Genomic DNA, 130,964 nt, shown 5'->3' with positions numbered 1-130,964 from the left:
ACCCTGAGTTTTCTTTTCCTCTTTGGTTTCTTCTTATTTGTGGTTTTTCCCCAAAATTATCCTTTGACACAATTTAGGGTTTGCTTTGGTTTCAAACCATCATCCCTTGATCCATTGAGCCACAAATGAGCCATCACTGACTGAGCCAATGAGAAAGTATTTGGAATTATCACATGTAAGAATCCAGCCTGAGGTTAAAGTCATCCCTTTCCTAGTGATAAGTTCCATACAATGTCTTCATACTAGAATCACAATTAGGAAGACAAATATCTGGGGTTTTAGAAATTCCTCAATAGAATATTTACTAATGCATTTGGCAGATGCTTAATTTTAATTTGAGTAATGTTCCCAAGGCATTATTCTCACCTAACACTTTCACAGTTGTTAGATGGGTGGAACTTTGTTTGAAATAGTTGCTTTAGGGGCACTTGGCTGGCTCAGTTGATAGAGCACGTGTCTCTTGATCTCAGGATTGTGAGCTGGAGGCCTATATTGGGTGTAGAGATTACTTTTTTAAAACATTTAAAAATATGAACGCCTGGGTGGCTTAGTGGTTGAGCATCTGCCTTCAGCTCAAGTCATGATCCTGGAGTCCTGGGATCAAGTCCCACATCGGGCTCCCTGCAAGGAGCCTGCTTCTCTGCCTCTGTCTCTGCCTTTCTCTCTCTCTGTCTTTCATGAATAAATAAATCTTTTTCAAAAATTTTAAAAATAGTTCTTTAACTCTGTTTTGTATTATTGACATATTTCTTTCTTTTTTAAAAGATCCTATTTATTTATTCATGAGAGACAGAGAGAGCGAGGCAGATACACAGGCAGAGGGAGAAGAAACATGTTCCATGCATGGAGCCCAGCCTATGCGGGACTCGATCCCGCAACTCTGGGATCACGCCCCGAGCCAAAGGCAGGTGCTCAACCGCCGAGCCACCTAGGCATCCCTATTATTGACATATTTCAAATGTTGCAAACCCCCCTCCCAAATTCCAACAAAACTCACAACTTACTATTCCTCAATACAATATTCCTCAATACAATATTCACCAATGAATTAAAATTTTGAATTTGAGTGATATCCCCAAGGCATACTCTCACCTAACACTACCCCTTTGTTAAGTGAGGAACACTTTCTTGGAAATTGTTTTACTTTCTTTCCTTTACCCAGATTCAAGGTTCACCTGGCTGGTTTTAGCATTGAATTGACAAAAAAAAAAAAAAAAGAATTAAAGTGACATGAGGCAGGAGGAAATCAAGTATAATTATGTACTTACAGAGAAGCTACATAAACATAAGAGATTCTAAAGATAGGCAAATGAGGTATATGTCATTTGGAACTAAGGAGGTGAGGGAAGGTGGCTGGGACTTCAAAGGTAAAGAAAACCATTCAAGAAAGATGCGAAAAGGAGTGCCTGGGTGGCTGGGTCAGTTAAGCATTTGCCTTTGGCTAAGGTCATGATCCCAGGATGCTTGCTGGGATCAAGCCCAACATCAGGCATCAGGCTCCTTCCTGTTCAGCAGGGAGTCTGCTTCTCCATCTATTCCTCCTACAACCCCAGCCTGTGTTCCCTCTTTCTCTCAAATAAATAAATAAATAAATAAATAAATAAATAAATAAATAGTTTTTAAAAGAAATATGAAAAATTATAAACATTTGGTAAGGAAATGTTTGCTGGGCCACACAGAAAATATGTGACAGAAATTTTAAGAAAGAAAGATTTTGCTAAATTCCTCCTTGTCTACCACATCTAGTTTTTTTTTTAAGATTTTATTTATTTATTCATGAGATACCCACAGAGAGAGAGAGAGGCAGAGACACAGGCAGAGGGAGAAGCAAGCTCCTCGCAGGGAGCCTGATGCCAGGACTCGATCCCCACACCCGGGATCATGCCCTGGGCCAAAGGCAGACGCTCAACCACTGAGCCACCCAGGAGGCAGGGAGAGACAAAAAGCTCCACCTGTGCTCCCTGGGCTGGGATTGTCTTCAACACAAAATAGGATGGTACGCTCTGGGGTGACCTGCCCAGAACGCTGTCATTGTCATTTCTTCTAATTAGCCATCATCTACTTACATGTCACAGGATTCTTTAAGTGAGTCAAAGATGGCCTCTGTATATTGGGAGTTTATTATTCACTCCTTCATAGCCAGCCAGGACCTGTTAGCTCACAGTACCTGTCCAGTTGTTGTAAATACAGCCCAAATAAGCAGACCATTAACCATGTAGAGCCTCCCTGCTTTGCATATCCCAAGAAACTGCACTCAACTTCTGCTAGCCATGCGTAAGTTAAATATTTTATTTTTATTTATTTATTTTTAAAGATTTTATTTATTTATTCATGAGAGACACACAGAGAGAGCGGCAGAGACACAGGCAGAAGGAGAAGCAGGCTCCATGCAGGGAGCCCGAATCGGGACTCGATCCTGGGTACTCCAGGGTCATGCCCTGGGCCGAAGGCAGGCGCCAAACCGCTGAGCCACCCAGGGATCCCCCGTATTTATTTTTTTAAGGATTTTATTTATTTACTCATGGAGACACAGAGAGAGGCAGAGACACGGGCAGAGGGAGAAGCAGGCTCCTCACAGGGAGCCTGATGTGGGACTCGATTCCCGAACTGGGATCATGCCCTGAGCCAAAGGCAGATGCTCAACTGCTGAGCCACCCAGGTGTCCCTATATATTTTATTTTTATTATTAATTTTTTAAAATTTATTAGAGAGAGAGAGAGAGTGATCATGGGAGAGGGAGAAGCAGACTCTGCAGAGCAGGGAGCCCAACTCAGGGCTCCATCCCAGGACCCGGAAATGGAGACCTGAGCCAAAGGCAGACTCTTAATTGGCTGAGTCACTCAAGCACCCCAAGCAAGATAAACTTTTTAATTATAAAAAGCCCCAAGTTGCTGCTGCCCTTCAGAGCTCTGAAACTCAGAACCTCCATGCACTGTGTTGCAGTGATGTCACCTAGACTTACAAGTCCCCTCTGCCATCTGTCTCTCCTCTGGGATTTCCCTCATGTTCCTCCACTTCTGGGGGTGGTGTCGCCCCCCCCCCACATTAGCCTTTGGGAGGCCTCAAACTAGAAGGGACTTGCCCCACCTGTCCACCTGTCAAGTCATTGCCCAAAGGAGGTTCCCCTGTGCTTCTGCCTCTTCAGTCCTCGCTTTTCCTTGCTCAGTCCTCAGATTCCTCTAACTTACTACCAAATGGTCATGAGGAAAGGGAAGGATTTGGGAAGTGATCCCGAATTTTTTTTAATATTTTATTTATTTGTTCATGAGAGACACAGAGAGAGTCAGAGACACAGGCAGAGGGAGAAGCAGGCTCCATGCAGGGAGCCTGATGTGGGACTAGATCCCAGGTCTCCAGGATCGCGCCCTGGGCTGAAGGCAGCGCTAAACCGCTGAGCCACCCGGGCTGTCCCATGATCCCGAAATTGATAAGGGATCCACCCACCCAGTCATTAGGCTAGCCGACTGGCAAATAAACTGGCAAATAAACGATCTAGGTCGGGAGTCTAAATTGGAAGTGCCAAAAAATAATAAATATAATAAATTAATTTTTTTTATTGTAAATGCCTCCATCTCAGTTCGGTGTCACATTTCTCTGCGTTGTATTCTAGTGTGTTTTTGTCGTGGTCTCATCCCGTGTCCCAGTCACCTGGCAACACGTAGTGCCTGAGCTGAGCGAATGCAGGCCCAAGGCTGCCTGTTGAAGGAGGGCAGCCTTCCTGGCTGGTCCCCCTCTAGGCCCCTGCCAGACGGAGGAGACCTGTGGACCTTGCCCTGCGGGTGGGCTGACCCCCACCAACCGGATAATGGACTACATCAGGGGAGCTTCCTATGGCTAAGCTGGTGATTCTGAGTACTAAAGGGGAGCGGAATTTGCCACCCCAAAATATGCCTCTTTGGCATAAGGATTATTTTAGGACGATTATTTTTCAGAAACTGCAGGCACAGGAAAAAAAATCTGAAACCTGAGCAGAAGCCGTTTTTTCATAAGAGAGGTTTAAAATCTCCATTTGGAGATTTGAAGGATGGCTCCCTCGAAGAAGCTCGAAGGAGGGGGTGTCTCAGGTACTAGAAACTAATCAGCCAGAGAAGGTACAATTTAAATCTGCATAACAAGTGTATCCTAGTCACAGCACTTCCCTGGAAAACTTCACAAAACTGGCGTCCCCAATTCCCCAATATAATCTTTTGTCTTAAGTTGGAGACGGTAATGTAAGGTGTGGCTGGCACCATTCTGGGGGACTTACTTAGTTTTGGGGGTTCTCTGAAATGTATAGAGGAGGCTCACATCTTATTAAATTTCTGTTTTTCTCCCATTAATCTTCTATTACCTGGAGGGCGGCTGGGGTGGTGCTCAGCTCTTGTGGAAGAAAAGTTTTTCTCCACCTCTCAGAATTTTTTCTGGCTGGCATCGCACACCTATAGGGAATCCACATAAACAGGAGAGATTCCGAAGACAGGCAAAATGAGGTAAACACAGAGTTTTAGCTGTGTGGGTCCACTCCTATGCGTTTTGTTTATTTGTTTAAAGAGTTGATAGCAAAAACCACAAGCCATTTATTCACAACCGCCCAGTGGTCTCCAGGGACTGAGTGTAAGGTCGGGCCAGACATCATACCCGCTGCGCTCCGAGTACGAGTACGAGCACGGGCGGGGGGAGGGGAGCCACCAGGGCCAGCTGCAGTCCTGGGGCGCCCAGGGCAGGCAGGGCTGCAGGACCCGCGAGTGCTGACTGCTTCGTCCGGGCCAGCGTCAGAGGCTGGCAGCCAGGAGCCTGGACTGAAGATGAGATGAACACCCCGGGAGGTCAATGGTAGCGCTGGCAGGGAGCCCCTGGGTCCCCCAGGCCCCCTGCCGCTGGAGGCCCCCCAGCTGGCTGCGGAATGCAGCAGGCTGCGGGCTGCAGCAGGTTGCAGGGCACCTCCCCACGCTCTGGGCCAGGCTCAGACCCTTCCCCACGAGGGCGCCAAGGGCGCCGGGGCCCACGGCATCCCAGAGCCCGAGTGCGCTCCTGTGGGGCTGCAGCCGCCCGGCGACTGGTAGGGCAGCTGCAGGAGCTCCCCGGCTGCAGAGCATCACCACCGGGACGGGACAGAGCCAGCCCCCCCCTGCCCCTCCCCTCCCCGCCTGGCCGCCAGGCCCGCCTACATACGGACTGTTCTCAATAAATATACATTCAGTACGGTAAAGTATCTTCTCTTCCTTAAAATGTTCTTTTTTAATTTTTTTTCCTTATGATGTTCTTAATAACGTTTTTTCTCTGGCTTACTGTACTGTAAGAACACAGGGTGTGATACATTCATATATATACAAAATATGCATTAATCGCCTGTTAATCAGTAAGACTTCCAGTAAACAAGAGGTAGGTAAATTTGGGAGGAGTCAAAACTTATGCCTGCACTTTAAAAAATTTTAATTCCAGTATGGTTAACATAGAGTGTGATATTAGTTTCGGGTGTACAACATGGTGATTCAACAATTCTATACCTTACTCAGTGCTCACCAAGATGAGTGTACTCTTATTCGTCATCCCGTTTCCCCATCTCCCACCCCCTTCCCCAGTAACCATCAGCTTGTTCTCTATAGTTGAGTGTTTTTTGGTTTATCTCTTCTTTGTTCCTATTGTTTGTCAAAGTCCATACATGAGGGACTCCTGGTTGGCTCAGCGGTTGAGCATCTGCCTTTGGCTCAGGGCGTGATCCCGGAGTCAAGGCTGTGTCTCTGCCTCTCTCTTTATGTCTATATTTTTTTTTAAAATATTTTATTTATTCATGAGAGACACACACACACAGAGAGGCAGAGACACAGGCAGAGGGAGAAGCAGGCCCCATGCAGAAAGCCGGACCCGGGAACCCAGGTTCATGCCCTGGGCAGAAGGCAGGCACCAAACCTCTGAAGCACCCAGGGATCCCCCCCACGCTCTTTTTTTTTTTTTTTTAAAGATTTTAATTAAATAATCTTCAAAAAATATTTTTTAAAATTCCATACATGAGTGAAATCATATTGTATTTGTCTTTGTCTGACTAACTTATTTCACTTAGCATAATACTCTCCAGCTCCATACATGTTATTGCAAATGGCAAGATTTCATTCTTTTTTATGGCTAATACTCATATATGTATATATATATATATATATATACACACACACATATATATACACACATATACACATACACATACATATATACACACACACACACACACACATAGACACATACACCCTATATCTTCTCTATCCATTCATCTATCAATGGGCACTTGGGCTGCTTCCCTAATTTGGTTATTGTAAATAATGCAGCTATAATTATAGGGGTGCAGGGATACCTGGGTTGCTCAGTTGGTTAAGTGTCTGGCTTTGGCTCAGGTCATGATCTCAGGGTCCTGGGATTGAGCCCCTCCTCAGGCTCCTCACTCAGCAGGGAATCTGCTTGTCCCTCTGCCCTCTCCAACCCTCTACCCTCTCCCTCCCCCACTTGCTTGCTTGAACATACTCTCTCTCTCTCAAATAAATAAATAAAATCTTCTAAAAAACTAAAAAAATAAACATAGGGGTGCACGTATCCCTTTGAATTACTGTTTTTGTATTTTGGGGGATACTTCCAGTTTTGTTCTTCTTTTTCAAAATTGCTTTGCCTACTCAAAAGTTTTGTGGTTCCCTACAAACTTTAGGATTGTTTGTTCTAGTTCTGTGAAAAATGCTGTTGGTATTTTATAGGGATTGTATTAAATTAGATTGCTTTGGGTAGTATGCATATTTTAACAATATTTGTTCTTCCAATCCAGGAGAATAGACTCTCTTTCCATTTGTTTTTGTCATCTTCAATTTCTTCATCAGTGTTTTATAGTTTTCAGAATACAGGTCTTTCACCTCCTTGGTTAAGTTTATTCCTAGGTATTTTATTATTTTTAGTGCAATTGTAAATGGGATCTTTTTCATTTCTTTCTGCTATTTCATTATTATTGTATAGAAATGCAACAGATTCCTATATATTGATTTGGTGTCCTGCGACCTTATTGAATTCATTTCTCAGTTTTAGCAGTTTTGGGGGGAGCCTTTTAAAAAAGATTTTATTTTTTCATGAGAGACACAGAGACAGAGGCAGAGACACAGGCAGAGGGAGAAGCAGGCTGCCTGTTGGGAGCCCGATGCAGGACTTGATGCTGGGACCCAGGGATCACACCCTGAGATGAAGGCAGATGCTCAACCACTGAGAGTTGGGGCACCTGCAAACCCAGTGGGTTTGGCATCTGACCTCGTTCCATCCTGGGCTTCGAGTCTGCATAAAATTCTCTTTCTCTCTCTCTCTCCCCCTCTGCCCTTCCTGCCCCTCCTGTGTACTTTTTCTCCAAAAAGAAAAAAAAAAGTGGAGAGAGTGGACATCCTTGTCTTGTTCCTGATCTTAGGGGAAAGCTCTCAGGTTTTCACCATTGAGTATGGTGTTAACTGTGGATTTTTCGTATAAGGCCTTTATGATGTTAAGGTATGTTCCCTCTAAACCTACTTTGTTGAGGGTTTTTGTCATGAATAGATGTTGTACTCTGTCCCGTACTTTTTTGTGGCTATTGAAATGATCATGATGTTTTTATCTTTTCTCTTATTGATGTGATGTATCATGTTGATTGGTTTGTGAATACTGTACCACTCTTGCATCCTGGGCATAAATACCACTTGATTATGATGAATGATTTTTTTAATGTAATGTTAGATGTGTTTTGCCAGTATTTTGTTGAGATTTTGTATCTATGCTCATCAGAGATATTGGCCTGTAGTTCTCTTTTTTCTGGAGTGTCTTTATCTGGTTTTGGTATCAGGGTAATGCTGGCCTCTTAGAATGAAAATGGAAGCCTTCCTTCTATTTTTTTGAAAAGTTCAAGAATAAGTGTTTTTTGAAAAGATTTTATTTATTTACTCATGAGAGACACACAGAGAGAGGCAGAGACACAGGCAGAGGGAGAAGCAGGCGCCATGCAGGGAACCCAATGCGGGACTCAATCCCACGACTCCAGGATCACACCCTGAGCCAAAGGCAGATGCCCAACTGCTGAGCCACCCAGGTGTCCCAAGAATAGGTATTAAGTCTTCTTTAAATGTTTGATAGTGGGCACCTGGGTGGCTCAGTGGTTGAACATCTGCCTTTGGCTCAGGGCGTGATCCTGGGCTCCTGAGATGGAGTCCCGCATCGGGCTTCCTGTGGGGAGCCTGCTTCCCACTCTGCCTGTGTCTCTGCCTCTCTGTGTCTCTCATGAATAAATAAATACAATCTTTAGGAAAAAAATTAAGAATAAATAAAAATAAATGTTTGATAGTATTCACTTGTGAAGCTGTCTGGTCCTGGACTTTTGTTTGTTGGCAGTTTTTTGAATAGTAATTTAATTTCGTTGCTGGTAATTGGTCTATTTAAATTTTCCATTTCTGGAGCACCTGGCTGGCTCAGTCGGTTAAGCTTCTGCCTTCAGCTCAGATCATGATCCCAGAATACTAGGATCCAGCCCCACAAACCCCACATGGGGCTCTCTGCTCAGTGGGGAGCCTGCATTTCCTTCTCCCTGTCACTCTGCCTGCTTCTTCTCTCTCTCCCTTTCTCTGTCAAATAAATAAATAAATAAATAAATAAATAAATAAATAAATAAATAAAATAAAATCTTAAAAAATAAATTTTCTATTTCTTCCTGACTCAGTTTTGGAAGTTTTTATGTTTCTAGGAATCTATCCATTTCTTCTAGGTTGTTCAATTTGTTGGCGTATAGTTTTTCATAATATTCTCTTATAATTCTTGTATTTCTGTGGTGTCAGTTATTTCTCCTCTTTCATTTCTGACTTCTGCCCTCTCTCTTTTTAATGAGTCTGCCTAAAGTTTATCAATTGCATTGGATCTTTTCAAAGGGGATCACGATGAGGAGGAGGACTGGTGTGCTCTAGGGGAAGGCAGCACAATATCACCCTGACAGGAGGACAACTTACCCCTGGCTTTGCTGGTAACCATCCACACAATGATAAAGACAGAAAAGGTCAAATGGGAGTGCCAAGGGGGGGCTCCGTATTCCCTCCCAACACACACATACACACACACAGACCCAGGCCCAGGCCCAGGCTGTCTTTCCCTAAGGACCTAACCCTGGAGCCAAGGAAAAGGAGGCTGCCTGGCTACCTGCAATGTTCTGCTGGGGAGGAAGCTCCGCTTAATGGGCTAAAATGAAACAATTGGCAGCCATAGTGCAAAAAACAAAAAGGGCCCCTCACACTTAGTGTGGGAGGCAGGAATTACCCCCAGAGGAGGTTTTACCCTGGTTCATATTGGCCTTGGTGACATGGATGTTTGGGTGTGGAGGGCTGCCCAACTGAAAGGAGGCCTCATGCTGACCTAGGCTGACTCAATGGAGTATCTAAGCTGAAGCCTCTCCCTGTCTGTCGCCTCTTTTCCCCTCTCCTGTCTTCCTATTTGGTCCTTCTGCTGCATGAGCATGTTGGCTAAAAAAGCCAGTGTCTTGGAGCTCATTTTGGGGGGACCCAAGTTTCTGGGGGTCAAATGTGCATAAATAACTAAAGCACAAAGCAGGCCCACTGAGGTACAGGCTCATACTAGTTCTATATTTCCAATACTGGTTTCATAAAACAACTCTTAAAAAAAAAAAAACTCTTACTGTGTTTGCCAAATAGAGGGAGGGATCCATCAACATTTTCTTTATAGTAACATGTTACCATCTGTTATATGTGGAATGTGAAACAAAAACAACCCCCCCTAATCTCATAGAAAAGGAGATCAGATTTGTGGTTACCAGAGGAGGTTGGGAGGTGGAATTGGGTGAAGGTGGTCAAAAGGTACAAACTTGGGGCACCTGGGTGGCTCAGCGATTGAGCATCTGCCTTTGGCTCAGGTCATGATCCTGGGGTACCGGGATCGAGTCCCACATTGGGCTCCCTGCATGGAGCCTGCCTCTCCCTCTGCCTCTCTCTCTCTCTCCCTCTCTCTGTCTCTCATGAATAAATAAATAAAATATTTTAAAAAGGTACAAACTTGCACGTTAAGATAAATAAATAGTGGGGATGCAATGAACGAACAATGCATGTCTATAGGCTCTACTGCTGTAGGGCACATATGGAAATTAGTAAGAGGTTCAATCCTAAAAGTTGTTCTCACAAACATTGTTTTCTTTTTCTCTTCGCATCTCTAGGACATGATGGATGGTAACTAAACTTACCTTGCTAATCATTTCACAGTATATGTAAATCAGATTATTATGCTTACTTGCTAAACTTACACAGGGCTGCATGTCAATTATATCTTAATAAAAGTGGGGAAATTTTTCTACAAAAATTCATGCTGTAGAGTTTGGAAATGGATGAGAACATTAGGTGTTTTTCCTCATTTGTTTCTTGTGGCTCCTTTGCCTTTCAGAACCTCACTGAGGGAGCACTATGCAAGCCCATGGAAGGAAAATCAACCCACCCACACTAAGAGTATCTTTTCCTCTGAGTTTGCTTTGCCTTCTTGACAGAGCAGAGGGGCCTCCCTAGCCTTGGCCACACCTCCTGGGAGCCCTGGTCTCAGGGGCCTGCTTTGTTGGGCTGCCTGTATGGCCTCTCCATGTGCACTTTGCAGCCCCTTTCCATCACAAAATACACTGTGCATGCAGCAAAGCTAGCAAACCCATCCTGAGTTTTCTTTTCCTCTTTTTCTTATTCTTTTTTAAAAATGTTTATTTATGTATTAGAAAGCCAGAGAGAGAGTATGGGTGTGGGGCTGGTTGGGGGTGTGGTCATGGAGGAGGACAGAGACAGAGAGAGAGAGAGAGAGAGAGAGAGAATCTCAATCCAACTCCCCACTGAGTGGAGCTCCATCCCAGGACCCTGAGATCATGACCTGAGCCAAAATCAAGAGTTGGTCACTTAAGTGACTGAGCCACCAGGTGTCTCTTTTCTTATTCTTTTTTTTTGTTTTGTTATTTTCAAATTATCCTTTGAGACAATTTAAGCTTTTTTTCTAATCTCAATCACCCCTTGATGTTATTGAACCACAAATGAGCCATCACTGACTGAGCCAATGAAAAAGTATCTCAAATTAACTCATGTAAAAATCCAGCCTGAGCTAATAATCAGCCCCCACTAGTGACAAATTCCATATCGGGTCTTCATAATAGGACCACAAAAAGGAAGATAAAAATCAGAGGTGCAAGAAATGTCTCAACAGAACATTGACTAAGGCACTTGGTAGTTAAAGAATTTTGAATGTGTGTGATATCCCCAACGCATAATTCTCACCTAATATTTCCACCATGCAGGGAGCCCGATGTTGGACTGGATCCCGGGACTGGATCCCGGGACTCCAGGATCACGCCCTGGGCCAAAGGCAGGCGCTAAACCGCTGACCCACCCAGGGATCCCCTCCAAAATTCTTTTGAGCGTACCCCTAAACTATGTTGTGGTTTGTTTTAGCAAGTAGTTACATTACTGACAAATTTATCCTTTTTTAGCATGTCTGTTTCAGTTTTCCCGTTCTTTTAGGGAGAATCTCTTGGTCCAGGCATACACTCTTTCACCCTAAAGTGTGGCCTTTTTGTGGTTTCCCTGGGAATCTTTTTTTTTTATTGGTCTTTTTTTTAAGATTGTATTCATTTATTCATGATAGACACAGAGAGAGAGACACACAGGCAGTGAGAGAAGCAGGCTCTCAGCAAGGAGCCTGACGTGGGACTCGATCCCAGCCACAGGATCACGTCCTGAGCCAAAGGCAGACGCCCAACCGTTGAGCCACCCAGGTGCCCCTTTCCCTGGGAATCTTGATGTCTTGTCCAGAGCCCCTAACTTGGGTTGAAAACTCCTGTCTCTGTCTCCACAGGAGCGGGCACAGTTGGACTCCTGGCTCATATCTTTTTTTTTTTTAAGATTTTATTTATGTATTGAAAGAGAGAGAGTGTGCACAAGCAGGGGGAGTAGCAGGCAGAGGGAGAGGGAGAAGCAGGGCCCCCACTGAGCAGGGAGCCATCATGATATGGGGCTCAATCCCAGAACCCTGGGATTATGACCAGATTTGAAGGCAGACACTTAACCAGCTGAGCCACCCAGCACCCCTGAAAAACATTTTAAATATCCAGTGGAAAAACCTCCATATTTCCTTTCCAAATTAAATTGATCAAACCACTTTTAAGGAAGAAAGGATCTAATGCTTTATACTTTGATTGCTTAAACTTGAGAAATGTGAGCTTTCCCTCTGGAAGTTAAACTCTTTGGGGGGCTTGTAATGAATGTAAGCGTGATAGCAGTATTTTTTACCTTTCTGTTTCTGATAATTATTGTAGAGTATCTAGATAGGCTTGCAGAGAATCAGAAACACTCTAATACCAATCCAGTTCTTTTTCCTCCCTAAAATGCATTCTATTATTTTTTTAACTAATTAAGTTTTTAAAGTAGGCTCCACACCCAGTCTTGAGCCCAATATGGGGCTTAAACTCATGACCTTGGGATCAAGACCTCAGCTGAGATCAAGAGTCAGATGCTTAACCCACTGAGCTACCCAAATGCCCCGTAAAATGCATTTTATTTTATTTTATTTTATTTTATTTTTAAAGATTTTATGTATTTGTGAGAGATACACAGAGAGAGGCAGAGACACAGACAGAGGGAGAAGCAGGCTCCATGCAGGGAGCCCGATGTGGGACTCGATCCTGGGACTCCAGGATCACACCCTGGGCTGAGGGTGGTACTAAACCACTGGGCCACCCAGGCTGTCCCCCTAAGAAGCATTTAATTTTTTAATTTTTTAATTTTAATTATTTTTATTGGATTTCAATTTGCCAACATATAGCATATCACCCAGTGCTCATCCCAGATGGTGTTTCTTTCTTGTATCATTTGATGATGTTGTATTCAGGCAGACATTTCTAAGCAGAGGTAATGTTAGTTCCTTCTGCAGCACAGTATTTCACAGAATTGACAAAGTTTGGGACACCTGGGTGGCTCAGCGGTTGAGCGTCTGCCTTTGACCCAGGCTGTGATCCTGGAGTTGTGGGATCGAGTCCCACATCATGCTCCCTGCAGGGAGCCTGCTTCTCCCTCTGCCTGTGTCTCTACCTCTCTCTCTGTGTCTCTCATGAATAAATAAGTAAAATCTTTTTTTTAAAAAGGAGAAGTAACAAAGTGAATTTTAAAAGAGTTTCAGGGCGGTGCCTGGGTGGTTCAGTGGTTGAGCATCTGCCTTTGGCTCAGGTCATGATCCTGGGGTTCTGGGATTGAGTCCCGCATCGGGCTATCTCGGCGGGGGAGCCTGCTTCTCCCTCTGCCTATGTCTCTGCCTTTTTCTGTGTTTCTCATGAATAAACTAAATAAAATCTTTTTTAAAAAATAAAAGAGTTTCAGGAATAACCAATGATTTTTTTTAAGTTATAAGACAGGCATTGAAAGCAACATATTCTTTCTTTTCCAAATTTCCCAAATTTCTCACAGCTAATTGCTGTCTGCAAGCACTAGGAAATCTATAGAAAGAATGTACATGTCTGAGGTGCCTGGTTGGCTTAGTTGGTTGGGCATCTGCCTTCAGCTCGGGTCATGATTCTGGGGTCCTGGGATCAAACCTCATGCCTGCTTCTCCCTCTCCCTCTGCTTGCTGCTCCCCCTGCTTGTGCCCTCTGTCAAATAAGTAAATAAAATCTTAATAATAAAAAAAAGAATGTACATGTCTATGGGAGTCCTGTCTGCCTGTATGCAATTTCTTTTTTTTTTATTTAAAAGATTTATTTATTCATGAGAGACACAGAGAGAGAGAGATAGAGGCAGAGACACAGGCAGAGGGAGAAGCAGGCTCCACGCAGGGAGCCTGACCTGGGACTCGATCCTGGGTCTCCAGGATCACGCCCTGGGCCAAAGGCGGTGCTAAACTGCTGAGCCACCCAGGCTGCCCATGTATGTAATTTCTTAAGGAAGGGACTCCTGTAGGGATCCCTGGGTAGCTCAGCGGTTTAGCACCTGCCTTTGGCCCAAGGCGTGGTCCTGGAGTCCTGGGATCGAGTCCCACGTCGGGCTCCCTGCATAGAGCCTGTGTCTCTACCTTGCTCTGTGTTTGTCTCTCATGAATAAATAAAATATTTTTTTTAAAAAAGGAAGGGACCCCTGCATATCTGAACATAATTATCTCCCCCTTTGAGGTCAATACAGTGCTCAGAGAAACACGCAGAGAAGGACAGCCCTAGCCCCTCCCAAAAGGGAACATATAGTAGAGGAGCAACTGGCTCTGAAGAAGTCCAAAAGAAGATGCACATGACAGAGTTGTGCAGGATATGGTATGATTGTTGAATCTGATCCACGTAGTCTCTGATTTTGATCAAAATCAGACGCAAAAGTGCTTTATCAGAAAAGCGTACCCATGTCATTGCAGTTTCTGGTTCAAGCTCGGCAGTGAATGCGGGTGGTTCTTGACCTGTAAGCACGTATGTGCAGGGACTGTTGAAAAGACTACTTCAGATGCCAGATCATGTAGGACCAAGTTCAGTGCCTCAACTGCCCCAAACCAAAGTGCCCTTTAGTGGCCACCTGGAGTCAGGTGACTGCTTACCCATCTGAAAACTCACTTTCCAATCCCATTTCCCCATGGGAACCTGCTTCTGGAGAACTTCATTTAAGGGGCTCACCAGGACATTCCCAGGCCTGGAGCCAGGCCTTAATCTGCGCTCTATCCAGCAAGAGGGCTGCTTGTGTCTAAGCAAGTTGACTCTGAAATCAACAGTCTTTGGTGGGGCAAATGTTATTTTGTAATGCTGGCCACTGACTTTGTAAACCTGATGAAATCCCATCATCCTTGGGAATGCTCCAGCCTTTCTTTTTGTGAGCTTGGTGTCTGCGGCCCACATCCTTTAGTTGAGTTAATTTGGTTATTTTAGCATTTAATCAAAAGATAGCCATACTTGGTTGCAACTTGAAGTGAGAAGGTCTTACATGTCGAAGCACCAGCAGTGGCACAGAATCCTAAGGGCTTCCCTGTGCTACAGCATCGGGGGCAGAGCTGGGTGGGAAGACAGCCAACTTTGTCATGTGGTCCACTTCCTTCCAGGTGAAAGAACTAGCGCAACAAGGATCATTTGCGTATCATAAACACGTTCTCCTCCAGTCCTCCCTAGACCTGAAGAGGGTGTGGTGACTTGCTCCCATCCATGCTGCCAGCTGTGATGGAAGAGCAGAGCTCCACCATGGGAATGTGTGGTCACTGTGGTTATGCCTTCTGTACTCTGTGCCAACCGGCCTCCTTGAGGGTCCCTCCATATAAGATGACTGTGGTAGGCTGGGATGTGTGCACTTGACAATCCAGAAAAAAAAGGGTCTCCTCATCTTGGTGCCAATTTCAACAGATATTTATGCTCTAGGCACTGTTCTAGGTTCTGGGAATAAACTGTCAAACAAAAGACACAAAAACCTCTGACTTCATGGGGCTTACTTTCTACTGGTGGGGACACAAGTAGTAAGCCAAGTAAATAAGGGTATGACAGGATGAGAAGAGCTAAAGGGGGAAAATGGAGCAGGGAAATGGAGTAGAATGTTTCCAGAAGGTCAAGAGATAACATTTTAAAAAGATTTTTATTTATTTATTCATGAGAGACACACAGAGAGAGGCAGAGGCAGAGGGAGAAGCAGGCTCCAGGGAGCCTGATGCGGGACTTGATCCCAGGACTCCAGGATCACGACCTGAGCCAAAGGCAGGTGCTCAACCACCTAGCTACCCAGGTGCCCCAAGAGATGAAATTTTAGTGAGGGTGGGCAGTAAAGACCCATGGTGAATTGGTCTTGAGTGTAGGACAGAAGAAAATGAGAAGCCTTTACAGATATCTGGGGGCAAGGCTGTGCAGGCAGAAGGAATAGCTAGGTAATTTCTACTCCTGAGCACAGCATGTAGATCGTGGGTGACAAATGAAGACCCATATAAGCCATGTCTATGTTGTTTCCATGGCACATATCTTTGATCAGTCAATAAGCATTTTCCCACAGTCCCCAGATCTAGGCTCAGAATCCTCCTCCCCAACACAGCATGTATGAATTTGCCATTGCTGCCATTACAAATTACCACAGACTTAGTCACTTAACGCAAATTCCTTATCTCCTGGTTCTGTAGGTCAGCAGTCTAGGTAATTAGCTCCGCTAGATCCTCTGTTCACACTGTGGCGTGGCTGAAATCAAGGAGTCAGCAGGGCTGTTCTTTCTAGAGACTTTGGGAATGAATTCACTACCAAGCTGATTCATGTTTTTAGCTAAACTTAGTTTCTTGCATTTTGGGGGCTGAGGACCTCATTTCCTTGTTGTATGTCAGCTGGGAGGCAGTTTTTGCTTCCAGAAACTGCCCTCATTCCTTCTCATGCTTTTCGTGTGGCCTTCCTTCAGCCACAGCTGAGGGTGGAGTCCCTCTCACCATCTGCATCTCTCCAACTGCTCCTTCTGCCTCACCTCTATCGCCTCCAGCCAGGTGAAGTTCTCTGCTTTTTTTTTTAAGATTTTATTTATATATTTGACAGAGAGAGCACACAAGCGGGGGAATGGCAGGCAGAGGGAAAGAGAGAGGCAGACTCTCTGCTGAACAGGGAGCTCCATGTGGGGCTTGATCCCAGGACTCCAGTATCGTGACCTGAGCCGAAGGCAGACACTTAACTGTTTGAGCCACCCAGGCACCCCAAGTTCTCTGCTTTTAAGATGCTCATGTGCTTAGATTGGCCCCACCCTGCTAGCCCAGGATAATCTCTGTATGTTAAGGTCTATAACCTTAATTATATCTGCCAACTCCTTTTTTTAAGATTTTATTTATTTATTAGAGAAAGAGAGAGAGAGCAAGCAAGCACTAGTCAGGGGGGTGGGTGGAGGGGCAGAAGGAGAGGGAGAGAGAATCTCAAGCATACTCACCACTGACCGCAGAGCCCAACTCAGAGCTTGATCCCATGATCCCAAAATCACAACCTGAGCTGAAATCAGCCCCTTAACTGACTGGCCCACCCAGGTGCCCCAGCCAAGCCCTTTTTTGGTACTTAACATAGTCACAGGATATGGGGATTTGGGCATGGACATCTCTGGTGAATTATTCCTTTTTTTTTAAAGATTTTATTTATTTATTCATGAGAGACACAGAGAGAGCCAGAGACATAGGCAGAGGGAGAAGCCGGCTCCATGCAGGGATCCCGACCTGGGACTCGATCCTGGGTACCCAGGATCACACCCTGGGCTGAAGGCAGCACTAAACCGCTGAGCCACCTGGGCTGCCCCCCCACCCCCCTTTTTAAGATTTTATTTGGGCAGCCCTGGTGGCTCCGCTATTTAGTGCCACCTTCAGCCCAGGGCTTGATCCTGGAGTCCCGGGATCGGGTCTCACACTGGGCTTCCTGCATGGAGCCTGCTTCTCCCTCTGCCTGTGTCTCTGCCTCTCTCTCTCTCTCTCTCTGTCTCTCATGAATAAATAAAATCTTTAAAAAGAAAGACTTGGAAAATGAAAATTGCCACTAAGTAAAATTTTTGTGCGCAAAGTGTGTGAGGGCATGACTTTTCAAAGTGCTTTCATAACTGTGAATTTCACATTGATTGTTCTGAACATTACACTCAAAGTTAGATGGCTTACGAGGCTCAAATGTGTGTGAGTGCACACACTCACACACGCACTTCTAATTTTGTTCTCAGATCTGCTTATCCTTAGATACAGCACCCCTGATGTGGGGCTCTAGTAATGTAGACATTTTTGTGTTAACCTGAGTAGGTAAATCTTTTGCTGAATAAAAGAAGAATTTCAATGATTTCAATAGAGATATAATAATGTTTGCTTTAGATTCTGTCCCTTGTGTTTGTGACTAAATGGAACCCAGTGATAAGTCCATAATCACCTGAGGAAATCCTCTCTGGGAAACGAACAAGGGTAGTGGAAGGGGAAGTGGGCAGGGGGATGGGGTGACTGGGTGACGGGCACTAAGGGGGGCACCTGACAGGATGAGCACTGGGTGTTATACTATATGTTGGCAAATCGAACTCCAATAAAAAATATACAAAAAAAGAAATTCTCATATTTAATCATTTCATGACATACCTCAGACCTTGTGATAGAGTGCAGGTTTTGGCACCAGGTGTTGATTGGGATTTTAAAAAAATAATTTAACATTTTATTTTATTTTTTAAAAGATTTTATTTATTTATTCATGAGAGACACACAGAGAGAGGCAGAGACACAAGCAGAGGGAGAAGCAGGCTCCGTGCAGGGAGCCCGACGTGGGACTCGATCCCGGGACTCCAGGATCACGCCCCAGGCTGAAGGCGGTGCTAAACTGCTGAACCACCGGGTCTGCCCTCATTTAGCATTTTAAATTGCACATTTCAAATATAAGCAATTTTCAGTTCTAGCATGAACATGTAACTACTATACTCTACTTCGAGCATCCGTGTTTGGTTTGTACCTATTGCTTATCAGAAGGTTTGCTAATTATTTAGCTGAAGGAGACTTGCTAAGTATTTTTGTTTTATGAGCCACACTAAGTAGTAAGCATGAAATAAAAGGTGTTTGTCATGTTTCCTGCCTATCTCAACCCTTCATGAAGGGAAAGGGAAAGATTAGGGAATGGTTGTACTGGATCTTTTTGAAGTGAGTTTCTCTTTGGTTTTATAGTCCCAATGTTTTTCATTTCCATCATTCTCTCCAGAAATTTGATGGGTATAACAAGAGGAGATAACATGTACTAGCTATATACAATATTTCTGCTGGATATGCTTGAGTTTTCTGTTGAGAGCAAATCCTTAAAAGGATTTTAGTGATCCTGCCTCTACCTGGTTTTTTGTTGTTTGTTTTTGTTTTTTAATGATTTTTATTTATTCATGAGAGACACAGAGAAAGAGGCAGAGACACAGAGAGAGGGAGAAGCAGGCTCCCTGCAGGGAGCCCAATGCGGGGACTCAATCCCCAGACCCAGGATCATAACCTGAGCTGAAGGCAGATGCTCAACCACTGAGCCACCCAGGCGTCCCAAGCCTCTACCTGTTTTAACCAGTATCGTATACAGACTTCCCCAGGCACAAGAATAACTTTGTTGGGGTGTATAAATTGCAGAACATAAATCTGGTGCTTTACAAAGTCCTCAAATTTATTTAGAAATCCCCTTAAGTGTATTACAAGTATTAGTGACATTTTATATAATTTCCTTGAAAATGAATTTCATGATGTGAACATATACCATGTCTGGAAATACTTGTTTTTATATCCTTTCCTTAACCAATTTCTTTTTATTATCAAATCACTTCACATACTCAGGAAAAGTGAAGGAATACTAGGATAATGGTCTTCGTACATCTTTCACCTATATATTTTTTCACCTATATTTTTAAAAAATTAGATGTTGCCATATTTGTTTTCTCTGTCTCCTGAACCTTGTGAAAATTAGTTGTCATGACACTTATAACTATTTTCATCAGACATCTCCTTCAAAAAGGAAATGTTCCTTCATAACCACAATGTTATTGCCACATCTAAAAACAATTAACAATAATATCATAGGGCAGCCCGGGTGGCTCAGCGGTTTAGCGCCGCCTTTAGCCCAGGGCGTGATCCTGGAGACCTGGGATCGAGTCCCACATCCGGCTCCCCCAGGGAGCCTGCTTCTCCTTCTGCCTGTGTCTCTGCCTCTCTCTCTCTCTCTCTCTCTCTCATGAATGAATGGATAAAATCTTTAAAACAACAACAACAACAAAACAATAATGTCATAATAGGGGTGCCTGAGTGGCTCAGTTGGTTAAGCATCTGCCTTCGGTTCAGGTCATGATCCTGACCTGGATCCTAGGATCAAACCCTGAGTTGGGCTCCCAGCTCGGCGAGAATCTGCTTCTTCCTCTCCCTCTGCCCCTCCCCCTGGCTTGTGTTCTTTCTCTCACATAAATAAATAAAAACTTTTAGAAAATATCATAATAGTATTATACATCTAGTCTATATTCATATCTCCCCAATTGTCCCAAATGTCTTTTATAGTTTTTAGAATAAGTATCGTGCATTGCACTTATGTTGTATCGATATTATGTCTCTTCATATTCTTTTAATCTACGACACATCTATTTCCCACCTTTTTCCCTTATGACATTGGCTTTTTGAAAAGTTATCTTGTAGATTGTTGCACCTTCTGGATTACTCTTTTATTATAGTGTCATTTAATGTGTTCCTATATTTCCAATCAACTGAAGGGTAGATCACGCAACATAATTGAATCAGTTCAGGTTAAGCATTTTGACAAGACTTCATAAATGTTAATGTTGCTTCCCCCTTTATAGGCTGGTAGTTTTTATATATTTTTAAATTTTTTGAACATTAGAGACTGTGACAGTCAACAATGCCTAGCTAGAATTTATTAAGGATAATGTAATTTTATCCCAGGGTATCCATTTTTTAAAAGATTTTATTTATTTGAGAGGCAGAGTGAGCGAGAGAGAGCAAGCACGAGTAGGGTGAGGGGTAGAGGGAGAAGCAGACTCCCAGCTGAGCAGGGAGCCCAATGTGGGGTCGGGATCACCACCTGGGCCAAAGGCAGATATTTGACTGAGCAACCCAGGTGCTCCCAGGGTATCCATTTTTTAAAAAATTAAGTGTACTTGACAAACAATGCTATATTAGTTTCAGGTGTACAACATAATGATTCCACAATTCTATACATTATGCAATGCTCACCATGATAAGTGAGTTGGTATTGTCATGTTTTTAAATTATTTTTTTTTTAAGATTTATTTATTTAGGGACTCCTGGGTGGCTCAGCAGTTGAGCATTTGCCTTTGGTTCTGGGCATGATCCCAGGGTTCTGGGATCGAGTCCCACATCAGGCTTCCTGAGGGGGGCCTGCTGCTCCCTCTCCCTATGTCTTTGCCTTCTCTCTGGGTCTCTCATGAATAAATCAATATAACCTTTTTTAAAAAGAATTTATTTATTTATTTATTTGAGAGAGAGAGAGCATGGGAAGGAGGGGCAGTAGGAGAGGGAGAGAGAATCTCAAGCAGACTCTGCACTGAGTGTGGAGCCCAATGTGGGGCTGGATCTCACAACCTTGAGAGCATGACCTGAGCTGAAACCAGGAATTAGATGCTCAACTGAGCCCCTGAGGTGGTATTCTTTTAAAAGGAAATCTTTCTTTTTATCCCTGGCCCTCTCATCTCTCTCACTCTCCTTCCCTCTAACACTCTGTCTTGTCTTCCCTCTCTCTCTAATTATGGACTCGTATGTTTCAAAAGCCAGTGGATTATTTTTCATTATTTTTTATTAATTTTTAAGACTTTAACATTTTATTTATTTATCTTTAAAGATTTTATTTATTTATTCATGTGAGACACACAGAGAGGGAGAGAGAGGCAGATAACAAGAGGAGATAACATGCAGAAGGAGAAGCAGGCTCCATGCAGGGAGCCTGATATGGGACTCGATCCTGGGACTCCAGGATCATGCCCTGAGCCAAAGGCAGGCGGTCAACCGCTGAGCCACTCAGGTGTCTGTCTCTTTTTTTTTTTTTAATTTATTTATTTAGAGAGTGTAAAGAGGGGAAGGGTCAGAGGGAGAGGGAAAGAGAATCTCAACCAGATTCTGTGCTCAGCACAGAGCTCAACAGGGGGTTCAATCTCATGACCCTGAGATATGACCTGAGCTGAAATCAAGAATCAGATGCTTAATCGACTGAACTACCCAAGTGCCCCCATTATTTTTCATTCTTTATTTTGATTATTCTCTTTAATGGTCAAGTTGTCCCACATTTGCTATAATATAAATTTCTTTAAACTTCTTGTGATCCCTTCTGGCATGGCCTTATTGGTCTTTGAGCATGTATTTGTTTTCTAGAACAAAGACTTCCTGAGCAACTCTTACTTTTCCTGCCCTAGACCTAAGATCAGCCATTTTACCAAGGAACTCTGGTTTCTTTTTTTGCTTTTTTTTTTTTTAAAGATTTTATTTATTTATTCATGAGAGACACATACACACACACACACACAGAGAGAGGTAGAGAGAGAGAGAGAGAGGCAGAGACACAGGCAGAGGGAGAAGCAGGCCCCATGTAGGGAGCCCGATGCGGAACTCGATCCCAGGACTCCAGGATCACACCCTGGGCGGAAGGCAGGCACCAAACCTCTGAGCCACCCAGGGATCCCGGAACTCTTATTTCTTTCTTTCTTTTTTTAAAGATTTTATTTATTTATTCATGAGAGACAGAGAGAGAGGCAGAGACACAGGCAGAGGGAAAAGCAGGCCCCATGCAGAAAGCCTGACATGGGACTCAATCCCGGGACTCCAGGATCAGGCCCTGGGCTGACAGCGGTGCTAAACTGCTGAGCCACCCGGGCTGCCCAACTCTGATTTCTTAACAAGAAATCGTATCTTAAAACAAAGATCTTTACAAAAATAAAATAAAAATAAATAAAACAAAGATCATGTCAGAAATAAATTATTTTAGAACATGTCAGTACTCATATTTATTAAGTTTATTTTTTAATCTCTATACTCCACGTGGGGCTAAAACTCACAACCCCCCAGATCAAGAGTTGCAGGCTCTTTCTACTTAGGCAGGCAGGCAGGTGCCCCAGCATTTCTATTTAAAGATATAGATTATGAAACCAAGTCAGACAGCGCCCCCTACGGCATCGCAGTTGTAACATAATTATTCTTCATTTACTCCAGCTTTTTGCTTCCTTGATCATGTGCTCTAAATCTATAACTTAGAGTAGCTGAAATAAATAAAATACGTAATATATGTGGCATGTGGCAGATCTTGAAGGTACTAGATATCATGAATCCTGTTTTTTAAATTATAGTCAGCTCCCATTTTAAGGCTGATATCTGGAGAAAATAGCTTAAAATAATTTTATAAGCTTTCTGTATGTAGCTTATTTTGGCAAGAATATGATTTGGCCCATGTTACATCTCATTCCTGGGTCAGATAAGTGAGGACAGGACACCATATCTTTTTTTTATTTTTTATTTTTTTTATTGGTGTTCAATTTACCAACATACAGAATAACCCCCAGTGCCCGTCACCCAATCACTCCCACCCCCGCCCTCCTCCCCTTCCACCACCCCTAGTTCATTTCCCAGAGTTAGCAGTCTTTACGTTCTGTCTCCCTTTCTGATATTTCCCACACATTTCTTCCCCCTTCCCTTATATTCCCTTTCACTATTATTTATATTCCCCACATGAATGAGACCATATAATGTTTGTCCTTCTCCGACTGGCTTACTTCACTCAGCATAATACCCTCCAGTTCCATCCACGTTGAAGCAAATGGTGGGTATTTGTCATTTCTAATGGCTGAGTAATATTCCATTGTATACATAGACCACATCTTCTTTATCCATTCATCTTTCGATGGACACCGAGGCTCCTTCCACAGTTTGGCTATTGTGGCCATTGCTGCTATAAACATTGGGGTGCAGGTGAGGACACCATATCTTGTTCCTTAAATGTCTTATCTATATTACTGTAATTATTCCCAGCCTACAGATGACAAAACTGAGAGAGAAGGGAAATGATTTGCCCAAGGTCCCTGTGCCTGCAAGTGACAGAGCTCAATCTTCACCTTATGTCTGTCTGACATCAAGTCCCTGCTCTAAACCGCCATGCTGTGGTGACACTGGATAAATTAACAGGTGTGTGTATAGAGCCTCTACAATATTACCTCTTGGGGGATGGGACAATACAAGAGAGTTTGAGTGAACAAGCCCTACACATGAAGTACTGAAGTCCAGTGTGGGAGACAGCATACATTTTAGGTAGTATAAAAGGAAGACAGTGTTTCTGCAACTTCAAAGTAATATTCTACAAAAGGAGAGTTCCAGAACTGCTGACTGAGACAGGGATGCCTGGGTGGCTCAGTTGGTGGCATCTGCCTTCCCTTCAAGTTGTGACCCTGATCTCAGGGTCCTGGGATGAAGCCCCTGCTTCTCCCTCTGCCTCTGTCACTTCCCCAGGTGCTTGTGTGCGTGCACTCTCTCTATCAAATAGGCAAGTAAAATCTTAAAAAAAAAAAAAGAACAGACAGATAATACAAAGAATAGGAGAAATGGGCACTTAATAGGGTTATGGTGGTTTGAGAGAATTTATCCTCTCCTAAACTAATATCCCTGACCTGTCACTGCACATACTGTGTACACCAGGTATCATTTGTGTGATGTTTCCCTCATTGTAATCTTTCCTCCTCCAGCCAGAGGAGTTGCTGGGATCTGAGAAGAGCTGTTCTTTTTAAATTTTTTAAATTTATTTATTCACGAGAGACACACCCACAGAGAGGCAGAGACACAGGCAGAGGGAGAAGCAGGCTCCATGCAGGGAGCCCGATACGGGACTCGATCCTGGGTCTCCAGGATCAGGCCCTGGGCTGAAGGCGGCGCTAAACCACTGAGCCACCCAGGCTGCCCCAAGAGCTGTTCTTAATAACTTTCAGGCAAGCTTACTCACAGCAAAGCTGGATTCACATCTCTGTAGTAGAGTGGAGAAGAAACAAAGCTAAGCAGAGGAGTCATCAGGAAAGGAGAGACTTTAGAGGAAGAAGACTTTAGAGGAAGAACTTAACATTCTCTATTTTGTCCAGGTGTAAAAAAAAAATGTACCATGTTGCATGATCTTCCTGATTGTTCTACATAGGTACCCATGTTCTTGACAGCATTTGGGAAGATTATATTAAAATTGAGTTAACTCTGGCTGCTCAAGATATGTAAATAAAATGGTTTTCCCTCTTTTGTGGAGTACACAAAGTGTAAACTTGCTGAAAGTTAAAAGCACTATCTTCTCACTCTTCCCATAAAGAAGGTATAAGAATGTGGTTTATATTTTCACTCAGTCCTACTGCTTAAGACATTTTAAAAAATATTTCATTTACTTATTTGAGAGAGAGATAGCAAGAGAGAGCACAAGCGGTGGGGAGAGGGAAAATCATGACCTGGGCCGAAGGCAGACACTTAACAATTGAGCCACTCAGGTGCCCATTCTTTTTTTTTTTTTTTCAGGTGCCCATTCTTAAGACATTTTTGTACATATTCTGATATAATATAAATTGAACAAATTGTAAGATTTAGGAACTGAACACGAGAGAATATTAATTATTGTAACATACTCCAGACTCTCTAAAAGTCAAATACTCAATATTTGTTTTTTCCTTCCAAGTCTTACCCAAGCAGGGGGTCTAGGGTTAAACTTATAGTCCTTTCTATCTTCAAGCAACACCACATTTCAAGATATCATATCAAAATCATCTCTGTTGGGGGATGTCTGGGTGGTTCAGTCAGTTGAGTGTCTGACTTGGGCTCAGGTCATGATCTCCAGGTCCTGGGATGGAGCCCAGCGTCAAGCTCCCTACTTAGCATGTCTCTCCCCCTATGCTCCTCCTTGCCCCCCCTCCGCATGTGCTTTCTCTCTCTCAAATAAATAAATAAAATCTTTAAAAAAAACTATCTCTGTGAATCTTCTGGGAGTACTCTTTACAATCAGAATGGGAAGGTGGAAGCCTTATTAAAATTGTGCTATGAATTGTTTTATTCTTTTCTCTCAAGACCAGATTCCATTGCCTCCATATTAATCACATTCCTTCCATTTTTAATTTCTGCCTAATTCCCTTAGAGACATGGTTTTACTCTGGCTGATTAGAAGGACCAGGACATGTTGAACTTCTGCTTTGCACGTACTTTGTTTTCTCAGGTTCGGTTATATTGCTAATTTTAATACCATGAATGCTTTGTGGGTCACCTGATGTGTATCAATAACAGAGTCCATTGATTTTGAGCCGAATATAGCATCCAGATGGATGTATAGGCTCAGGAGAATGGCACAGAAGCCCTTGTCATTTTCCTAAGTGATCTAGTTTACATTTCAAGGTGACTTTTCTTTGCTACTGCCCTATCACCCAGCTAGTACTTTATCTAGTCCTACTTTCATCGAGTAAGGACAATTTTAATGTAAACTCCAGCAACCTAGGTTGATGGAGGAATTCTGCTGAAATGGAAGAAAGCTTAATGCCTCCCATGCTGAACTAGAATTTTTTAAAAAGACTTCATTTATTTATTCATGAGAGACACAGAGAGAGAGAGAGGCAGAGACATAGGCAGAGGGAGAAGCAGCCTCCCCTCAGGGAGCCCAATGTGGTACTGAGCTCCAGGATCAGGCCCTGAGCCAAAAGCAGAGCTTAACTGCTGAGCCATCCAGGTATTCCTAACCAGAATTTTTTAAATGTTTTTTTTTTAAGATTTATTTATTTATTTGAGAGAGAGAGAGAACACATGCATGCTCAGTGGGGAGGGGCAGAGGGAGAGGGGAAGAGAGAATCTCAAGTAGACTCCTGGCTGAGCTTAGAGCCAGATGTGGGCTTGATCTCACAACCCTGAGATCACGACCTGAGCCAAATTCAAGAGTCAGATGCTTAACCTACTGAGCCACCCAGGCGGCCCTGAACCAGAATTTTTTTTAAAGATTTTATTTATTTATTCATGAGAGAGAGAGAAAGAGAGAGAGGCAGAGACACAGGCAGAGGGAGAAGCAGGCTCCATGCAGGGAGCCTGACGTGGGACTTGATCCCAGCACTCCAGGATCATGCCCTGGGCTGAAGGCAGGCGCTAAACCACTGAGCCACCCAGGGATCCCCCAGAATTCTTTAAAATAAACTGTCCTTTGTAACTAATTCCACCTCTCTTTTCTGTGTTAGCACATACTTGGACATAGCACAATTCATATTTGCATTTAGTTCCAAACCTAATTTTATGTGCTTAAGGCATTTTGTAATGTTTCATAGAAATTGTGCTTATTGCCCTCTTGCTATACAGTCTTGCAGGGAACTATTTTGGGTTCATAGCTAAATCCTTACTTCTTGGTTTTTATTTCTTTTTAATCTTATGGCTTATGGGGCACCTCGGTGGCTCAATTAAGTGTCTGCCTTCGGCTCAGGTCATATCCTGGAATCCAGCCCCGCACTGGGCTCCCTGCTTGGTGGGGAGCCTCTGCCACTGCCCCTGCTTGTGCTCCCTCTGTCTCCTTCTCAAATAAATAAATAAAATCTTTAAAAAAAAAACCCTAACGTTATGGCTTGCTGAATAGCTTGATAGCAAAAGTAAAGAATTTTTTTGCAATAGAAGGCTGAAGAATCCAGCTACCTGATGGCTTTTTCCTACTCAGTCTTGGAAAATTGAGGAACCGGTATTATTTCAATAGTAAATAAGAATTTTTGGCTGAGTATATGGCAGTTTCTACATTATACCTTCAACTATTTATCTGTAGCTCTAGTTTAACTAGTTGCCCAGTGCTAAATAATCTATAGTTCTAAATCTATGACCATAAGAGATAAGAATCGGGATTGTGAGAAATGGTTTTTCAAACAAATTTCCTGGTATCTTTAGCTATCACTAATAAATTAGTTACCTAGGTACAATAGCTATTTAGAGTGCTAAATAAATAATGGCAAGAATAAATAAATAACAGTAATAAATGACTAGATGAATAGATAAATAAATATAAATAAAATAGTAAGAATTGGGGTGCTTGGGTGGCACAGTCAGTTGGGCAACCAACTCTTGGTTTCTGCTCAAGTCATGATCTCAGAGTGCTGAGATCCAGCCCCACATTGGGCTCTGAACTTGTTGTGGGGTCTGTTTGAGACTCTCTCTCCCTCTGCCCTTCTCGCTCATGCTCTCTCTCTCTAAAATAAATCAATCTTTTTAAAAAATATTTTATTTATTTAATTCATAAGAGATACAGAGAGAGAGAGGCAGAGACATAGGTAGAGGGAGAAGCAGGCAACTCAAGGAGAGCCTGATGTGGGACTCGATCCTAGGACTCCAGGATCACGTCCTGAGCCAAAGGCAGATGCTCAAAACAAACAAACAAACAAACAAACAAAACAAAACAAAAAGGCATATGCTCAACCACTGAGCCACCCAGGTGTCCCAAATCAATCTTTAAAAAAATAGTAAGAATTAATATATACTAGTGATAAGAATGGTTTTTAAACTTCCTGCTTCAATTATTCTTCTCAGTATATCTAGCTACCTCTTAGTAAATAGTTTCTTCTATCATCAATAATACTAACTCAGTATCATCCAAAGAAATAAAAGTTGGATTTGGAGATAATGTCTTGATTAACTTCCTGATCTCAAATATTTATTATGGTTATTTTTATTTATCTCTATTTAACTAATTACCTAGGTACCACTAGATAACCATACTACTTACTCATTCATTATTCCACTGGTAATAAAAATGTGTATTTGAAGAAATAGTGTTCTAGGTTATTGGCTTCTACCATTTTTTCTACTTATCTCCACTTATTTCTTGTTAACTAGTTCCCTTGATAAGCTGGTTATCTGCAGTAATAACTCATTATCCCAAAGAGAAATAAGAAGAAACAGTTGAGTTGAATATGTTTTCAACTTGCTGGATTCAACTAATTACTTTAATTATCACAAACTGTAGTTTACTTATTCCCTAGGTGTCATGAATTATCAAAGTACTAATGCATTATCCCAACCGGAAATATGATTAGAGTTGAGAAGCATACTTTTTTCCTTCCTGGCTTACTCTATAGTCATTCTAGTTATCTCCAGTTATCCCCTAGATATCTAATTTTTTAGGTGTTAGTTCTATAGTATCAGTTCTAGGTTCTATAGCTCTAAGGCGATGTTCCAGCAAGGAATTAGAACAAAGTATTGCAAGGCTGTCTTTTTCAGCTTTCAGGCTTCAAATACTTGTTCTAATTATATCCAGTTATCTCTAGTTAACTGATGAGAAAAGTACACTAGCTATCTATAGTACTAACTCATGATTATACCAAAATAAGAACTTAGAGTAGTGAGTCATGCATTTTCAATTTCTCATTTTATTTATTTTAATATAATTTTTTAAAAGTACACTCAACCCTCAATGTAGGGCTTGAACTCATGACCCCAAGATCAAGAATTGCATGCTCTACCAACTACTACCAGATGCCCCCAATTTCTGGTTTTAAATATTTCCTCTGGTAATTTGCAATTTATTTTATCACTCATCTAGGTACCACTATAGAGATCTGATCTATAGTATACATTCATTTTTTTAAAAGTAGGGATCTAGAATTGTTGTGAAGGATGTGTTTTCCAGCTTCTGGGCTTCTCTCAGGTTTTTTTAGTTATCTTTAGTTGTCTCCAGTTCGCTAGTTATCAAGTACAACTAGTGATATAGAACTAACTGCTTATGCTAACAAGATAGAAGAAGTTAGTTATTTTTTAAAGATTTTTATTTATTTATGAGAGACACAGAGCGAAAGAAGAGACATAGGCAGAGGAAGGAGCAGGCTCCCTGTGGTGAGCCCAATGCGGGGACTCAACCCCAGGACCCTTGGTCACAACCTAAGACCCCAGGATCATGACCTGAACCAAAGGCAGATGCTCAACTACTGAGCCACCCAGGTGCCCCAGAAGAAGTTAGTTATAAAAAGAATGTGTTTTCACTCATTGGCTTCACCTACATATCTCTGTAGTTATCTCCAATTAACTAGTTTCCTGGGTACAAGGAGTTATCCGTAGTACTCACTCACTATTCACACTCTAGATAAGAACGTAGTGTTGAAAAGAATTATTATCAAATTCTTGGATTCAACCATTTTTCTTCAGTATCCTGGTTTTGACTCATTATTCTGAATATCATTATTTATCCCTAGGTTACAAAAGACTAAGGTACCACTAGATATATGTAGCACTAACATGTAAAGAGAATTTAGAATTGCAAAGAATTTGATTTTTAGCTTCCTGTCTTCAATTTGTCATTCTTATTATATCTGTTTGTCTCTAGTTAAGTATTTACAAAAGTACAATGAAAATCTGCAGAAGTAATCCATTTTTCCAAGAAGAGATGAGAATTTGTAGTTGGTAAGGTTGTGTTTTTCACATCCACAGGTTTAACTAGTTATTTGTTTTAAGATTTATTTATTGGGGCACCTGGGTGGCTCAGTGGTTGAGCCTTTGGCTCAGGGCATGATCCTGGGGTCTTGGAATTGAGTACTGCATCAAGCTCCTCGCCACAAGGAGCCTACTTCTCCCTCTGCCTATGTCTGTGCCTCTCTCTGTGTGTCTCTTGTGAGGGAGTAAGCATGAGCAGAGGGTACAGGCAGAGAGAGGGAGAGAGAATCCTCAAGTGGACTCCCTGCTGAGCCACCCAGGTACCCCTTAACTTCTTATCTCTAGATAGCCAGAGTTTACACTATATGGTTATATTCCACTAATTATTACTAGCAATAACTCATTCTTTTTTTTAAAAGATTTATTTATTTATTCATGATAGACACAGAAAGAGAGAGAGGCAGAGACACAGGCAGAGGGAGAAGCAGGCTCCATGCACCGGGAGCCCAACGTGGGATTCGATCCAGGGTCTCCAGGATCGCGCCCTGGGCCAAAGGCAGGCGCTAAACTGCTGAGCCACCCAGGGATCCCCCCAATAATTCATTCTTCCTTTAAAAAATATTTTAAAGATGAGATGTATGTGTTTTTCAGCATTGGGGCTTCAAGAAGTTTTCCAACTATAACTAGTTATCTCTAGTTAAATTTTATCTACCATTCAATGCCTTACTTAGTATTTACCTGTCTTTCCAATATCTTATTTCAAGAAGAAATGAGTTACACTTCAGAAGAGTCTACTTTTCAGCATCCTGATTTCAATTATTTTTCTAGTTTTTTTCCAGTTGTCTTTAAAGTTACCCATTTACCACTAATTATATTACTGTTGCATTTCACTGAGAAAAGATAAATTGAGAAATATGTTTTCAGCTTCCTGCCTTTACCTAGTCATTCAGATAGTATATAATTCTCAATATAAACCAAACACAGGGGGCACCCGGGTGGCCCAGACAGTTAAGCATCTGCCTTCTGCTCAGGTCATGATCTCAGCCCCATGTCAGGGTCCCTGTTCAGTGAGGAGTCTGCTTCTCCTTCTCCCTCTGCCAATCCCCCTGCTTGTGTTCTCTGGATCTCTCTCTCTGTCAAATAATAAATAATATATCTTTTAAAAAAGTAAACCAAACATGATAAATCTAGCTAGTTATAGCACTACTTTCACATTCTAAAAAGATATGAAAATTTGTATGTGAGAATTTTTTTTCAACGCCAACAACATAGCAGTGCATCTTGTTATATCTAGATACCGCTGATAAAATAGATACCTAGGTAAGATTAATTTCCTATTGGACTAATACACTAATTCAACAACAGAAGAATTCAGATGTGAAGATAATTTGTTTTCCATTTCCTGGTCTCATGCCATGATCACTTTATTTCTCTGCTTAACTTGTTACCTAGATACCATTAACTATCTCTTTTTTTAAAGATTTTATTTATTTATTCATGAGAGACACATGAGAGACTCATGAGAGAGAGGCAGAGACACAGGCAGAGGGAGAAGCAGGCCCCATGCAGGGAGCCTGATGTGGGACTCGATCCCAGGTCTCCAGGATCATGCCCTGGGCTGAAGGTGGCGTTAAACTGCTGAGCCATCCGGGCTGCCCCCCATTAACTATCTCTTGTATTAACTCATTATTCAAATGAGATAAGAGGCTAGTGTTGAGATGAGTGATCTTACAAGTTCCTGGATTCACCAATTTTCTTAGTCACCTCTAGTTAACACTAGTAAAGCAGTTGCTTAAGTATTACTAGTTATTTCCAGTACTCATATTTTATTCCAACAAGAAATACGAATGTGGGTTCAGAAGATTATATTTTTCCAACTTGGTGACTTCAATTTATGTTGTACAGATGAGCCAAAAATAGCCTCAGTCTATTTGCCCCTCGGTTATTTTATTTCTTTACTGCTGAGACCCATTACCTCGAAACCCTGCTAGAGGGATACCTGGTTGAGCATCTGCCTTCTCCCTCTCCCTCTGCCTATGTCTCTGCCTCTCTCTCTTTCTGTCTCTCATGAGTAAATAAATAATTTTTTTTTTTAAAAAAAGCTCTATACCCAATGTGGGGCTCAAACTTATTACCCTGATATCAAAAGTCACTTGCTCTACTCACTGAGCCAGCCAGGCAATCCCCCATAACCACATTTTTAGCCGTTTGAAACCCAGCTGCTTTACAGGTTCCATGAAATTGGGTCCAACATTTAGATAAAATAAGCCCTGGGCCATAAAGACCACAAGCCACTGCTGCCCTTTGGTGCTTTTTGAACCAGATACTCTCCAACATGCTGCTACATAACATCATCCAGACTTCTAAGTCCCTCTCCGCTGATTCCCTTCTCCAGCCGGAGGTAACTTGCCTGCCCCTCGCGGCCCGCTTCCAAATGACGGCAACCAAGAGCCTCAGCCTCAGACACAAGTCCCGCCCAAGCACAAAACTGCCAAAGCCGCTACTGTCAGGTTTACACAATAAATCTTGTGTATCCTACTGCCACCTTGTGGTCATATAGTTTTTTTTTTCGTCAGCCCAGAAATCTCTGGAACATTTACAACTCCTGGTTTACCTAGATCCAACTGGATGCTACATAATTAACTCATTTTATTTTTAAAAGATTTTATTTATGGGCAGCCCGGGTGGCTCAGCGGTTTAGCGCCACTTTCGGCCCAGGCTGTGATCCTGGAGACCCGGAATCGAGTCCCGCGTCGGGCTCCCTGCATGGAGCCTGCTTCTCCCTCTGCCTGTGTCTCTGCCTCTCTCTGTCTCTCTCTCTCTCATGAATAAATAAATAAAATCCTTTATAAAATAAATAAAACTTAATCCTCTGCACCTCTGTGTGTGTCTCTCATGAATAAATAAATAATTTATTCATGAGAGACACAGAGAAAGAGAGGCAGAGACACAGGCAGAGAAGCAGGCTCCATGCAGGGAACCCGATGTGGGACTCGATTCCAGGACTCCAGGATCACGCCCCGGACTCAAAGCAGCGCCAAACCGCTGGGCCACCGGGACTGCTCTAATTAACTCATTTTAATTTTTTTTAAGTTTCTTTTTTTTTTTAATTTTTTTTTTTTAAGTTTCTTTTTTTAGTAATCTCTACACCCAATGTGGGGCTCCAACTCACAACCCTGAGATCAAGTCTCATGCTCTGCTGACTGTGCCAGATAGGTGCCCCCAATTAACTCATTTTTAGAATGAAGAATAAGACTTTAGACATGAGGGGCATCCGACTGGCTCAGTCAGTGGAGCATCCGACTCTTGATCCCAGGGTCTTGAGTTCAAGCCCCACACATTGGTTGTGGAACCTTTTTTTTTTTTAAATGAATTGGGACATGAAATTATTATAGTTTTTATTTTTTCTTATTTATGAGACAGAGAGAGAGAGAGAGAGAGGCAGAGACACAAGCAGGCTCCATGCACCGGGAGCCCGACGTGGGACTCGATCCCGGGTCTCCAGGATTGCGCCCTGGGCCAAAGGCAGGCGCTAAACCGCTGCGCCACCCAGGGATCCCTAGTGTAGTTTTTAAACATGAAATGAGGAGCACCTGGATGGGTCAGTCAGTTGAGAGTCTGCCTTTGGCTTAGGTCATGATCCCGGAGTCCTGGAATTGAGCCCTGCATCGGGTTCCCTGCTCAGTGGGAAGTCTGCTTCTCCCTCTCCCCCTGCTCCTGCTCTCTCTCTCTCTCTCTCTCAAATAAATAATTTAAAAAAAAACATGAAATGATTGTGGTTTTGACCGATTATTCTAGTTATCATGAGTTATCTATTGTTAACTAATAATCTAGGTCCCCCTACATATCTGTGGTACTAACTCATTATTCCAAAAGAAAATAAGAATTTAGATTTGAAAAGAATGTCTTTTTTAGCTTCCTGACATTGAGTACTACTAGCAATTTCTAGATATCTCCTGTAAACTAGTTACCTATGAACCACTATTCATCTCAGATTTGAGTTCTTTCAACATGAAACATAAGGTTAGAAAAATAAGAAATATAGAGTAAGAAGGAAATATTTTCCAATTCAAGACTTCAACTCCTTATACTAATATTTAGGTAATTAGTTACCTAAGTACCATTATGCATCTTCATTATTAACTCATTAATCCATCACGAGAAAAAAATATTTTTTAAAGGTTTTATTTATTTATTCATGAGAGACACAGAAACACAGGCAGAGGGAGCAGCAGGCTTCTCTCAGGGAACCTGATGTGGGACTCGATCCCGGATCCTGGGATCACACCCAGAGCTGAAGGCAGCCACTCAACTGCTGAGCCACCCAGGCATCCCAGAAAAAAGGAATTTTAAAGTCCGGAAGAATCTACATTTAAGCTCCTAACTTCAACTACTTGTTTGAGATATCTCTACCTATCTCTAAGAAACTAGACATCTAGTACCAGTATCCATAGTACAGAATCATTATTCCAACAAGAATTAAGACTAATAGGGGCACCTGGGTGGCTCAGTTGGTTAAGCATCTGATTTTGGCTCAGGCAATGATCTTGGGGTCCTGGGATTGAGCCCTGTGTTGGGCTCCACACTCAGTGGGGAGTCTGCTTGTCCCTCTCCTTCTGCCCCTCTTCCTCCTTGTGCTCTTTCTCTCTCAAATAAATAAAAACCCCCAGGGATCATGACCTAAGCTAAAGGCAGACACTTAACTGACTGAGCCACCCAGGCTCCCCATAAATAAATAACATCTTTTTAAAAGATGTTATTTATTTATTTATTCATGAGAGACACAGAGAAAGAGAGAAAGGGAGAGGGAGAAGCAGGCTCCATGCAGGAAAGCCTGATGTGGTACTCCACCCAAGGACCCTGAGCTGAAGGCAGATGCTTAACTGCTGAGGCACCCAGGCATCCCAATAAATAAAATCTTTTTAAAAAAAAGGAGTTGTATGCTCTACTGAATGAATGATTTTTAAATCTCATAGCTTCAAATATCTATTTTTCTGGTTATTTCATGCTAACTCTACTTACTATGGACCTAGATACCACTTAATGTCTACATTACAAATTCATTATTTGAACAATAAATAAGAACTTGGATTTGTGAAAGATGAGCTTTTCAGCTTCTGGTCTTCTCTGTTTTTGTTTTGTTTTAGTTATCTCCAGTTGTTTTTGGTTCAGTAGTTACCTAGATACCTTTAGTTATAGAGAACTAATTTATTATGCTAACAAGATATAAAAGTTAGTTCTGGGGTGCCTGGGTAGCATAGCTTTAAGCATCTGACTCTTGATTTTGGCTCAGATTATGATCTCAGGGTTGTGACATCGAGTCCCATATCCTGTCTTGTCCAGTGAGCCCCACACTCAGTGGGGAGTCTGCTTGAGATTCTCTCCCTCTCCCTCTGCCCCTTCCCCTACTGCTTGCATGTTCTCTCTCTCTCTCTCTCTCTCTCTCAAATAAATAAATCTTTTTTTAAAAAGTGACTTCTGAGAAGAATGTGTTCTCCAGTCTCTGGCTTCACCAACAGATCTCTAGTTATCTCCAACTAGCTCGTTTCCTGGGTATCAACAATAAACAAGAATGTAGTATTGAGAAGGGTTATCTAGCTTCCTGAATTCAACCACTTTTCTTGGGCATCGTGGTTTCAACTTATTCTGGATATCATCATTTAACCCTCGGTTACGAATGACTGAGGTACCACTAGACATCCATGGTACCAATTCATTAGTTTAACAAATAAAGAGAATTTTGAGTTGAAAGATGATCGTATCTCTATCTCCCATTAACTACAAAAGTACAATAATAGCAAATGTTACCGAGCACATCCTCTGTGTGAGGGATGGTACTTGGAGGCTAGGACATTTCCCAAGTGAGTGACTTTAAGCAGGTTATTTAATATCTCTGTGACCCAGTAACATCACCTGTAAAGTGAAGATAATAGCATCTCTAAGTCTATCGGTTAAGGGAATTAAATGTGTTAATGCAAATCAATCACTTAGAACATTACCTGGAACACAGTCAGAACCAGCTAAGTGTGCGTTTCTGTTAGCTCACATAGTCCTCACAGCAACCCCACAAGGTAGGTACTATAATTATTCAATTTTACAGAGGAGGAAACTGAGGCGTAAGAAGAAAAAGCAACTCATCAGATTAGCTAGCTAGCAACAGAAAAGCAAAGCTGGTATACAGATGCCAGGAGTCTGACTCCAAGGGTCTCTGCCCTCATAAATTTGGTACAGCAAACCCACAATTCCTGCCTATTTTTACTTAGATGAGGCTCAATCAGGTATGTAAGATTTTAAGGAAGTGAATCAACTCAACTGAAACTTTTAAGTAAATACTACGTTGCCTGATGTCTTGACAGGCAATGCTCACCAAAGGGGTACAGAAATGACTGGTTCAGAAAGCATTGGAGTAAATCATGGAAATCTCAAATGTGAGAGCATACCACCCGAACTGTAATGGATGTTCTAGCAAGCTAATGCACACCAGGATCCTAACCGCTATAGCTCTCTCATGCTATAATTGATCCCAAGCCCAAACTGATCACAGGCTACCTAGCCAGGCGAGGAGGAGGTCTGCAGAACCCAGCAAGAGCCAGCCTGAGGAGGCTTGATTAGTTAGGGAGCGGTTGTGGGAATGAAATCGCTTGACAGATTTTTCACAGTGAATTCAACCACTTGCTATTGCCAAGTAACTGGTTTTCTACTCACGCTGTGGGAACAAGAGGCACTGAGAAAGTATCCCGATTTGTCATGCACAGTAGGTGATAATTATTATTAATTATAATAATGTGAGGTGAATAGGCCCCCCCCATACTTTTAGGGGCCTATGAAAATGGTTTCATTTATTTTATTAAATGGGTCTGATGGGCAGCCCTGGTGGCTCAGCGGTTTAGCACCGTCTTCAGCCCAGGGCCTGATCCTGGAGTTCCGGGATCAAGTCCCACATTGGGCTCCCTGTGTGGAGCCTGCTTCTCCCTCTGCCTGTGTCTCTGTCTTCTCTCTGTGTCTCTCATGAACGAATAAATAAAATCTTTTTTAAAAATGGGTCTGATGACAATGGTGCTTGAGAAAGTAAAAGTAGGATAAGTCATGTGCATTGTCAAACGTGGGGCCCATTATTAGAAGCTATTCTCCATACTCAGGATACTAACACATTCCCACCTGCAAAACATCCTTTGTGGTGGGCGGGAGGGGCATGGGGGTAATCTAAATTGAATTTATTAATAGATGCTTAATTCTAGAGACCAGAGCTCTGATTGCTGGGGCTTGATGAAAGTAAAAAGAAAGCATAGGGACACAATTAAAAACATGACTTTTTTTAATCATTCATGAAATTCTATGAATTCATTACTCATCCTTGAGAAATGGGTAAAATTGAAAACCATCAAAATAATTTGACTTCTTAAAAATTGGATTGTATGAGTGGAAGGTGTTTATGAGAAGTTGATGGCTCTGGATCTTGTCATCCAAGAGGACAGCACTGAATAGTTAATATGTTCCTTGAGGGAATCAGATGCTGACGTCTTTCTGATACCCGATCACTGCGTGATTGCTGATCTTTCACCGGCATCAGAGTATAAGTTAGCTTTCCTTTGCACCACGTCCAGCAAGTTATTGGGCACTGGCTATATACATATATATTTTTTCTAACTGTAGCCAGAGGGAAGAGGGGCGAGCATGGGCTGTCATTAAGCGGTATTCAACACTATGTAAAACATTTTTTGAAGGTAGAAATAGAGCCCTCAGTCTGCCCACAATCTTTTTTATTTGACATTTGTCAGCTCAGCAAGAGCTCTGGAAGATAGTTCTAGACAAAGGGAGATGGAGGAAGAGGAGGACGGCGGGGGAGGTGAATAAAAAAGTGGAAACTAACCCAAGTCCCCAGCACCCACCCAGCACAAAAACATGTGCGCTTTTGCAGAGGACCTGCAGCCAGAGGCGGGGTAGTGGAGTTTAGCATACAGAGGTTGTAAGCCCCATGGTCGCATCCTTGACCAAAGGAAGGGCCTGTGCTGCGTAAGCATTCTTGGATGCGCAAAACGGTGGGCAGGGTTCTACACTTGTACCATTGATGTGAGTTCCTTACTACATGTAAGTATTTGTTCCTTTCACAAGGGAGGGGTTGGGTTTCTTTTTTTTTTTTAAGACTTTATTTATTCATAAGAGACACAGAGAAAAAGGCAGAGACATAGGCAGAGGGAGAAGCAGGCTCCACGCAGGGAGCCCGATGTGGGCCTGGATCCCGGGACTCGAGGATCACGGCCCGGGCCGAAGGCAGCACTAAACCGCTGAGCCACCCAGGCGTCCTAGGGGTTGGGTTTCCTACACCGTGCATCTGAGCACCCACTAATGCTCTGCAAACTCAGCCTCAAGCTCTCGCTCCTGAGCGCACCAGGGAGCTTGGTGGGCTCCGCTTTCAGCTCATTATCGCAAAGACCGGAAGCAAGCAGCCCCCACGTTAATCGCTTCGTCCGACTCACGGGGTTCGCGGACTCTGGGTGCGAACGGACCCCCACCCGGAGTCCCACCTATTAGTTGTCCACCGGCCGGAAGGGAAGAGTCGTGCTCGGAGCCCACACGGCGAGCGGCACTACCGTCGCTTGGCTGCCGGGGGCCCCGCGCCTTGTCCAGCCCTACCTCTCAGTCCCTCGCCCTGGAGGAGCTCGGGGCGACAGCCCTGCACCGACCTGCGTCCCGCGAGGCCGAGCGCGGAGCCATTTTCCCCGGCGTCTCCCAGGGCCCGGGGGCGTGGTGGGAAGTTCCGTTCTCCCGCTTCCCCGCCCGCGCCCGCGCCCGCGGCGGGCTCGCACCACGCCCCAAAGCCCCTTCCCCCGGCGGCGCCCCGCGGGAATCTGGAGCCGCCCGCTGAGCGGCCAGTTAGGACACCCGGCCCGCGCGCGCCCCCTGCCGGCAGCGCCCTGCAGCCGCCGCCCGCCCCGCCCCGCCACGCCCACACCGTGGCCACGCCCCGGCCGCGTGCTCGCCCGCCAAGCCCCGCCCACCGCACGCCGCGCTGTTGGAGGGTCTCTGGCATCTAAGCCGGAGCGTGCGGACGTTGAAAGTGAGGCAGACGCCCCGTAAGCCGGTCGCCGCGCGGAAAGAGGCCGGGACTCGTCGGTCGCCGCGGGCTTGTGGAGGCCCACGGCGGCGTCGACAGCGCTCTGGACATGGAGCCTCCGCCCGCGAGCAGCCAAGACGACGCCGCTTACCGCGGCCCAGGCGTCGAGGAGCTCCGAGGAGAACGGCCTGGTGAGTGCCCCCGAACCGGGACGTCGGTTTGGCGAAGTCTAGGAGACGTCCTTTCCTTGCGGGTGGCCAGGGGGCGTGACGCCGCAGCTGCGCGGCCGAAGTCGCGGCTCTCGGGTCGCCGTCGTCGGAGGCACCCTGGGCTCCAGTGCCCAGATCCCTCTCAATCTCTCTTTTTTTTTTCCAGATACGAAGCCTGTGGTGATCTCAGTAACCACAGGAGACGTCGAGAAGGATCTCGAGTCCGAGCCTGAGCTGGGGGCAGAGGCAGCCGCAGAAGAAAGCCACGGTGGCGCGGGAGCTCCCGGCCCCGTGGACGACGAAAACCAGAGGGGGGGCGGCGGCGACGGCGGCGGCGACGAGGAGGAGGAGGAGGAGCCCCCGCAGCAGCAGGACGAGGCCTCCGCAGCCGCCGAGGGGCCGCAGCCCCAGGACCCGCAGCAGCGCCTCCTCCGCGGCTTGTTCACCCGGTTGGAGCTGAAGGAGCTGGAGAGCGTTTTCCAACGCGCTCAATACCCTGACGTGTTCGCGCGGTGAGCCGCTCGCTCCGCAGGCGCCCCGCTCTCTAGGACGCTCGGCTCGGCCGGCCGGGGCGCTGCTGGCTCTCTCCCAGGTCTCCCTTCCCTCCAGAGCCAGAGCTACCTAGGGGGCTCGGACTGCGTCCAGGGGGGGGCGATGCCTAGTGGGCAGCAAGGGAAATCTTTTCATGCAGTATAGAAATGAGTCGTCAGGAAACTCGGGCCACGCCCCTGTTTTTGTAAATAATATTCTGTTGGAGCAGATTGCGACCAGGATTAGGAGTGACAGCAGGTTAAGAGGCACGGTTGTGTGAGTGCAGGGGGTGGATCTTGCCTTTATTTAAAATTTTGATAACTTGGTCGTCCTGGAATTTATTGTGCATTAGTCTTTTAAATACATTGTAATTTTTAATTTTGAGTTCTGAGTTTTTCAAGGTACCCTTAAATTTTGCACACAAAGAAAAATTGTCCCTAAAGCAAGCCCGGACTTGGGTGTTTCAGAAACGTGTGCTGGGGAATGGTGGAAAATATGAATTTAAAAACAAGCACAAAATGTACATTGTATATCTCATTTCATCCACAACTTCAGATACTAAATATTTGCAATTTTCTTCCCTCAGAAAGGATCTTACAATATGCGTGGATGTGTCAGAGACCAGTAAACCTGAAAAAAGCAATTTGCCTGGGGAGCAATCGTAAAACCTGCTTCACGTCTGATGCTTCTGTTCTACACATTCCCAACTTGTTTTGGTTGTCTTTTCCATGTTTGGAAAATAAGTTTTGAAGTTTAGGGCTTTGGTGAGTGGAAAATGGGATAAGTAAACCCTACTTTATGGAAATTGCCCATTACCAGGATTTTGATTTCTTGAAGGAAAACGATAAAAGAGAACCTGCTTCTCCTATTTCCTGTGCAAAATTAAATACAAATAAAGTTTTACTCTTTATGACATATTTAAGGAGTATTTCTGTGTGGAGTCATGTTGGGGCTGGGTCAAATCTGGGAAGTATGCACGTTAGGGAAGACCTAGGTTATGAGAGGATTTGAGAGGGCTCAAGCAGGGGGCGGGGCAGAGGGAGAGGGAAATGGAGAAGCAGACTCCCCACTGAATTCAGAGCCTGATATGGGGCTTGGCCCCAGGATGCTGAGATCATGACAAGAGCTGAAGTCAGATGCTTAACCGACTGAGCCAACCAGGCACCCCTGTATTGTTACTTTAAATATTTAAAACTAGACACAAGTTCTTAGCTAAATACACAAAATAGTAGATTTATAAATATTCAGGCCTTGGGGTAAGGGAATTACTCATAGAGAACATACTATATGAATAATATCTGTTTAGTTACACTGAGACTGATGCAGGGAGATAGCTTTTATTTCTTATTTTTTTTAAGACTTTATTTGGGAGAGCATCTGAGGGGGGAAAAGGACAGAGGGAGAGAGAGAGAATCATAAGCAGACTCCCTGTTCAGAGCCCAAAACAGGGCTCCATCTCACAACCCTGAGATCATGACCTGACTGGAAACCAAGAGTCAACTAAGCATCAGACTCTTTTTTTTTTAATTTTAATTATTTGAGAGGGGGAGAGGGGATTAAAGGGAACATGAGCACGGGGAGGAGGAGCCTGAGGATTGGATATCCCAGGCCCCTGGGATCATGTCCTGAGCTGAAGGCAGACATTAAACCCACTGAGCCACCCAGGGGCTCCATAGGGAGATAGCTTTTTTTTTTAGTTTAATTTAATTTAATTAATTTATTATTTTTTAAATTTTATTTATTCATGAGAGACACACAGAGAGGCAGAGACACAGGCAGAGGGATAAGCAGGCTCCATTCAGGGAGCCTGACGTGGGACTGGATACCAGGTCTCCAGAATCAGGCGGTGGGCTGAAGGTGGCGTTAAACCGCTGAGCCACTCAGGCTTCCCCTTAAAATGTTTTACTAATAAAAAATAGCTTCTCCTGATGGAGTTTGATATCTCAATGGTATAAAGAGCCATATGTTGTGGGGTGTTTTTTCTTTTTTTAAAAGGAATTTATTTATTAGAGCATGTGCATGCTTGCATGAGGGGGTGAGGGCAGAGGGAGAAGCAGGCTCCCTGCTCAGGAATGTGGGGATCCATCTCAGGACCTGAGCTGAAGGCAGATGCTTAACTGACTGAGCCACCCAGGTGCCCCTGTGGAGTTTTTTGTTTGTTTGTTTATCTTTTCAGTAATTTCTACACCCAATGTAGGGCTCTAACTCATGATCCCCGACCCCGAAGAAGTCGAGTTACATGCTCTTCTGACTGAGCCAGGCAGGCACCCCAGGGTTTTTTTATTATGAAATTAATTGCTTAATATACTAAACCAGTCTCTTTTTTCCCCCTCTGATTGAAGGGTTGGTTTAAGAATAGGAGGGTCAAGGGATCCCTGGGTGGCGCAGCGGTTTGGCACCTGCCTTTGACCCAGGGCGCGATCCTGAGGACCCGGGATCGAATCCCACGTAGGGCTCCCGGTGTATGGAGCCTGCTTCTTCCTCTGCCTGTGTCTCTGCCTCTCTCTCTCTCTCTCTCTCTCTCTCTCTCTCTCTCTCTATCATAAATAAATAAATAATTAATTTAAAAAAAAAGAAAGAATAGGAGGGTCAAGTGGAGGAGATGTCAGAGGGTATTAGTATATACAAATATAGCCCCCATCACCCTGGGCCACCTTGTGAGCATAATCTTGGATGGACTCTATAATGCCATCCTTGTTCTGGAGCCCAGTTGGAAATGGGTTTTTCTGGAGCCACTGTCACCTGGGCAGCCTACGCTGTCTGTTCTTCTGCCCTGGCTTCCCTTTGGCCTGGCCTCATTTGGCCTGGAATGGGTCCTCAGCAGCAGGAGCCATTTGGTAGTCCCTCTTTACTACGGTATGGTCTCCACGACAGTTTTTCCGAAGAATTTTTCTGCCAGATTCCATTTGTACATAGCACAGCATCAAGAGCACTTCAAATGCCTGTTAAATGAGTGAATAAATGAACAAAGTCAGTCCCCTGTTGGTTTTTTAAAAAGATTTATTTATTTGAGAGAGAGAGAGAGAGAGAGCGAGCGCAATCTGGAGGGGGAGAAGGAAAGGGAGAGAGAGAATCCCAGGCAGGCTCCACACTGGGCATAGAGCCCAGCACAGGGCTTGATCTCATGATCCTGAGATCATGAACTGAGCCAAAACCAAGATTAGACGCTTAACCAACAGAGCCACCCAGGCCCCCCTGTTTTTGAGTAGGGCACATTTTTGTATGTTTTCAGTAAAGAGGTAGATTCTCAGAATATTTGTTTCTGTGCCTCAAATGGGTTTAATAGCATATGGATGGGAATTTCTTTTTTCTTTTTTAAAAATTTTATTTATTTGAGAGAGAGAGAAAGCATGGGGGGAGGCAAAGCATGTGGGGCTCCATCCCAGGACCTTGGGATCATGACCTGAGCTGAAGGCAGATGCTTAACTGATTGAGCCACCCAGGCACCCCTTGATGGGAATTTCTAAGGGTATACCATTCAGACAGAATGGCAAAGAAGCTTCCTTTTTTTAAAGATTTTATTTTTATTTGTTCATGAGAGACACAAAGAGGCAGAGACACACGTAGAGGGAGAAGCAGGCTCTATGCAGGAGCCCAATGTGGGACTCGATCCCAGAACTCTGGGATCACATCCTGAACCGAAGGCAGACGTCCAACTGCTGAGCCACCCAGGTGTCCCTCGATTACTAGTTAATCTAGTTTTAATTTTTCTAGGCTTTATTCCATGCAAATTTGTGCAGCTTTTCAACATTAGATCGAAGTCTTAACTATTAGGGGAAAAAATCGGACCTGTCATCAACTGTATTGGCACACTGTACAAGAACAAAGTCCAGGGCAGCCCCGGTGGCCCAGCGGTTTAAGCGCTGCCTTGGGCCCGGGGTGCGATCCTGGAGTCCTGGGATCGAGTCCCACGTCAGGCTCCCTGCATTGAGCCTGCTTCTCCCTCTGCCTGTGTCTCTGCCTCTCTCTCTCTGTGTGTGACTATCATAAAAAAAAAAAAGAACAAAATCCACTTTGCGCATTGGTCCTCAAAATAGTACTGAAACATTAGGTACTGTGTGCTAATTACAGAATCAAACTGATCCATTTGACTGAAAGTTTCTTCAGTGAAACTTCCAATCAACATTCTTAAAATAAAAGTCAAATTTTGCGTTCCAACCACTTGATTTCAAACCAAATAGATTTTATGTTTGGAAACAATGGGATGGGACGCCTGGATGGCTCAGCGGTTGAGCGTCTGCCTTCGGCTCAGGTCCTGATCCCGGGGTCCAGGATCGAGTTCCGCATTGGGCTCCTCATGGGGAGTCTGCTTCTCCCTCTGCCTGTCTCTGCCTCTTTCTCTATGTCTCTCATGAATAAATAAATAAAATCTTAAAAAAGCAAAAGAAACAATGGCATGCCTGAGTGGCTCAGTGGTTGACCATTTGCCTTGGGCTCCGGGTGTGATACTGGGGTCCTGGGCTCAAGTCCTGCATCCGGCTCCCCAGAGGGAGCCTGCTTCTCCCTCTGCTTATGTCTCTGCATCTTTCTATGTGTCTCTCATGAATAGATAAAATATTAAAAAATAGAAACACTAAAAATGTGTTTCATTTACAAATACAGAAGGAACAAAAACATCACTGCATCAATCCAGAAAGAATCAAAAAAATTTTGTGAGGACAAGAATACAAAAAAATTTAGTCAATTTTTCTGTTTTCTCAGCTGCTTAAATCTCAGTATTTGCAAATATAGCTAAAAGATCCCAACTCCTCAAAACCTGTATTTTTAGTCATTTCCCATTGACCAGTTTGGAATTTTATGTCTTATGGATAGTATTTTGTTTCATTGAGTATGTCTGAGTAACCTGAACAGTTCACATTCTGCAAAGTTTCACTTGATGCTATGAAATCATGGTTAAATGAACACCAGGAAGAAAAAGAGTTAAAGTCAGATCACTATCATAATGCATCACAAAATCAAAAAACTTTAAGTCACAAGATGGCAAAGACAGACTCCATTTTCATCCAAAATTTATGGCATATTAGGAACGAAAATGATTGGAGGTAGCTGCTAAAATAAAAGGTGAATCATCTGAGCTGACTTATTAAATCCTGTAACTACAACCTTTAATTTCCTTGTTAACAAACTTAGTGATAAAAATTCTTTTATACGCTGAGTGAAGTAAGTCAGTCGGAGAAGGACAAACATTATATGTTCTCATTCATTTGGGGAATATAAATAATAGTGAAAGGGAATATAAGGGAAGGGAGAAGAAATGTGTGGGAAATATCAGAAAGGGAGACAGAACGTAAAGACTCCTAACTCTGGGAAACGAACTAGGGGTGGTGGAAGGGGAGGAGGGCGGGGGGTGGGAGTGAATGGGTGACGGGCACTGGGGGTTATTCTGTATGTTAGTAAATTGAACACCAATAAAAAATAAATTAAAAAAAATTCTTTTATACAGGGCAGCCCGGGTAGCTCAAGGGTTTCGCGCCTCCTTCAGCCCAGGGTGTGATCCTGGAGACCTGGGATCCAGTCCCACATCGGGCTTCCTGCATGGAGCCTGCTTCTCCCTCTGCCTGTGTCTCTGCCTCTCTCTCTATGTCTATCATGAATAAATAAATAAAATCTTTTAAAAATTCTTTTATACAACTACTTAGCAAGTTACTAAAGGCATGGTACTCATGAGAAGCTAATCTCATTTAATGGGAACACACACAATGGCATGGTTTTTGGAATAGTTTTGCCACTATACCCTAATGTAAATTTATGGGTCTTCCTTGCTAATCAACAGGCTTATTTTTGTCACTGTCTCCCCAAAGAACCCATGTCAATATAAAAGGACGCCAAACTCCCTTGACCTTAAAAGAAAATTAAGCCCGGGGTCCACTCTCCCTTCCCCCTTCCGGGTATAAGATTAGTATAAACCCACAAGGTTAACAGCATATTGCTTCATTGTGGGGAGGGGGTGGAGTTGGGAGGCAAGACACCATGGTGAGGAATAAAATCAATGAAAGGAAGTAGAGGTACAGGAAGCAATAATGTTAAAATAGTAATACATAAAATGGATAACTGCAATCATTTTTTTAAAAGATTTTTTTGAAAGATTTTATTTAGGGCAGCCCGGGTGGCTCAGCGGTTTAGCACCACCTTCAACACAGGGCCTGATCCTGGAGACTCGTGGATCGAGTCCCACGTCGGGCTCCTTGTGTGGAGCCTGCTTCTCCCTCTGCCTGTCTCTCTTTCTCTCTCTCTCTCTACTCTGTGTCTCTCAATAATAAAAATAAATAAAATCTTTTAAAAAAACATTAAAAAATAAGATTTTATTTATTTATTCATGAGAGACACACACAGAGAGAGACAGAGGGAGAAGCAGGCTCTATGCAGGGAGCCCAATGTGGGACTCGACCCTGGGACCCCAGGATCACACCCTGAGCCCAAGGCAGACGCTCAATCGCTGAGCCACCCAGGTGTCCCTGCAATCATTTTCTTGAGAGGACTTGACTTGTGGAAGATAAACTTCTATTGCTGTTGCAAAAAAACATCTGTATGAAGTAGAAACTGGTTTCAGTAATAGTAGTAGAGAATATGTGCTAGAAAGTAGAGGTAATAACTGGATGTAAAATCCTGGCTGCAATTTAAGAGAACAGTCCTAGGTGATTAGGCTGAAGCCAACACCTAATGAGGACGAAAGCCTTGTCTGTGGGGAATTTTGGATGCTACCTGGAGAAATATTACACTGTGGGTAAACCAAAGTGACTTGTTTTCACAAGTGTTGTAAAGTTTCATATAGTGAAAGGTTTTTTCTACATGCACTTCAATTTCACAGCAAGAGTGGCATAGGATACCTAAACACAGAAGAGAGCAACTCCTTGACTTTTGAATCATGCATACAATTCAAAATGATTACACTATCATTACATCTAGGGCTTTCTGCAGCTACAAGGTGGTGGTCATGGAGAGCATGGCCCCTGATACTAACATCTAATAAGCAGCCACCCCCTCCTTCTATGTGTGTTCTCTTTTTTGCATTTTTTCTTCATTTTTATTAATCAACTCTGCTATTGTTGCTGCTTCTTAGCAAAACTGGCAAAAACAAAATTGTAATCATTGAACATAGTGCTCTGGCAATCAAGACATTTAAAGCCTTCAATCTTCTGAGGTGAAGAAAGCACTGTGAGACATTTAGAACTCTGATTTACAAACTGGTTGGTCACAAATTTTCCTAGCTTGAAGACTTCCACAACTTTCCTGATCAGATCATCATAGGAGGTCTGACTTAAGTTTGTTTCAAAGCTAACATAAGAAAATTCTGGTTCTAGATTGATGTGAAGAGTCCAATAAGTTCCATCCAATTTCATTCCATTCAATAAATACCCACAAGGATTGAACAATGTGGCGTCAATGACAGAACCTGGTATCACGTCACGAATTCCACTCCCATGAGTGACATCCTTTGCAGTGACATCATCTTTCATGTAGAACTGGTCCATAAAAGCTCACTCACCAGAATTTCCAGGGTTTGATCTGGCTGACTGATTACCCAAGTCTCTGGGAAATCCAAGGTGTACAAGTACCAACATACGTCCCATACAATATGTTGCTTCATTTGGGAAAATTGCATTAAGAAATTCTATTTCTTGGGACACCTGGGTGGCTCAGTGGTTGAGTGTCTGCCTTTGGTTCAGGTTGTGATCCCGGGGGTCCTGGGATCGAGTCTTGCCTCAGGCTTCCGGAGGGAGCCTGCTTCTCCCTCTGCCTATGTCTCTGCCTCTCTCTCATAAGTAAATAAATAAAATTTTTTTTTTAAAAAAGGACAGAAATATTTTATTTTCCAGGGTTTTTTTTTAAAGATTTATTTTTGAGAGAGAGATTGGGTAGGGGCAGAAGAAAAGGGAGAGAGATCAGCAGATTCTGTGCTGAGTGCGGAGCCTGACGTGGGGCTCGTTCCCACGACCCTGAATCACGACCTGAGCTGAAATCAAGAGTCAGAGCTTAACCAACTGAGTCACCCAGGTGCCCCCATTTGCCAGAGTTCTGATTGTGGGGTGCTGTGCTTTTCACTGGGCATGCTCTGAGCACCCGGAGGCATGTACTGACCTACCATGCAGTCATTTGGTGCTGATATGACACCTCTAGGAAATGTTGGAATCCTGGAAGTGAAATAATGGAGTAAAAAGGGGATTCCTGGGTGGCTCAGTGGTTTGGTGCCTGCCTTCGGCCCAGGGCGTGATCCTGGGGTCCCGGGATCGAGTCCTGCATTGGGCTCTCTGCATGGGGCCTGCTTCTCCCTCTGCCTGTGTCTCTGCCTTTCTCTGCGTGTCTCATGAATAAATAAATAAAATCTTTAAAAACAAAACAAAACAAAAATACCCCTCATCCTAGGAATGCTGCGTGCCATTACTTTTATTTGAGAATTCATTTAAGACTTTCCTAACATTCCCTCCTCCCATTAAGCCAAAGCAGTAAAGTGTTCCAGTGAGAGCCAGTCCTTGCCTCAGCCAGATCATCTTTCTTAGCAAGCATATTCTCATTTTCCTTTGTGGAACTCTCACACGAGATTTCTTTTTTTTTTTTAAGACTTTATTTATTTATTCATGAGAGACAGAGAGAGGGAGAGGCAGAGACACAGGCAGAGGGAGAAGCAGGCTCTCTGTGGGGATCCCAATCAGGAACTCCATCCCAAGACCCCAGAATCACGCCCTGAGCCGAAGGCAGACGCTCAACCACTGTGCACCCAGGCGTCCCTCACGAAATTTCTCAATTTGGCAAGAGAGACAAATGTTCATGTTCATGCAGTGAAAGGCTGGCATCCACAGAGAACCAGTCCCAATTGTGTCATGTGGCTCTTCCAAGCCAAGCACCTTTCTCTTCTGTATCCATTTTAAGGGACAAAATCTCAGTATCATCTGCACTGGAAGGGGCTTTCAGGGTCATCCAGTCCACTTCCTTCATTTTACAGATTTGGGATGTAGGCCCAGAGCGGGGGAGTGGCCAGCCCAAGAAGCCATGCAGAGTTCATCCTGGAGATCAGGCTCTCGACGGCCACGTGCTCCCCTAAGATGGGGACCATCCAGCTCTACACAGCACACATTGGCTCAGGTTCAGTACCTAAGCGCCTACTACCTCCATCCTGCCTACAACTCTGCTCTTCAAAGGGCCGAAGACTCAAAGCTCCCACCAAAGCCTCATCACTGAGTCATTTTACCTCTCAGGAAAAGTAATCAACCTCCCCTGCAGGCATTCAGTCTCCTGGTGTTGACAATTTCATCGCCTTGAGAAAGCGATGCAGTTTGTACCCTTTTCACAAAAGGCTGGAGTGTGCTTCCATTACAACCGCCCTTATTTCCCCCAATTTCCTTTCAAAGCCAAGTTTACCAACCCGTGACACAACCCATGAGCAAAAGCCAGCTTTGCATGTGTATTGAATGAACTTTTTTAGGAAAGCAGGCTAATAGTTTGAAAACTGTCATTAAGAAATTAATTTTCAGGGATCCCTGGGTGGCGCAGCGGTTTGGTGGCTGCCTTTGGCCCAGGGCGGGATCCTGGAGACCCGGGATCGAATCCCACATCGGGCTCCCAGTGCATGGAGCCTGCTTCTCCCTCTGCCTGTGTCTCTGCCTCTCTCTCTCTCTCTCTCTCTCTCTCTGTGTGACTATCATAAATAAATAAAAATTTAAAAAAAAGAAATTAATTTTCACTTTGAAATTGATCCTTTATGGTTTGTTTTCATCAATGTGACACTTGCTCCTTTTCAGATATCATCATGCAGCTATGGGGAAGGGACCCTGGGTGCAGTGGTATAAATATACTTTTTGAATGCAATGAGCTGTACTCCACCTCCATCCCTGCCACACATACACAAAGGGTAGGTCTTAAGGGGAACGTTTGAATTCCCAACATTTACATGCCAGTATTTTAGACTCTAGAAATACATAAAGGGCTTCTACACACACTCTTGCTTTTAAAATCAAGGGAAACAGAAGATTGATAGTGGTGGCATTCAGGCATAGGTACATAATTGTTATGCCTAGACTCTTCTTTTCTTTTCTTTCTTTTTTAAAGATTGTATTTATTTATTCGTGAAAGACACAGAGAGGCAGAGTCATAGGCAGATAGAGAAGCAGGCTCCATGCAGGGAGCCCGATGTGGGACTCGATCCCGGGACTCCAGGATCACACCCTGGGCCGAAGGCAGGGGCTCAACTGCTGAACCACCCAGGCGTCCCTTCTTTTCTTTTCTTTTCTTTTTTTTTTAAGTAGGCTCCATACTCAATATGGGGCTTTAACTCATGACCTTGAAATCAAGATGCTTAGACCCAGGGGCACCTGGGTGGTTCAGTGGATTAGATGTTTGCCTTTGGCCCAGGTCATGATCCAGGGGTCCTGGGATCGAGCCCCACACAGGGCTCCCTGCTCAGCAGGGAGTCTGCTTCTCCCTCTCCCTCTGTGTGCTCACTTGCTTTCTCGCTCACTTTCTTTCAAATAAATAAATAAATCTTACAAAAAAGGATGCCTAGACCCATCCTAAGCACAGCACCCAGACAAAATTAGAGCCGCTATGTGAATTGCAGATTTGAAGCACAACATTCTCTTATTCCAGGCCCAAGGATCTTGGTTTAGGGGGGAAAAGATGGAGGCAAGGAAGAGTCTCTGTCCACTTCTCACTGGAACAAGGAAGGCAAAAGATGAAACAAAGGTTTTTTTTAAAAAGATTTATTTATTCATGAGAGACACAGAGAGAAAGAAGCAGAGACATAGGCAGAGGGAGAAGCAGGCCTCCCGCAGGGAGCCCTATCAGGGACTCAATCCTGGATCCTGGATCACTCAAGGCAGACACTCAACCGCTGAGCCACACCCAGCACCCCACAAAAGTTGTTTTTAAATAGAAAGTGGGGGGGCGCCTGGGTGGCTCAGTCAGTTAAGCATCTGCCTTCAGCTCAGGTCATGATCCTGTGCTCCTGGGATCCAGTCCTGCATCAGGCTCCCTGCTCAGTAGTGAGCCTGCTTCTCCTTCTCCCTCTGCTCCTCCCCCTGCTTGTGCTCTCTGTCTCTCTGTCTCTCTCTCAAATAAATAAAATCTTTTTAAAAAATTAGGAAATGGAAAAGGAGACTGTGGAGACCTAGAGGGGTAAGAAATCAAGGTCAACAGCTGGGCCCAGAGCTATTGATCAGGTTTCTGGAGCTAGGTGGTGAGGGGGCCTGGCAGCTCCGCACTTCCTCTGGGAGGTGTGTATGTAGGGGGGACAGGCACAAGGAGATGGCTCTGACCAGCTGGGCATATAAAAGAAAGGAAAAACAGAACTCAGGTTCATATGCAAATGAGTTCCTTACATCTCCTTTCATAGCCACCACCATAAAGTCAAGCAACAGATCTTTTTCTCACTAGCTTGCCCTCTTTTTAACTCAAATCGTCACCTTAAGGAATTTCATCAGTATTGAAATATTCATAAAGAAGCAGAAAAAGTCAAAACAGGGAGGGGGGAGGGGGGCTCACAATGGGATTGACCTAGTACAGGTCCCTAACTCCAACACCCTAAGAAAAATCCAAAAGGGTCCTATTCTTTTATTTTATGCAGAAAAAAATTCCAAGAATATTCAATGAATTCTCTAGGCCCACCCATCACATCAAAACCTCTTTTCCAACAGGGAATCAGACAACAATATTTCAAGGCAAGGAGCCTCAGTGGCTCAGTCAATTAAGTGTCTGTAAGTGTCCAACTCTTGGTTTCAGTTCAGGTCATGGTCTCAAGGGGGTGAGATCAAGTGAGCACCAGGCTCCATGCTTGGCACAGAGTCTGAGATTCTCTGCCTCTCCCTCTCCATCTGCCCCTCCTCTCAATAGTGTTCGCTCATGTGCATGCACTCTTTCTCTAAAATAAATTTAAAAATTAAAAAATTTCAAGGTGTTAAATTGGTTCTTCGGATATCTATTTAACACAGAGATTTAGGGGACACCTGGGTGGCTCAATGCTTCTCCCTCTGCTTATGTTTCTGCCTCTCTCTCTGTGTCTCTCATGAATAAATAATAAAATCTTAAAAAAAATAGAGAAAAATTTAGACCTAAGGGGTCTCCACAGCCAAACCGGTCCTCCTGTTAGATAAACACATTCTATAGTTTTCAAAACTCCACTTAACCTTTAGCTTAAAAGAGTGTTCAGTCCATTCATTCCAAGCAAGAAACAAGAAAGCTGACCACCATCCTGGTGGAGGTGGGGGTGTGAAAAGATGAGGAAAGAGAGCTCAGAGTTATGCGGTAGCTAAGTAGCAACCAAATTCAAGGCCAGAGATGAGGTCCATTAGCCTCACCCTGCTTCTTCTCACCATTCCTTCCCCTGAGAACCAAGTGAAGACCTTAACCCCTGGGCAATAGACAAATGATTTATATATATATAAATATATATATTATATATAAATTATATAAAAATTATATATAAATTATATATATAATTTATTTAAAAGAGAGGGAGAGCATGTGAATGTGTGAGCAGAGGGAGGGATGGAGGAAGAGAGAGAGAGAATTCCAGACTCCCCACTGAGCACAGAGCCTGACATATGGTTGGATCCCAAGACTCTGAGACCATCACTTGAGCTAAAACCAAGAGTCAGATGCTCAACCAACTGAGCCACCCAGGCACCCCCGACAAGTGATATTTTGAATAACTCTTAATAATCCTTTTTTAAAATTTTTTTTATTTATTCGTCACACACACACACACACACACACACACACACAGGCAGAGGGAGAAACAGGCTCCCTCCAAGAAGCCCAATGCAGGACTCAATCCCGAATCTTGGGGTCAAGCCCTGAGCCGAAGGTGGATGCTCAACCACTGAACCACACAGATGCCCCAATCCAGTTTTTTTTTAAACAACTTTTCCTTTTTCTTTTTATTGTATTGTATGCATCTTATATATTGCCTTAAATCCTAACAAAGAATAAATGGATAGATGAATGAATGAATAATAAAAAAGGTAGTTTAAAGCATAAAAAAGATAATCCATTTAAGTGGTGCAGGTACAAGAAGAAATGAGAAATACTTGGTTTGTACCTAATGCTTACTTTTTTTTTTAAAGATTTTATTTTATTTATTTATTCATGAGAGACACTCAGAGAGAGGCAGAGACAGGTAGAGGGAGAAGCAGGCTCCATGCAGGGAGCCCGACGCGGGACTCGATCCCAGGACTCCAGGATCACAGCCCGGGCCGAAGGCAGATGCTCAACCGCTGAGCCACCCAGGTGTCCCTAATCATCTTACTGTTAATCTAGAAATGCTACATATAGATATATTAATGCAAATCCTTAATTCAGTGGAATTATTGGGATTAATGAATTATTGGATTATATGGGATTATTTTGGTTAATGAAATGTTAGGACGAACTGAGAATAAACACACAATTTACATTTTTTTATTTCTTTCCATCTTTTCTATTGAAAAGAAATGTGAAAACATGCACTAGTACATTTTTCTCTCCAATTTCAAGAATTTATTGTGAATTGAATATTTAATTCAATGAATTTCATTGTAGCCACTAGTCAGTTGTGTGATCTTGAGCCTGTTATTTAACCTCTCCCTGTGCTAGTTTCCTTGTCTGCAGGAAAGGCTTAGGGTAATTTGTGCATGTTGCTTAGCTCAGTCCAGGTACACAGTAAGCCCTGTTATAAAATTGTGACTGTTATTATTGCGTATTCGTTGTTGTTACATGTAAACTACCACCTAGCTATGTTGGGGGAAACAAAAGATGTAAAAGACTCAATATTGTGCAAAGGGCCTTGAAATGCCAAAGGAGTATTAAGAGTGGGATGCCTGGGTGGCTCAGCAGTTGAGCATCTGCCTTCGGCTCAGGGTGTGATCCTGGAGTCTGGGATCAAGTCCCACATCGGGCTCCCTGCATGGAGCCTGCTTTTCCCTCTGCCTGTGTCTCTGCCTCTCTCTGTGTGTCTCTCATGAATAAATAAATAAATCTTTTTTAAAAAAAACATATGCTGGAGAGACAAACCATCAGAAGCAGACTCAAATATGGGAGAAATCTTGGAATTTTTTTATCTGGAATTAAAATAACTATGAGTAATATACTAAAGGCTTTCACGAAAAATGTGAACATGCAAGAACAGATGAATAATGTAAGCCAAGAGATAAAAACACTAAGAAAGAATCAAAAGGAAATACTAGAAATCAAAAATACTGTGACAGAACAGAAAAATGCCTTTTTTAAAAAGGTTTTTTAAAAAGATATTATTTATTTATTCATGAGAGACCCAGAGAGAGAGAGAGAGAGAGGCAGAGACATAGGCAGAGGGAGAAGCAGGCTCCATGCAAGGAACCCAAAGCAGGACTCAATCCCGGGACCCCGGGATCATGCCCAGAGCTGAAGGCAGATGCTCAACCACTGAGTCACCCAGGCGTCCCCTTAAAAAGGTTTTTTATTTGAGAGAGAGAGGAGCAAGGAAGAGAGAATACGAGTCCGGGAGGGGAGTGGCAGAAAGAGAGGGAGAAGCAGACTCCATGCTGAGCAGGGAGCCTGATGTAGGACTCGATCCCAGGACCCTGGGATCATTATCTGAGCCGAAGGCAGAAGCTTAATCAACTGAGATACCCAGGCTCCCCTGAAAATTGCCTTTAAAAAAATTTTAAGTAATATAATCTCTACACCCATCATTCTTCTTTATGTTGTCATCCAGCTTTCCCTACACCATTTATTGAAGAGACTGTCTTTTCCCTTTTGTATATTCTTGCCTCCTTTGGCACAGATTTTTTTTAAGAGAGAGAGAGAGAAAGAGTGAAGAGGGGGAGAGGGAGAGAGAATCCTAAGTAGACTCCACACTCCAGCACAGAGCCTGACATGAGGCTAGATCTCACACCTGTGAGGTCATGACCTGAGCCAAAATCAAGAGTTTGGCACTTAACCAACTGAGCCATCCAGGCGCCCCTCCTTTGGCATAGATTAATTGACCTTTAGGCATGGGTTTATTTCTGTGCTCTCTGTTCTGTTCCATCTATCTGTCTATTTTGACGCCAATATCATACTGTTCTGATTACCATAGGTCTGTAGTACATCTTGAAATCTGGAATTGTGATACCTCCAGTTTTGTTCTTCCTTCAAGATTGCTTTGGCTATTAGGGGTCTTCTGTGGTTCCATACAAATTGCAGTATTATTTGCTCTAGTTTTTTTTTAAATGCTGTTGGTATTTTTTCTTTTTCTTTTTCTTTCTTTCTTTCTTTTTTTTTTTTTGAGAGACATGGAGGAAAGAGAGAGTGAGCATGAGCAGGAAAGAGAGGCAGAGAGAGAGAGAGAATATTAAGCAGACTCTATGCCCAGTGCAGAGCCTGACTTAGGCCTTGATCTCACACTCTGAGATCATGACCTGAGGCAAAATCAAGCGTGGACACTCAATTGACTGAGATACTCAGGCACACTGCTGTTGGTATTTTGATAGGGACCACACTGAATCACTATGTTGTACACCTGAAACTAATATAACATTGTGTGTCAACCATACCAAAATTTTTTTTAACTTTCCAAAAAAAAAAGAGAGTAATACTGGCAGAGAATTTTTCCAAACTCATGGCAGACACCAAACAACAGATCCAGAAAGTTCAAAGATCATCAAGGAGGATAAATAACAAAAAATACATATTCAAAAATTCTTGAAAGAAGCCAGATGAAAAATAAAAATACCTATACAGGAGCAAGGGTAAGAATCACATTAGACTTCTCTTCAGAAAAATATGCAAGCAAGAAGAGAGTGAAGTGAAATATTTAAAGCATTTGACAAGGAAAAATACCATTAATCTAGAATTCTGTATCCATCAAAATTATCCTTCAAACGTGTGGAGAAATGAAGACTTTCTCAAATAAAAAATTTTAGTTTGTCACCAGTATACTTGCTTTGCGAGAAATGTTGTAAGCACTTAGAGACAAGGAAAATAATGTAGGTCAGAAACTCAGATTTGCATAATGAAAGGAAAAGTGTTAGAGAAAGAATAAGTGAAGGTAAGATGAAATATTTTATTCATAATATTATGTTTTAAAAAGATTTATTTTTAGAGGGGAGGGACAGAGGGAGAGAGTCTTTTTTTGTTTTTAAAGATTTTATTCATTTATTCGAGAGAGACAAATCACAAGTTGGGGGGAGAGGCAGAGAGAGAGGGAGAAGCAGACCCCGCACTAAGCAGGGAGCCTGAAGTGGGGCTTAAGCCCAGGACTCTGGGATCATGACCTGAGCTGAATCCAAGAGTCGGATGCTTAACGGACTAAGCCACCCAGGCACCTTGAGTCTTTTTTTTTTTTAATTTACAAAATTTATTTATTTTAGAGAAAGAGAGAGCAGGGGTCGGGGCAGATGGAGAGGGAGAGGCAAAGAATCTCAAGCAGACTGCACTGAGCACAGAACCCAACATGGAGCTCAATCTCAGGACCCTGAGATCATGACCTGAGCCAAAGCCAATGGTCAGATGCTTAACTGACTGCAACACCCAGGTGCTCCTTATTTATAATATTCTTAATTGATCTAACAAATAACAGTTTGTTCAAAATAATAATAGCAAAAATGTATTCAGTGATTATAGTATACAGATAAGTGAAATGAGTGACAGCAGTGTTATAAAAGACAGGAGAAAGGAATTGGGAACACTGTGTATAAGGTACTTGTGCTACCCGTGAAATTATCTAGTGTCATTTGAAAGTGGATGTATATTGAAAACCACTAAAAAAGATTTCTAAGTGTCACTGATATGTTAAGAGAGAAAACTGAATCATAATCATTATAAAAAGATCAATTAAAACCAGAGAAGACAGGGGCACCTGGGAGGCTCAGTGGTTGAGTGTCTGCTTCTGGCTCAGGTTGTGATCTCAGGGTCCTGGGATTGAGCCCCACACCAAGTTACCCATAGGGAGCCTGCTTCTCCCTCTGCTTATGTCTCTGCCTCTCTCTCTGTGTCCCTCAGAAATGAATGAATGAATGAATGAATGAATAATCTTAGAAAAAAACAGAAGGCAGAGAAAGAGTGGAAGACAAAATAGAAACTAAGAACAATGACAATGAATAGAAAATTATTATAAAAATGGTAGATACTGGGACACCCAGGTGGCCCAGTGGTTGAGCGTCTGCTTTTGGCTCAGGTCGTGACCCCAGGGTCCGGGGATCGAGTCCCACATCAGGCTCCCCGCAAGAACCCTGCTTCTCCCTCTGCCTGTGTCTCTGCCTCTCTGTGTCTCTCATGAATAAATAAAATCTTTTTTAAAAATGGTAGATATTGGGGTTCCCTGGGTGGCTCAGCGGTTTAGCACCTGCCTTCAGCCTGGGGCGTGATCCTGGAGTCCCAGGATCGAGTCCAGCGTCGGGCTTCCTGCATGGAGCCTGCTTGCCCCTCTGCTTGTGTCTCTGCCTCTCTCTCTCTCTTTCTCTCTCTCTCTCTCTGTGTGTCTCTCATGAATGAATAAATAAAAATCTAAAAAAATGGTAGATATTAATTTGAATATATCAATAATTTTAAATGTGAATAGTCTAAATATGCCAATTAAAAGACAGAGACAGTAAGATTTAAAAAAATTTTATTGGGGCAGCCCCAGTGGCGCAGCGGTTTAGCGCCGCCTGCAGCCCGGGGTGTGATCCTGGAGACCCGGGATCGAGTCCCACATCAGGCTCCCTGCATAGTGCCTGCTTCTCCCTCTGCCTGTGTCTCTGCCTCTCTCTCTCTAGCTGTGTCTCTATGAATAAATAAATAAAATCTTTAAAAAAATTTTATTGGAGTTCAATTTGCCAACATGTAGTATAACACCCAGTGCTCATCCCGCAAGTGCCCCCCTCAGTGCCCATCACCCAGTCACCCCAACCTCCTGCCCACCTCCCTTTTCACTACCCCTTGTTCGTTTTCCAGAGTTAGGTGTCTCTCGTGTTTTGTCACCCTCACTGATATTTTCACTCATTTTCTTTCCTTTCCCCTTTATTCCCTTTCACTATTTTTTATATTCCCCAAGTGAATGAGACCATATAATGTTTGTCTTTCTTCGATTGACTTATTTCACTCAGCATAATACCCTCCAGGCTCCTTCCACAGTTTGGCTATTGTGGACATTGCTGCTATAAACATCGGGTGCAGGTGTCCCGGTGTTTCACTGCATCTGTATCTTTGGGGTAAATCCCCAGCAGTGCAATTGTTGGGTCATAGGGCAGGTCTATTTTTAACTCTTTGAGGAACCTCCACACAGTTTTCCAGAGTGGCTGCACCAGTTCACATTCCCACCAACAGTGCAAGAGGGTTCCCCTTTCTCCACATCCTCTCCAACATTTGTGGTTTCCTGCCTTGTTAATTTTCCCCATTCTCACTGGTGTGAGGTGGTATCTCATTGTGGTTTTGATTTGTATTTCCCTGATGGCCAGTGATGCAGAGCATTTTCTCATGTGCTTGTTGGCCATGTCTATGTCTTCCTCTGTGAGATTTCTGTTCATGTCTTTTGCCATTTCATGATTGGATTGTTTGCTGTTGAGTTTAATAAGTTCTTTATAGATCTTGGATACTAGCCCTTCATCTGATATGTCATTTGCAAATATCTTCTCCCATTCTCTAGGTTGTCTTAGTTTTGTTGACTGTTTCTTTTGCTGTGCAGAAGTTTTTTATCTTGATTAAGTTCCAATAATTCATTTTTGCTTTTGTTTCCCTTGCCTTCATCGATGTATCGTGCAAAAAGTTGCTGTGGCCAAGTTAAAAAAGGGTCACCCCTTTCTGCTTGTGTTCTCCTCTAGGATTTTGTTGTTTCTTTTTAAGTGATTTAAAAAATTTTATTTATTTACTCATGAGAGACACAGAGAGAGAGGCAGAGACATAGGCAGAGGGAGAAGCAGGCTCCATGCAGGGAGCCTGACATGGGACTTGATCCCAGGTCTCCAGGATCACACCCTGGGCTGAAGGTGGCGCTAAACCGCTGAGCCACCAGGGCTCTCCTACTCTAGGATTTTGATGGAAACTTTTTTTTTTTTTTTGATGGAATCTTGTCTCACATTTAGATCTTTCATCCATTCTGAGTTTATCTTTGTGTATGGTGTAAGAGAATGGTCTAGTTTCATTCTTCTGCACGTGGCTGTCCAGTTTTCCCAGCACCATTTATTGAAGAGACTGTCCTTTTCTCAGTGGATAGTCTTTCCTGCTTTGCCAAATATTAGTTGACCATAGAGTTGAGGGCCCATTTCTGGATTCTCTATTCTGCTCCATTGATCTATGTGTCTGTTTTTGTGCCAGTACCACACTGTCTTGATGACCACAGCTTTGTAGTACAACCTGAAATCTGGCATTGTGATGCTCCTGGCTCTGGTTTTCTTCTTTAATATTCCCCTGGCTATTCAGGGTCTTTTCTGATTCCACACAAATCTTAAGATGATTTGTTCCAATTCTCTGAAGAAAGTCCATGCATGGTATTTTGATAGGGATTGCATTAAATGTGTAAATTGCCCTGGGTAGCATTGACGTTTTCACAATATTTATTCTTCCAATCCATGAGCATGGAATATTTTTCCATCTCTTTGTGTCTTCCTCCATTTCTTTCAGAATTGCTCTGTAGTTTTTAGGGTATAGAATCTTTACCTCTTTGGTTAGGTTTATTCCTAGGTATCTTATGCTTCTGGGTGCAATTGTAAATGGGATTGACTCCTTAAGTTCTCTTTCTTCAGTCTCATTGTGAGTGTATAGAAATGCCACTGACTTCTGGGCATTGATTTTGTATCCTGCCACACTGCCAAATTGCTGTATGAGTTCTAGAAATCTTGGGGTGGAGTCTTTTGGATTTTTTTTCTTTTGGGTTTTCTATGTACAGTATCATGTCATTTGCGAAGAGGGGGAGTTTGACTTCTTCTTTGCCATTTAAAAGCTTTTTATTTTTGTTGTTGTTGTTGTTTGATTGCTGAAGCTAGGACTTCTAGTACTATGTTGAAGAGCACTGGTGAGAGTGGACATCCCTGTCGTGTTCCTGATCTTAGGGGAAAGGCTCCCAGTGCTTCCCCATTGAGAATGATATCTGCTGTGGCTTTCGTAGATGCCTTTTAAGATGCTGAGGAATGTTCCCTCTATCCCTACACTCTGAAGAGTTTTGATCAGGAATGGATGCTGTATTTCGTCAAATACTTTCTCTGCATCTATTGAGAGGATCATATGGTTCTTGCTTTTTCTCTTGTTGATATGATCTATCACATTGATTGTTTTACGAGTGTTGAACCAGCCTTGCATCCCGGGCATAAATCCCAGTTGGTCGTGGTGAATAATCTTCTTAATGTACTGTTGGATCCTATTGGCTAGTAGCTTGTTGAGAATTTTTGCATCTGTGTTCATGAGGGATATTGGTCTCTAATTCTCCTTTTTGATGGGGTCTTTGTCAGTTTTTGGAATTAAGGTGATGCTGGCTTCATAGAACAAGTTCGGAAGTATTCCATCTCTTTATATTTTTCTGAACAGCTTTAGTAGAATAGGTATTGTTTTTTCTTTAAACATTTGATAGAATTCCCCTGGGAAGCCATCTGGCCCTGGACTTTTGTGTCTTCGGAGGTTTTTGATGATTGCTTCAATTTCCTCCCTGGTAATTGGCCTGTTCAGGTTTTCTATTTCTTCCTGTTCCAGTTTTGGTAGTTTGTGGTTTTCCAGAAATGCATCCATTTCTTGTAGATTGCCTAGTTTATTGGCATATAGCTGCTCATAATAAGTTTTTTAAATCTTTTGTATTTCCTTGCTATTGGTGGTGATCTCTCCTTTTTCATTCATGATTTTATTTTATTTTTTAAAGATTTTTAATCTATTTATTCATGAGAGAGACACACACACACACACAGAGAGGCAGAGACACAGGCAGAGAGAGAGAAGAAGGCTCCATGCAGGGAGCCCGACATGGGACTTGATCCTGGGACTCCAGGATCACGCCCTGGGCCAAAGGCAGGCGCTAAACTGCTGAGCCACCCAGGGATCCCTATTCATGATTTTATTTTATTTTATTTTATTTTATTTATTTATTTATTTATGAGTCATAGGGAGAGAGAGAGAGAGAGAGAGAGGCAGAGACATAGAGGGAGAAGCAGGCTCCATGCACCGGGAGCCTGACGTGGGATTCGATCCCGGGTCTCCAGGATCACGCCCTGGGCCAAAGGCAGGCACTAAATCGCTGCGCCACCCAGGGATCCCTATTCATGATTTTATTAATTTGAGTCTTTTCTCTCTTCTTTTTAATAAGGCTGGTTAATGGTTTATCTACCTATTAATTCTTTCAAAGAACCAACTCCTGGTTTTGTTGATCTGTTCCACAGTTCTTCTGGTCTCCATTTCATTGAGTTCTGCTCGAATCTTTATTAACTCTCTTCTTCTGCTGGGTGAAGGTTTTATTTGCTGTTCTTTCTCCAGCTCCTTTAGGTGCAAGGTTAGCTTTTGTATTTGAGTTCTTTCCAGCTTTTGGATGGATGCTTGTATTGCGATGTATTTCCCCCTCAGGACTGCTTTTGCTGTATCCCAAAGATTTTGAGTGGTTGTGTCTTCATTCTCATTAGTTTCCATGAATCTTTTTAATTCTTCTCTAATTTCCTGGTTGACCCCTTATCTTTTAGCAGGATGGTCTTTAACCACCTTGTGTTTGAATTTCTTCCAAATTTCTTCTTGTGATTTAGTTCTAGTTTCAAAGCATTATGGCCTGAAAATATGCAGGGGATAATCCCAATCTTTTGGTATCGGTTAAGACCTGATTTGTGACCCAGTATGTGGTCTATTCTGGAGAAAGTTCCATGTGCACTTGAGAAGAATGTGTATTCAGTTGCGTTTGGATGTAAAGTTCTGTAGATATCTGTGAAATCCATCTGGTCCAGTGTATCATTTAAAGCTCTTGTTTCTTGGGAGATGGTGTGCTTAGAAGATCTGTCAATTACAGAAAGCACCATGTTTAAGTCTCCCAGTATTAGTGTATTATTATCTAAGTATGTCTTAACTTTGGTTATTAATTGATTGATATACTTGGCAGCTCCCACATTACGGATATAAATATTCATGATTGTTAGGTCCTCTTGTTGGATAGATCCTTTAAGTATGATCCTTTAAGTGTCCCTCTTCATCTCTTACTACAGTCTTTGGGATAAACTTTAATTCATCTGATATGAGGATGGCTACCCCTGCTTTCTTTTGAGGACCATTTGAATGGTAAAAGCCCCCAACCTTTTATTTTCAGGCTGTAGGTGTCCTTAGGTCTAAAATGAGTCTCTTTTAGACAGCAAATAGATGGGTCTTGCTTTTTTATCCAGCCTGAAACCCTGCGTCTTTTGATGGGATCATTAAGCCCATTCACGTTCAGAGTTACTATTGAAAGATATGAATTTAGTGTCATCATAATACCTATTCAGTCCCTGTTTTTGTGGATTGTTTCCTTGGACTTCCTCTTTCTTTTACAGAGTCCCCCTTAATATTTCTTTTTTTTTTTTAGATTTTATTTATTCATGAGAGACACAGGCAGAGGGAGAAGCAGGCTGCATGCAGGGAGCCCGAAGTGGGTTTAGTGGGCGGCACTAAACCTCTGAGCCACCTGGGCTACGCCCCCCCCCCCTTAATATTTCTTGCAGAGCTGGTTTGGTGGTCACGTATTCTTTCAGTTTCTGCCTATCTTGGAAGCTCTTTATCTCTCTTTCTATTCTGAATGAGAACCTTGCTGGATAAAGTATTCTTGGCTGCATATTCTTCTCATTTAGGACCCTGAATATATCCTTCCAGCCCTTTCTGGCCTGCCAGCTCTCTGTGGAGAGGCCTGCTGTTAACCTAATGCTTCTCCCCATAAAGGTTAGGGATTTCTTGTCTCTTGCTGCTTTAAGGGTCTTCTCTTTATCTTTGGAATTTGCAAGTTTCACTATTAAATGTTGGGGTGTTAAACAGTTTTTATTGATTTTAGAGAGGGATCTCTCTATCTTCTGGATCTGAATGCCTGTTTCCCTCCCCAAGGTAGGGATGTTTTCAACTATGATTTGTTCAAATATACTTTCTGGTCCTCTGTCCCTTTCGGCGCCCTCTGGAACCCCAATTAAACGTAGATTTTTCCTTCTGAGGCTGTCATTTATTTCCCTTAACCTTTCCTCATGATCTTTTCATTGTTTTTCTCTTTTTTCCTCAGCTTCCTTCCTTACCACCAACTTGTCTTCTATATCACTCACTCGTTCTTCTACCTCATTAACCCTCATTGTTAGGGCCTCCAGTTTGGATTGCATCTCATTTAATTGATTTTTAATCTTGGCCTGATTAGATATAAATTCTGCAGTCATGAAGTCTCTTGATTCCTTTATTCTTTTTTTTCCAGAGCCACCGGTAGCTTTATAACTGTGCTTCTGAATTGGCTTTCTGACATTGAATTGTAATCCATATTCTGTAACTCTGTGGGAGAGAGGACTGTTTCTGATTCTTTTGTGGTGAGTTCTTCCTTCTACTCATTTTGCTCAGTGCAGAGTGTCTAAAAACAAGTTGTACTGGAAAAAGGAAGGAAAAAGGGGGGGGGAAGGGAGAGGAAACAAACAAAAAACAAAAACCAAGGAGGGGTATCCTCTGATTCTATATACTGTAAGTTCCTCGACTTCCCCTGGAGCTTTCCAGTGCTGATCAGTCAAGAACTTGCTCTTCCCCTGTCCTTCCAGCTGGTCTTCTGGGGGAGGGGCTGCTGTGCTGATTCTCAGGTGTGTGCACCTAGGGGAGCTGCCCCATCCCCTGCCAGGTGCACTGCTCAGTGGGAGCTGTTTATCCTGTGAAGCCCCTGCTCCCTGGCAGCCTGCTCTGTCCCAGGCACAGGGTGACACCAGGAGGGACAACCCCACTGGCGGCGGCCAGCTCTCCAGCCCTGGAGTCAGCTCTAGCAGGAACTACCGCAGCTCCCAGTCCACAGGGGCCTGGGTGCTCCAGAGGCGGGGGGCGCTGACTTGCAGAGCTTGGGGGCGCCCGGTGGCAAGAGTGTCCTCGCTGTCCTGGGTCCTCCCCACCTCCTCCTGTCCTGAGGGGAGCGCCCTATCCTGGGCTGTGTCCCCCCGCACCCTGGGCTCCAGGGCCTGCGATGCTGGAATCGCGCTCCCGGGGCCGCACAGCCCCCTCCGCGCGGAGCCGCCACCTGAGCTGCTCCCGCGACCCTGCCCGGCGCTCCAGCCCTTTATCGTGCTCGGCCCGCGGGGTGCGGGGCACTCTCCCCGTGGCGCCAACTGTTAGTGCCCCTGGGAACATGGGGGCTCCACTGCCCCTCCTGGGATCCTGCCCGATTTCCCTGCCAGCACCTTTCCCTCCGGGGAAGAAGTTAAAGTTCACGGCTCCCCGGGGCTGGGCTCCCCTGTCCTGGGGGCTCTCCCCGCCCGGCCTTAGGCTGTCTCGTCGCGGGGCCCCTCCCCCACTCGATTGATTGATTGATTGATTGATTTTTCTCCATCTACCTACCTTGATAGAAGCGCGAACTCTTCTCACTGTAGCGTTACAGCTGTTCTCTCTTTAAATCTCAGGCTGAATTTGTTAGTTTTCAGGATGATTTGAAAGTTATCTAGGTAAGTTGGTGAGGACAGGTGACTTGGGGACCCTACTCCACCATCTTGCAAGACAGTAAGGTTTGATTAAAAAAAATAAACAAGAGCCAACTATATGTCACATACAAGAAACGTACTTTAGTTTTTAAAGTTTTTTTTTTAATTTTTTTTGAAGATTGTATTTTTTTTTTAATTTTTATTTATTTATGATAGTCACACAGAGAGAGAGAAACAGAGGCAGAGACATAGGCAGAGGGAGAAGCAGGCTCCATATACCGGGAGCCCGATGTGGGATTCGATCCTGGGTCTCCAGGATCGCGCCCTGGGCCAAAGGCAGGCGCTAAACCGCTGCGCCACCCAGGGATCCCTGAAGATTGTATTTTTAAGGAATCTCTGCACCCGACATGGGGCTCAAACTCACAACCCTGAGATCAAGAGTCATACGCTCCTCTGAGCCAGTCAGGCACCACAGAAACCTACTCTACTTTTTTTTTTTTTTTTTGAGGATTTTATTTATTTAGGGACACCTGAGTGACTCAGTGGTTGAGCATCTGCCTTTGGCTCAGGGTGTGATCCTGGAGTCCCGGGATTGAGTTTCACATCGGGCTCCCTGTGGGGAGCCTGCTTCTCCCTCTGCCTATGTTTCTGCCTCTCTCTGTGTTTCTCTCTCTCTTTCTCTTTTTTAAAGATTTTATTTATTTATTCATGAGCAACACACAGAAGCAGAGACACAGGCAGAGGGAGAAACAGGCTCCCTGCAGGGAGCCGGATGGGGGACTTGATCCCCAGACTGGGATCATGCCCTGAGCCAAAGGCAGATGCTCAACTGCTGAGCCACCCAGGTGCCCCGTCTCTCTCTTTTTAAAAAGCATTTTATTTATTTATTTATTTGAGAGAGAGAGCACAATCAGTGGGAGCAGCAGGCAGAGGGAGTGGAAGAAGCAGGCTTCCCACTGAGTAGGGAGCCTGACATGGGGCTCAATCCTAGGACACTGGGATCATGACCTGAGCAGAAGGCAGACACTTAACCAACTGAGCCACCCAGGCACCCCAGAAACCTACTTTGAGTATAAAGACACAGGTGCGCCTGAGTAAGACAGTTGGTTAAGCATCCAACTCTTGGTTTCCACTCAGGTGATGATCTCAGGGTCATGAGATCGAGCCCCACATTGGGCTCCACTCTCAGTATGGAGTCAGCCTCAGATTCTCTCTCCCTCTCCCTCTGCCCCTCCATGCTAATACTAAGCAAAAGAAAGCTAGAATGTCTCAGACAAAGCAAGCTTCAGAACAAGGAAAATGACCAGGGATAAAGAGGGGCACTATGTAACAGCAAAAGACTCAATTTTCCAGAAGACAGCAATCCTTAATGTGTACGTGTTTAACAATACAGCGCCGGGCAGCTCAGGTGGCTCAGTGGTTTAGTGCTGCCTTCAACCCAGGGTGTTATCCTAGAGTCCCGGGATCAAGTCCCACATCGGGCTCCCTGCATGGCGCCTGCTTCTCCCTCTGCCTGTGTCTGTGCCTCTGTGTGTGTGTGTGTGTGTGTCCCATGAGTAAATACATAAAATCTTTAAAAAAAAAACCAAAAAACAATACAGTGTCAAAATATGTGAGTCAAAAACTGAGAGAACTGCAAGGAGAAATAGACAAATCCACTATTGTACTTGAGGACTTCAATATTCCCTCTATTACTAAATGAGAAAGACAGGAGATAAAAAAATCAGTATAATTAAATATAATTGAACCCAGAGCATCATCAATAAACCAGATCTAATTGACATTTACAGAAGACTTCAACAACAGCAGAATGCACATTCTTTTCAAGCTCACATGGAGCATTCACTAAGGTAGGCATATTCTAGGTCATAAAACACACTTCTAAATAACACATGGATCAAAGAATAAATCTCAAGAGAATTTGAACAAGTATTTTGAACTAAATGAAAATGAAAACACAATTTGTCAGAATTCGGGGATGCAAATGAACTCGGTGCATAGGGGAACATTTGTTACACTAAATGCATATATATTAGAAAAGAAGAAACATCGAAAATTAGTATTCTAAGTTTCCACCTTAGGAACCTAGAGAAAGAAGAGCAAATTAAATCCAAGTAAGCAGAAGAAAAGATATAAAAATCAGAGTAAAAATCAGTGAAATTGGACAGCCTGGGTGGCTCAACAGTTTAAGCGCCTGCCTTCAGCCCAGAGTGTGATCCTGGAGTCCTGGGATAGAGTCCCACGTCGGGCTCCCTGCATGGAGTCTGCTTCTCCCTCTGCCTGTGTCTCTGCCTCTCTCTCTCTCTCTCTCTGTCTCTCTCCTCTCTGTGTCTATCATGGATAAATAAATAAAATCTTTTTTTAAAAATCAGTGAAATTGAAAACAATAGAAAAAAAATCCTGGAGGGTATTATGCTGAGTGAAGTAAGTCAGTCGGAGAAGGACAAACATTATATGTTCTCATTCATTTGGGGAATATAAATAATAGTGAAAGGGAATATAAGGGAAGGGAGAAGAAATGTGTGGGAAATATCAGAAAGGGAGACAGAACGTAAAGACTGCTAACTCTGGGAAACGAACTAGGGGTGGTAGAAGGGGAGGAGGGCGGGGGGTGGGAGTGAATGGGTGACGGGCACTGGGGGTTATTCTGTATGTTAGTAAATTGAACACCAATAAAAAAATTTAAAAAAAAATCAATGAAACCAAAAGTTGGTTATTTGAAAATAGTGATAAAGTGATAACTATCTACAGAGACTAACCAAGATAAAAAGAGAGAAGACACAAATTGCTACTATCAGAAATGAAAGGGGGACATTACTCCTCATTCTACTGACATTAAAAGGACAATAAAAGATTATTATGAACAACTTTATGACCACAAATTTGATAACTTAGAAACAATTGGCCAATTCTTTGAAAGACACAATCTAACAATACTCATAAAAAGAGAAATAGACTATATATCTATTTTATAGATATCTATATATCTATATCTATATCTATCTTAAAATTGAATCACCAATTAGTAACCTTCCAAAACAGAAAGCACCAGGCACAAGTGGGTTCATTGGGGGAATTCTACCAAACATTTAAGGAAGAAATGATACGAATTCTCTACAATCTGGTCTAGAAAATAGAAGCAGGGGGAATGCTTCCTAACTTATTCCATGAGGTCAGCATTGTCTTAATACAAAAACCAGACAATAATACATTATAAGAAAGGAAAACCAAAGACCAATATCTCTCGTGAATATAGATGCAAAAATCCTCAACCAAATATTAGTAGAAAAAATCCAACAATGTATGAAAAGAATTATATACTATGACCAACTGGGATTTATCTCAGGTATGCAAGGCTAGTTCGCACTCAAAGGTCAATTAATGTAATCCATCACATCAAGAGACTAAAGAAAAATGACACAATCACATCATCAGATGCAGAAAGAGCATTTGATAAAATCCAATGCCAATTCATGTTAAAAACTCTCAGCAGGGCAGCCCGGGTGGCTCAGCTGTTCAGCGCCACCTTTTAGCGCCATCTTCAGTCCAGGGCTTGATCCTGGAGTCCCAGGATCGAGTCCCACATCGGGCTCCCTACGTGGAGCCTGCTTCTCCCTCTGCCTGTGTCTCTGCCTCTCTCTCTCTCTCTCTCTCTCTCTCTCTCTGTGTGTGTGTCTCTCATGAATAAATAAATAAAATCTTAAAAAAAACTGTCAGCAAACTAGGAATAAAAAAGAAGTTTCTCAACGTGATAAAAGACAGCTATAAGAAACCTACAGTTATCATTATACTTACTGGTGAGAAATTAGATGATTTCACCCTAAGATCAGAAAGAAAGCAGGGATGTCCTCTCTAACTACTCCTATTGAACATCATGCTGGAAGTCCTAGTTAATGCAATAAGACAAAGTAAAATAAAAGGTATGTAGATGGGGAAGGTGGAAATAAAACTGTCTTTGTTCACAGATGGCATGATTGTCTAGGTAGAAATTCCCAAGGAATTGTTTAAAAAACAACAACACCAAATCCTCCTGGAACTCATAAATGGCTATAGCAAAACTGCAGGACACAGGTTAATATACACAGGTCAATCAATTTCCTATAAACCAGCAATGAGCAATTGGAATGTAAAATTTAACACACAACATAATTTTTAAAAAATATTTTATTTATTTATTTATTCAAGAGAGACACAGAGAGAGGCAGAGGCAGAGGGAGAAGCAGGCTCCTCGCAGGGAGCCTGATGTGGGATCACACCCTGGGCCAAAGGCAGACGCTCAACTGCTGAGCCACTCAGGCATCCCTATACAACGTCATTTATATTAGCACCAAAAAATGGAAATAAAAGGTCTAAACCCAACAAAATACGTGCAATACCTCAATATCTGTATGTGGAAACTATAAAACTCTGACTTACGAAATCAAAGAAGATCTAAATAAATAAAGAGATAGCCTAGCCTCATGGATAATGTGTGAGAAAATCTAGGTAACCTAGGCTTTGACAAGAAGTTTTAAAATTTTTTCTAAAGATTTGTTTATTTATTTGAGATAGAGAGAGAGCGTGCACGTGAGCAGGGATGGGCAGAGGGAGAAGGAAAGAGAGAATCTCAAGCAGAATCCAAGTGGAGCAGAGCTCCACCCAGGAGCCCAAGGCAGGACCCAATCTGACAACCCCAAGATCATGACAAGTCAAAACCAAGAGTCAGACACCCACCCAACTGAGCCACGCAGAAACCCCCAGCAAAGGGTTTTAAATACAACACCAAAAGGGGTGCAGTTGGTTGAGCGCCTGACTCTTGGTTTCAGCTCAGGTTGTCATCTCAGAGTCTGCTGAAGTTTCTCTCTCCCTCTCCTTCTGCCCCCCTTCCCCCTCCATGCTCTCACTCTCTGTCTCTTTTTTTTTTCTGTCTCTCTTTCTAAAATAAATAAATCTTAAAAAAATACAATGCCAACAGCACAAGACATAAAAGAAAAACTGATACCTTGGACTTCATTAGAATTGAAGATATGTGCCCTGGGTGGCGGATCAAGATGATAGCGTAGGAGAATCCTGAACTTACCTCCTCCCATGGACACAACAAGCTGTGTCTACATATAGAGCAACTTTCTCTGAGAACAATCTGAGGACCAGCAGATCAGCTCTTGCACATCTGAAGCTGTAAAGAAAAAGCCACATCAGGAAGGGAGGGAAGGACAGAGATGCAGTCTGTTCAGGACCTCCACCCTCAGTACCTGCATGTGGGAAGTCATCACAGGTGCAGAGACCCTCTATGAGGAGAAGGGGGTTAAGCCACACATAAGGCACCCCCTGCCCTGGAGACTTGCAGCAGAATGATGATCCCATATGTCTGGCTTTGAAATTCAGAGGGGCATAAGTCCAGGGGAGCCAGAGGGCTATAGAAAAGTGAGGCTCCACTAGTAAAGGGCCTGCGCATAAACCCAGAGCCAGCACAGGGGTAAGTTTGGAAAGCACCCGGGCCTTACATGAAGGAGATTTATCAAATAATTTTAGAGTGTGGGCTGGAAGGGTAGGAATCTGTAGGAACTTTCTTCAGGACAAAAGCATCATCAGAGGAAGTAAAAAATACTTTGAGACCAATCAAAGTGAAAATATAACATTAAAAAAATCTTTAGGGCAGCCTGGGTGGCTCAGCGGTTTAGCGCCTGCCTTCTGCCCGGGGTGTGATCCTGAAGACCCGGGATCGATTCCCACGTCGGGCTCCCTGCATGGAACCTGCTTCTCCCTCTCTGCCTATGTCTCTGTCTCTGTCTCTGTCTCTGTGTGTGTGTCTCTCATGAATGAATGAATAAATAAGTAAATAAATAAATAAATCTTTTAAAAAATCTTTAGAACACAGCAAAAGCAAGTTCTAAGAGAGAAGTTTACAGCAATACAAGCCTACTTCAAGAAATAAAAATCTCCAATAAACAATCTAACCTTATACCTAGAGGAACTAGAAGAACAAACAAAGCCCAAAGTTAGTAGAAGGAAAGAAATAATAAAGATCAGAGTAGAAATAAATGAAATAGAGACTAAGGGGTGTTTGGGTGGCTCAGTGGTTGAGCATTTGTCTTTGGCTCAGGTGGTGAGTCCAGGGTCTTTGGACTGAGTCCCACATCAGGTTCCCCGCAGGGAGCCTGTTTCTCCCTCTGCCTGTCTCCAACTCTCTCTCTGTGTCTCTCATGAATAAAGAAATAAAATCTTAAAGAAATAGAGACTAAAAAAACAATAAGGAAAGTAGTGAAATGAAGAGCTGGTTCTTTGAAAAAATAAACAAAATTTATAAACCTTTAGCCAGACTTGTCAAGAAAAAAAAAAGAGAGGGGACTCAGGTGAATGAAATCAGAAATGAAAGAGAAGTTACCAGTGACACCATGGGAACATAAAGGACTGTAAGAGAGTACTACAGAGAATTATATGCCCACAAATAGCACAATCTGGAAAAAAAATGGATAAATTCCTAGGAACATACAATCTTCCAAGACTGAATCAAGAATAAATAGAAAAGATGAACAGGCTGATTACTAATAATCAATGAAAGAATAATGAAATTGAATCTGTAGCCAAAAAACTCCTAACAAACAAAAGTCCAGGACCAGATGGCTTCACAGGTAAATTATACTAAATGTTCCTTTTTTATTGTTTTTTAGTATCATGCCAACCAGAGACGCTGGGGTATGGGTTTTATTATTGGAATCAAAGTGCATGCCTACCAGCCATCGGGCAGGTAGACCAAGCGCTGTTGCAAAGTTGGTTTTTATAGGCAGTAGACGTGAAAGTGTACAGCCTGGTGTCACAAAAGTTGGGTGTAGGTTTCCCATCCAAAACTTTCTTGTTAGAAATTTCTCCAAATCCCCATCCCAAATCATATAATTTCTCCTACTCAATTTAGTCCATAGCCCTCATCCAATGATTGACTGTTTTTACCTAGAAGATACCCAATAGTGTGGTCCACTTTTTCCATTTACATTATGTTAGCATCTTTCCCTTAAATTCTAAAAGAGGAGACTTCCAATAATCTATGGCATTAGTGTTCATGGTCTCATAAGTTGCTTTTTAGGAGGAAAAGCCCAAGAGGCCATCTGACTACTAGTAGACTGGATTCTGAATTTCCACAGCGAACTCATTGTACCCTCAAAAATTAAAGTTCGGGGCAGCCCAGGTGGCTCAGTGGTTTAGCGCCGCCTTCAGCCCAGGGTGTGATCCTGGAGACCTGGGTTCGAGTCCTGGGGCCAGCGTCAGGCTCCCGGCATGGAGCCTGCTTCTCTGTCTCTCTCTCTCTCCTCTCTGTGTCTCTCATGAATAAATAAATAAAATCTTAAAAAAAATTAAAGTCCGTAGAATTAATGTTCATATGTTATTTTATTTAAAAACAGTAGAAAATAGGGCGCCTGAGTGGCTCAGTCAGTTAAGCCTCCGCCTCCAGCTCAGGTCATGATCCCAGGATCCTGGGATTGGGGCATGGGATTGAGTCCCGAGGGGAGCCCCTGCTCAACTGGGAGTCTGTTTCTCCCTCTCTCTCTGACCATCCCTCCCTCTCTTTCTCTCTTTTAAATAAAAAAGATAAAAACAGTATAAAATGAATAGAATAAATAAGTATTAGCCATGTATTGCTGAGCTGCCTTATGATGGGACTCGTCTACAGGGCTGGACAAGTAGGGGCACATTAGCGGAGATGAATTTCTGGGGAATAAATAAGCAGTTTTCTCTGGGCCACAGACTTAACTGTGGTGTATCAGGCTCAAGTTATTAACAAAGAATTTGTGCCCTCTAAGTTAACTGGTCAAAATAGGGCTTAGACATCATAGCTCATCACCAGTTTTGATAGATGCTCCTTATTTTGTTTGAGATTAGAGAGAAAAAAATTATGGGGGCGCCTGGGTGGCTTAAGCCTCTGCCTCCAGCTCAGGTCATGATCTCAGGGTCCTGGGATGGAGCCCACCTTGGGCTGCTTCTCCCTCTCCCCTCGCCCCCTTGTGCTCCTGCCTGCGCTCTCTGAAATAAAAATCTTTAAAAAAATGCGTGTGGGGGTGGGTATGCTCCTACACACAGCGCCATACAAACACATATATAGAGAGAGTTACACTAACTTTTGTTATTCACACGGCCGCTGTGGCCTATCGCCCTTCCCTTCAGGTATTTCAATTGAACGCTGCAGAAAGGACAAGCTCCGCAGTCCGGGTTAGATGTGAGCAGCCTCACTCAGGACCGGAAGGATGAGTGGACCCGGTTGCCCCACGACCTCTTTATACCGCTACACCCATCACAGTCCCGTGGGTAGGACTACCTAGGTCGGGGGAAGGGATTTGCCGACGTACCCGGAACTGTTTCCAAGGTTTCCCCAGGTTAGGGTGGCGGCGCCACGGCGGGTCTGGGGACCTAAACCAACCGAGATCTCCCGAGGCTCGCGAGAGCGCCCGCTTCTCTAGCGGCTTAGGGGACCCAGTGCCTGTGATGGCTCCAGTGTCGGGTTCCCGCAGCCCAGAGAGGGAGGCCTCGGGCTCCGGGTCGAAGCGTCGCAGCTCGTCAAAGAGCCCTAAGCCCAGCAGATCCGCCCGCTCCCCGCGGGGCCGCCGCTCGCGCTCGAGCTCTCGCTCGCACTCCTGCTCTCGCTCTGGGGACCGGAATGGTCTCAGCCATCAGCTGGGTGGCTTCAGCCAAGGGTCCCGAAACCAGTCCTACCGATCCCGCTCCCGATCCCGCTCCCGGGAGCGGCCCTCTGCGCCGCGGGGTAACCCCTTCTTTTCTGCCTCCTCGACTGCGTATTATGGCGGCTACTCGCGTCCCTACGGAAGTGACAAGCCGTGGCCTAGCCTTCTGGACAAGGAGAGGGAGGAGAGCCTGCGGCAGAAGTGAGTGTGACGGGCACGCCTTCTCTTGCAGGAGCCCACCCGACTTCCGTGTCTGTCTCACCGTTCATCCCCCTTCAGACTATTCGGTTTTCACTCTCTGCCTCGCGCCGCTTTCAGCCCCACCCCTTTCCCTGTCAACGCCCCCCCCCCCCCCACTTTCTATCCCTTCAGCCCCTCCAGCCTTCCCTGTCAACGCCGTTTTCAGCCCTTTTCTATCCCTTTGGTCCTACTCCCCCGCCCCCCGCAAGTTCTTCCCACCCTTTTCTGTCCCGTCGGACCCACCCCCCTACAAGACCTTTTCTCCCCTTTTCTATGCCTTCAGTCCCTCCCATGCCTTTTCCCACCTTTTTCTATCCCTTCTGTCCCCCTCAATGCCTTTTTCAACCCTTTTCTATGCCTTCGACCCCACTTCTCCCCCAACCTCTTCCCACCTTTTTCTATCCCTTCAGTCCGCCCCCTGCCCCCCGCAATGCCTTTTCTAGCTATTTCTATCCCTTTGGACCCACTCCTTCCCAACCTGTTCCCACCTTTTTCTACCACTACCAGTCCCCCCATAACCTTTTTCCCCCTTTTCTATCCCTTCATTCCCCAACCACAACACCCTTTCCCCCCTCCTTTTCTAGCTCTTCAGTTCCCCCCATACCTATTTCAAACCTTTTCTATCTCTTTGGTCCCACTCCCCCTGCAACCTCTTCCCATCCTTTTTTCTATCCCTTCATTCCGCCCCAACACCTTTTCCCCCCCTTTTCTATCCCGTCAGTTCCCCCCCGCCGCCAATTCCTTTTTCAACACTTCTCTATGTGTTCAGTCACACTCGCCCTCCAACCTCTTCCCATCCTTTTCTACCCCTTCAGTCCCCCCCATAACCTCTTTTTCTCCCTTTTCTATCTCTTCAGTCACTTTCCACAGCACCTTTTCCTCCCTTTTCAATCCCTTCATTCTCCACCACAAAACGTTTCCCCCCTTTTCTATCCCTTCAATCCCCCCAATGCCTTTTTCCACGCTTTTGTATCCCTTTGGTCCCACTCCCCCTTCAACCTTTCCCACCCTTTTCTATCCCCTTCAGTCCCCTTCCAGTGTCTTTTTCCACATGTTTCTATGCCCTCAGTCCCTCTCCCCAACTAACTTCTTCCCACTCATTGCTATCCCTGTAATCCCACCCCTCCACAACACCTTTTTCTGCACTTTTCTGTCCTTCAGTCCCCCTCCAATGTCTTTTTCCACTGTTTTCTATGCCTTCGGTCCCTCCCCTCCCACTCTTTGCTATCCCTTCAGTACCTCCCAACACCTTTTCTTCCCTTTGCTATCTATCCCTTCTGTCACCCGCCAATGTCTTTTTCCATGCTTTTCTATGCCTTCAGTGCCTCTCCCCCCTCAACCTCTTCCCCCCTCCACTTTTCTGTCCCTTTAGTCCCCCTTTTACCCACTTTTCTAACCCTTTTACTCCCCCCAGTGCTTTTTTCCATTTTCCAATGCATTCCAAAAATGCATGTTTTCTATCCTTTTGGTCACACTCCCTCTTTTTTTTTAATAATAAATTTATTTTTTATTGGTGTTCAATTTGCCAACATACAGAATAACACCCAGTGCTCATCCCGTCAAGTGCCCCCCTCAGTGCTCGCCACCCAGTCACCCCCACCCCCTGCCCTCCTCCCCTTCCACCACCCCTAGTTCGTTTCCCAGAGTTAGGAGTCTTCCATGTTCTGTCTCCCTTTCTGATATTTCCTACCCATTTCTTCTCCCTTCCCCTCTATTCCCTTTCACTATTATTTATATTCCCCAAATGAATGAGGCCATATAATGTTTGTCCTTCTCCGATTGACTTATTTCACTCAGCATAATACCCTCCAGTTCCATCCACGTTGAAGCAAATGGTGGGTATTTGTCGTTTCTAATGGCTGAGTAATATTCCATTGTATACATAGACCACAGCTTCTTTATCCATTCATCTTTCGATGGACACCGAGGCTCCTTCCACAGTTTGGCTGTTGTGGACATTGCTGCTAGAAACATCGGGGTGCAGGTGTCCCGGCATTTCATTGCATCTGTATCTTTGGGGTAAATCCCCAGCAGTGCAATTGCTGGGTCGTAGGGCAGGTCTATTTTTAACTCTTTGAGGAACCTCCACACAATTTTCCAGAGTAGCTGCACCATTTCACATTCCCACCAACAGTGCAAGAGGGTTCCCTTTTCTCCGCATCCTCTCCAACATTTGGTCACACTCCCTCTTAACCTCTTCCCACCCTTTTCTGTCGCTTCAGTCTTCCCCCAACACCCTTTTCCATCCCTTCAGTCCCCCTCAATGTCTCTTTCCACCCTCTTCTGTGTCATTGGACCCACTCTCCCACCAGTCTCTTCCCACCCTTTTCTATCCCTTCAGTCCCCCTAATGCCTTTTTCCACCCTTTTCTATACCTGTAGTCCCACTCTACCCCCCAACCTCTTCCCACTCTTTTTTATCCCTAAGTCCCTCCTACAACACCTTTCTCTTTTTTCAATCCCCTCAGTCCCCCCAATCCCTTTTTCTACTCTTTTCAATCCCTTCAGCCCCCCAACACTTTTTCCCCGTTTTCTATCCTTCAGTCCCCCCAGTGCCTTTTGCAACCCCTTTCTATGCCTTTGGTCATACCCTCCGCCCCCAGTCTCTTCCCACGCTTTTCTCTCCCTTCCTTCCCCTCACACACCTTTTTCCCTCTTTTCTCTCCTTTCAGCCTCCCCCAATCCTTCCCCCCCTTTTTTATCCCTTCAGTTCCCCTCAGTGCCTTTTCCACCCTTTTCTATGCCTTTAGTCCCCACTTGCCTTTTTCCATCCCATTCCATCCCTTCAGTCTCCCTCAATACCTTTTCTGCCTTTTCTATCCCTTAAGTCCCTCTCCCAATGCCTTTTCCTACCCTTTTCTATCCCTTAGTTTCCACTCCTCCTCCGCAACCTTTTCCCAGTCTTTTCTACCCCTTCAGTCTCCACCCCACAACCTCTTGTTCCTCCTTTTCTCCTCCTTCAGTCCCACCCCCCTGCCTGCAGTGCCTTTTTCGACCCTTTTCCATCCCATAGGTCCCCTCCACACACAATGCCTTTTTCCACCCCTCTCGTCCCTTGGGTTTTCCCTCCTCCTCCTCTTCCTCGAGTGGCTTCATAGGGAGCACCCTGGTGTCTCACTGCTTTCTTCTGCCTTCTGGCTTTTAGGGGTTCTCTTCTGAACCTCACACCTATGAGAATTACAGTACTTGCTTGGTTGTGTCATTATTTTTTGTAAGCATGTTTTTATTTCACACTAGAGACTGAGCTCCTGGAAAAGAAGAGACGTATTTTAATTGATCACAAAATTAGCAGAGCCTAGCACTTTGTAGGCGAACAACCGTTGCTTGTTGGATGATCAGACAGGCTTGAGGTAACAGGTTTTGTAAGTGGAAATGTTTCCTACCAAGTTTGGAAGGCTTGAGATTAAAAGTTTAAATTGGTTATAAAAAAAAAGTTTAAATTGGAGGGGAGAAAAACCTCTGAGACAAGATGGTTCAGTGGAGCAAAAGTGATCTGCTAAACTGTTGATTAAGCTACATTGAAAAAGGTCTTGTTAAATGGTCTCAGCTTGACCATGAAAAATGAGGTCAGTGTGAGATCAGGTGTCCTCTCATGAGTTTTGGAGTGGAAAAGTGGATAGTTTAAGAAGGATTGAAAGGAAATGGATTATAATTATTGCTGTGTAAGTCATAATATCTACAGCTTATTAAGTGTCCTGTCAGGGACTGTATAAGTGCTTTTGTGTTCTCTATGTTAAAAATGAAATTTAAGAATATCACAAGCTTTGAGAGGTGCAATAAGATTCCAACAGCTCAGAGATGTCTCCATAAATCTTTTTCTTTCAGGAATGGGAAATAATAAAGCATAGCGAGCAATGAAGAGGACAGGCTCCAGAATCAGACTGCCTGAATTTGAAGCCTTGCTTTGCTGCCTGTTAGTTGTGTGACCTTGAGCAAGTTTCTTAACTTCTCCCGAGCTTTATTTCTTAACCATTTAAAAAGGGATAAAATTAGTGTCAAGGCTTTTAGAGTTGTAATGATTTAGTTCCTGGAACATAATAAATAGTCCTTGAGTGTAAGCTGTTAGGCCTTCCTGAATGGAAGCAGAAACAAGAAAAACAGAACTGAGTTAGGTTGGAGACCTACCTCTCCAAATTAAATTTTTCATATGTTACTCAAAAAGCAACCAGTTTCCTATTGGACAATCCTCACCAAAAAATGTTGGAACTTTTTGGATGAAATTTGCATTTGTACATCCAGAAGATGAGTTACAGATAAAGCTGGGGGTAGCAGGGATGAGAACTTGACTGTTCTTATAGCCTGTCATACTTCCACCTGTATATATATTCCAAATTGAGTTATAAGTATGACCCTTTTAGGCTTTTCTTTAAGGGGGAAACCTGAGTCTAACTCTGCATGATTATAATACCTTTTCTCCTGAATAAAGAAGTAAAAATTAGTATATTCAAACAATCATACCAATTTATTTTGTAAGAGTTTGTTTTAACAAATGGAATCACAAGCAGGTAAACTTTAAGGAATTGAGCCTTTGTTTTTTGTATTTTATGAGCAAAATTTTTAAAAATGTCACAAACATAAGAAAAATTTTCACATCCTTCAAGAGTACATAGAGGATATAGTCCTTTTCCAAAAAGGAACTAAAGGAACTAAAGGGAAAATGGAGAAAACGAACCCCGTATCTCATTGAGAACAATTTTTGTCAAATAAAACTTTTCTTTCATTTTCAGAGCTCTCTTTATTTTCTATTTCTAATGGTTCATTTTTATTTTATTCCTGAGTTTCTGAAAATGGGTTGACTAAACCAAAAGTAGAGGCTGCTCTTTATTCTCATAATTGTGTGTAAACAAAGAAGTTATTTCCAAATATAAAACTGTTTGTGCCACATATTTCAGAAGACAAAATGAGCAATTAGGAACTATGTTATGCGTAAGGCAGAGGAGATGCACTTGACAAGCCTTTTAGTCTGGATTTCTCGCCCGGCCTCTCAGGCTGCCTATAGTCTGTACTATTTGGTAGTACTATCAAAGAACATCAGATTATAATGAGTATACTTAATTTATTAATTTAAGTTTTAAAATATAAAGGGAAAACAGGACTTAACTAGACTCCTTTGAATTGATTATATATTTAGGAGACAATTTAGTTATGGAATTCTAATTTATATGCCTGTATCTTCTAGGAGATTAAGTGAGAGAGAAAGGATTGGAGAATTGGGAGCTCCTGAAGTATGGGGACTTTCTCCAAAGAATCCAGAACCAGAGTAAGTGATTAAAAAATACACTTTAAAAATGTAACATTTGCTTAAATTCAGAGACAATTGTCAAAATTTTTGTTAAGTGAAGAACTTTTTAAGTATAGCTCATGTTTTTTTTCTCCTTTTTGTGATTTATGATATTCTACCCCTTAAAATTTTTAAACATTGAACATACCTAATGATGAAAACATGTTGCTAGGGATGCCTGGGTGACTCAGCAGTTGAGCTTCTGCCTTCAGCTCAGGGCATGATCCTGTAGTCCCGGGATCGAGTCCCGCATCGGGCTCCCTGCATGGAGCCTGCTTCTCCCCTATGTCTCTGTCTGTGCATCTCTCTCTCTCTCTCTCTGTCTCATGAATAAATAAATAAAATCTTTTTTTAAAAAATGTTGCAAAATAAATAAATAAAAAAATAAAATGTTGCTAATGGATTTTAACATAGTTTTCTTTTTAAATTATAGTTCATGGGATGCTAATTTCCTATTCATAGAAGGGTGCAGTATTAAGACAAATACATTTATATTATTTTGAATTATTTTTCTCAACATAATAGATTGCATATCACATGTTAGCCTTACAAACGGATTTTTTTTTGATGTATGATTGACAAACAACATGGATGGTAGATAGAGTCTTTAGGGTTTCTATATATATTATTTGCAAATAGTGACAGTTTTACTTCTTCTTTACCAATTTTACTACTTCTTTACCTTTTATGTTTCTTGTCTTGTGGCTAGGCCTTCAGTATTATGTTGAATAAAAGTGGCGAGAGTGGTCATCCTTGTCTTGTTCCTGATTTTAGGATGAAGCTTTCAGCTTTTTACTGTTGAGTGTGAGGTTAGCTATGGGTTTGTCGTATCTGGCCTTTCTTAAGTTGAGGTATGTTTTCTCTATATTCACTTTGTATCTTATTTGAATGTTGAATTTTGTCAAATGCTGTTTCTGCATCTATTGAGATTATCATAGAATTTTTATTCCTTTATTTTGTTAATGTGGTATATTAACACAACACACAAAAAATGTTTAAATTCCTTTAATAAATTCCTTTAGGGGCAGCCCGGGTGGCTCAGCGGTTTAGCGCCGCCTTCAGCCAAGGGCCTGATCCTGGAGACCCAGGATCGAGTCCTGCGTCGGGCTCCCTGCATGGAGCCTGCTTCTCCCTCTGCCTGTGTCTCTGCCTCTCTCTCTCTCTCATTCTCTCTTTCCCTCTCTCCCTCTCATGACTAAATAAAATCTTTAAAAAATAAAAATAATAAATTCCTTTAAATGTGTTAATGTTGATTGATTTGTGGATATTGAATTATCCTTGCATTTCTGAAATAATTTCTAATTGAGTATGGTATATGATCTTTTCAATGTATAAAATTTGGTTTGCTAATATTTTTTGTTGCAGATTTTTGCATATAGATATATCAGGGATATTGGCTTGTAATTTTTTTTTATTTGTGGTGTCTGGTTTTGGTATCAGGATAATGCTGTCCTCAGAGAGTGAGTTTGTTCTTCAATTTTTTTAAATAATAAATTTATTTTTTATTGGTGTTCAATTTGCCAACATACAGAATAACACCCAGTGCTCATCCCGTCAAGTGCCCCCCTCAGTGCCCGTCACCCATTCACTCCCACCCCCTGCCCTCCTCCCCTTCCACCACCCCTAGTTCATTTCCCAGAGTTAGGAGTCTTTATGTTCTATCTCCCTTTCTGATATTTACTACCCATTTCTTCTCCCTTCCCTTCTATTCCCTTTAACTATTATTTATAGTGAATGAGAACATATAATGTTTGTCCTTCTCCAATTGACAATTCACGTTGAAGCAAATGGTGGGTATTTGTCATTTCTAATGGCTGAGTAATATTCCATTGCATACATAAACCACATCTTCTTTATCCATTCATCTTTCGATGGACACCCAGGCTCCTTCCACAGTTTGGCTATTGTGGACATTGCTGCTAGAAGCATCGGGGTGCAGGTGTCCCTGCGTTTCATTACATCTGTATCTTTGGGGTAAATCCCCAGCAGTGCAATTGCTGGGTCGTAGGGCAGGTCTATTTTTAACTCTTTGAGGAACCTCCACACAGTTTTCCAAAGTGGCTGCACCATTTCACATTCCCACCAACAGTGCAAGAGGGTTCCCTTTTCTCCGCATCCTCTCCAACATTTGTGGTTTCCTGCCTTGTTAATTTTCGCCATTCTCACTGGTGTGAGGTGGTATCTCATTGTGGTTTTGATTTGTATTTCCCTGATGGCAAGTGATGCAGAGCATTTTCTCATGTGCGTGTTGGCCATGTCTATGTCTTCCTCTGTGAGATTTCTGTTCATGTCTTTTTCCCATTTCATGATTGGATTGTTTGTTTCTTTGGTGTTGAGTTCAATAAGTTCTTTATAGATCTTGGAAACTAGCCCTTTATCTGATACGTCATTTGCAAATATCTTCTCCCATTCTGTAGGTTGTCTTTTAGTTTTATGGACTGTGTCCTTTGCTGTGCAAAAGCTTCTTATCTTGATGAAGTCCCAGTAGTTCATTTTTGCTTTTGTTTCTTTTGCCTTCGTGGATGTATCTTGCAAGAAGTTACTGTGGCCGAGTTCAAAAAGGGTGTTGCCTGTGTTCTCCTCTAGGATTTTGATGGAATCTTGTCTCACATTTAGATCTTTCATCAATTTTGAGTTTATCTTGGTGTATGGTGCAAGAGAGTGGTCTAGTTTCATTCTTCTGCATGTGGATGTCCAATTTTCCCAGCACCATTTATTGAAGAGACTTTCTTCCAGTGGATAGTCTTTCCTCCTTTGTCGAATATTAGTTGACCATAGAGTTGAGGGTCCACTTCTGGGTTCTCTATTCTGTTCCATTGATCTATGTGTCTGTTTTTGTGCCAGTACCACACTGTCCTGATGACCACAGCTTTGTAGTACAACCTGAAATCTGGCGTTGTGATGCCCCCAGCTATGGTTTTATTTTTTTAAAATTCCCCTGGCTATTTGGGATCTTTTCTGATTCCACACAAATCTTAAAATAATTTGTTCTAACTCTCTGAAGAAAGTCCATGGTATTTTGATAGGGATTGCATTAAACGTGTAAATTGCCCTGGGTAACATTGACATTTTCACAATATTAATTCTTCCAGTCGATGAGCATGGAATATTTTTCCATCTCTTTGTGTCTTCCTCAATTTCTTTCAGAAGTGTTCTGTAGTTTTTAGGGTATAGATCCTTTACCTCTTTGGTTAGGTTTATTCCTAGGTATCTTATGCTTCTGGGTGCAATTGTAAATGGGATTGACTCCTTAATTTCTCTTTCTTCAGTCTCATTGTTAGTGTATAGAAATGCCACTGACTTCTGGGCATTGATTTTGTATCCAGCCACGCTGCCAAATTGCTGTATGAGTTCTAGCAATCTTGGGGTGGAGGCTTTTGGGTTTTCTATATAGAGTATCATGTCATCGGCAAAGAGGGAGAGTTTGACTTCTTTGCCAATTTGAATGCCTTTAATGTCTTTTTGTTGTCTGATTGCTGAGGCTAGGACTTCCTATACTATGTTGAATAGCAGTGGTGAGAGTGGACATCCCTGTCTTGTTCCTGATCTTAGGGGAAAGGCTCCCAGTGCTTCCCCACTGAGAATTATATTTGCTGTGGGCTTTTCGTAGATGGCTTTTAAGATGTCGAGGAAAGTTCCCTCTATCCCTACACTCTGAAGAGTTTTGATCAGGAATGGATGCTGTATTTTGTCAAATGCTTTCTCTGCATCTAATGAGAGGATCATATGGTTCTTGGTTTTTCTCTTGTTGATATGATGAATCACATTGATTGTTTTACGAGTGTTGAACCAGCCTTATGTCCCGGGAATAAACCCTAGTTGGTCATGGTGAATAATTTTCTTAATGTACTGTTGGATCCTATTGGCTAGTATCTTGTTGAGAATTTTTGCATCCATGTTCATCAGGGATATTGGTCTATAATTCTTTTTGGTGGGGTCTTTGTCTGGTTTTGGAATTAAGGTGATGCTAGCCTCATAGAACGAATTTGGAAGTACTCCATCTCTTTCTATCTTTCTGAACAGCTTTAGTAGAATAGGTATGGTTTCTTCTTTAAACGTTTGAAAGAATTCCCCTGGGAAGCCATCTGGCCCTGGACTTTTGTGTCTTGGGAGGTTTTTGATGACTGCTTCAATTTGCTCCCGGGTTATCGGCCTGTTCAGGTTTTCTATTTCTTCCTGTTCCAGTTTTGGTAGTTGGTGGCTCTCCAGAAATGCGTCCATTTCTTCTAGATTGCCTAATTTATTGGAGTATAGCTGTTCATAATATGTTCTTAAAATCATTTGTATTTCCTTGGTGTTGGTAGTGATCTCTCCTTTCTCATTCATGATTTTGTTAATTTGAGTCTTCTCTCTCTTCTTTTTAATAAGGTTGGCTAATGGTTTATCTATCTTATTAATTCTTTCAAAGAACCAATTCCTGGTTTTATTGGTCTGTTCCACAGTTCTTCTGGTCTCCATTTCATTGAGTTCTGCTCGAATCTTTATTAACTCTCTTCTTCTGCTGGGTGTAGGATCTATTTGCTGTTTTTTCTCTAGCTCCTTTAGGTGTAAGGTTAGCTTTTGTATTTGAGTTCTTTCCAGTTTTTGAATGGATGCTTGTATTGCGATCTATTTCCCCCTCAGGACTGCTTTTGCTGCATCCTAAAGATTTTGAATGGTTGTATCTTCATTCTCATTAGTTTCCATGAATCTTTTTAATTCTTCCTTAATTTCCTGGTTGACCCTTTCATCTTTTAGCAGGATGTTCCTTAACCTCCATGTGTTTGAGGTCCTTCCAAACTTCTTGTTGTGATTTAGTTCTAATTTCAGGGCATTATGGTCTGAGAGTATGCAGGGGACGATCCCAATCTTTTGGTATCGGTTCAGACCCGATTTGTGACCCAGTATGTGGTCTATTGTGGAGAAAGTTCCATGTGCACTTGAGAAGAATGTGTATGCAGTTGAGTTTGGATGTAAAGTTCTGTAAATATCTGTGAAATCCATCTGGTCCAGTGTATCATTTAAAGCTCTTGTTTCTTTAGAGATGTTGTGTTTAGAAGACCTATCGAGTGTAGAAAGCACTAGATTGAAGTCACCAAGTATAAGTGTATTATTATCTAAGTATGTCTTAACTTTGGTTATTAATTGATTGATATATTTGGCAGCTCCCACATTCGGGGCATATATATTGAGGATTGTTAAGTCCTCTTGTTGGATAGATCCCCTAAGTATGATATAGTGTCCCTCTTCATCTCTCACTACAGTCTTCAGGGTAAATTTTAGTTTATCTGATATAAGGATGGCTACCCCTGCTTTCTTTTCAGGACCATTTTGAATGGTAAATGGTTCTCCAACCTTTTATTTTCAGGCTGTACGTGTCCTTATGTCTAAAATGAGTCTCTTGTAGACAGCAAATAGATGGGTCCTGCTTTTTTATCCAGTCTGAAACCCTGCGCCTTTTGATGGGGTCATTAAGCCCGTTCACGTTCAGAGTTACCATTGAAAGGTATGAGTTTAGTGTCATCATGATATCTATTCAGTCCTTGTTTTTGTGGATTGTTCCACTGGACTTCTTCTTAAAGGGGAATTTTAAGAGTCTCCCTTAAAATTTCTTGCGGAGCTGGTTTGGAGGTCACATATTCTTTCAGTTACTGCCTGTCTTGGAAGCTTCCATTCTGAATGAGAACCTTGCTGGATAAAGTATTCTTGGTTGCATGTTTTTCTCATTTAGGACCCTGAATATGTCCTTCCAGCCCTTTCTGGCCTGCCAGGTCTCTGTGGAGAGGTCTGCTGTTACCCTAATACTCCTCCCCATAAAAGTCAGGGATTTCTTGTCTCTTGCTGCTTTAAGGATCTTCTCTTTATCTTTGGAATTTGCAAGCTTAACTATTAAATGTCGAGGTGTTGAACAGTTTTTATTGATTTTAGGGGAGGATCTCTCTATTTCCTGGATCTGAATGCCTGTTTCCCTTCCCAGATTAGGAAAGTTTTCAGCTACGATTTCTTCAAATACATATTCTGGACCTCTGTCCCTTTTGGCGCTCTCGGGAACCCCAATTAAACGTAGATTTTTCTTCCTCAGGCTGTCATTTATTTCCCTTAATCTATCCTCATAGTCTTTTAATTGTTTGTCTCTTTTTTCCTCAGTTTCCTCTTTGCCATCAACTTGTCTTCTAGGTCACTCACTCGTTCTTCCACCTCTTTAACCCTCTTCGTTAGGACTTCTAGTTTGGATTGCATCTCATTCAATTGATTTTTAATTTCTGCCTGATTAGATCTAAATTCTGCAGTCATGAAGTCTCTTGAGTCCTTTATGCTTTTTTCTAGAGCCACCAGTAGCTTTATAATAGTGCTTCTGAATTGGCTTTCTGACATTGAATTGTAATCCAAATTTTGTAACTTGACTGTTTCTGATTCTTTCTTTTGAGGTGAGGTTTTCCTTCTAGTCATTTTGCTCAGTGCAGAGTGGCCAAAAACAAGTTGTATTGGGAAAAGGAGAAAAAGAGAGGAGAGAAAGAAGGAAAGAAAAGAGAAAAAGAAAAAAGAAAAAAAGAAAGAGGGGGGAAAAAAGGTGGGGGAAGCAAAGAGAAATCAAAAAGCAAAAAAAAAAAAAAACATGGAGGAGTATCTTCTGATTCTGTATACTTTAAGTCCCTTGACTTCCCCTGGAACTTGTCCGTCTCGCCGGTCTTCTGGGGGAGGGGCCTGTTGTGCTGATTTTCAGGTGTTAGCACTTGGGGGAGCTGCTCTGCCCCCTGCCTGGTGCAGGGCTCAGTGGGGGTTGTTTACCCCGTGAGGCCCCAGGAGGAACAACCCCAGTGGTGGCGGCCAGCTCTGGAAACCTGGATTCAGCTCCCGCAGTAACATGGGACTTGACATGGTCTGCAGGGGCCCGGATGCTCCGGGGGCGGGGCCACTGATCTGATCAGCTTGGGGCAGGAGCGTCCTTGCTGTCCTGGGCCCTCCCGGCCTCTGCCTGTCCCGGGGGGAGGCCGGATCCTGGGCTGTGGCCCCGGCGCCCTGTGCTCCTGGGCCTGCGCTGTTGGGTTTGTTAGATTTGCGCTCCCCGGGGGGCAGCCCCCTCTCTGCGGAGCCGCCGCCCGAGCCCCTCCAAGCTTTCCAAGCTGCTCCCTGGTCCAGCCGTGCACGCTGCAGCCCTTTAGGGAGCTCGGCGCGCTCTCCCCAGGACGCAGTGTCCCAGGTAGCCTGAGGGCATCCCCACCCTCCTGGGGTCCTGCTGTAACTCCCTGCAAGCGCCTTTCCGCCCGGGAAGATTGGTGCAGCTCCTGCTTCTCCGAGAAGGAGCTCTCCTGTCCTGGGGGTACTCACCCTGGCCTTAGCCCGGCTCCTCGCGGGGCCCCTCCCCCTTGGATGCCTTTTGTTTCTTTATTTCTTTTTTCCCCTGTCTTCCTACCTTGATAGAAGTGCGAACTTAGCATTCCAGCTGTTCTCTCTTTAAATCTCAGGCCCGTAATTCAATTTTTAAAAAATATTTTATTTATTTATTTATGAGAGACACAGAGAGAGGGAGAAGCAGGCTCCATGTAGGGAGTCCAACGCAGGACTCTATCCCAGGACTCCAGGATCACACCCTGAGCTGAAGGCAGACACCCAACCGCTAAGCCACCCAGGCGTCCCGTCTTTCTTCAATTTTTTGGAATTGTTTAAGAAGTATAGGTCTTAACTCATTAAATATTTGGTAGAATCTACCTGTAGAGCCATCTAGTCCTGGAGTTTCTTTTGTTGGGAATTTTTTGATTACTGATTCAATTTCATTAGTAGTAATCAGTCTGTATTGTAATCTTCCTGACTTGGATGATTGTTGTTTCTAGGAATTTTATTTCTTCTGGAATGTTCCATTTGTTGTCAGTTGTTCTTAGTAGTCTCTTAAGATTTTTTTCTATTTCTATAGTATTGGTTGTAACTTATCCTCTTTCATTTCTGATTTTATTTATATGAGCACTCTTTTTCTTGATGAATCTGGCCAAAGGTTTTATCAATTTTATCTTTTCAAAGAACCAACTCTTAGTTTCATTGATCTATTGTCTTTTTAGTCTCTTTTTCATTTATTTTTCACTCTGATCTTTACTCTTTTCTTCTTTCTACAAACCTAGGGCTTTGTTCCTTTTCTAGTTCCTTTAGATATAAGATTAGATTGTTTATTGGAGATTTTTTCTAGGTTCTTGAGTTAAGTCTGTATAAAAACTTCCCTCTTAGAATTTCTTTTGCTGCATTTCATAGATTTTGTGTTGTGTTTCCATTTTCATTTGTCTCAAGGTATTTTTAAATTTCTTCTCTGATTTCTTCATTGACCCATTGTTTGTTTATTTATTTTTAAAGATTTATTTATTTGAGAGAGAGTATACAAGCGAGAGGGGTAGAGGGAGAGGGAGAGAGAACCTCAAGCAAACTCCACACTGAGCACAGAGCGTGATGTGGGGCTCCATCTCACGACCCTGAGATCACGATCTGAGTTGAAACCAGGGGTCAGACCCTTAACCAACTGTGCCATCCAGGCACCCTGACCCATTGGTTGTTTAATTCCATGTTGTTTTTCCTTTACATGTTTGTGTTTTTCCAGTTCTTATAATTGATTTCTAGTTTCCTACTGTTGTGGTCTAGAAAGGTGCTTGACATGATTTCAGTCTTCTTAAATTTATCAAGACTTGTTTTGTGGCCTAACAAGGGATCAGTCCTGGAGCATATTCCATATGCACTTGAAAAGAATGTGTATTCTGCTGCTTTTGGATAGAATGTTCTGTATATAACTGTTAAGTCCATCTGGTCGAATGTATTGCTCAAGACCACTGCTTCCTTACTGATTTTCTGTCTGAATGATCTATCCACCCATGTAAGTGAGACTCCATACAGGGAGCCTCCTACTATTATTTTTTTGAAGATTTTACTTATTTATTCATGAGAAACGCAGAGAGAGGCAGAGACATAGGCAAAGAGAGAAGCAGGCTCCCTGCAAGGAGTCCAATGTGGGACTCGATCCCGGAACCCCAGGATCACACCCTGAGCCGAAGGCAGACGCTCAACCACTGAGCCACTCAGGCGTCCCCCCTAGTATTATTGTATTACTGTCAATTTCTTCCTTTATGTCTGTTAATACTTGGTTTATGTATTAAGGTGCTCCTATGTTGGGTGCATAGATATTTCCAAGTGTAATATTGTTTTGTTTTTTAAGATTTTATTTATTTATTCATGAGAGACACAGAGAGACAGAGACACAGGCAGAGGGTGAAGCAGGCTCCCTGCGCGGAGCCTGATGTGGGACTCGATCCCAGGACCCCAGGGTCATGACCTGAGCCAAAGGCAGACACTCAACCACTGAGCCACCCAGGTGCCCCCCAAGTGTCCTATCCTCTTATTGGATTGGTCCCTTTATCATATGTAATATCCTTAGTGTCTTGTTACATGCTTTGTCTGATGTAAGTATTGTTACCCCAGCTTTTTGTTTGTTTTCATTTGCATGGAATATCTTTTTTTTCCATCCCTTCAGTTTCAGTCTCTATGTGTCTTTAGATCTGAAGTGAGTCTCTTGTAGGCAGTATATAGATGAGTCTGGTTTTTTGTTCTTGGGTTTTTTTTTTTTAAATATGTATGTATGTACAAGAGAGCAAGAGAGAGCACAAGCAGAGAGAGAGTCTGAGGCAGAGGGAGAAACAGACATGGGGCTCGATCCCAGGACCTTGGGATCATCACCTGAGGCAAAGGCAGAGGTTTAACTGACTGAGCCACCCAGGCACCCCTCGTTTTTAAAATCTATTCATCTACTGTGTGTGTTTTGATTGGAGCACTTAGTAAGTTTACATTTAAAGAATTATTGAGGGCAGCCGGGTGGCTTAGCAGTTTAGTGCCACCTTCGGCCTGGGGCGTGATCCTGGAGACCCAGGGTTGAGTCCCACATTGGGCTCCCTGCATGGAGCCTGCTTCTCCCTCTGCCTGTGTCTCTGCCTCTCTCTCTGTGTCCTTCGTGAATAAATAAATAAAATCTTAAAAAATAAACAATTATTGATAAAAAATAATTATTGATAGGTATGGACTTGCTGCCATTTTGTTAATTTTTTTTCTGATTGTTTTTGTAGTTCTGTGTTCCTTTTCCTCTCTTGCTCTCTTCCCTTGAGATTTGATGATTTTCTTTAGTGTTATATTTGTATTCTTTTTTTATAAAATATTTTAGTTATTTATTCAACAGAGAGAACATAAGCAAGGGGAGAGGGAGAAGTAGGATCCCTGCTGAGCAGGGAGCTTGATGCAGGGTTTGATCCCAGGACCCCGGGATCATGACCTGAGCTGAAGGCAGATGCTTAACTGACTAAGCCACCCTGGCACTCCTGTATTCTTTTATTTTTTGTTTATCTATTATAGGTATTTGGTCGGTAGTTACCATGAGGTTCATATATAACATCCTGGGTATATAGCAATCTATTTTAAGTTAATGCTCACTTAAGTTCAAATGCATCTAAAAGCACTATATTCCCCCCACGTTTTATGTTTTTGACATCATATTTTATATCTTACTATTTTATGTTTCCATTGACTAATTATTGTAGGTCTAACTGATTTTACTACTTTTGTCTTTAAAACTTCATACTAGCTATGTAGGTGGCTGATTCCCCTACCTTTACTATATGCTTCCTTTACCAATGAGACTTTTCCTTTCATAATTTTCTTCCTTTTTTTATAAAGATTTTATTATTAAGTAATCTCTACACCCAACATGGAGCATGAACTCAGAACCCCAAGATTAAGAGTCACATGCTCCACCAACTGAGCCAGCCAGGCTCCTCTTCTTTCATAATTTTCTTACTCATAGTTATGGTTTTTCTTTTCTACTTAAAGAAATCCCTTTAACATTTCTTGTAAGGCTGGTTTGGTATTAATGAGCTCCTTTAGCTTTTGCTTTTTTTTTAGAAACTCCTTATTTCTTCTTCACTTCTGAGTGATAACCTTGTTGGGTAGAGTAATCTTGGTTGTAAGTTTTTTCATTTTATCAATTTGAATATATCATGCCATTCTCTTCTGACCTATGAAGTTTCTGCTGAAAAACCAGCTTATCTACTTAGGGTTCCTTGGTATGTAACTAGTTGTTTTTCTTTTGCTGCTTTTAAGATTCTCTCTTTATCTCTGTCAACACTTTGTAATGTGTCTTGATCTCTTTTGGTTCATCTAATTTGCGGGTGTTTGCTTTCTGGACTTGGATGTCTCTCTCCTTCCCCATAGGGAAGTTTTCAGCTATTACTCTTTTTTTTTTTTTTTGCTATTACTTCTTCCAATAAGTTTTCTGTCCTTTTCTCTCTCTTCTCCTTCTGGGACCCCCTGTAGTGTGAATATTAGCATACTTGACGTTACCCCAGAGGTCTCTTAAACTTAACCTCACTTTATTCAGTTCTTTTTCTTTTTGCTGTTCGGATTAGGTAGTTTCTATTACCCTGTATTTCAGATTATTAATCCATTCTTCTACATCCTGTTATCTTCTGTTGATGCCCTATATTTTTCATCTCAGTTATTGTGTTCTTTGTTTCTGATTGATTTAAAAAGTATTTTCTGGGATGCCTGGGTGGCTCAGCGGTTTAGTGCCTGGCTTTAGCCCAGGGCATGATCCTGGAGTCCCAGGATCAAGTCCCACATCGGGCTCCCCGCATGGAGCCTGTTTCTCCCTCTGCCTGTGTCTCTCTCTCTCTCTCTGTCTGTGTCTCTCATGAATAAATAAAATCTTCAGAAAAAGTATTTTCTGTCTTTTTGTTGAAGTTCTTACTGTGTTCATCCATTCTTCTTTTGAGTTCAGTGAGAATCTTTATGACCATTACTTTGAACTCTTTATCTGGTAGATCTTAGTTTCATTTAGTTCTTTTTCTGAGGTTTTGTCTTGTTCTTTCACTTGGAACACATTGTCTCCTCATTTTGCCTCACAGTGTTTGTTTCTGTGTTTTAGATAGATCAGCTATTGTCCCAGTGTTGGAGGAGTGGCTTTATGCTGCAGGTGTCTGGGGCTCAGTAGTACAAACCTCCCTGGTCTCCCAAGCCAGGTACCCCATGAGTGTCTCCTTTGTTTTTTTTTTGTTTTTTTTTTTTTTTTTTTTTTTTAATTTTTATTTATTTATGATAGTCACAGAGAGAGAGAGAGGCAGAGACACAGGCAGAGGGAGAAGCAGGCTCCATGCACCGGGAGCCCGACGTGGGATTCGATCCTGAGTCTCCAGGATCGCGCCCTGGACCAAAGGCAGGCGCCAAACCACTGCGCCACCCAGGGATCCCCGAGTGTCTCCTTTGTAAGCTGTGTGCTCCCTCTTGTTGTGGCTGGTCATGGTTGGTGCCAACTCACTGATATGTAGGGCTGTTTCCTGGTGCAGCTATCTGTTAGGCCTGGCTGTGACTATTATGGGTATGCTGGTGAGTGCGGCAGGCTTCTGGCCCATCTGATTGACAGGCCTGTTTTCAGCTGATGTGGATATTCTGGTATGTGGGGTTGGCCCTTGGTACAGCTGGCTATAAGGCCTGGTTGCGACAGCTGCATTAGCACTATTGAGTAGGGCAGGCTTTCAGTGCAGCTCGCTGCAAGGTCCAGCTGCAACTGATGCAGACATTCTAGTGTATAGGACTGGGCCTCCAGGGCAGGAGCACATGGGCAAGGGGTGCTGGTGCTGGCTGAGGATGCTAGCTGGGTGGGTAGGGAGCTGCTAGAGAGGAGTGTCAGGCCAGGGTGAGCAGTTCAGGTGAGGGCAGTTTGCTTGGGCTGTGCACATAATGCTAGCACGGTAGATGAGAATGTCAGAAATACTGCCCACCAGTGCTGGACCAGCTAGATGTAAGGGAAGTAAAAAAAAAAAAATGCCTGCCAATGCTTCTTTCCCTGGAGAATGTTCAGACAGATCTCTGCCCCTCCACACACATCCTTAACTTAGTCTCCTTGGATCTCCTTCATCTCTAACCCAGGTACTTTTCAAACTAATGCCTCTGCATTGGTGTGCCCTTTTAGGAGAGAAGTCTTTATTTCCTACTACCCTCTGGCTCTCCCAGACATAAACCCCACTTTTTTTCAATGCCAGACATCATGGGTGCTCGTCTTTTTGGTGCATGTCCCTCAGGCTGTGGAAGCTGATGTGGAATGCAGATCTCTTATTTCTCAATGAGGGCCTCCACGGTTATGATATCCCTTCTGCTTTTGGTCTCCATGCCAAGGGGGTGGGTCCTGACCAGACTGTCTCTGCCTCTCCTACCCTTCTCAGTGTGGCTTTTTCTTTATATCCTTAGTTACATGTGATCTGTTCTGCTAGTCTTCATTTCATTCTCAGAGATAGTTGTTCTATATGTAGTTGTAGATTATGGTGTGTCTATGGAAGGAAGTGAGCTCAGGATTTTCCTACTCCACTATGTTGATATCCTCTCCTATACTACATTTTCTTCATCTATTCATCTCTCCGTATACACTTGGGTTGTTTCCATGTTTGGCTATCGTAAATAAATAATGTTGCAATGAGCATGGGAGAGCATATATCTTTTAAGTTAGTGTTTTTGTTTTTTGGGGGGATAAATACCCAGAAGTGGAATTGCTGGATCATATGGTAGTTATATTTTTATTTTATTTTATTTTTTTTTATTTTTATTTATTTATGATAGGCACACAGTGAGAGAGAGAGAGGCAGAGACACAGGCAGAGGGAGAAGCAGGCTCCATGCACCGGGAGCCTGACGTGGGATTTGATCCTGGGTCTCCAGGATCGAGCCCTGGGCCAAAGGCAGGCGCCAAACCGCTGCGCCACCCAGGGATCCCGGTAGTTATATTTTTAATTTTTAAGGAACCTCCATACTGTTGTCCATAGTGCCTATACCAATTTACATTCCTACCTACAGTGTGCTAGGGTTCCCTTTCCTCTACATCTTCACCAACACTTGTTATTTCTTCTCTTTTCAAGACTAGCCATTCTAACAGGTGAGGTGATATCTCTTTTTTATTTTGACTTATACAATCAGGGGGTGATTAGTGATGTTGAGCATTTTTTTTCATATACCTGTTAGCCATTTATAGGTCTTTGGAAAATGTCTATTTAGATCCTCTACCTTTTTTTTTTTTTTTTTTTGAGAGAGAGAGAGAGAGCGAGTCAGAGCATGCTTGTGCAGGGGCTGGGGTGAAGAAGGGCAGAGGGAGAGAGAACCTTTTTTTAAAGATTTTATTTATTTATTCATGAGAAGCAGAGACAGGGGGAGAAGCAGGCTCCTCGAGGGGAGCCTGATGCAAGACTTGATCCCAGGACCCTGGATCATCCTGAGCTGAAGGCAGATGTTCAACCGCTGAGCCACCCAGGCGTCCCGGGAGAGAGAATCTTTTTTTTTTTTTCTGGGAGAGAGAATCTTAAGCAGGCTTCATACTCAGCAGGGAGCTCAAAGCAGAGCTCCATCTCACAACTCTGAGATCGTGACCTGAGCTGAAATCAAGAGTCAGACGCTGAACTGACTGAGCCACCCAGGCACCCCTATTACCTTTGTTTTTAATGGGAAATCTAAAAACCATTGCCACAACCGATGTTAGGGTGCTTGCTCCATCTGTTTTCTTCTATGTGTTTTTTGTTTTCAGGTCTTTAATTCATTTTGAGTTATTTTGATATAAGATAGTGGTTCAGTTCTGTACTTTTGCAGGTGGCTGTCCAGTTTTCCCAGCATCGTTTATTAAAGAGGCTGTCCAGGCAGCCTGGGTGGCTCAGCAGTTTAGCACCACCTTTGGCCCAAGGTGTGATCCTGGAGACCTGGGATCGTAGTCCCCATGTCGGGCTCCCTGCATGGAGCCTGCTTCTCTCCCTCTGCCTGTGTCTTTGCCTCTCTCTCTCTCTCTCTCTCTCTCTCTGTGTGTGTGTGTCTCTCATGAATAAATAAATAAAATCTTTTAAAAAAGAGAGGCTGTCCTTATTCACTGTATATTCTTTACTCCATTGCCATAGGTTAATTGCCCATGTATGCATAGGTTTATTTTGGGGTTCTCTATCTGTTCCCAAAGGGATTTTTAAAAAATGAATATACCAATACAATTTTGTTTATTTTCTGGGTTTTTAAAAATATTTTATTTTTTAATTTATTTTAAAAATATTTATTTGACAGAGAGAGAGGAGTGCACAAGTAGGCAGAGTGGCAGAGAGAGGTAGAAGCAGGCTCCCTGCTGAACAGAGAGCCCAATGCGGGGCTTGATCCCAGGACCCTACGATCATGACCTGAGTTGAAGTCAGACGCTTAACCGACTAAGCCACTCTGGTGCCCCAAGATTATATTTTTAAGTACTCTTTATACCTAGCATGGGTCTCAGACTTAAAACCCCAAGATCAAGAGTCTCATGTTCCACCAACTGAGCCAGCCAGATGCCCCTAGTTAGTTTTCTTGTGTTAAATAGTATCTGAAGGCCTAATTCATTTTTTTTTCCTTTGGTGCTATTCATAAGGTTCTTCTTCCCTCTCCTCTGTTGCTGAGTCTTCTTTGAGTTGAAACAATGTGCTTGACAGGTATACTTGGGATTTGTTATAGTGATAGCATTATTATTTGAAACTTGTTCCTATAGGTACCTTCAAATATGATCAAAGAATCTGAACTGAAAAAATGAGCTGGGAGGAATCTTAACAAATAATTTTCTAGGCAATACCTAAATTATTCCAAATGTAATTTTCAGATTAAAAGATTATATGATATGAAAATTCCTCTTCTAAGCTATTTTTTTGTAAAGATGTATTTATTTTAAGAGAAAGAACAAGTGAGGGGAAGGGGCAGAGGGAGAGGGAGCAGGCTCCCTGCTGAGCATGGAGCTGGATGTGGGGCTTGATCCCAGGACCCTGAGATCATGACCTGAGCCAAAACCAAGAGTCAGCTGCTCAACTGACTGAGCCACCCAGGGACCCCATCCTTTTTGAAACTATTATAGAATTTTAATAGTACTTCTTTTCAGAATTGTCTACAATAGAATGAAATCTTTTTATATTGTAGTGTGTTAGGTTCTTTTTGCTTTGGGGAGAAAGAATGGTTGCTGCTCTACCATATGTACTTTATACACATAGAATAAAATCATGAAATCTTCCCTCAGTCTTCCTATCTCTAGTTTTTTCCATCTTTCCTTATGGTTCCATACATTTGCCCTGTGGTTTCTTCTGAAAATACGAATCTTACATGTTGCTTTTAGTTTGAGTAGTGTTTTGTAAACTCTAAAGCATTGTACAAATGTGATTATTATGTTATTTTGAAAATGGTATACCCTCAAACTATATACCCTTACAAAGTTATTCCATTGTTTGCTTTTAATGGTTCTTGGACAATTGGTTTCATTGCTGAAATTTTTTGATTCCATATTTTTACACTCCACAGTTCATACTTTATCACTTTTCTGATTCTTACAACCATCTTATTTAAATTCAGCTCTGATGAACACACACCAGTAGAGGATGATGAGCCAAAGAAAAGCAGCACTTCAGCTTCTACTTCAGAAGGTATTTTTTAAAATACTACAGAGCTTCTTTATTGAGAAGCTGAAAAAAATGTTTATAAATAGTTGAACAATAGACTATGCTTTTACTCAAGTTGCCTGTCATCTTGTTCTTTTTCAGTATTTCAAATACAATAAAACTGATCACTGTAATACTTGCTTAGAAGTTAATTTTATGTTTGTACTTTATGTAGAAGAAAAGAAGAAGAAGAAGAAGTCTGGTCATTCGAAAGAAAGGTCCAAGAAAAGGAGAAAGAAAAAATCCTCTAAAAGAAAACACAAGAAGTATTCCGATGACAGTGACAGTGACTCTGACTCTGACACAGACTCCAGTGGTAAGAATTCCAGCATCACTTTGCAAGCCTGGCTTCCAAATTCATTTTACTTGGGAAAACTTATTTCAGAGGAAGGTTAAACACAAAAACAGTAGCCGAGAGTTGTTGAGCACTCACTGACTTTATGCCTGGCACCCTGCTCAGTGCTTGGTGTCCATTAGTGCTGTTTATTCCACATAGTAACTGCAGAACACATCTCAGAGTTAGGGAAACGGGGCACAGAGCAGATTGCAAGTACTGCACTCAGGCTCACACAGCTGAGATTCACCCCTGAGCAATGTGACTCCACATGGGTTGTGTCTGGCTGTGCAAGGCATGTGGCAGCGAACCAAGGCAGAGTTGGGCTGTGAGACTATGTGGCAGCAAAGCAAGCCATACAGGGCTCTATCAGCCCATGGAGCAGTTCTCTTGTGTCATTCTCACACTCATTGGGCACCTCTGGGCCATTTTCAAAAAAGCACACCATAAAGGACCCCCTTCAGGCTGGCATGTGATTTATGGAAGACACTCCCTGTGGAGTGGTGGCTCATAGAAAGCCACCTTTTTGTGCCTTCTGGCTGGTGATTGATAGAGGGTGCTGCCTCTGGGGACACATTACGTAAAGGTGTCTTTTCCTCTGATGTCACCTGGGTTTCCTGGCTCCTGTTGCTACTTTTCTTTCTCACTGTTGGAATGAACTTTCTTAAAGCACAAATGTGAGTATGTCTGTCTCCTACTTAAAATCCTTAAAAAAAATCCTTCAGTACTCTGTAGTTTCCAGGGTAAAGTCCAAACCCTGATTGATCCTTCTCTAATCACACATATCCTGTCACTCTTGCAGCATCCTCTGTAACCTGAGAACTATCTTCTATCTCCTCAGTATTTTGCGTTCTTTCTCTTGCTTCTGTCACTTGATACAGAGTCCATCTGTGTACAGTGCCAGTCTCTCCCTGCATGTGGCTTGGCTTACTCACTTCAATAATGGTCATGTAGTACTTTTGTAATAAAACTGATTTTAAAAAGAACTAGCTTAAGGGTAGTTCTCCCTAGGCCAGCCTGATAATGAGATTTTTCTGTACACTCAGAGCACCCCATGCTTCCCTGTATCACTCTGGATTCTGTTTATCTCTTTATGTCTGCCTCCTCCATTAGACTGAGCCCCTAGAAAGCATGTCCCTGGGCCCAAACACATAGGATTTTTGCTTTCTTCATTATGAAAATACTCAAACATTAGAAAGTAAGGAAAATAATATAATACAATGTACACATATCACTTAGATTTTAAGTTTTTAGTATTTTGACATTTGCTTTAAATAGCTTTTTTTGCTGAGATATTCAAAGTAAATTAGAAATATCACACTACTACCCTAAAGATTACTATATATACCTCTAAAAAACAATGACATTTTCCTACTTACCCCATGCCATTATCTCACCCAATAAAATTAATAATACTCTGTATCACTGAAGACTTAGTGTGACTTTAATTTCTGTGTCCCTGGTACTGAACACATATCCAGATGAGTAGCAATAAATGTTTCAATTAATAGCTTTCTCGGGGATCCCTGGGTGGCTCAGCAGTTTAGCGCCTGCCTTCCGCCCAAGGTGTGATCCTGGAGTCCCGGGATTGAGTCACCAATGTCGGGCTTCCTGCATGGAGCCTGGTTCTCCCTCTGCCTGTGTCTCTGCCTCTCTCTCTGTATCTCTCATGAATAAATAAATATAATCTTTAAAAAATAAATTTCTCTGTAACAACTAATAGGGCAGCAATAGGATATTTATCTACTAAAAATTCTGGGGTTTTAGAGTTAAATTTTTGTTTTTAATTAAAATGTGCTTTAATTTGCAGATGAAGATACAAAAAGAAGATCAAAGAAAGCCAAGAAAAAGGAAAAGAAGAAGAAACATAGATCGTCAGTTTTCTCTTTAATTTTTATCATGGAAAAGTTAAAATATATATAAAATAAAGTAATAAATAATGATAAATAGTGTAATGAACCCCTGTGTAACCATCACCTAGCTTAATAATTTCAACCCTTGGACAATCTCCACTGCCCTCCCATTATTTGAAAACCAATCCCAGGGGATCCCTGGATGGCTCAGCGGTTTGGCGCCTGCCTTCAGCCCAGGGCGTGATCCTGGAGTCCCGGGATCGAGTCCCACATTGGGCTCCTTGCATGGAGCCTGCTTCTCCCTCTGCCTGTGTCTCTGCCTCTCTCTCTCTCTCTCTCTCATGAATAAATGAATAAAATCTTTAAAAAAATGAAAACCAATCCCAGGTATCATTTTGTCCATAAACCAGCATGTTTCTCTAAAAGTTAGCCATTCTTTTTTAAAAAATCATAATTGTTATTGTGATCAAAAATCACAATATTGTTACTGTGCCTAAGATATTTAGGAATAATTCCTCAATTCTCAGCAGGTTTTTATATAGTTTATTTAAATCTGGATTCAAATAATGCCCATAAATTGTGATTGGTTGATACATTTCTTACATGTCTTTAAATCAGTTGGTTCCCCTTCCCTTTTTTTCTTGCAATTTATTTGTTAAACCAAATCATTTACCTATCGAGTTGCTGATTGTATTTAATTTTTTTCTTTATTTTTAAAGGTTTTTTATTTTTATTTTTTATTTTTTAAAAAGATTTATTTTTAAGTAATCTCTATACCTAGTGGGCTCAAACTCATGACCCCAAGATCAAGAGTTGCATGCTCCACTGTCTGAGCCAACCAGACACACCTGACTGTGTTTTTATGGTGTGCTTTTAACATGTTCTCTGTCTTCTCTATTTCCTATATATTGACAGTAAGGTCTAGAGAATTGATGTTCAGATTTGAGTCTTTGGCGCACATACTTCATAGGTGCTGCTGTGTACTTTGTCAGGAGCCAGATAATGTCTGGTTGTCTCTTTTTGTCATATTAATAGCCATGGATTGTCATTACTTAGATTCCTTATTTCATTAGGGATTACAAAATGGTGATAGTCTAATTCTGGCTTTCTTGCTTGCTTGCTTTTTTCTGTCTTTCTGCATTTATTAGGTAAAATAATTCTATAAGAGAAACCTACCCTCATCAACTATTTGGTTACTCTGAAGTACAGTTTATATAGGAAAGGCAGGTTAATGACTTTTTCTAAAACTTTCTTGGTTTTATGAGTTTTCAAAATAATGAGTTGGACTTTTTAAATATCATTATGAACCCAAGGATTCAAACATAGTTGATATATTTTAATCATTACACTTCAAATTATTGATGCTCAAATTGTTTTTTAAACTGATTTGTTATCTTTTTGCAATGTGAGAACCATATTTCATTGTCCCTTGAGAAATCTTTTTTATAGTGAAACATGATTTGGTTAAATAAGTTAAAAGATCTTTTAATTAGGGGTGCTTGGATGGCTCCGTCGGTTGGGTATCTGCCTTCAGCTCAGGTCATGATCCCAGGGTCCTGGAATCAAGCCCCGCATTGCTCTCCCTGCTCAATGGGGAGCCTGCTTCTGCCTCTCCCTCTGTTTTCTGTTTCCCCCTGCTTGTACTCTCTGTCAAATAAATAAATAAAATCTTTTTTAAAAGTTTTAAGATTTTATTCATGAGAGACAGAGACAGACACAGGCAGAGGGAGAAGCAGGCTCCATGCAGGGAGCCCGATGTGGCACTCCATCCCGGATCCCAGGATCATGCCCTGAGCCAAAGGCAGACGCCCAGCCGCTGAGCCACCTAGGCGTCCCTAAAAATTTTTTTTTATTAAAAATCTGCTCTAAAAATTTTAGTCAGCTGAGAACTTAAATCATTTTCATCAGCCTTTCATTGCCTAAAAAATGTGAGATTCCCTTTAATGTGGGAGTATTAAGTGTATTTATATCAAATTATAATTACAGGAAGAAATACAAGAAAAAGAAATCTAAGAAGAGTAGAAAAGATTCCAGTGATTCAAGCTCTAAAGATTCCCAGGAAGAGTTTCTGGAGAATCCCTGGAAGGATCGATCAAGTAAGTTCTTCTGGTAGACTTTGACTCAGAACAGATAAAACATTAAATTAACTAGTCAAAATATGAATCTGTTTCTGAACATCTTTCCTGTAGAGCCTGAAGAACCCTCAGATTTAATTGGCCCAGAGGCTCCAAAAACACTTGCCTCTCAGGATGATAAACCTTTGAAGTAAGTTAACAGTGTATTTAAAATATCTAAAGTAGAGGCACCTGGGTGGCTCAGTTAAGCATCTGCCTTCAGTTTGGGTCATGATCCTGGGGTCCTGGAATGAAGCTCCACATCGGGTTCCCTGCTCAGCAGGGAGTCTGTTTCTCCCTCCCCCTGCTCTCTCTCACTCTCTCTCTCTCTCAAATAAATAAAATCTTTTTAAAAATAAATATAAATAAAATATCTTGAAGTACATTCCTGAAAGTACGGCCCTAACTTACCTTTCCAACTTCCAGCTGTATCTCCCTCTATGCCCTTATTTACATGCCAAATTCCAAATGAGCTGAACTAAAACGTCCCTATATTTACTGTGTACTTTCCCACGTCATGCCTTGTTCACCTTATGTCTTCCCCCAACATGCCTTCACTTCTTTTCCCTGCCCTTGTTTCTTCACTACTCCCAATTTCATCCTGTTAACATCCTTACCATCTTTCAAAGCTCTTTTCAAAAGGAGGGGTCATGTGCTGATTCCCAGGACCCTTCTCTCTACAAGTAGATGGGATTCCTACCCCTCTTTAATCTTCTAGTCCTCACGGTATTTTCTCTTTCTTCTGTGCAGTGTTTTTTATATGTTCTGCATTGTATTGCAGTTATGTCCCTATCAGTATATAAATTCCATAAGAAGAGAGATTATTTTTGTCTTATAAGCTCTGAGTTTAATAGGTATTCAAGATGTAGTCAATGAATTGAATCGAAGGGATGATAGTTTTTAAAGTCCCCTCAAATGAAAGTTAATAGATAATTGTTATTGTATAGCATTGTTACTGGTTCTGAGTCTAAAAAGTATGTTAATTTGAGATATGTTAGTTCTTTTTTTTTTTTTCTTTAAGGGGTTAAACGGGAAAGGAATTCACTGGAGGCAGAAGCCATAAAGGCAGTGCCTGTAGGGATAAATTGATCCGTAATTGTAAACCATGAATCTAGGCTCACTAACATCAGTTCTTCTGTTATTCCAAAGCATGTCTGTATTTCTGGGTTAGTTATGTAGGTCAGAGTGCAGTGTTCACTAATTAAAGTAATTCATGTTGGGCTTCCCAGCATGCTGCCACTCAGCAACTGTTATTTGTGCTGTTTTCTGAGAGAAAATCTTTTTGTGCTCTCTTTAGATGATATACTTTTTATAATGAACCTTTTCTGAATTCTGAATTACTTTGTAGCTATGGCCATGCTCTGTTACCTGGTGAGGGTGCAGCTATGGCTGAATATGTAAAAGCTGGGAAACGTATCCCAAGAAGAGGTGAAATTGGCTTGACAAGTGAAGAAATTGCATCATTTGAATGCTCGGGTTATGTAATGAGTGGTAGCAGGTAAGTTACTGGCATCAAGATCAGTTTCCATGATTAGATCTTTTCCTTTCTCACTACCAGAATTATATTTTGGTAATTGATTTTCATTAAGTGATCATTCCTTATGAAAAGTAGAGTATAGATTTTGGTTTAATATTGGTTTTATTGGTATAAACATAGTTGTCTAAAATTCCAGGTAAGTGTGCAACTCATCCTCAAAATCAGCTATCTCTCCAACTTCAAAGATCAATCTTTCCAGTGTCCTTTCCTAGTTTGTATTTTGGTACAGGTAGTTTGTCTTCTGGAGGATATAGTTAATTCAGTTATTTATCACTGCCCCATGAGGAATATGGCATTCTGGTAGTAGGAAATCATTTTCATGAGACAGTGTATCCTGTTTTCTGAATTTGCCTCTAGTTTTCTGTAGAGTCAGAGAATGTAGGTTCTAATTATCTGTGGACTCTGCGAATGAAGAGCAGAAAAGGATTATAACAGCATGGGAAAGTAAATATAAAATTGTGGAAGAAAAAGCAAAGTACCAGGAAGAATGAGGAGAGTGAATTAATAGGGCATCAGTACCAAGATCAGACTGAGTTTTAGATTTTTTAAAATGTTATAAACTTTTAAAAGCAGGTAAATACTAAAATAAAGTTGGAGGCAGATATTTGGAGAACCCCTGAAGCACCTCCAGAATCTTGGAATTCTGAGGACCAGCTACAGTAAGACAAAAAGAAATGAGAGTCATAAGCATTGAAAGGGAGGATATAAATCATTTTCTGTGGATGATGTGATTTTTTTTCCTTAGAAAATCCTAAAGAATCTTCAGATGATTCTGAATAATAGAAGGGCTTAATAAATGGTTGAGTATAAGGTTAATACATAAAAATCCATTGCATTTCTATACACCAGGAAACAATTATAAAATATAATTAAATAAAAAGAAAACATTTATGATAGTATCAGAGAATGTGGAGGACTTAGGAATAAATCTTAATAAGAAATGTCCAAGACCTCTGTAGGAAAAACTGTAAAACATTCTTAAGAGATATTAAAGGGGTGCCTGGAGGGATGCCTGGGTGGCTCAGCGGTTGAGCGTCTGCCTTTGGCTCAGGTCCCGGGATCGAGTCCCACATCAGGCTCCTTGCATGGAGCCTGCTTCTCCCTCTGCCTGTGTCTCTGCCTCTCTCTGTGTGTCTCCCATGAATGAATAAATAAAATATTTTTAAAAATAAATAAATAAAGGAGTGCCTGAGTGCCTCAATTGGTTAAGTGTCTGACTCTTGGTTTCAACTCAGGTCATGATCTCAATTCATGAGATTGAGTCACATTGGGCTCTGCACTCAGCGGGGAATCTGCTTGAGTTTTTTTTCCTCTCCTTCTGCCCTCCCCAATAAATAAATAAATCCTTAAAAAGAGACATTAAAGAAGACTTAAATGGAGAGATACCATGTTCCTAGATAGGAAGCCAGTATATAAAGTTATCACTTCTCCCCAGATTGATCTGCATATTCAGTGTAGTTCCAGTCAAAATCATAGCAGAGTTTTATGTGAGATTTAATAAGTTGGTTCTAAAATTTATGTTAGACTAGAGGGCCAAGAATGGCCCAGTCACTTTTGAAGAACAGGAAGATGAGATTTGCCCTACCAGATACAAGGACTTATTATGAAGCTTACAGAACTTTAGAAAGTATGGGAGAACAAATGAATTGTTCAGCGGGATAAAATATGGAGCCATGGGGCGGAGCCATCCATATGTGAACTTAGTTCTATGAAACAGATTGCATGTCAGATCACTGGGGAAAGAAGGAACTATTCAGTAAATGGAACAGGAGAAAAATGGTTATCCATATGGAAAAAGATGAATAGAATCCTGCATCACCATATTTAAAAATCAGTGCAAGTAGGGGTGCCTGACTTAGTCAGTAGAGCATGATCTAGATCTCAGGGTTGTGAGTTCAAGCCCCACACTGAGTGTGGAGCCTACTTAAAAAAATTTTTTTTAATTAAGAAAAAAAAAAAAAAAACAGGGCAGCCCGGGTGGCTCAGTGGTTTAGCGCTGCCTTCAGCCCAGGGCCTGATCCTGGAGACCCAGGATCGAGTCCCATGTCGGGCTCCCTGTATGGAGCCTGCTTCTCCCTCTGCCTGTGTCTCTGCCTCTCTCTCTGTGTGTGTCTCTCATGAATAAATAAATAAAATCTTTATAAAAAAAAAACAGTGCAGCTAGAATAAGGGCTTAAATGTCAAAAACAACTTGAACACTCTTAGTATAAAATAAAAGTAGATCTCTAATAGATCTTGGGGTAGCAAAGTGTTTCTTAAGGGAGATTCAAAAAAATGTAGCAAAGTGTTTCTTAAGGGAGATTCAAAAAAATCATAAAATAGTGATACGTTTGCCTAAGTTAAAAGAAACAACTTTTGTTCATCAAAAGACATCTTAAAATAGATAAAAAGGCAAGTTTTAAGCTGAGATAAGATCTTAAAACTGATAGTGTTAAGAATATTTAAAGAATATGTACAAATAACCCAAACTAATAATGGGAAAATGACATAATCATTTGTTAGGAGTAGAAAAATATATGGCCTATACATACATAAAAAAGATGTTCATTATCATTGGAAATGAAAATCAAGAACATGCCGAAATACCATTTTACATCTATTTGATAGACAAAAGTTCAAAGTTCACCCAGGGGCACCTGGGTGACTCTGCTGAGCATCTGCCTTCGGCTCAGGTCATGATCCCAGGGTCCTGGGATCGAGCCCTGCATCAGGCTCCCTGCTCAGTGGGGAGCCTGCTTCTCCCTCTCCTTCTGCCTCTCCCCTTGCTTATGCTCACTCGCTCTCTCTCTGTCAAATAAATAAAATATTTAAAATAATAATAAAAAGTTCTAAGCTCTAACAATACCAAGCATTGGAGAAGATGTAGATCTATAGGATCTCTTAAATATTGCTAATGGTGATATAAACTGGTACAACCACTTTGGAAAATAATCTGACATCATCTTGGAAGGTTGAGCATTTGTATACTTTATGAAGCAGCAGCTCCATTTCTAGATACTCAAGAAAAAAATCTTTCCCATGTATTAGGAGACAGGTACATAGATGTTTTACAACATTGTTCACATAGCACTTTGGGTTCCAAATAAAACTATTCACTGTACCCTGAGCAACTTTACATTGTCATCTCCTTGTCTTTGCATCCTGCTGCTACTCCACCTTCACACTAATCTTAAATGATTCTCCCCTCTTTTCCTTACTCAGTTTTCTCTATTTTTTCTAGATATAGGTCAAGCCTTATCTCAAACTGATTGTGTAGGATTGGATTACATATACATGAGTTGCATAAAGTTTTCCCTCTAAGTTAGCAGACCTTTTGAAGATGATGTAATAATTTCCCTCTGCCCCTGATTTGTTTGCCCTTATGATAAATCTCCTTGAGCTGCTATTGGAAAGTTAAATCCACTCACAAAACTCATCAAAAAATTCTATTGTAGTATTAGACCTTTTGGTTGTTTGATAAATTAGAACCATGAGGAAGTTTTACCCAATTGATGACAACTTAAACCTTTCTTCTGTCCTACTGTCACTTCCCTGAAGGCACATTCTGCATATCACATAGAAAGTTTAATAATTTGCTAGTTTCTGGTTGTTTTAGTAGAAACAACAGAACTAGACTTATGCCCTTAGTATCTGAAATTAATAACATTCATGATGTTGACAGAACATCAGATCATTATTTGAATACCGGAAATGAATCAAAGGACACATTGACAGATAAAATTAATGATCTTTTGAAAATCTAACCCATTACCAAAACAATTTCTATTTGTCAGTTTTTTAAATAGACCATTCTGTATTAAGGATTAGTGAGGAAGTACTATGAGAATAATTACTGAGAAATTAAGCCAAAAATAAAATTATCTCCAGGCATCGCCGAATGGAGGCCGTGCGACTGCGGAAAGAGAACCAGATCTATAGTGCTGATGAGAAGAGAGCCCTGGCGTCCTTTAACCAAGAAGAGAGGCGAAAGAGAGAAAACAAGATTCTGGCCAGTTTTCGAGAGATGGTATACAGAAAAACTAAAGGGAAAGATGACAAATAAGGATTTTCTGATTGTTAAGCAGACATTTTTAACAACAAAAAAAGTCTGGGTTCTATATATACATACAAAAAGATTATGACCTGAAAAAGCTTTACAGTGCTACTGTGCCTTCTATTTAATTCTTTCAGTCCTTCAATAAAAAGCTGCTTATTGATATAATTTTAGCAAGTTCTTTGGGTTATTTTTGGATTGATCATAATAACTTTCTGGTTTAAAAATCCAAATTATGAATGAAATCTTATTGTACTTGGGGAGGTGGCATTGAGAGAAAGTGTCAGTAAGATAAGAAACTTAACTCTCATACCATGGGACAGTGCTACTATTAGCTCTACATGATGCCCGTCCCCCACCCCCACCCCAACTGAACTTGTGGGAAATTATCATTCCTCTGTGTTGAATGTGTTATAAATGGACTTGATAGAAACATACAGGAGGCCACTTTTGTTAACAAGATGGAGGCATTGCTGAAAAAGCAAATCTGGAATTTGAATATTAACTTGTGTAACATATAGTCTGCCCTGGAAGTATTTTGGTTTTTGTCCCTACCTCTACCCCAAATCCAACAAAGAAGCCAAAAAACAAACTAACCCACGGACTTACTGAGTTGAAAATGTGAACGTTAGTGTTTTAAATTCTTAAAAGGTTACTTAGAAATGGTTCTTCAAATATAAAATATTTGGAAGTGCACTGTTGTGCCAATGTAAGTACATTATTTCCATCTAAGCTATGCCTAGATGATTATTTGAATACTGGAAATGAGTGGGAGTCAACTATGGTTAGGAGTTTAATAGGGCAAAATATATTGAAGCATTGGTTTTAATTTAGTCATTTTATAAAGGATGAAACTAGAATTATATTAAACATATTTTAAGTCTGTCCTTTATGTAATAAGCATATTTCATTTTAAATATTGTTAAACGTTTCAGTTTATTTTTTACATCTGTCCTTCAGTTCAACTTTGTATAGAACCCCTCACTTTATCACTTTTTTATGGCTACTATTGACTTTTAATTTTGTGAGAAATGGAAAATTCTGGGACTAGCAGTTCTCATGATCTTTTTTCTTCCATTATTTTGTTCAGTTTGAGTTGTTAGGTCACAAGAGGGAAGGGAAAGGGGACAGTGGAAGTTTTGGCTGTTTTTGTTAAAAGTTATTTTGAGCTGTGTTATTATGTGTCTAGAATAAATCTAAGTGACCTGGGGGATGGAGAAGTTCTAACTCTGTGATTATAAAATGCCCTCTTTACTTGTAATAGTTTAAAGTGTTTTTTTCCCCAACATTTTAAAATAAAGCAATCATATTTCAAAGTATAGATAAAAAGTTTTACTATTTAACGTATGTTCTAGGAAAGTGTCTACCTTTAACCCACAGCTAAGGTACTAAATCATTTGGCATGTAGCAACATTTATGACCCCTGAATCTGAAGTGATTCCTGTTTATCATCGTTGCTGCCTAACCTGATAAATCTCATTTCCAAAAGGTAAAGGGAAGCCAGGTTCCAAATTTATGAGTTGTAATCCGTCTACTTCCCTGTGTGATAAAACCTAAATTTACAATCCCTATTTAAGAATTTTGTTCTCTAAGAACACTATTTTTTGTACTGGTTCCTGGAAACTGAATGAGTTTGCACTCTTATTTTCAGTAGGCAAAGCAGTGTAAACTCGGTGATAAAGGATTCTTGTGGGTTTTTATTGGATTCTCCTGTCTCCTCCACAGAGTAGATACTCAACAAATGCTTGTCGAGTAAATGAAAGGAAACATTAACGTATTTTAGAACTTTGTCATTTCTTTCATCAAGGTTTGTTCAGGAAAGATCGGCCAAAGAGCAGCTTCAGTAGCATGTTCTTTGGAAAAGAGGAGGGAAGAATAAAAGGGCTAAAAGTTTTTTATTTTGAGCTCATGAGAGGTACTGCTGCAAATTGTGTTTAATCATCTGAGCCATAAGTCCAATAGGAGGACTATTATATTTGAAATGTATTTTTTTTTCTTCAGGAAGACTTATCTAGTTTCCCACCTCCTTGCCTGTTGTTCTGATAAGATTGCCCCTCCTTTTATGTTTATTGCACAAATGTAACAGAAGAAGGAAAAATTAGGGATCCCTGGGTGGCGCAGTGGTTTGGCGCCTGCCTTTGGCCCAGGGCACCATTCCTGGAGACCCGGGATCGAATCCCACGTCGGGCTCCCGGTGCATGGAGCCTGCTTCTCCCTCTGCCTGTGTCTCTGCCTCTCTCTCTCTCTGTGTGTGTGACTATCATAAATTAAAAAAAAAAAAGAAAGAAAAATTACCCAGTCTTCCCACATCAATTGTCTTTAGTATTCTGTGTTCCCTTCCAGTGCTTGTCTGCATAAATATGTATTCTGACATACATGTAAGTAATCACTCCTAATGTAATCCTGTCTTTGGTGTTTTAAACCTTTGCAGTCAGGTAAGACAGCCCCACAGGGATGATAGGAACAAGCAATGATCTGGTGTGAGGATGGGAGGAAGACCAGAAAGAAGTAAGGGTGGCAACCAGACCTTCCCTGTTTTATTGCCTCCTGTCTTCAAGCCAGCCTGCTGCCGTCAGGTTGTGATGCTGTGTTGTGGTAGGCAGCACGCCCAGTTTCAGAGTATCAGCATATATTATTTAACAGTGAAGCTTAACTCACAGTAAGTGAAAGGGTCTCTGAGCAGGGAAATCCTTAGACTGGTTATATTATGAGCTGTAGAACTGTTGCCAGTTTTCTTTTCCTCAGTTATGCCCGAAAGAGGTGTGTCTGGACTAGAAAATTAGGCTCAAATGGGGGAACAGGCAGCCAAGTATCACTCTCAGTTTGGTCTGATGGATGAATTTTAGCAAATCTCTAAACTTGGCTTCTGTACCTGTAAGACTCTAAGTGATGTAGACAGTGGTGGGAAAAAACATTTAGAAATGGAAAATAACTTACTGGTTACTCTGCTAATGTGATGGAAGTTGCCAAATGGAAAATGAATGCAAAAAAAAAAATACAGCTGGATTGTTTGCCACAAATTTATTATCCAATAAATATTCTGTGGTTTGATGTGCAGTATTGTATTTTTAATACATTTTGATTAGAAATCCAATCCTAAAACATTCTGTAAGACTTAGACACAATTGAATTAGAAGGGAATTGACTCCATTAAAATATTTTTGGCCTCAATAGTGTCCCTCAGCCATTTTTCTCGAAAGCGAGTCTGTCCTGGTCTGCAGAGGAAGAAAAACAAACATGCCTAAACTTTTTAACATAAAACAAAACATTGAGCCAGGGATTCCCTGTTTATTCTGTTACATTTCTAGTGAGCAAGAAGTCTTTTGGGGGTGGGAAGTGCAGATTGTCTCTATTCCATAGGCCCAATCAGTGAAAGGATTAATGAGTTTATATGTAAAGATTCTTTAAAAGAGCTGCTATACAAATAAAGATTACTATATAGGACTTAATTCCATGTGACTGTGAAGTTTCCCGATAGAAACAATAGACACGACCCACTTTGCCCCCACCCTCCTTTAGCAATTAATCCTCAAGTTTCTACTTACTGAAAAATGAGACATTAAAAAAATTTTTTCTAGAACAATGGCAGAATCTTACTTTCAGCCCATCCTAACGGGGTGAGTGGGCCAAAGGAAAAAAGTGACCATTACATGAGTTATCAGTGGCTATGAGCCTGCTGGGTTCCCAGGATGTGATGAACTTTGCCCACTACCCATTTAAAATGAGTCTCCAGGGGCACTTAGTTGGCTCAGTTAGTAGAGCAGGGGACTCCTGATCTCTGGGTCATGAGTTCTAGCCCCACGTTGGGGGTAGAGATGACAAAAAAGAAAAGTCTCCATTACCTGTGAACTAATGAAAGGCCCTCAAAAATATAAGAGACCTCAATGGGCATATCCTAAGAGAGAAAATGATAACTGTTAGTTTGTACCAATCATACCAACTCATAATTCTTTCCATCCCTACACTTGTTCATATGTATACTCTTAAGTTTCTGAAATTCATCATCCTTATTGGGGATGAATGTAGGTGGTAGTTCTTTGTCACTTCAAATCTCCATTCCTCAAGAGATCTTTTTGACAACAGATACCTGAAGAATCTCTGCAAAATTGGGAACAAGTCAGGAAAGGCTTGTGCTCCTCATGGATAGTCATTTACCTTCTTTACCTGTTCCACTTTACTCAGTTGACAGCATTTACCTCTTAGGAGTAGCATAAGAATGAAATCATACAGATAAACAAAGTTTGAAAACATTTTTAAAGCAGCATAGAAGTGTAGGTTGTAATATTGTCTCAGTGGTCCCCACCCATTCTCCCTTCCAAAATTATATTTGGAATTCTGAGCAAGAGCCCTTCTAAGCCCGCAAAGTACAGTCTCTGGTCATGGTCTTGCTTACCTCTAGCAGCCTTACTTTCCAATCTCCAACCTTGCCAGTTAGCAAGACAGCCAATGGCAAGATGTAGATGTATGACCAGAAGTGAGAGCTCCACATCCTTTGCCTTTTTACATTATTTCAGGTTCAAATAGATAAATTTGTAGTGGGCTAGGATAAATACAAGACAGTTGGCTCACTGTGTAGTCCTGTATAAAGCTCTGGAGTCAGACAACACCTCAGATAACTTCTGTGAAAGGACGGACGGCAAGGAGGGGAAAAGCTTGTTTACGTCTGCTGTAATCCATGCATTATGCCTGGAACCAGCCCTACTCCTCTGATGATCCTAGCCCTGGATTCATGGATGTTATTTTGACTCCTTTCACACCAGCTATCAACATATTTTATATTCATTGTCTACCCGGTGGCTACACACAGTCATTCCTTCAAGTATTCATTGAGTGCCTATTATTTGCCAGGTGTCATTTTACAGCAAGACAAAAATTCCTGCCTTTGTGAAGCTTACGTTCCAGTAGGGGAAGCAGACAATAACAAGACAATAAATTACACAGACTATCAGAAGGTAATAAAGTGTTAGGGAGAAAAGGCAAAAGCATGGGGGAAGAGAGAGAAAGTGGTGTAGGAGGTGAGAGCAGGATGTGCACATATGTAGGGTAGGGTGTTCCAGTCAGAGGGAACAGCAAATACAGAGGCCCTGAGGCAGGACTCTACCTGGATTATTAATGAGTCGCAAGATCACAGCAGCTGGAGGAGAAGGAGGGAGGGAGGAGGAAGAGGTAAGCAGAAATAATAAGGGACCAGGTCACACAAGGCCTGGTGGGCCCTCACTACTCCAAGTGTGCTCTGTGGGTGGGCCTGCAGCATCAGCACTGCCTGGGAGCATCTTAGCAATGCAGAATTCAGGCCTCACCCCAGACCTGCTGAATCAGAATCTTCCTTTCAACAAAATCTCTAATTTGCATGCAAAAAAAATAATTTGTATGCACTTTGAAGTTTGAGAAACATGTTGGAACGTTTTAAACAGAAGAGTGACATAAATTCGTTTTATAAGGCTCACTCCGGCTGGCAGCTGCTGTATTGAAATCATATATGGTAAAGGTGAGGGTAGAAGCAGAGAGACCAGTTAGAAGGCTATTGAAAAAATAATCTCGGTAAGACATGATGGTGTCTTGTACCAAGGTGGTAGAAGTGGAGCGGTAAGAAATTGTTGGATTCAGGACCTATTTTTGAAGATACGGCCAAGAAGATCTCCTAACGTGTTAGATGAGGGGTATGAGAGTCAAGGATGATACCAAGGATTTGGGCCATGAACTGAGATGAGGTGTCTGCAGGCAGGTCAGGTTGAGAAGGAAAAATTGGAAGCTCAGTTTTAGATACAAGAAGTGAGATGGTTATTAAACACCCAAGTGGCAGAGGTCTGGCCTGGAAATACAAGTTTGGGAAGCATAAGCCAGAGGTGGCATTTAAAGCCAGGAGACTATAAGATCACCAAGGAAATAAGTGTAGAGGACAGGTTTAAGGCCAGTAGAACCTGAGAAGGAATGGTCAGTGAGGCAGGAGGAAACCCTGGATAGTATGTTGTTATGGCAGCCAAATGGAATGTCTCATGAATCGGGGAGTGAGCAGCTATGGCAAGTGCTGCAGATTGGCCAAGCAAGATGAGGACAGAAATAGGACTTAGTTTAACAAAGAAGGGATCATCAGTGACCTTGACAAGAGATGTCTCCATTCTCACTGAAGTCTCATCTAAGCGAACGGGGGAGAAAAGGAAGAACTTACTGGAGGTTTGTTTTTGGTGATCTTGATGGTGAAGTAGGCAGAGGCAGAGACTTGTGCAATAGGTATGTTAGCAGTTGGGTTGCTCCAGTGTACACAGTAGATGTAGTGGTAGCTGTGAACCAAGTCTTCTCTCTCTATAAACTCTGTGCAGTGCACCCAGCAGTCTTGATACTCCCAAGTCTGTTTCACAGAAAAAGGAAAGAGCACACAGAACGAAAGGCAAACTTCTATTCAAGTCCTTTAGGTAAAGGCAACACACAACAGTAGGGCTTACAGCCCTGCTCCTGGCATCCATTTCTAACATTTTAAATTGGGATTCAAACTAGAGTCAACTCCCAATTATCTCCACAAGTGAAGGAGAGAAAAGGCGGAGTGACCTGAAGTGAGTGAATAATGCAACATCACTGGAGATCGGGCTTTGGAACACAGAGGCACACACTCAGATGTGTAGGTACACAAACACACCACATATGTATACACACTGACCTGCCTCCAGACCCTTACTTGGGACGCAAGTTTGGTTAATTGGAGAGTAATTGGAAGTGATTAGAACATGTGTTCTACACACTCCTCTTGGGAGGCCTTATGACTGGAAAGCAATAAGGCTGATTTTCACAAGCTGGTTTTGACAATCAGACTCATTTCAATGCAGCCATCGGTGGTCTAATAAAATAAGTTTAGAAAAGGAATGAGGGCAGCCCCTGTGGCTTAGCGGTTTAGTGCCGCCTTCAGCCGGGGGTGTGATCCTGGAGAGCCGGGATCGAGTCCCACATCGGGCTCCCTGCATGGAGCTTGCTTCTCCCTCTGCCTGTGTCTCTGCCTCTCTCTCTCTGTCTCCATGTCTCTCATGAATAAATAAATAAAATCTTAAAAAAAAAAAAGGAATGAATCAGGCACTAGGATCATCCAGGCCCCTCAGATCCCTATTTATCCCCTTGGAGAAGTTTTTCTCTCCAAAGCACAAATCTTACTAGTGCCTAGGGCCCCACAGAAGTGGCAATGCAGCCCCTATTCTCAGCACAACGTTTGGAAGCTGTAGGTATTCAACAAGTTTGATTCAACTGAATCCCCTTGGGTTGGCGACTGGGGCACAGGAAGCTTTCACATTAAAAAAAAAAATCCTGAATGAAGATGAAGGTCCACAGAAGGAAGGAAGTGGGACAGTCTAGTGATTTCAGTGGTGGAGAAGGAACAGTAGGAGGGGCATGGCTAAAAGACTTCAGGCCCTCTAAAAAAAAAAAAAAAAAAAAGTAGGTTGGGCTTCTGCCTCAGCTTCCTTTATTTCAAACTTAGACCCAATTCATTGATTCAGCCAGCCAGACAGGAGCACCAGACTCTAGCTTCCTTGGGATCAGGATTGTGTTTTATTCAAATTGTCGTTGCTTTTAATGAAGGAGCCTGCTAACCCTTTGCAGCCCATTGGAACACGTCTTTTCTTTCCAACCTTTTGAAATTAATAGGTTTCTTCAGCCCTAATATTTAGTCTGTCACACAATCAAAGACTTTGTACCATCATAAGGGTCCCTAGAGACCACTCAGGGAAGCCCTTCACTTTGCAGATGAGAGTATTGGGGCCTAGAAATGGGAAGGGACAGTCCTGTGCAACAGCTGGAACTGGGACTGGGACCCAGGGCTCCCAAGCAGCCAGCTCAGTGCTCTCTCCACCCCACCAGATGTCTCAATTCTAAGATTTTCTTCCTCTCAATTTGGTATCCCAAGTGTTTTGTTTTCCTTTGGTGAGTTAAGGCAGCCTTAGACACATTAAATTCAGCTATTTCCATCAGGCCAATTTCCCCATTTTTATCATTGTTCAGGCAGCTGACTCTTATGTAGCTCCAGGGAGTGTGTGTTATTCTTGTATTTTGTAATTTTTACATAACATTGCTTCATATAGTCGCTTCCAGGAAACAATATCTCATTGAGCTACTCTACCATGGATGGCTTAGCCAATTACATATTATTGGACACTCAAAATCAACAGGCACCTGGAAGTATATGCACAAAACTGTTATCAATGGTAAGTGACCCTTGAAGGAGCAGAACTGGCTATTATGGGAGTGGCAGGGGAGCTTTTGTTTTTTACTTTGTGTCCTTTTGCTCACTGGGGTTATTTTTGTATAGTCTTATTTTATTATAAAAATAATTTTAACTGTGTGTTAGGCATTGGGGATTTTCCAAATTTTCTCTTATAAAGAACTTATTTGTGTATTCCTATTGCCAGATTGTGTCCCTTAGAATAAACTAATTGTGCCCATTGGCAATGTATAAGTGTACCTATTCCCTCCCGCAAACACACACACCTTTGGACACCAGGTTTAATCATTCTTATTCACATTATAATACCTTAAAATCTTAAATTTGCATTTTTCACTGATAGTAAAACTCCATGATTTTTGTCGCCAAAGAGAACTCTTCCTCCCATGGAGGCCAAAGTATATCAGACTTGTGATCAATGCTTTATTTTGCTGCTTAATCAGAAAGACTTAATCAGGGGCACCTAGGTGGCTCAGTCGGTTAAGTGTCTGAATCATCTCGGCTCAGGTCATGATCTCAGGGTCATGGGATGGAGCCCACAATGGGTTCCATGCTCCGTGCTCAGTCTGCTTGAGATTCTCTGACTCTCCCTCTCCTTGTGCCCCTTCCTCTGCTCATGCATGCTCTCTCTCTTTCTAAGATAAATAAATAAGTAAACTCTTTTTAAAAAAAGGCAGACTTAGGACAAACTGTCCAACCTCTCTGAACCTCAGGGTTTCTTATCTGTAAAATGGGTACACTAATGTACCTACATGCAGGTTTGTTGTGGGAATTAGATGAGATCATATATGAAGTGCTTAGCAGTACTAATGTGCCATCCCCTGGTGTATGGTGCACCCTGGGAAGTCTGCCATAAGCTTGAGAAAGCTCTCCATCAGAAATGTCTGACATTTTTTTAAAAGATTGTATTTATTTATTCATGAGAGACACAGGGAGAGAGAGGCAGAGACACAGGCAGAGGGAGAGGCAGGCTCCTTGCAGGGAGCCCAATGTGGGACTCGATCCCAGGTCTCCAAGATCAGGCCCTGGGCCAAAGGCAGCGCTAAAACGCTGAGCCACCCGGGCTGCCCAGAAATGTGTGACACTTAGATGGTAGACTTTACTTCTCGGGCTCACTGCATTAGCAGGGCTGGGAACAAGGTGATTTTGTGTCAGTAGCTATATTAGAGCTTTTAACTTTTCAGTTACCTTCTACTTTCTAATCATCTTATCCTCCTAACAGTCCTACAAAATAGGTAAGCTCTTCATCTGTGAACAAATAACGGTATGGAGAGAATAAATCTGTCTGTGTATTCAACACAAATTTATAGAGCATCTCTGTGTACCTGACCTTTCTAGGGGCTGGGGACAGAGAATTGGATAAAAGCGTCTGCCCTCATGAGCCATATGATCTGTAGGTAGAAGAAAGGCAAAAGGTAAATAAGTAAAATCTAGTATCTTAGGTAGAGCTGAATGCTAAGGGAAAATGTAAATCATAGGAGAAAGGTTTGCAATTTTACATGAGGTGGCCAGGAAAGGCCTCAGTGAGCACGTGGAATCTTTTTGATTTTTTTTTATTTCTTTATTTTTTTGGAATCTTTTTTAAATTGAGCTATGGTTGGGTCGCCTGGGCAGCTCAGTGATTGAGTGTCTGCCTTCGGCCCAGGATGTGATCCCGGAGTCCCAGGATCGAGTCCCCCATCGGACTCCCTGCATGGAGCCTGCTTCTCTCTCTATGTCTCTGCCATTCTCTCTGTGTGTGTCTCTCATGAATAAATAAATAAAATATTTTAAAAACAAAATAAAACAAACTGGGACCCCTGGGTGGCTCAGCAGTTGGGTGCTGGGGGTCTATCTTTGGCTCAGGGCCTGGTCCTGGAGTCACGGGGTTGAGTCCCCCATCAGGCTCCCTGCATGGAGCCTGCTTCTCCTTCTGCCTGTGTCTCTGCCTCTCTCTCTCTCTCTCTCTCTCTCTGCGTCTCTCATGAATAAATAAATAAAATCTTAAAAAATATAAATAAATTGAGCTATAGTTGATATACAGTATCATATTAGTTTCAGGTATACAGCATAGTGATTCAATATTTATGTGCATTGTGAAAAGATCACAATAGATCTGTCACCATACAAAATTATTACAATATGATTATATTTTCCCTGCGGTACTTTTCATCCCTGTGACTATTTTATTTTATTTTTGAAGATTTTAAATAATATCTCCCAATGTGGGGCTTGAACTCACAACCCCGAGATCAAGAGTCACACACACCCCACCAACTGAGCCAGCTGGGCATCCCATGACTAGTTCATTTCCTAACTGGAAGCTTGTACCTCTTAATCCCCTTCCCTTGTTTCCCCCAAATCATAACTCCTCCTCTCTGGAAATGACCAGTTTGTTTTCTGTACTTGAGTCTGTTTCTGTTTTGAAATCTTAGTTCATTTGTTTTGTTTTTTAGATTCCATGTGTAAGTGAAATCATATGGTATTTGTCTTTCTTTAACTTCACTCAGCATAATGCTCTCTAGGTTCATCCATGTCATCACAAATGGCAAGACCTCATTCTTTTTTTATGGCTGAATGATATTATAGTCCATATATACAAGGCTTCCCTTTTCTCCACATCCTCACCAAGACTTGTTATTTCTTGTCTTTTTGATACTAGCCATTCTGACTGGTGTGTGGTGATATCTCATTGTAGTTGTGATTTGCATTTCCCTAATGATTAATGATGTTAAGCATCTTTTCCTGTGTCTCTTGGCCATCTGTATGTCTCTCTTTGGAAAAAAATTTCTATTCAGGCCATCTGCCCATTTTTTTTAAAGGATTTTATTTATTTATTCATGAGAGACACAGAGATAAAGGCAGAGACAGGCAGAGGGAGAAGCAGGCTCCCTGCAGGAAGCCCGACGTGGGACTCAATCCCCAGACTCCGGGATCATGCCACGAGCAAAAGGCAGACGCTCAACCGCTGAGCCACTCAGGCATCCCATCTGTCCATTTAAAAAAAAATTTTTTTTTGATGTTGAGTTGTAGGAGTTTAGAATATTAACCCTTTGTAAACATATTATTGCAAAATATCTTCTCATATTCAGTAGGTTGCCTTTTCATTTTATTGATGGTTTCCTTTGCTATGCAAAGGATTTTTAGTTTGATGTGGTTGCAGTTGTTTATTTTTATTTTTGTTTTCCTTACCTGAGGAGATGGACCAAGAAAAATATTGCTAAGGCTGATTTCCAAGTGTTACTTCCTGTGCTTGCTTTTAGGAGTTTTATGGTTTTAGGTCTTTAGGTCTTTAATTCACTTTGAGTTTATTTTTGTGTATGGTGTTACAAAGTGGTCTGTTTTCATTCTTTTTTTTTTTTTTTTTAGATTTTATATGAGAGAATGTGTGTGATAGCGTGTAGGCAGTGGGGAGGGGCAGAGGGAGAGGATGTCAAACAGACTTTACGCTAAGTGCAGAGCCTGACTCAGGGCTTGATCTCAGGACCCTGAGATCATGACCTGAGCCGAAACCAAGAGTCGGACACTCAACTGACTGAGCCACCCAGGTACCCTGCTGTTGGTATTTTGATAATTTTCATTATTATGCGTGTACTGTCCAGCTTTCTTAACACCTTTTATTGAAGAGACTTTCTTTTCCCCGTTGTACACTCTTGCCTCCTTTGGCACAGATTAATTGACTGTATAAGTATGCTTTTATTTCTGGACTCTCTGTTCTGTTCCTTTGAGGTATGTGTTTGTTTTGTACCCGTACCACACTGTTTTGATGACTATAGCTTTGTAGTATAGTTTGAAATCTGGGAGCATAATACTTCTAATTTGCTCTTCTTTTTTTTAAAGATTGCTTTGGTTAGGGATGCCTGGGTGGCTCAGCAGTTGGGCGCCTGCCTTTGGCTTCGGTGGCTCAGCCTTCAGCTCGCATTGGTCTCCCTGCATGGAGCCTGCTTCTCCCTCTGCCTGTGTCTCTGCCTCTCTCTGTGTGTGTCTCTCATGAATAAATAAAGTCTTTTAAAAAATTATTCCATTCCAGAAGCATGGTATATCTTTCCATTTATTTGTCATCTTCAATTTCTTTCATCGCTGTCTTACAGTTTTCAGAGTACATGTCTTTCAATTCCTTGGTTGAATTTATTCCTAGGTATTTTATTCTTTTTGATGCAATTGTATATGGAATTGTTTTTTCAATTTCTCTTTCTGATAGAAACTAGCATGTAGACATGCAATAGGTTTCTGTATATTAATTTTGTATGCTGCAACTTCATTGAATTCATTTATTAGTTCTAATAGTTTTTGGTGGAGTCTTCAGGGTTTTCTACATATAGTATCATGACATCTGTAAATAGTGATGGTTTTACTACTTCTTTACTAATTTGGATGCCTTTTATTTCTTTCTCTTGTCTCATTGCTGCAGCTAGGCCTTGTACTATATGTTGAATAAAATTGGCTAGAGTGGGCATTCTAGTCTTGTTCCTGATCTTAGAAGGAAAGCTTTCAGCTTTTTTTTTTTCAGGATGCTATTAGCTCTGAGTTCATCATATCTGGCCTCTCTTATGTTGAGGTATGTTTCCTCTCACTTTGTTGAGAGATTTTATCATATTTGGATGTTGAGTTGTGTCAAGTGCTTTTTCTGTATTTATTGAGATGATCATATGATTTTTATCCTTTATTTTGTTAATTTGTTAACATAGTATCACACTGATTAATTTGTGTATATTGAAACATCCTTGCACCCCTGGAATAAATCCCACTTGATCATGGTATATGATCCTTTTTACATATTGTTGAATTCAGTTTGTTAATATATTATTAAGGATGTTTGTGTCTATGTTCATCAGGAATATTGACCTGGAATTTTCTTTTCGTGTAGTGTCTGTTTGGTTTTGGTATCAGGGTAATGCTGGTCCCACTGAGTTATTTGGAAGCATTCCTTCCTCTTTAATTTTTTGGAATAGTTTGAGAAGGATAAGTATCAACTCCTTTTTAAATGTTTGGTGAGGGGACCCTGGATGGCTCAGTTGGTTAAGCATCTGCCTACGGCTCAGGTCATGGTCCTGGGGCCTTGGGATGGAGCCCTGCATCAGGCTCCCTGCTCAGCAGAGAGTTTGCTCCTGCCTCTTCCTCTGCCTCCCCCCTCACTCACTCTCTCTCTCTCTCTCTCTCTCTCTCTCTCAAATAAAATTGTTTAAAAAAATGAATGTTTGGTGAAATTCACTTGTGAAGCCATCTGGTCCCAGACATTTTTGTTGGGAGTTTTTTTCAGTACTGATTCAATTTCATTATTAGTAATTTGTCTGTTCAGATTTTCCATTTCTTCTTGATTCCAGTCTTCAAAGATTGTTTCTAGGAGTTTATCCATTTCTTCTAGGTTGTTTAATTTGTTTGCAACAAATAATTTTTCAGACTAGTCTCTTCTAATCATTTGTATTTTTTCGGTGTCAGTTATAACTTCTTTCATTCCTGATTTTCTTCCTTCAAGTGCTCTTTTTTCTCGATGAGTCTTGCTAAAGGTTTTTCAATTTTACCTTTGCAAAGAACCAGCTCTTAGTTTCATTGATCTTTTTTAATGTTGTCTTTTTAAGTTTCTATTTCCTTTATCTTTCTAAGATACTTTTTATTTCCTTTCCTCTACTAATTTTGGGCTTTGTTCTTTTTCTAGTTCCTTTATGTGTAAGATTAAATTGTTTATTTGAGATGTTCTTATTTCTTGATGTGGGCCTATACTGCTACAAACTTCCCTCAGCGTAGAGTCTGCTTAAGTTTCTCTCTCCTTCTCCCTCTGCCTGTCTCCCCTAAAATAAATAAATAAATCTTTTTTAAAAAATTCCCTCTTAGAACTTCTTTTGCTGCATCACATCAATTTTGTATTGTGTTTTCATTTTCATTTGTCTCAAGGTATTTTTTTATTTCCTCTCTGACTTCTTCGTTTAACCATTGATTGTTTAGTATCACATTTAGCCTCCAGGTGTTTGTAGTTTTTTTCCAGTTTTCTTCTTGTAATTTTCTATTTTCATACCACTGTGGTAATAACAAATGCCTGATATGATTTCAGTCTTCTTAAATTTATTGAGCCTTGTTTTCTGGCCTAACATGTGATCTATCCTGAAGAATGTTCCATGTGTACTTGAAAAGGATGTGTATTCTGTTGTTTTTGGATGGAATGTTTTGTATATACATTAAGCCCATCTTGTCTAATGTGTCATTCAAAGTCACTTTCCTTATTGGTTTTCCGTCTGGATGATCTACTGATTAAGTGGGGTGTTCAAGTCCCCTATTATTACTATACTACTATCAATTTCTCCCTTTAGGAACACTTGGTTGGCTCAGTGGTTTAAGTGTCTGTCTTCAGCTCAAGTCGTGATCCCGGGGTCCTAGGATTGAGTCCTATATCGGGCTCCCCGCAGGAAATCTGCTATTCCCTCTGCCTATGTCTCTACCTCTTTCTCTGTGTCTCTCATGAATAAATAAGTAAAATCTTAAAAAAAATTTCTCCCTTTACATTTGTCAATATTTTCTTTATATATTTAGGTGCTCCTGTGTTGGGTACATAGATATTTACAAGTATATTTTCTTGTCGGATTGACCCCTTTATCATTATGTAATGCCCTTTGTCTTTTGCTACAAGTTTTGTTTTATTTTTCTTTAAGATTTTATTTATTTATTCATGAGAGACACAGAGAGAGAGAGAGGCAGAGACACAGGCAGAGGGAGAAGCAGGCTCCATGCAGGAAGCTCGACGTGGGACTTGATCCCCGGTCTCCAGGATCACACCCTGGGCTGAAGGCGGCATTAAACTGCTGAGCTACCAGGCTGCCCTACAAGTTTCGTTTTAAAGTCTATTTTGTCTGGTATAAGTATTGCTACTCCAGTTTTCCTTTTTCTTGGAATATCTTTTCCCATCCCTTCATTTTCAGTCTGTATGTGTCTTGAGATCTGAAGCGAGCCTCTTGTAGGCAGCATATAGATGGGTTTTGGGTTTACATGTGTTCAATCACCCTGTGTCTTATGATTGGAGCATGTAGCCTATTTATATTTAAAGTAATTACTGGTAGGCATGTACTTAAGATTATTTTAATTGTTTTTTTAAGATTTATTTATTAATTCACAAGAGACACAGAGAGAGAGGTAGAGACACAGGCAGAGGGAGAAGCAGGCTCCTTGCAGGGAGCCCGATGCAGGACTCAATCCCGGATCCCGGAATCACTCCCTGAGCCAAAGGCAGATGCCAACCTCTGAGCCACCCAGGCATCCCATATTTTAATTGTTTTTATAGTTCTTCTCTTTTTCTTTCTTCTCTTGCTCTCTTCCTTTATGAGTTGATTACTTTCTTTAATGTTATGTTTGGATTCCTGTGTCTTTTGTGTGTCTGTTATAGGTTTTTGGATTGTGGTTACCATGAAGTTCATATATAAGACACTATATATATATATAGTAGCGTATTTTAACTTAATGGTCTAATTTTGAACACATTTTAAAAAGTGCTACATTTTTACTCCTTTCCTCCTGTTTTATATATAGTCAAAATAATATTTTACATCTTTCTATTTTGGGTATCCCTTAACAAATTATCATAGCTATAATTGATTTTACTGCTTTTGTCTTTAACCTTCATACTAGCTTTATAATTGATTAAGCTGCTACTTCCACTATATGTTTGCTTCTGCCAGTGAAATTTATTCTTTCATACTTGTCTTCTAATTATAGCCTTTTCTCCTTAAACAAGTCCCTTTAACATTTTTTGTAACACTGGTTTAGTGGAGTGGTGAACTCCTTTAGCTTTTGTTTAAGAACTCTTTATCTCTCCTTCAATTCTGAATGGTAACCTTGCTGAGTAGAGTATTATTGGTTGTAGGTTTTTCTTTTCAGTACTTTGAATGTATCATGCTACTCCCTTTTGGCCTGCAACTCTCTGCTGAAAAATCAGTTGATCGCCTTATGGGGGTTCTCCTATATGTAACTATTTATAGTCTCTTGCTGCTTTTAAGATTCTCTCTTCATCTTTTTTGCCATTTTAATTATTATGTGTTTTAGTGTCTTGCTGTGGACCCCGTTGGGTTCCTCTTCTTTGGGGCTCTCTGTGCTCCCTGGACCCAGATGTCTCTTTCCCCAGGTTAGAGAAGCTTTTAGCTATGATATCTTCAAATAGGTTTTCTGTTCCTTTCTCTCTCTCTTTTATTTCTGGGACCCCTAAAATGCAGATGTTGGTGTGCCTGATGTTGTTCCAGTGTTACCTTATCCTACTCTCATTTCTTAAGAATTCCTTTCTCTTAGGTGCCTGGGTGGCTCAGTCTAAGTGTCCAACTCTTGATTTGGGCTCAGGTCATGATCTCAGGAATGTGACATTGAGCCCTATGTCGGGCTCCACACTGGGTGAGGAGCCTGCTTGGGATTCTCTCTCCCTCTGGCCCTTTCTGCTTGAGCTCTCTCTCAAAAAAATAAAATAAAAATAAAAATAGTTTCTATCTCTTTGTTCAAGTTTTCATTGAGTTCATCCATTCTTCTCCCAACTCTTGTACTTTGTGAGCACTTTTATGACTGTTACTTTGAACTCATCAGATAAATTGCTTATCTCTGTTTTTAGTTCTTTCTCTGTAGTTTTGTCTTGTTCTTGTTCCTCTCCTCTCCTCATTTTGTCTGACTCTTTGTGTTTGTTTCTGTATATTAGGTACATCAGCTGTCTCCTGGTCTTGAAAGTAGTGAGTGGCCTTATATAGAAGGTGTTCTGTGGGGCCCAGTAGTATAATCACCCCTTGTCACCAGAACCAGGCCCCGCTCCAGGGGTGTTCCATCTGTAGGCTACATGCCCTGTCTTGTGACTCAGCTGTGACTGCTGTGGGGGCACTGGTGAGTGAGGCTGGTTCTTGGCCCAGCTGGCTGCAATGCCTGGTAGTGATTTTTGTGGACATGCTGGTAGGTAGGCCTGGGCCCCCACCTCTTCAGGGTATAGGTTGCTTTGGAGGGACACTGGTTTTGGCCAAGGCAACGCACCAGGTGTGGGCAGGGCAGGAGCTGCTTTAGAGGGGCACCTACCAGGGTAGGTCTGCAGGCAGTGCCAGGGTGGAGTCAGTAGTGGTAGCAAGGTAGATGGAGAATGTCAGAACTGGTACCCACCAGTACTTTTGTTCCCACAGAAAGTTCCTACAGATCCCTGCCCCTCTGGCACATAACTCAAAAATTAGCCGACAAATCTCCTTCACATAATAGCCCAGGCACCTTTCAAACCACTGCCTCTTTGCTTGGTCTCAGAGAGAGTGATAGTGTGTGGGCCCTTTAAGAGCAGAGTCTTGGTTTCCTACAATACTCTAGCTCTCCCAGAATTAAGCAGCTCTGCTGATTTTCAAAGCTCTTGGGATTAAGCCCTGCTGATTTTCAAGGCCAGATGTTATAGGGGCTCATCTTCCTGGTGCAGATCTCCAGGGTGGATAGAGCCCAGATGTGAGGCTTGAACCCCCCACTCCTCAGGGAGGACCTGCACACCTGCAATATCCCTCCCATTTGTGAGTTGCCGTGCAGGGATTTAGTTCCCAGTTTTGTCTCTGTCCCTGCTACGCTTCTTTTTTTTTTTAAATTTTTATTTATTTATGATAGTCACAGAGAGAGAGAGAGAGAGAGAGAGAGAGAGAGAGAGGCAGAGGGAGAAGCAGGCTCCATGCACCGGGAGCCCGACGTGGGATTCGATCCCGGGTCTCCAGGATCGCGCCCTGGGCCAAAGGCAGGCGCCAAACCGCTGCGCCACCCAGGGATCCCCCCTGCTACGCTTCTTAATGTGGCCTTTTCTTTATATCTTTAGCTGTGGAAGAGCTCTTCTATTAGTCTTCAGGTCATTCTCAGAGTGAGTGAACAGGCGACATCTTAACAAAGATCTCAAGAGAGGTAAAGCATGAACCATGAGAACAGATCACAGGGGAGAGGGTTCCAGGCAGAGAGCACTGCAAGTGCAAAGGCCCTGAGGGGGGAGCATGCCTGGCAGTAGAACAGGAAGGAGACAGATGTGGCTGCAGTGAGGAAGGTGAAAGGGGAGAAGGTAGTAGGCGATGACTCTGAGGAATAAGTTGGGAGGGAGGAGGGGACTCAGATCACTTCAAGCTCTGTAGGCCATTGTTAGGACTCACTTTTGCCTTTTACTCAGAATAACTGGTGGCATTGTAGGGGGAACTTTTTCTGCTTGTTCTATGTCCCATTCCAGTCTGATTCACAAACTCTGGGTGCAGTAGGCAGAAGCTTTTGCCCAACTCCAAAGGGAGCCATTCTCCAGAGCAAGAAGGTCCAAGAGTAAGTAAATACTTTGCACCATGCATCTTCATTATGCTCTAGATACCCCTTGTAATTGAAATGTGTCTGCTGGGGTATAAGAAGGTGTGGAACCACCTCATTTCCACCTGACAGAGCCTTCCTAGGGCCTTGGGAACTGCCCTTGGGGCCTCGGCTTTGATGGGCTGGCCAGAGAAACTGAGACAGCAGGAACTTCTCCTAGGGGTAAGGAGTTTGCCTCTACCTGTTTCAACTTTTTTCTCTCCTGAGGAAATACAGTGAATAGGGATTTCAAGCCATTTTTTAATCCACCCCACCAGTTATGCAAAGCAACCCAGGGCCTTCTCTCTAAAGCTGCCAGGATAAGCCACACAAATGGGTCAGAGCCAGGCACAGGCTGAGAAGAAAAAGGAATTCACAGGCACATTCATCATAGTGTGCGGTCTTTGTGTCCAAAACTAAATCAAAAGGATCCATCAGCATCCCCTCTGTGAATATGACTTCGAAAGTTAGTGATAGAGAAGTCTTGTTTTGGAAGAGCAGCTTTCGGGATCCCTGGGTGGCGCAGCGGTTTGGCGCCTGCCTTTGGCCCAGGGTGTGATCCTGGAGACCCGGGATCGAGTCCCACATCGGGCTCCCGGAGCATGGAGCCTGCTTCTCCCTCTGCCTGTGTCTCTGCCTCTCTCTCTCTGTGACTATCATAAATAAATAAAAATTTAAAAAAAAAAGGAAGAGCAGCTCTCTCCTTAGGCCACGAGGCCCCCAGTTAGAGTACCAGCATGGGAAACTTGCTTAACTGGGAATATCGGATTTTCTGAGGGAGATGTAAGGTTAGGATGATACAAACAGGGAAATATGATTGTGCCTTTGGCCTTCAAACTATACCGTGTTGATTTTGGAACCCAGATGGGGACAATGTTTACTTATTTAGTCACCTTTGAAATCATCTCGGGTTTCTGGATTTTAAACTTTTCATCAAATAATCATTTTCGTTGCTCCTCACCCTTGTATGCCAATCTGGAGTGGTCAACTAACTTACCAGAACGAACTCCTCAATTTGTTTACGGCCCCTTTCTGCCGTGAATTCACCGTGTGTGATCCAGTTGATGTTTTTGATGGGGTTTTCAGCATCTGCAAAAAAAAGTTGAGAATATGTTAGTCGCCTGGTAGTGTGGCATTGTATAACGAGACAGTCCTCCAGGCCACCAAGCAGGGTTACTACCTTCCACGGTCTTAACAGCAGTAGTGACAACGTTCTTAGCTAACTCTAGAGCTAGTTCGTTCACATTGGCATTATCTTCTGTCTCCTGGCTTATAGGACTTTTTTCCACATCCATGTCCTGGATTTTGACATGTTTAGTCTCATCCATTTTCTTTTGCCTGGAAGAAGAAACTCGAGAAGTTATCTCTTGCGCATGTGTGCATGTGTGTGGGTACACACTCATTTAAGTGCAAAGCACCCCTTGAAGGATAACAAGACATAGGAAATGGTTGTTGCTTCTAGGGGGCAACAAGGGCTGAGGGGTGGGGATAGGCGTGAAGCCTTAAGGTTTATCCTTTGTGCCTAGCTTCAAAGATCTATTCCTGAAAACCAAGGATTTTCGGATTCTTATAACCATGAACAGTTTAATCAAGCTGTAGTAGAATGAATCCTAACTTCTTTGGAGTTCTAACAATATAGATCTCTATTTGAGCTTTTTTTTAAAGATTTTATTTATTTGAGAGAGAGAGTGAGTGTGCACAAGCCAGAGAAGAGGCTGAGGAAGAGAGAAAGAGGGAGAAGCAGACTCCCTGCTGAGCAGGGAGCCCTACATGGGGGCTCCATCTCAGAACCCCATGATCATGACCTGAGTCCAAGGCAGATGCTTAACCGACCAAGCCACAGGTGCCCCTCTAGTTGAGTCTTTAATAGAACCTCAATCCCTGCTTAGGTGACTGAGGGCATATGACTCTTTTTTTTAAGATTTTATTTATTTTAGAGAGAGAGAGAGAGAGAGAGAGAGAGAACCCGCACAGGAGCAGGGGGAGGGACGGGAGGAGAGGGAGAGAGAGAGAAGAAAAGCAGACTCTCTGCTAAGTGCAGAGCCAGTGACATGGAGCTGATCCCACAGTCCTGAGATCAGGACCTGAGCCAAAATCAAGAAGCTGACGTTTAACTGAGCCACCCAGTTGCTCCAATTTTAATTCACTTTAAAGAGCCATGTGCTCCAGGGCATCTGGGTGGCTCAGTCGGTTAATCATCGTCCTCTTGATTTTGGCTCGGGACCTAATCTCAGGGTCGTGGAATGGAGCCCTGCATTGTGCTCCCTGCTCAGCCGGGAGTCTGAGATTCTCTCCCTCTCCCTCTGTCCCTTCAGTTTTTTCTCTTGGAATCTCCAGATGTATAAATTATTTCATCTGCCAGAAACTATCATTTTTTACCATCTTTTTTTCCCAAAACATATACCTCCGTAAGTATTCTCTTTGATTAACACTTCCCAAAAAATGTTCAGTGAAAGCGAAGATAACGTGCATCCTTTTCTGTCTGACTTCAGTGGGCATGCTTTCTGCTGTTACATCATAAAGTTCGATGCTGGTTTATGGCGAGAGATTTATCACCTCAGAAAATTATTTGTTTGCTCCTGTTTTAGTAGGAGGTTTATCATAAATGATCGCTAAACTTTTCCAAATATTTTTTTTAATTTTTTTTTATTTTTTTATGATAGTCACAGAGAGAGAGAGAGAGGCAGAGACACAGGCAGAGGGAGAAGCAGGCTCCATGCACTGGGAGCCCGATGTGGGATTCGATCCCGGGTCTCCAGGATCGCGCCCTGGGCCAAAGGCAGGCGCCAAACTGCTGCGCCACCCAGGGATCCCTCCAAATATTTTTAACATCTATTGAGATTGTGAAACACATCACACCGCTAGGACTCTGCACGTCTTCCATCTTTTTCCTCGAGTCTTGGATCCTCTTTCTTTCCTGGCTATTACTTAAGTCTCTTCACTTATGAGAAATCACTTGTAGCACAGTTATGCATCCCTGCAGACAATCCTTACATGAGGGGTGCTGTATAAAAGTGGGACTCTCAGGGCGCCTGGGTGGCTCAGTCAGTTAAGCGACTGTCTTCAGCTCAGGTCATAATGCCAAGGTCCTGGGATCCAGCACCGCATTAGGCTCCCTGCTCAGCGGGGAGCCTGCTTCTCCGTCTCCCTTCCCTCCCCCTGGCTCGTGCTTTCTCTCAAATAAATAAACAAAATCTTTAAAAACAAAAATTTTTAAAGTGAGTATCTCTCTCCAAAGGGAGCTCGTTATTCTTCTATAAATAGCAACTCCCAAGTTTGAGGTGTTTAATGTGCTTCGTTTCATTGAACTCCCCCTCGGCGCATGAGATGGTGCACTGGGCACCTTCCGTTTGCCCTTTCAGATCCCCTCCTCCTTGTCTCCCCTGCTTTCTGCCCTGGAAGGCTGACCTGATTGGACTGCATCAGTGGGCTCTCCCATGCCCTCTGGCTTCCAAGAGGTTCCACACAATGGGGAGACCAGGCTGAGGGAGGAGAATGAGGGCAAGTGATATACTGCAGGGTCCCCTGTGGCTGGCTGTGTGGCATAGGCCCCACATGTCCCAGGGCAGGTATCTCTCTTCTCTGCCTGGTAAGGACAGTTATCGTCTCTGCCCAGCTCTGTGGCCCCTCTGTTGTAGCACGGGGGAGCTGCCCTTACCCCTATTTCCCTCCTGTCTGCCCACATCTTCGTAAATACCCCCTCCACTTAACACTTCTTTACCTACCCCTACCTTAGTATGCCAGGTTTCCTGCTGGGACCCTGAGTCACAGAGAGTCTCTTGTTACCAAGTTCATGCCCAGACCGTCTGGCTCCCTGGCCCCTGCACTCAACTACCCCGCTCTCCTCCCTCCAGGATTCACAAAGGGTTGTGGGGCCCTGTTCTCACTTTTCCATCTGAAGTCCAGAATATGCTCCCTGGCTTTCTGTGAGCCTCCTTCCAGAAGAGTCAGCTTTTGTTCTCTCACTCATTGTTGGTTCCGGGTTGTGGTGGGAGCTGTGGAAGGCAGCCCAGTTCCTGTGGCCAGGAACAGATTGAACAGCCTTTGAAGCATTCGGTCATGCTGACTTGCATTCATCTGGGTGTGCATATTAGCATTTTAAGCTTGATTTGCATCTGCCTCAGTTCCCTGTTGCTGCTTCAGGGGGTGGGGAGTGGACAAGCAATCTACTGGGGGAGGATGGAACCTTCCCAGGCCACCCATCCCAGAGAGTGAGGAGAGCCTGAAGCGTGGCCAATGAGGGAATCCCAAGGCCCTTAATCCTAAAGAACTGACTCCCCAGCCTAAGGGCTATGCCAATTTGACCAACAGCGATTGGCTACAAAGTCTGTAAAGACAAAAACGGAGCTTTTTGCTAAATCGGTAAATTTAGTAGGCTTGGGTGAGTTAACCATACAGTACCTTGATCCTTTAAAAAATGAATGGCCCACTTGGCAACTTGGTCATTTAGTGACTTGGGTTTCAGCAAATTGCCCCTTGATGAATTGGGTAGAAGCCAAATCTGTGACCTCCAAAACCAGGCAAATGAGGCGGGGATTTCATCCAAGGAAGGACCTCCTAAAACCTTCCCTGGGGAGCCCTGTATTCCAGCAGGAGGGGAGGGAAGAGGAGCTGGGCTGGGGAAGCAGCTCAGGTTGTGCCCTCCCATGTCTGTGGGCACAAATCATTCTTAAGCGCCCCTCCACCTGGCCTGGCCGAGTTCTCTTCCTCCCCTTCTTCCTAACGAGAGGCCAGAAGTAAGGCACCGCTGGGGAGGGTCAGGGGTGCGGTCAAGCCTGGGGGTGTGGGTGACAACTGGGGAGAAGCAGTGCAAGGCCTTTTGTGGGGCCCTCCCACCCTCACAGTACCCGGTACCTGAGTGACCGGATCCTTGTTTGGAACAGTCCTGGCCGAGGAAGCCCCAGAAGGAGACTCCCAGCTGCTTCCCTCTCACCAGGGCCCCAGACAGAATGTTTACAGGCGCTGCCCTGGCAACAGCCATTTCCTCCAATGGGAGGCAGAGCCTCCATGTGTCCACCTGCTTCTGTCAGTCCCAGCAACAGTGGGACCTCCACAGGGAGACGTACTGTAGGGTCCAGCCCGGCTTCTCCCTGGCAGGGGAGCTGGCAGGGCCGGGCGGGGAGGGACAGTGACGATAAGCCTCACAGGGGTAGTGTCAGGGGCCCTTTCCCGGGCCAGCCACCGGGCGGAGGGCAAGGAGTGGTATTTTCTTTTTTAAAAAAATATTTTATTTATTCATGAAAGACAGAGAGAGAGAGAGAGAGACAGGCAGAGGGAGAAGCAGGCTCCATGCAGGGAGCCCAATGTAGGACTCGATCCCGGGTCTCCAGGATCAGGCCCTGGGCCGAAGGCAGATGCTCACCCGCTGAGCGACCCGGGCATCCCAGGAGTGGTATTTTCAATACAGGGGCCCCGCTGAGGCCCCGAGAGTGCTGACCTGGTGCTGGCTGGCCTCCCGACTGAACTTCTTCCTTACACCCGAATTCCGAGGTTAGGACCTCCCCTGTGTGCTTGGTTGTTTTCAAAGATGTCTTTTATGAATCTAGGATGAGCTCCCAACGTCATGAGTATCAGCACAGAACCAGAACAATTTACTTCGTATTTCTTCATCTCCTTGTCTACAAAATGGAGATAATAGTGCCTGTGGAATAAGGATTTTTATGAGGATCCAATCAGACGATCTTCATGTGAAGACAGCAGTGCCTGGTGCATCATAAGCTGTCAGATGGTTTTTCTAGTTTTGTTATTAATAGCAGTAATAGTATTAAGTGTTCTTTTAAATGGTGCAATTGAAACTTGTTGGCCTTGGGGTGCCTGGGGGGCTTAGTTGGTTAAGTGTCTGCTTTGGGCTCAGGTCGTTATTCAAGGTTCAGGATCGAGCCCTGCATCATCGGGGCTCCCTGCTCAGCAGGGAGTCTGCTTCTCCCTCTCCCTCTCTCTCTGCCCTTCCCCCTACTTGTGTGCACGCTCTCTCAAATAAATAAAATATTTTTTTTAAAAAGTTGTTCGCCCTATGTTAAGACGCAGTTTTATTTTATTCATTTGATTAATCTGTGAAATCCCTCCATCTCACAACCCCTGCTTTTGACCACTGTGCTTTGTGTACAAAGTGCTTGGCTTTTCACCCTAAGACAATCAATCAGTCTCGATCCCAGTGAAGAAAGGAAAGCGATTTTCTAAGTGTCCTTCTTATCCAGGACTAAATGCTGAGCTCGCTGCCTGGAAGACACCACACGTGTTGTTGTTAAGGTCTTATGCACAGAACCTGCTAGTTCAATGGTGGAGTGCGGTGGGGGCTGGGGCTGGAACGGAGAAGGGTGGAAGGGAGTAGTGTGGCTTATAGGAATTCAGCCTCTATTCCCAAACAAAGGGTTTCACAACCTAGCTCTACCACAGACTGGCTTTGTGACTTTCGGTAAGTTGTTTCACGTCTCTGAGCTGCATGTGTATGATAGGGATCTTAATAGCAGTCACTTCAGGGGAGCCTGGTGGCTCAGTCAGTTGAGCATCTGCCTTCGGCTTGGCTTGTGGTCTCAGGGTCCTGGGATCGAGCCCCAAGCCAGGTTCTTGCCCAGGGAAGAGTCTGCTTCCCACTCTGCCCCTCCCCCTCAACCCCCCACCCATGCTCTCTCTCAAATAAATAAAATTTTTTAAAAAATAGCAGCAACTTCATACCACTGATAAGATGAAACAAGGTGGGTGGCCCAGTAGTTGAGTGTCTACCTTCGGCTCAGGGCGTGATCCCGGGGTCCTGGAATCGAGTCCTACATGGGGCTCCCTACAGGGAGCCTGCTTCTCCCTCTGCCTATGTCTCTGCCTCTCTGAGTGTCTCTCATAAATAAATAAAATCTCCAAAAAAAAAAAAAAAAAGGATGAGATGAGGTGATTCACAAGGAGCTTTCCGAACAAGAAAAGACACTTTAAGTGGGCAATAAACATTAGCTACCACAATCAGGGTGGTAAAGACCAGCCACAACAGAGAAAATCAAAAAGTAGAGGAGTCAAAGAGTCCACCGCTTCCCCAAAGCTGGGCAAATTTGCCTGGGACAAGAGGGACAGGTGTGTGTTGAGCTGTCACTGTTTAGGCCCAGTGCCCAGCAGCCAAGCCAGGAAGAGGACTTGTGTGACACTGTCACCGGAGAGCATACCCGCCCCAGAGCCACAAATGGTCTTGGCTACGATGACCTGCCTCCCTTCTGCTCCCACACAGCCCATCAGACCAGGCTGTGAACTTTCTAGTGCTACAGCAGGCCTAGACCCACAGCTCCGCGCCCCGGAATTTCCTAGGAGAGACCCAAGAGGGGGAGGGCTAGGCTCCCCAACAGATGCATTCCAAAAGGGCAGAGCTCCAGCTTCCTCTGTGTCAAGCTTTTGCAGGTGAAGGCAGCGGCACCTTTCCTGAGAAGCTGTGGGCCTCTGGTGAGAGGTGTGGGGTGAAGACCAGGCCTGGGAGGGCGAGCACTGGGGTTCTTAACTGCCTGGAGGAGAAAGACACAAAGGCAAGTGACCAGAAGCTCCTTGTAGGCAAAATGTGTTCATGGGGGAAGCCAGGAGAGACGGCATCTCTTTGGGGTGCCTGGGTGGCTCAGTGGTTGAGTCTCTCTGCCTTCGGCCCAGGGTGTGGTCCCGGGGTCCTGGGATCGAGTGCTGCATCGGGCTCCCTGCATGGAGCCTGCTTCTCCCTCTGCCTGCGTCTCTACCTCCCTCTCTCTGCGTCTCTCATGGATAAATAAAAATCTTTAAAAAAGAAGAAGCAGCAGCCGCCCCTTTGTTTTTTTTTTTGTAATTTTTATTTATTCATGATAGTCACAGAGAGAGAGAGAGAGGCAGAGACACAGGCAGAGGGAGAAGCAGGCTCCATGCACCGGGAGCCTGACGTGGGACTCGACCCCGGGTCTCCAGGATCGCGCCC

General features: G+C 42.7%; 3 protein-coding genes and 1 pseudogene across 4 annotated transcripts; 2 read left to right on the top strand and 2 right to left on the bottom strand.

The window, feature by feature from the left end:
* Positions 1 to 38,806: 38,806 nt before the first annotated feature.
* Positions 38,807 to 40,520, top strand: LOC112649242 (rhox homeobox family member 1-like). Its single transcript, XM_025431411.3, has 3 exons — positions 38,807 to 39,054; positions 39,239 to 39,584; positions 40,190 to 40,520. Exons 1-3 carry the CDS (start codon positions 38,973 to 38,975, stop codon positions 40,266 to 40,268), a joined length of 507 nt encoding a protein of 168 aa, XP_025287196.1. The 5' UTR covers positions 38,807 to 38,972; the 3' UTR covers positions 40,269 to 40,520.
* Positions 40,521 to 46,643: 6,123 nt separating this feature from the next.
* LOC112649098 (S-adenosylmethionine decarboxylase proenzyme 1-like) lies at positions 46,644 to 48,537 on the bottom strand (annotated as a pseudogene).
* A 23,801-nt stretch (positions 48,538 to 72,338) lies between these two features.
* Positions 72,339 to 107,631, top strand: LOC112649194 (NFKB activating protein). Its single transcript, XM_025431330.3, has 9 exons — positions 72,339 to 72,931; positions 78,149 to 78,229; positions 94,624 to 94,694; positions 94,885 to 95,025; positions 96,854 to 96,917; positions 98,883 to 98,992; positions 99,086 to 99,161; positions 100,359 to 100,508; positions 104,415 to 107,631. The coding sequence occupies exons 1-9, from the start codon at positions 72,534 to 72,536 to the stop codon at positions 104,587 to 104,589; spliced, it is 1,266 nt and encodes a 421-aa protein (XP_025287115.1). The 5' UTR covers positions 72,339 to 72,533; the 3' UTR covers positions 104,590 to 107,631.
* Positions 100,664 to 128,064, bottom strand: AKAP14 (A-kinase anchoring protein 14). Of its 2 annotated transcripts, XM_025431331.3 has the most exons (7): positions 127,907 to 128,064; positions 126,940 to 127,068; positions 124,233 to 124,390; positions 124,050 to 124,141; positions 110,750 to 110,929; positions 108,423 to 108,475; positions 105,536 to 107,795 (listed from the first exon to the last, which is right to left on the bottom strand). In XM_025431331.3, exons 1-7 carry the CDS (start codon positions 128,059 to 128,061, stop codon positions 107,711 to 107,713), a joined length of 852 nt encoding a protein of 283 aa, XP_025287116.1. In that variant the 5' UTR covers positions 128,062 to 128,064; the 3' UTR covers positions 105,536 to 107,710. The 2 variants fall into 2 exon arrangements, with proteins under 2 accessions (XP_048963856.1, XP_025287116.1); XM_049107899.1 differs by lacking the exons at positions 105,536 to 107,795; positions 108,423 to 108,475 and adding an exon at positions 100,664 to 100,949.
* Between the last annotated feature and the right edge of the window lie 2,900 nt (positions 128,065 to 130,964).

This window comes from Canis lupus, chromosome X (assembly GCF_003254725.2).
Source record: "Canis lupus dingo isolate Sandy chromosome X, ASM325472v2, whole genome shotgun sequence".
NCBI lineage: Eukaryota > Metazoa > Chordata > Mammalia > Carnivora > Canidae > Canis > Canis lupus.
Note: the sequence above shows the minus strand (reverse complement) of the source record. Positions and strands in the feature narration are given on the sequence as shown.

What these genes read in the sequence shown, in the direction of transcription:
- LOC112649194 (XM_025431330.3), top strand. Translation starts at nt 72,534, where the DNA reads ATGGCTCCAGTGTCGGGTTCCCGCAGCCCAGAGAGGGAGGCCTCGGGC. An exon ending in CTCTGACACAGACTCCAGTG is followed by an intron (nt 95,026 to 96,853) that starts GTAAGAATTCCA and finishes TTTAATTTGCAG; the next exon opens with ATGAAGATACAAAAAGAAGA. An exon ending in AAGAAGAAGAAACATAGATC is followed by an intron (nt 96,918 to 98,882) that starts GTCAGTTTTCTC and finishes TTATAATTACAG; the next exon opens with GAAGAAATACAAGAAAAAGA.
- AKAP14 (XM_025431331.3), bottom strand. Translation starts at nt 128,061, where the DNA reads ATGGAGGCTCTGCCTCCCATTGGAGGAAATGGCTGTTGCCAGGGCAGC. An exon ending in TCTGGACTTCAGATGGAAAA is followed by an intron (nt 124,391 to 126,939) that starts GTGAGAACAGGG and finishes TTCTTCTTCCAG; the next exon opens with GCAAAAGAAAATGGATGAGA. An exon ending in TCACCAAAAACAAACCTCCA is followed by an intron (nt 108,476 to 110,749) that starts GTAAGTTCTTCC and finishes TTTCTCTCTTAG; the next exon opens with GATATGCCCATTGAGGTCTC.
- LOC112649242 (XM_025431411.3), top strand. Translation starts at nt 38,973, where the DNA reads ATGGAGCCTCCGCCCGCGAGCAGCCAAGACGACGCCGCTTACCGCGGC. An exon ending in GCTCCGAGGAGAACGGCCTG is followed by an intron (nt 39,055 to 39,238) that starts GTGAGTGCCCCC and finishes TTTTTTTTCCAG; the next exon opens with ATACGAAGCCTGTGGTGATC. An exon ending in TACCCTGACGTGTTCGCGCG is followed by an intron (nt 39,585 to 40,189) that starts GTGAGCCGCTCG and finishes TTCTTCCCTCAG; the next exon opens with AAAGGATCTTACAATATGCG.